Source organism: Aphelocoma coerulescens, chromosome 20 (assembly GCF_041296385.1).
Source record: "Aphelocoma coerulescens isolate FSJ_1873_10779 chromosome 20, UR_Acoe_1.0, whole genome shotgun sequence".
Taxonomy (NCBI): Eukaryota; Metazoa; Chordata; class Aves; order Passeriformes; family Corvidae; genus Aphelocoma; species Aphelocoma coerulescens.
This window is the reverse complement of record NC_091033.1, coordinates 6,743,460-6,876,355: the sequence shown is the minus strand read 5'-3', so window position 1 is coordinate 6,876,355 and position 132,896 is coordinate 6,743,460. Positions and strand designations below refer to the sequence as shown.

Sequence of the window (132,896 nt, the reverse complement as noted above, 5' to 3'; positions counted from 1 at the left end):
CTTTCTGCCACGGTGTGGCTTGGGCTGTGTGCTCTAAACATCACCCCTTGGCTTTGGTGTCATCTGCCTCTCATTTGACTGCTACATTTTGCTCCTCAGGGTGGGGACAAATATGTGTCCTGCAGGGCTCTTTGATTATTGGTTGGGCCAAAACATCCTTAACCAAAACCATCTGCCTTAAGTGAGACAAAATGCATTGACAGCTGGAAATCAGATGGACAGTTAAAGGCATAATGCCCTCTGGATGCCTGGAGGAAACTGTTTGTTTTGGCTACCTGTTTAAGGGAAATAGGGATTTGCAGTGAAGCTGGAAACTGTTAATCTGTAAGAGTTCTTCTCATTGATCGACATGGACAGAAAAATCCTTGGGAGGGACTTGCAGAAGTGAGGATAAACAAGGAGGAAGATTCCTGTGATGTTGTAAATAAGCTGAGAGTGCAACCGAGAACAAATGAACTCAAAGATTTACTACCTCCAGAACAGCACGTCTGTGGCTGCCCTAGTGGAAGTGGTTAATTGATTGTTTCCCCAGTGAAGCTGGCTCTGACTGATTGAACCATGGAAAGCTCTGATAGATTTTTCCTGCTGGCTCTTTCTCTTCCCACTAGTCACGTAGCTTATATTTTTGCCTTTACTCTTAGGTGTCTGGGTCAGCCTAGGAAGTTCATTTTTATACTGGAGCAAGAGGATATGCTGCCCTCTCCCTCTTGTACTCCCTACGGTTCTGTGTATGCCTGTTTGGAAATAAAACCAAACTCTCTGATTTGTGTATGTTTGCTCCTTCTGCTCTCTCTGCCCACTGCTTGCTCAAAAAATAGTCCACATGCTGGGAGCTCAAATGCAGCAGAGAAACAAGCCCTGCTAGTGAAAACACATATCATGCATAAATCTGCTCAGAGTAAATACAGCATTCCTGAGGGTGAGGAGGGTTGGGCTCCTCCCTGTCTCAAGCTACCCCTTCCCTGCCCTGACCAAAGCTGATACTGGAGCCAGGCAACTCATGGTTGGCAGCACACTATGTTCTCCAGCACCCCAAAACAAATGCAGACTTGACCATCCCTGCTCTTCAGGGCTCTAATTGACTCCACTTACAAGTTCCTCTTGGTCTTTCTGGGCAGGCTGGAGGGCAGGAGGTGAGGTGTGCTGAACATGGATACACAGAACCAGGGACTGAACAGTGCAGAAGGGCCTGTGGTTCCGTGGCATTGCATCAATGCAGGGTGACACTCAGAGGTACTGGCTCACCAAGTACCACAGCTTCACTGGGCTTGGTTGTTGTACACTTACATAACAATACACATTTTAACTTATTTATTCTTTCTTGCTATTTGTGTAGAGGGAATATTGCAGGCTGACGCCTCAAAGAACCAGGCGCAGTATAAATACAGAGTGAAAGTCTTTCTCCTCCCCAAGTGCTCACTGTCCAAGTAGCCAAGACAAAGAACAGAAGGCAGTATAATTTTTTTTTATACAAGTTCATGGTACAAAGCATGTGAGTTTTGCTTGGCTTGCCCAACACTGTATAAGAAAAGTCTCTGTTGGAGCTAGGAACTGACTGTAGATTTCCTGCCATAATCTCAAAACTGGCTTCTGCTTTTCACTAATAGAAGCAATATTCTAACCTTAGCAAAATTAAATTATAAGCCAGACAGGTTTTTACAACATCCTTTGTTGGCTGGGATCCACGCAAGCCAGGAGTGCTCTGGTTTGTGCACAGCTGAACTGCATCTGTGCCCTAAGAGCGAGCCAGGCTGCTACCTGTGTGGAGTCTTTCACAATGTTCTGCACTTACTTAAACCTGACACCCCATCTAGAAGCAGAGATCCTGTTGTTTTAGTCACTTCTCTCTCACGCCCTCTCTAGCTATCAAAAACAAGCCCACAAAGGTGCTAAACGACTAGAGAGACAGAGCCCAGAGGATGAGTAATGGGAGGCTGAGCCGTCAGCCTTGGGTCCCTTGCTAGCCCTGCTTCTTCTCACATTTGTCTAGCCAGGATTTTCCTGAGTTAAGAGAACTCAAGGCTTCACAGCACGTGCTGTACTCTGTTTTTACTGTTGGTATCTGCTAAAACTGCATGGGTTCAGCCCATTCAGTGGCTTCCAACCCCTGGCAGCAGGAGTTTGTTTGAATGGGCTGGACACTCCCCTGGGGTATAACTCAGCAGACCATCTTCTGCTTCACTGTGTCCTCCTCAATGCTGGGGTTTGGTTTGGGCTTTTTTTGGTTCAGCCAGCCAGGATGGGTAAAAGGATATTAAATCAGGCAGATTCTCTTCTGATGACTAAAATGCAGACCCAGACTGATGAAGTGCAGGGTAGTGGTGATTTGCAGACACGTTGTCTGCTGCAGTATTCAGTCACATGCGAAAGGGAAGAGGAAGCACCTGCATGTAGAAAGTGCTGTTAAGAGCAAGTACTTGCTTATCCACTTCCCTGATTTATCATAAACAAACCATCTCCCCGGGGGCTGTGCTATTCCCCAGCTCTCCAGGCTGGGAAATGGCTAGGCACAGTGAGGAAAAACTTGAGATCTGGGAAAAAGAGAATGGAAGATCAAAAGAAAGAAGGAGGCTAAAAATGCTGAAGTGTGGGAGGCACAAGAGGAGAAGGAAAGGACTGGGGAGTTTAACCAGTCCAAAAATGTTTTGCAGCTAGAGGCAAGTTCAAGAGAACTGAAGAAATGGACTTGGGCACATCCTGTGGCTGAGAGAAAAAGGGGCGCTTAGTAGGAGCTCATGTACATGAACAGCTCATCTAACTCCTCCAAAAAGAAAGAAGCCCATCTGGAAACGCCATCAATAATCACGAGCATCAGTGTTTTAAAGCACCTGGTTGACTGACCCCACATGGCAGAGGGGTGCAGCTCAGGCAGGTGGGTGTCTGTCCTGCGTGGGTGTGAAAACACAGAGGCTTCTTTGGAAACCTGAACCACAGTGTCTTCATTCTATGAAGCATCCAACAGAGCAGACATTTTGTGGCAAATATCCCAAGGGCTTGGGAGAGGAGTTTGGCAGATTGTGGCAGAATGAAAGGATGGATTTCTGCAGACAAACCACTTCCTTCAGTCCTTTCATTCGTATCCGCTCATGGTGTTGGCATTGTCACAACGGAGGCAATGCTGGGAATGACAGGTGGAATTTAGTGCATTTGAATTTTAATCAGCAATTATTGTAAAACACAATAATGCTTCAACTGGTGGGTAATTTAGCTCCAATTCCAAAAATATAGACTCATCCACTCTAAATGTCCAATCTCTTTCCTCCAAGCAAACTAGCATATAGAAATGTATGAATGATAACCAAGCAAAGTAATGATGGCTGGAGAATTAAGATGGCTCAGAACTACTCAGCCAAATTACATATTAATAGTATGGCAGCCATCCCAGGGCAGGCTTAGAGAGACTCAGGCTTGCTTCCCTCACTGACACTTGAAGGGCTGTGTCTCTATCTGATTCTTCTGTGCACTCACACAGGCACAGAGGGAAGGAGAGGAAATGTTTAAATACTGTTGTAGCAACAATATTCAGTGCCAAGACTGGGAAGTTCTGCTACCTGTGCAACTACAGCATTTCTTGGAAGGAATACAGAAAACAGAATCATAGAATCATAACATCACAGACATTTCATCTTTCTGATATTCTGAGTTGGTGACTTTAGCTTTTTAGCTAAGAATGCATTCTTAGCTGCCCCCAGATCTGGTGTTCAGCAGCCCTCAGTGCTGAACACCTCCCAGCCACTCTGGGAAGCATTCCATAGCAGGGATCAGCCCATGCCCTGGACAGTCCCTCTGTCACTAAACCAGCTCAGACCCTCATTGGGAGGCGCAGAAACCCAGCAAATGAGGGTACATGAGCTCTGTGCCCAGTGTGCTGCTGGGGCTCAGGCTATCTGCGAGCGGATTTTGTTTGGGTTTTATGAAATCACAGAATAGTTTAGGTTGGGAGGCACCCTGAAGACCATCTCATTCCACCCCCCTGCTGTGGGCACCTTCCACTTGACCAGGTTGCTCGGGGCCCCATCCAACCTGGCCTTGAACACTTCCAGGGGTGGGGCAGCCACAGCTTCCTTGGGGAACCTGTGCCAGTGCTCACCACTCTCATAGATAAGAGTTTTTTCCTAATATCTAATCTAATCCTGCCCTCTGGCAGTTTGAAGGCATTTCTCCTTGTCCTGTCAGTCCATGCAAATCCTTGTCCAAAGTCCCTCTCCAGCTCTCTGTAGCCCCTTTAGGCACTGGAAGGAGCTCTAAGGGCTCCCCAGAGCCTTCTCTCCTCCAGGCTGAATGCCCCCAGCTCTCCCAGCCTGTATCCAGAGCAGAGGGGCTCCAGCCCTCAGAGCATCTTCGTGACCTTCTCTGGTCTCACTCCAGCAGCTCCATGTTCTTATGTTGTGGTTCCCAGAGGTGGATGCAGCACTGCAGGTGGGGTCTCCCCAGAGCAGAGCAGAGCAGAGCAGAGGGAGAGAACCTCCCTAAACCTGCTGGTTTTGCTGCAATCCCTGGCATAAACCTCCCTTAGAGCAGAGACCTCTCAGCAGCTCAGTGAATGGTAATTTAATTCAGTTTTAATGTTAGGATTTGGGTCCTTCAGTTGCCAGAACATATAATCATGTGGACAAAATGTTCCTCGCTGCCACCTGCCTCATCTCAGCATTTCTGCTCCCCTGCAGGAGAGGCCCATCAGGGCCATGGATGCTGCTGAAGTCAGTGACTTTTGGACTACAGCCCCTTTACACACAGTTCTCAGCCTGGGAGGCAAGCAGTTTGTGAAATTTCTCTTTTAGATGAGTCTGCTGAGGCTGTAATAAGAAGAGGACAGAATAATCCTCTGTGAGGCTTCCTACAGATGGGCTTTAGTACCTGTAAAAGTTGTAGCAAATGGATTTGCTCTGGGATTGGATGGACGTTGGCAGATTTATGGGATGAGGTGATGCAGCTGCAGCACAACTGGAACTTGTGGGGAGAAATCCCTGCAAACACTTGAGGGTACTTCAGACGTGTTTCCATCTTGTGCCTGTGCCTGGGCTGGGGGTGGTTTCAGCCTAAGGGATTTCTGTGCCCCACAGTGCTGGGCAAGGCACTAGAAGCCAATGGAGAAGGGGAAAAATGCTTTTTCTTCATCTCAAATGCCAACAACAGTTTGGCCAAATGTGTTTGCATGTTTATGGTGCTGCCACAGAAGCTGCTTTAACCCTTTCTCTTGTTTTCCCTTGCCTTTTCCCTCCCTCCTTCCTCCAGGCTGTGATAACTCTGTCCCCAAATGAAAGGAAGATTCACTTGTCTGCAGTTAGCAGAGGGGCTAAATTTGTTATACATTATGCACATTCTTCACGATGCAGCATTTTTTGCTGAACTTGAGAGGAATAATCTTACATAAGAAGCCCCTAACAGATCGTCTATAGAACACTGTACAAGACAAATAGTTCAAAGCTGTGACTCAAACTGTGGGACTACAAACTGAATGCAAGGCCAGTGCTGATCAACCAAGTGATAACACATGTTTGATCATAATACCCTAAAACATTGCATCTGCTTGAAAATAAACAGAGATCTCAATGACCCGTTGTAGTTACCACCATCAAGCTCACATTTAGCTTCACAACTCCATTCTGCCTTCTGATAGTCCCAAAATCAAAAAAATTGTGCTCTACCTTTCAAAATGCCTTATCTATATATGCCATCAACAGACTGCTCCTTCAAGTGTTGTAACTCCTCTCTCTAAGTATAGAGAACTACAGAAGGAAATGTAGGGGATTCTGTACTGGGCAGAATGTGTATCTTCTGAAAGTTTAAAATTAAAGCAGCACACGATGAAATTCACTACAAGCATGTCTTGGAAATATATTTTTACATTGATTGTTTTTGTACTCTCAGAGTTATTATATTTCTTATCATCTGCCTATAAAGATACGCGGGTAGTACCAGTGAAAATCCAGATAATGTTTTCATGTTTTTACAGACACTATATTTCACCCCAAGTACTGGAGTATATCACTCCATTTCTTATCGCACCAGTCTTGTTTTTATTCCCCTCTTCACATTTAATTTCAACTCTTTTTTACATTTGCAGTCTCATCAAATCATTCACCTTTTTTTCAGTCTGTTTGAGGGCATGGTTGCCAGCATTCCGAACGCAATTCAGGCTGCATTCACACTTTTCACAAGGAAAATTTTTCAGGTTCATTCAGATTGCTTCCAATCTTCAAAATATTAGGCCTACTCATTCAAATACTAAGTAAAAGTACTGTAAAACACTTTAGCATATTTTGCTTTTGCTGCCAAAAAACTCCCTCACTTTAGAGTTCATCTATTAAAGTGTTTATCATTATTGCCTGAAAATCTGCCCCTTTTTTCAATTTTTATCATTAATGGCTTGATGTCCCCCATTTTACATAGATACTGTGCTCAGTTGCCTTGACTCTAGTGCAGAACATGTTCAGTTTGCCTCTGACAAAATGGAGTTGCAGCAGTGATTCAGGATTGCTGAAAAACTGCTTCAATAAAACAGGACACTTGTCATGTGAAAGCAAATATGGTTTGAATGCATCTTAGAGGTCAATAAATCTGCTGCTGGCTGGCTGCAGAGATAACTACCTTGTCTTCCAAGGTCCGAGATTGCTTTTAGTTTATATCAGTAAAACTGTGGGGGATGTAGAAATATGGGCAGGAGGGATTCACTGCTCATAATGCATCAGCACAGATTGTACCAGTTCCTGGTTGGATCCCTGATGGACTGGGGGGACAGCACAGTCCCCTCCCTGGAGGTCCAGGTTTAGGGGTTTTTTTAAATTTTGTGAACACCATGTTAGTTTCTTTCTCTCCTGTCTCTCTAAAATTCACATCACTAAAGGAGACAGGGATTTTGTTTATCCAGCAGCACCTGCCCAAGGTCTTAATGGGTTGATGACACACTCCTCAGCATTTGTACCAGCCTCACTGGGGGGGGTCCTGTGGCTTGAATCCACTTTAGTTTTCCTTGAACAAAAGGCCAAATTCAACTTGTATGTGTCAGCTCTGGCAGAGATGTACTGTGGGCATGTAAGCCCAGGAGATGTCCTGTTTCCCTGGGCCACTGGGACTGTGCTCTGTTACCGTGCAGCATCCCAGCTCCACTGCCTGCTCCACTTTTACCTTGAGCACAGATGTGCTCCTTCTCCAGCAGATGCATTGCTGCCCTGGGCTAATCACTTATTGGAGCAGATGCTGATTTTTGTTTTTCAAGGCAAAATGCACACGATGCTGGAGCCCTGGACAGACGGGAGGAAGTGCTCCCCCCGTACACACTTCCCCAGTCTCCAGCTGATGGCTCTGCAGGCATCTGCCCACCTTCCCTGTGCCGGGGGCTCTACTTCCCAACAAAGCCACTTTTCATAGTGCCAGCGCGTGTTAGAGGGGCCTACACACCCAGATATTTGAAGGAAATGTGAAATACTGACATAGGAAGAGAGGAGATGTTTGGGTAATTGAAGACCGGGGTGAAGCCCAGAGCCCTGAATTCCAGACAAATTCTCCCATAATGGATTTTGCAGCAGAAACCTGTGCAGCCTGTGAGCTCTACCCCAGGTCTGAAGGGTTTGCTCCCATCACCTGGCTGCTGGGGGAGCTGCAGGGTGCTGCAGCACCAGCTCTGTTGTCCCCACCTTGCTAGGATAGGACCCAGAGAGTGTGGGAACACTCCTGTCCTCACATATGTGCTGTGGGTGTTTTGTGCATAGATGCAATGGGAGAACCCACCCAAGTTCTTCCTCAAGCAGGAAACAGAGGCAGGAGCTGTTTGAACATCTGTAGGACATCTGCTCATCACATCTCGAGTCCTCTTTGTCTCTCATCAGTGCACAACTTTATTCTGGAGGTTTGTCCTTGATGAGAGGAGGAGAAGCTCCTCACTGGTAGCAGGGTTTCCCTGATTTTGCCTGGTTTTCCCAGGTTTTAGCCCTGAGCCATCTCCCTGCTCGTCCCTGTCCCCTCCATGAACACACAGGGAGCCGGAGGAGAGCGGTGCTGTACCAGCACCAGTGGGATGCTCAAGGGGCACTGCTCCTCTTGGCTGCCAATTAGAGAAAAAAATCTGGAAACTGGATCCATCTCCAAGAGACTTTGATTTTTGAATTTGCTTTCTGCTTGATTTAGCTATTTTCTGAAACAATCTCAGCAGTGAAAAGCCTTTTTAGAATAGAACAGGAAGGTTTTCTTTCTTCTGAAAACGCTGAAACAAGATGTTTTGATTCTGCCAGATATTTTGTTTGTTTGTTTCGTTTCAAAACAAAATTCCAGTGAAATGCAGTCAGTTTTGTGAAGTACTTTGATTCTGATGGTTGTGTGTATTCTGGCTTAAATATTTTTCCGGCTATCTCCATTTGGGAGAAGCGGGAGGGAAGGCAGAGCAGATGTCACACCATGCGTTGCAGAACTGGAGATCTGGCACCCATCCGGCAAACAGCCTCAGGAAGAGTGGGAACATGGTGTGGGTGCAGCTGGGGCCCAGGAAGGGACAGCTAAGGAAGAGGGAGAGTCATGGAAACCTGTCTGATGACAGGGCCACTAAACCACTGATGGCCTGGCTCTGGCACCAGCCTCTGCTGCTGATTTCCAAGTGGCCTTGAACAAATGTTTGTGGCCCCATGACCTGTGAGGAGGCAATAACAAAGTGACCACATGGACCACGTGTCTGCTAAAGATTTAGGCTTTTTAGGGCTGTGAGACCTTTTCATTGAATCATAGAATCACTCAGGTGGCAAGAGACCTATAAAAGCATTGAACCCACCTTTAACCCAGCACTGCCCAGACCACAACTAATCCATGTTCCCAAGACATGCCACGTCTACATGTCTTTCAAATCCCCTCAGAGATGGCCACTCAACAAACTTTTGTGTTGTTATTTTGAACACAGCCCTCATCTAGACAGGGCTCTTTGCTCTGCAAAGCAAGCAAGAGCAGTAATTGCCTGGACCTGTGAGTTTTTGTTAAGACAGGCAGTGTCAGAAGAATTTAAATGCAGATCCCAGCATCCTGCCGACACAAAAAGAAATCCAGGCTTTGCAAAGTCAAAGAGAAGCAGTTTTGTCCTCCTGGGAGCTACAAAATAGGTTGGGATGCCAAAAATAACTTGTTACTAGTTATAGATGCTCCAGCTCTTTTACCAAGACATGAAAACTTGAGCTGGGTTTAATACAAGCCACTTGTTTAGTGTCACTGTGACCTTCTGCAGATTTGCCACTCCAGCTTTAACCAAATTAAAGACTAATCCATCCTGTCACTTCATTGCTTTATTCTTGCACGAAGCTTCCTCAGAGAGATTCAACTCCTTCTCCTAATGACTTCGTTTCCTCTCTGAATTTATTTGCATGAAAACCTGGTTCCCAAGTAGTTGGTCCAAGTTGTCAGGAAATAGAGAGGAATTCAGGCTCCAGTTCTCAGGAACACACAAATGAAATGGGAGCTCTCACAGGTGGTTTTGGGACTTGGGGTTGCTGCTCCCATCAGTTTAGGGCCAGAGACCCAGCTGGCTTAGGATGTTTAACAGTTTCATACCTGCATTGACAGAGCAACAAGCTATGCCAGATTTCAGAGAGAAAACATTTGGCCCTCCTAAGAGAGTTACGGCCCAAGGATTTTTCTAAGGGAATTAATCTAAAACACAAATTAAGCTGGCAAAAAAAAGCAAATCCTGCTCTAGAGACCATTCTGTTGGACACAGGGAAAACAGAGGAAATACCTGAGCTGGGCCACAGAGGTGCCCATAGTGCTGGGGCTTGGGGTGCTGGTGTGACACAGGCAGTGCCCACACAGGGTCCTTCTCCCCACCTTTCTCAACCCAGCTATTCCATATTTCTGGTGCTCCTTTCCAGTCTCGGGAGTGCCAAGCCCTGCTCTGTGTTCTGGAGAAACCATGAGCTGGACAAGAGGCAGAATTTTACCTGGAAGTGGAGATGGCTTGGAGGAAAGATCAACAGCCTGATACTCAGGGCTGGGAATGATCACATCTCCTGCTCCTTCTGCCCTCGCTGCTGCAACGCCCAAGCAGAGGGGAGAGGCGAGGCAGCAAAGGGGGTCACTGGAACAGAGATAAACAAAGGATAATCTTTCAGGCAACAATTCATCATTTAAAGCTAAAGCAGAGAAACAATTTCCCAGCTAGCACAGCATTAAACAGATGGGCTAAACCACTTCAGCAGCGAGCAGGTGTCTCAGGGCTCAGAAAACCCATCCCTCCCAGGCCACAGGGTGATTATCCTGGGTGACTCAGGTGTTCCCAAGACAAGAAGGCCAAATCCCTTCGTGTAGCCACTGCTTTTATTGATTTATTTATTTGCACAAAGTGCCAGTGATGCCTCTGGGGGATGCCTGCAGTGGTACAGCCCCTGCCTGAGGAACAGATGCTCCTGGAGAATCATTTCCATTTGCAAGACCTCACATCAAGAGAGCAAACATGAGCCATTAGTGCTGCCTTCGCCCCAGCCTCCCCCTCTGTCCCAGCTCTGCCCTGCTCTTGCCACAGCCAGAGCTACTGTATTTTTTCAATGCCAAAGCATGCAGAAACAGGTTTAGTCTCCATCTGGTTTGCCTGGTTTGTTCAGGTAGAGCCCTGGCTTTGTCCAGGTCATGTGGGAGGTGGCACAGAACCAGGCAAGGAGAGTGGGAAGGCCTGGAGTTAAGTGTTACACTCTGGCACCTGGCACATTCATGAATTTTCTGAAGCCAGAGAAGGGGCTGTGGAGCACTTTGGTAGGTAAAACCCTGGGCGAGGTTTGGAAGAGTGGGAGGGGTGTGGGAAATACAAGGCAGAACCTGTTCTGGCACAGTGCTGCTGTGAGATCCCAGCTCCCCTTCCCACTCCCAGGTGCAGGCTGAGCCGAGCCTGTCCCAGCCCATGGAGGTCAGGGCTCAGGGACAGGGAGGTGGCACTGGGCATTGTCCTGCCTGTGCCAGGATGTCTTCATCTCAGAGCTCCAACAGCTCTGGAGCCATGTGGCATCCAGGGAGCATCTCCCCTTTCCTCCTCCACCTGGGAGCTCCACAGGCAGCAGGCAGGGCAGTGCTGGGGCAGCCTGCTTGTCTGCTCCAAAACCGAGCCACAGAGGGAAAGAAGGAGGAGGAGGAGAAGGAGAGCTCGGAGCTCCCAGAGGCAGCTGATGCTGCTGTCGCCTTGGTAAGTTGTGCTCTCCAATACCTCGACACCTCGCTGTGCAACTCTGACGTCAGACGCCTCTGACAACTCTGCTGTCAGTCAAAAGCCCTTTCACAAACAGACACTGACAGTTTGCAGTGCAACCACCAATCCTGGCTGGCTCCTTTCCTTTCTTTTCTTTTTTAAGCACACAGATGTAAATTTTAAATTGCTGGTCCGTTGCTGGCCTCTTGAGCAAATGAACCTTCCCGTGGTCCCTACAGCTCTGTCCTCTCTTCTGCCTGCCCCCCACCCACTGCCACAGCCCTCAGACCAGCCTTGTCCTTGGGGGCCTCCCTGCAGCAGGCAAGAGCCTCAAGCCTTGGATCCACCAATATGACAAAGCTGTCAGGAGTGTGGGCGATGGTGACTGGAACAAAATCCTGCATCTCCTGGGGCTGGTCATGTTTAGCAGGTAGTTGAGACCCTGCAAAGGCTCATTTTCCCCCTTCTCCTTCCATTTATCTTTCTTTCCTTTTCTCCTTTTCCTCCTTGCAGGAGGAAGCAGAGCTGGCCTCTGCTTTGGAGATCCTGCGTCCTCCAGCCTGAGGCTCTGACAGAAGACAGAGATCACTGGGGTTTAGGTGCTTGTGCAGGGAGGCAGCCAGCCAGTACCTTTTTCTACTTTATCCTGAGCAGTGCTGGATCCCAGGAAGTGTAATATTTGCTCAAACAGGTCAGTAAATCCCCCCTGTGCTACAGGAGGTCACCCTCCCTAATCTATGATGTCCAATTGCGTAACTGAGATACCGAACAAATAGCTTAAATTTAATCTGTGTTTGCTTCCATCTCAGGCATGGCAAATCAATTCCTGGGAAAGCACAGTTTTAGCACAGTGCTGGGAACACACACTGGTCATGGTAACCTCCAAAAGAGCAGAAAAAATTAGAGAAATAAACCAAGTAAGGTTTTTCTGCCTGTTGCAGCACCTCTCCCTGTCAAATATCATTCCAAGGCTGGGGTTTTGATGCCTTCAGCAGAGATCAAGACTTGCTGTGTCCAGGTGAGGTTCTGGGACAAAAGCAGGAGACATTGCTCTGGATCTCAGCAGATGGGTGCAGTTTTGAGGAGCTTCATGTCAGTGTTATGAGGCACCAACTCTCCTCTTCCCTGAAACCCTCTCATCCAGCACCAATGGGAGTGTGGCAGATTAAAGACAGCAGAAAAAAGCAGAGGACAAGGGGCAACAGGACTGCAGCAGGGCTTGGAAGACGTTCTGTTAACAACGTGGGTGATGGGAGGCAGAGAGGGATTCAGTTCTCTTGTTTCCCTCCACGCTCATTTTTCTTTGCTTCATTAATGATCTTCCATTCAACAGCAGAGATATTAATAGGATGCTTCAATTCCAAATGTCCCCATCTCCCCTCTCTGCTCCCCCTCTCTTCACACTTTCTGGCACTCTAACAGTTTCCTTCACATTAATTAAAACAAATAACAAGCTTATACATCTCATCAGGGTAATTCAGAAGCTAAACACATTGGCCATCTATTGCCCCAGGCACTGCGGATGGAGCAAATCCAGCTCTTTCTCCCCTGCCATAGTTTCTTCCCCTCCCCATTGGAACAAGGATGTGTTTTAAATGTCCATCCTCAGCCAGACACCACGGTGGGTAGGAAATGTTGTGCCTCTAAACTCCCACAAGCTGCCTTGCCTGGCTGGTGTCAACCCCATGTCACGAGCTGTCACTCTCTTCTGCATGGCACAGATGTCCCAGGTGCTCTGAACCCTGGTAAGCACTGCCCCACTCCCTGTAGCAGCTCAGGGCTGTGGCTGCCCCAGCTCTGCAGCCACTTATTGCCTCTGGCATCCATTTCCCAGGCTGAGGGATGGATAAACAGTCCCTGGCATGCTGTGGTTTGGATCTGGCCCTTGAACACCCCTCTGCATGCAAGGATACAGCCCAGCCCTTCCCACAGCAAACACAGCACAGGTCTGCTGATGCTTACAGCTTATTTCAGGCACCAAAATTCAGAAGCAAACTGTTTTCTACTCCCTTAGCAGAGTCTTTGAGTGGGATCCCATCAGACAGTGAGAGGGGGACAACACAGAGATGGCTGGGGGTTCACACCACTCCCTGGGATGGGAAATAATTCTGCACATGGATCCCAGGCAGCTGGGGTTTGCATGGGCATGTGTGTGGCAGGAAGATGCCTCTATGATGGCTCCAAGCCTGGCACTGCCAGGAGGCAACAAGCATGGGTTTCCAAGGGAAAGACAGCAGAAATTGAGTGAAAAGGAGCGCATACTCCTCTTTCCAGGGCTGAGAAGAAGCACCAAATCTTTGTCCCTGGAGGTAGCCAGGGAGAGGAGACTGCTCCCACTCCATAGAGCATCATCTGTACATGAAAAGCCTTAGCTTCAAATCTCCTAATTTACCCTGAGTTTTCTCTTTAATAGTATTCATAGTGGGAGCCATCTGGACCTGGTACTTTATTAGCTTAGAATAATTCAGCTGCTTTGTTAATCTCATCCCATTTCGTAGAGTTCATTCCAGTTTGCTCGCAGTGCATCCCAGGACAGGGCAGTGCTGCTGCCCTGGCTCTCCCATCACCCATGCTGCCAGCATGGAGCAGCCACCTCTGTGCAGGTCCTGTCTCTCCAAACACGGCCTCACAGATTTTTTTAATGTCTGACTCTCTCAGCAGGCAGTTGGAGGCTTCTAAATCCACTGGGGTTTCCTGCTGGTAACTGGGGACTGCATCGAGTCCCTGCAGCCCCTCACAAAGCCTCCCCAGCCCCTGGTGGGGGCAGAACTTGGCAGTCCCCAATGGCCCAGACTTCCAGTGCCACATCCCACATCAGGGACCCTCCCCAGCCCCCCAGGAGCCCAGCAAGCCAGGCTGCTCCTCAGCCACAGGAGCCGCTTGCTGCCCTAAATGCTGGCCTTGTTACAAAGCCATAATTGAGCTCCTATCGGCCTAAATGATCAAATTGCCCTCTATTGAGAGAAACCAATTTGCCAGCAAATTTTCTTCCACTCTGCCTGTAGCACTGTACCACTAAGTGGTCATCAAACTGGTTCTGGGCTTTCTGAGCTTGTATAGGGGGACAACATTCATGGACATCATGTTCCTCTCCCTCTCCTCTCTTTCTCTTTCTCCTCTCTTTCTCTTTCTCCTCTCTTTCTCTTTCTTCTCTCTTTCTCTTTCTTCTCTCTTTCCCCTGTTCTCTCTTTCTCCTCTCCTCTCCTCTCCTCTCTTTCTCCTCTCCTCTCCTCTCCTCTTTTTCTCCTCTCCTCTCCTCTCCTCTCCTCTCCTCTCCTCTCCTCTCCTCTCCTCTCCTCTCCTCTCCTCTCCTCTCCTCTCCTCTCCTCTCCTCTCCTCTCCTCTCCTCTCCTCTCCTCTCCTCTCCTCTCCTCTCCTCTCCTCTCCTCTCCTCTCCTCTCCTCTCCTCTCCTCTCCTCTCCTCTCCTCTCCTCTCCTCTCCTCTCCTCTCCTCTCCTCTCCTCTCCTCTCCTCTCCTCTCCTCTCCTCTCCTCTCCTCTCCTCTCCTCTCCTCCGGAGAAATAGCAGGAACCACGTGAATGAGATCATCTGCTCCAAAATTACTCACAGTGAATTAATCACCCAGAACGGCAGCAACCGCAGTGGGAGTGAGCCAGGGTCACTGGAAGGAGCTGGTGGCTCGGGGAGGAGGAAGCAGCCCTGCATCAGGGATGGTGCTGCTTGGGCGAAGGTGCTGGAGGGAAGGGCCCTCGTTTTCCTTGTCTGCTGCTGACCTGGTGCTTGTGCAAGGCATGTGCTGTGGCAGGTGTGGGCAGACCTGAGAGGGCACTGCAGTGTGCCCAGCCAGTTTTTCCTCCCAGGAGGGCATAGGGAGCGAGTAGTGTCAGGAGGTGTGCAAGGTGGTCTGGCACTGCATCCCTGCAGCGAGCATATTGCTGTGCCAGGGAAACAGCACTGGGTACATGGGAGCAAGGCTAGAGCCTTCAGTGTCCTGATAGAGAGCCTGTCTGCAGCCTCAGTGGGGCCATTTCCTGATGGGGAGCCTCCTCTGCCAGCTCCCTCCACAGAGCCAGTGCTCCACGCCACCAGGGTTAGGTTTGGGCTGATAGCAGAGTGCAGCTGCCAGAAAACATCAAATTACTTCCCTCTGTCACCATTAATTAGAAGTGCTCATCCTGCTGAGAGAACAGGGCTTCTCCCCAGTACCGAGCCAGCCCTGAACTAAATGAATGTTTCCCTGCCCTTTGCCTTCCTGCTGCCTGGCAGAGAAGTGGGCATGGGCAGGGAGGATGGTGTTGCCCTGGGAGGATGCTGCAGGCCAGCCCTGCTGGCCCAGGGATTGCAGCCAGCATTTGTAAAGCTGTTGGACAGAAAGGAGCCTTTGCCTGGACCAGTCTGTAATGGCAGGTGACCACAGCCACGGTGACAAGGACGCTTTCACAGCAGTGTGTTACCACCCTACTCCTCAAACAATGTTTGATACCCACATCCATGGTGCCCATGATGCTCCCCGAGGTGCAGCTCCCTGGTGCCCACCTCAGGTACCCTGGTGCACAGTGCTGCCCCACTTTGCCTCGTCTTCTCCAAATGAAAAGTGCGACGGTGAAAAGGTCCTTGGGACCTGCACAAGCTGGAATTGCCCAGACTGAGCCAATTTAGAACACCCAGCAGGAATAAAGCAACTGAGCTGGGCTGGAAAGAGCAAAGCAGCAAACAGAGCTGGGAAGAGCGAGCCATTATGGAGCAGTGGGTGAGCCGGCAGCACCGCAGCGGGAGGTGACAGGGAGCAGACCATTGTTCCTGCTGCCGTGGCAGCTGTGACAGCGCCTGGCCCCAGCAGGGTCTCGGCAGCCTGCACGGGAGCCCTGCCTGTGGGGAGGTGGCACAGATCCGGTGCAGAGACACAGCAGAGAAGTGTTTCTGGTGCCGTGGATCTGACCTGCAAACACTTCAGTGTGGGCTCAGTATTTTGCTCCCTGTCTCAGACTGCTCCTTCCTTCTCCCAGCTCTCAGCCTTCGTGGTTCATTTAATGACGTGCGATCTGTACTCGTGTTCACCTGGCACGGACCTGCATTCCCTGTAGATAAAGGTGTTCACACGCTCAGGTCTGGCAACAGGAGCGAGTTATTTCCCACAGAGGGTCTCAAAGCACTTTGCATTTGTCACCCCACTTGCAGAGGTGCAGAGACAGGAGCAGGTTTGTTCAATACCGCCTGGCAAGAAGAGCACTTGCTGCTGGGTGATGGCACCAAGGACAAGCTGTGGGGAGCTGCTGCACGGGGAGCTCAGGGCCAGCACTGCCTGCATCAAGCCAGAGAGACTAGTTTCTTCTTTCCCAGGTAATTTTGCAGGCAGTGCTGTTTTGATAGCATGACATTACCAATCACACAGCTGGAGAGGGATGCCACCGTGCAGCTGGGGACAGCCAGCTCCATTCTGCTCTGAGCCCAGCTCCCCGTCCCAGATTTGGCTGCCAGCTGAATAAAGCCCCTTGATCAGAGACATCAATGGGGAAAAAGTATTTGTCCCAGCTCCTGCCCTCTCTGCTACAGCAGTGATGCTCACTCAAAACCAAATATTTGTCTTGCACAGATACATCCACTGCACACCAAGACATGATGTCTGTGTGTTTGGATGAATTGGTCAGGTGGAAGATGGATAGATGTGGATACAGACACAGGCGTGAGCCCCTGGCAGCCCCTGAGCACCCAGCCCCCCACCACCATAAAGCCACATCATGTGTCCAGCCAGGGCTGTGGCCATCCAGGCACTGACAGAGCCCTGTACAGTGCATTAATCCCACCTGGCATCCCCCCAGAGCTGGGCTGTGGTCTCTGGAGCTCTAAGATAACCAGGAGGTTGCTTCCCCAAAGGAATGTTTCTGTGGTGTGTTAATGCTGGGATCAATTCAAAACAGGGATGCTCAGACATGCGCTTCCCAGCAGGGGTGTGGATGCAGAACAGGAGGGTTCCCAGCAATGGGTGTGTGTATGTGCTCAGGGCTTCTTTGGGGTTTTAGGAATACTAGGGAAATTAGATTTTTTTTGGACCTTTTTGTGCTTTCTGGAAAATTGCATGCCTTAATGAAATGCTTGTGTGTGGGCTCTAAGTCGTCAGCAGCCAGATAAAGTCCAAATCCATTTGGTGTATGTTTTGCCTGTTTCAGAGAATCCAAACTATTTCAGGGGGATTTATGCCCATCATAAAATCAAGCTCCTGTCCCAAAACAGCCATAAGAAGGTACAACTGAAAATATACAGGTTTAATAAAAACTTGTGGAGTAATTTGACTCTTAATCCCAAACACAATCTCTCCCCTCAAATAACTGCAGTCCCTGCAAGATTAAATTCTCCCTACGTATTGTTTTTAAGTCTGATACCTTCTATTGAGCTTAGCTGGGTTTTAAGTTCTTAAATCATGGCTCTGTAATTGCACATCTTATTCAGTTTGTCATGCAAAGAGTTCCCAAGGAAGATTTTGTAAAGATTTCTCCATGTCTGGCAGTAGGGTGTGACACGTGTCTGTATTTTGAAGCTGCACAGTGCAGGGAATGCAAGAGGTCAGTATTTTTGAAAAGCAAGAGGAGGCTGTGGCCTGTGTTCTCATTTTACCTCTGAGCAGCAGGTCCCAGGAAAATCAGGACAACTGCAAACTGTTGTTGAACTGGGTGATTCATAAGTGATGGGGGGTGTGTTCCTGAGGCAGAAAGGGCTTGGGGAAAGGCAGGACTAGTCACCCCCTTTTTCCTGAGCTTCCCTTTCTTCCAGTAATTAGCAAAATCCCAATTCACAATGCATAACTGAACAGAAGTTTTAAGTGTGGGCTACAAGGAGAAACGGGCAGTGATAAAAAGAGGCCTGAAACTCAGGAGACCTGGTGCACCACCAGACCCTCCCAGATGACCTCCAGCAAGTTCTTTGATCCTTACACCCCCCTGGAAACACTGATGAGGAGATGTCCCTCTCCACCTGCTCTCATCAGCGTGGACTGCAGCCCCTGGGAGTGATGCATGAGCTCCAAATGGTGGTCCACATCCAGCTGGAGCTGTGGAGCCAAGGACACAGAGCTTGTAGCGTGGGATGCCCACATCTTCTTTCTTTTTTGGGTTTCCTCAGGCCAGGAATGTGCAGTGCTTCTTTCCCAGGGCTTAGAAAATATTCCTCAGCTTTATTGCAGTTTGCCAGGACAAAAGCAGGACCCTGCAAAGGACTGGCTATGTTGGCTCTGTCCATGCAAAGGTCTCTGAAGTACGTGCTTCACCTGCTCCCCTGGCGCTTGCTGGAGAAAAGCTCTGGAAACGGTGTCACTGCAGGTCCTGTCTGCATCTCGCTCACTCAGCAAAACGTCACCACCTGGTTATATTTAAGTCCTCAGCTTGAAAATCATTGTTGTAACCTCCCCTGTGATCTGCCTGGGCAGTGTCATAGTTAATGGTGCCCTTGCTCAGAGTACAAGTGGAACATGTGATGGCTCAGTGAGCTATAAATCACGACAGAGTTTCCATCTGGTCCAGCATCTATTTATACCTCACCAGCCCCAATTAACTTTGAAACTTGGGGCTGGTGATTAAGGAGAAAAATACTTCTTGAAAAGTGCGATGGGATATGTAGCGATGTGGATGGGAAGGAAGAGATGGTGGAGGCTGCTCACTTCTCCACAGAGGGAACTGCATAGCCCAGTGCTCCAGAGGCCACTGAAATGCAGCTCCTGAGACCAGGTTGGTCTTTGAATCAGTTCAACAGCAGCTGTGAAATCCCATGGGACACACAGAAGTTCAGGGCTGACTGTCAGTCCTGGATCCTAACACGCATTCCCTACAGCCAGCCGGTTGTCTGCCTCCCCCAGGCATTGCCAGCCGTGGCTCTGGTCCTACATCTCAGCCAAAGCCAGTAGCTCCACCGAGGCAAGGGGGTTGTAGATCAGGTCCAGCAGCACAAGAAGAATGAGCTATGGGATGTGGGACCAGGCTTTGTGGGGTGACAGTCTCCTCCATGAAGGACCCCGGTCCACTTTACCACCAAATATAATTGGTCATCCCCAGTATTGAGACTGGGGAACTGAAGCACAGCATGAGACAGCCAAGAGAACCCAGCAGAACCTTGGATGCACATGATCATCCTGTGTGCATCTAGAATCCTGATCATCCTGTGTGCATCTAGATTCCTTCAAATAGGGGCACAAAACTGAGCCAGGAGTGCTTGGCCCCATTTGAGAAAACTCCTCAGCAAAGACTCCTGCACTGCCTCCCTCAGAAAGCACAGAGGGTTTCCTCCTGGTTTATAGCCTGACAGAGCCACTTCCTTGATGCACAAATCACCGGGCAGCTATTGAGTTAGAGAGCACAGCCTGACCTGGTGCTTGACAGCCCTGAAATGCCTGGAGGAGTCTGAATTCAGCAGGTTTCATCCAGCTCTGAGGAAGGTCACAGAGGTGAGGCTGAAACTGTGGATTGGTCTCTGCAAGCACCACAGCCCAGTGACAGGGGTTCCTACCATCAGCTGAAGGCTGTGGCTCCCTGTTCTGTCCCCAGAGTGTTTTGTGATGCATTGCTCCAACCCATCTACATCTTCCTGACCAGATTCTGGGACTGCTTTGGGCTCAAATCCTTATGTGCCATTCCAGCAGCGGTCAGGTGTGGATGCACCTTTGGTCTGGCACGGGGTGTAACATGGCCCAGTGCACAGAGTCCCGTGGAGCTGCTCTGGGCTCTGCGTGAGGGGCTGTGGCTGGGACACAGCAGTGAGGGATGGTACATGGGGTACCTGGGCCAGAGTATCCCCTGGGCAGATCCCCAGCTCTGCAGGGGGATGGAGTGGCTGGGAAGGGTGCAGCAGGCACACACATCTCTCTCTCCATCCTTGCTGGATCAATGCCCCAGTGACAGGCATAGTGCAGAGATGCTGTGCTATTGCCTTCCTAAAGAGAGTAAAAATCTGTGCCTGGTTCTCCAGTACCCACCTCCCTCATCCCTCACTCCCTCACGTTTTTCATCTTTTGCTCTTGCAGCACTATGGCTCCTGGAGTCCTGGCCAGCTCCCAGCTCAGGTAATTACATGCTGTCCTCCGGCATTTGAACAGGATATTTGTTCTCCATGGTTTCCTGTCCTGCATGCCTGTGCAGGGCTGCAGGCAGCCTGTCACCCTGAGCGAGTGTACTTCCCTGGCAAAGGCACTCATCCCAGTGTGTCCAGCTCCAGCACTAAGTGGGCATTTTGTAAACATGGGATTATGTGGATGCCCTCCCCAGGGAGTCCAGGTGGGCTCTAGGACCTCCTGGGCCAGACACAGTGACCTGAACAGGTGTGGAGCTGTGGCACTATCCATATTCCCACTTCAGCAGGACAACATTCAGCCTGGATCTGAAAACTTCCAGACACCCAGCTCCCTCTTTGTAAGGCTGTTTGTGGCTCACACTCTGTCACCTCTTCTTGTTTGGTACAAACTTTCCTTTCTGTTTACATCAATCATTTACAGATGCAATCTCCAGCACATACAGCTCATACCTGGCAGGAGGGTCAGGGAAATGGAGCTAATGTACATCTGCCCTACTCTAAAATCCCACCAGGTGATCGTGAACACAGCAGTAGCATGGAGCCTTTTGCCAGCCCTCCAGGAGTTCTGCTGAGCCAGGGATCCACCACCTGCCTCTGGGCTTGTTCCCACCACACTGCCAGGTGCGGGTGGATCACTGTCTTGCAGCTTTCTCCATAGCAATAGGAACAAGCTCTAGGGATAAAAGTCCTACTTTCTAGCAAATCAGGTCTATTCCTGTGCTTTATTGGACTCCCTGTAAAGGAATCTCGAAGAAAGTTGGCAACAATTTACTTTTTTTTTTCAGAGTTTCTAGAGCAGGGATGTCTCGTTAACTAAAGACTGCAGGGAGAAAGGCAAGTTCTTAGAGGAAAAAGTGGAGCACAGTTCTGTTTCCTGAGGGAGGAGGGCAAATGCCCTGGATGGTGGAGCTCAACCCTGCTCTCCAAGAAAAAACGTTGTCAGTGCTATCTGTCCACTGCACAGCCTGCTAAACTCACCCTGCCCTTGGGCAGGCAGGAATTGGTTTTGCTGGCCAGGCTGGATTTGACATTCTGCCCTTTTGATACGAAGAGTCCTGGGGCTTAATCCCTTCAGCTCTGTGATGTCCACACGAAGCAGTGCAGCAGGTTATCAGCCCCATGCAGCTGCACTGGAGTCCCAATCTGCAGAAGACCAGGCAAGGGGCAATCCTAAGGTGCCAGCTCCTTCTGTCCAGCCTCTGTTGACTGTGGCACAGCTCTGGGCTTTGCTGGAGTCCTCACAGTGCTGTTGGGCTGCAGCTGATTACTGTAAACCCCTAGAGAATAGGAGCTGCATTAGAAAGCCACATTTTCCTTCTCAGGAAAGAACTTGCTAGTAAGCAGTTCAGAAGATTGGCATTCTTTTTTCTTTGCAAAGTTTCTGGATTTGAGCTGGGTGGCAGACAGGTGCCAAGCAGCCTGGGAATCAAGAAAGATGCCTGGCACAGGTTTGCTCCATGTGCAGCAGTGATAACCCAGAGCAGCTTCTCTCCACCACCGGCGTCAGCTTCCCAAGTGAAGGGAGTGCTCCAAAAGGATGATTAGGCTGGGCCCACTATTTCCTCACTCACTTCCTATGAGGCTTCCTCACTCTGGTGTTCACAGAGTCTACTGGCTCGTAGCTTTCCTGCGCTCAAGCCTGCTTGGAGATACTATAATCCCAAGGGCTGAGCCCCAGGGCAGGCAGAGCAGATGGCTGTCTCCAACAGGAAGAAAATTAGGAGAGGAAAGGGAGAGGGTAGAGGACAGTAAAATCTGTGACACCTTTAGTGCTCTTCAATAATAGTTTCCTCTTAAAATGGCAAATTCTTCTAGTTCAAGGGGAGTTGTATCAGTAAAGAAGGCAATGGACCACATGTGGAACACAGGCCCTATAGAAAGGAAACACCAGGTCCAGGCTATCTTGTGCACCCATGGTAGGGACCGCCATGCATTCCATGGCCATGCTGTGGATGGAAGGCAGACTCAGCCCTGCAGCATCTCATGGGGAAACCAGGGGTGTCTGAGCTGCAGAAGAGGAGCAAGGTTGGCAGAGGAATCAGCAGTTGGTAGACCCTATGCAGGCCGGGGAGTTGGGCTCCAAATCTGCTCAAACAAACCGAGGTGCAAGGGGCTGCACATGCACAAGTTCTGCCACCCCAACACAGCACGGAGTCAATCTGTCACTGTGAGCTGTCCCCTCTCTCTTTTTAGGGAGGTTTCTTCAGACTTTTGTGAGGAAGCCACTGAAGATGAAGTAATTTTGCCCCATGGAGATGGTGGTTGTGTGAACTGGGCAGACTGAGCAGCCCTCGGCTTCAGCCATGGGAGACATTGGTGGCCAGGCACTTGCAGGACACCGTGCAGTGCCCCCACCTCATTTCAGAGCCGCGCTCGGCACCCCTGCATGGGGTAGCATTTGCTACCAGCCTCCTTCCCCCAGAGCTAATTTGCAGCCTTGCTTTGCAGAGCAGCCACACACTCAGGCAGTGTTTGGGGACGGCTGGTGGCAGATGGTGTGTGTGTGGTGGCGAAGCAGTGCCACGTCACAAGATCTCTGAGACATTTGGCCGGGCTTCCTGACAGCCGCGTCCCACCACCCAGGAGTTCAGCTTCCTGGCAAAGCCACTCCACTTCTGAGGAGTGCTCCTGTCCCTGTCACCGGGCAGAGCTGACACCAAACACTTTCTCTTTGCTTCCTTGCAGGTGAGAGGCTCCTCAGTTGGTGGGGCTGCCTCCTGCCCAGGGCCAGAGAGATCTGCCACACAGCCGAACAGGGAACGATGGTCCCTGCCAGTCTGGAACACCCCCACCTGTTGCATCACATCCTAAACTGCACTCTGTGTTCCCTCTGGTGAGGAATATCTAATTCCCATGCTTTTGGATAAAACCCAGCACAAACAAACCATAAAATGGTAGATATGACAAATAACAATGGTCATGGGAATAGTGGCATCACTGCTGCTCCAGTGTTTCTTCTCATTTCTTCCTTTATTTAGATATATGTGCAGAGAAGAGCACAGAGGCCTGGCCATAGAAAGAGAAGTGGGCAGATAAAGAGGCATTGAAGGGATGTATTATGAAGGACAGTAACACCAGTCCTCTGACAAGTAGCAGAGTGTAGCAGCCTGGGCAGTCTGAGCTCACCTGCTCAGGAGCCCACACTGTGCTTCGTCTTGCTGCCTGCTGGTCACAAGCTCTGTGCAGCTGCACTGTGGACTTGTCATCACTGAGCTTCGGGGTGCAGTTCTCAGGACACTGTCCTGATCCCTTACAGTTATTGCCTGGGTTAATGCCATTAACCACAGGGCCATACGTGCCACAGGAGGTCCCTGGGCACTGTGACAGCGTTGTCACACCATGCACAGATTGAGGCTTGGCTGCCATCCTGCCCACCATGGGGGTTCCCCAGGCCCAAAGTGCAAAATGACAGCTTTGTCAGACGAATTTGGTGTGATAATGCTGTAAGAGGTCTTGATTGTGGCTCCTACGGTCACAGATGCGCTTCAGAAGAGCAAGGCTGCAGCCTCTCCTGCTCCCCTCCCTGCCTGCCTTTAGATGGCATTAACCATCAGCTAAAGCCCGTGCCTGGCAGTCCTGACGACTGACAGCTCTTTCACCAGCACTGCTGCACCCTGGGAAAAGGTTTTATCCCTCTTGCCTGCAGCTTTGGCTGCAGAAATGAACTCTCTGAGCACTCCCATTAGACTGCAGGAGAGGATCATCTGAGACCTGGGCCTGTTTGCAGCACAGGATCAGAACAGCCAGAGAAGTAGATGGCAGGATTTGATTGAGTCCAGGATATGGTCGTCTGACAGGGGTGTAGATTTGCCTCTATTCTTACTCAAAGGTCATTAAATTAAGATTTCATGAGACCCCGCACTGCTATAAATGTTGCTGAGCTCATTTCCCGCACTGGGCAGTGATTTATCTGGCAGCCTTGATAAAATGACTAAGCTAAAAATGTCACGCAGTGTCACTGAGTTGTAAGTAAGGTAGAAGGAACAGGAGATCGACACGATGGATTTTCCTACCACGGGAAGCATTAATAAATGGTTTCTTTCTGATGTTCTCATTAGTTCTCTCTCATTCATCCTCAGGACCTTCCAAGCACAAATGACACCACCATTCTGCACCAGAATAGAGAGAAGATGCCCCCATGCAACGTTTCTGCATCCAAAACCCCATTTCTATCTCACCCTGCTTAGTAGTTGATGTATTCAAGGGGAAGCAAGCAAGATATCAGAGTACCTGAAGAACCTTTTACTGTCACATCCAGCCTCGTCTCCTGAAATTTTTTATACTCTGTCTGGAGTGGTTTGGAGGAGGCAAGTGGCAGCACCACAGTTCTCTGACACAACCCTTTCTCCCTCCTCATCCAGCAGTGCAGGGGGTCACTTAGCAAAAAAGATTATGTCCTAGATTAATTTCCCTTCCTTTCTGTCTGTGAGGAGGTTGTAGACTCCTCTACTTTCTTTGAATCGAATCAAGAATATCTTTTTTTCCTTGAATCCTTACTCCCAGGAATGAATGCCAAAGAATTATTCCTGTTGCTTAGTTGTGACTGATCATGAATCACATTAAATTGCTTCTGTTCCTTTATTGGACATGCTGGCTGGATCCTGGTATGTGTTATTAAATTACTGCTCTGACAGGGAAGAAATAGCAACTGAATGGCAAGTGAGTGCCATAGGAAAAAGGCAGACTGGGAATGTTGCAGGACCACAGTCTCTGTTTTCCCTGATAATCAGGAAAAAGTCATGCACAGGAGATTACTTCGAGAAGGAAGAAGAGCAGTGGGCTTCGAGAAATTTCCCCCAGGCTTTCTGAGCACCCCAAAATCACAACCATGTGTGAGGGGTATGCTCAGAGCAGTGCCAGGGTATGCTGTGCATGTTATTCTGCTTGGGCTCTCTCAGATGGATTGAGCAACAGAGCAACATGGAGAAGAGAAATATGGGAGCCTTAACACAACACTCCAGCGCTGCAGAAGGCTTCATACAAGGAGAGATATGGCTGGTCATCATAAAGATTGTTCAGAGGAGAAGAATTAGCCAAGAATTGGAGGTGAAGAGAGGTTAAAGATAGGCTGAGGGAGGCCCTGCGGGCATCAGGATGCTGGAAACGTGTATGTTTCTAAACCACTTCTGTGTGGAGGGAGCACAAGCCATACTTGAGCCATTTTCTGTTTTCTTCCTCTGAGTGAGCTGTTCACAACTTTCTCCTGGGTCAAATGCAGAATCACAACACTTCTGAATATGATAGCAAAGCAATTAAACGAAGGGAGAAACAGTGGACGCAGAACAGTGCATGTGTGTATAGAAACTTGCATCACTGCAGCTTGCTGAGCAAAGCTGCTAAGCCACAAATAAGGAACAGGAAAAGAAAAGCAACTTGACATTGCACCTTTATGTGCACGTGCAGATCCCACGGTTACACCAGCTTGACAAGATCAGAAAGATTTGCCTTCTGCTCTTCTGTATTGCTATTCTGAGGAGCTTATTGACACTGAAGTGTCAGCTTTCCCATCCCTCTTTGCTTCCCTGTTGTGGTAGCAGTGTTGCTGTACCCTTGTTTAAGGTAACAATAAATGAAGCAAGACCAGTTTTGGGACGTGGAAACTCTTCCTCAGATCTTTGTGTCCAGATTCCTCATTTCCTCGCACCATAACAGGTACAACACAAGCCCTAAATAAGGACACATAAGTGCTCATTCCAGACAGATCAGTTAGTCTGTTAAATTATACCTTCTCTCCTGCACCACCAAGTTTGGCCCCTCTCTATCTGCAGCTGATGGGTGCAGTTTGAATGCAGCTCTAGGACATCTAGTGGCTGGTAGCCCTTACAGTTCAGGGCTTACAACAGTTTTGTGGTGCTTCTTCCAAGAAATCTGTCAGAAAACTGATTTAAACCAAAAAGACACACTCTGCCTCTATTTCTGGGGCTACAATGACTTCATCCCTTGATATACTCATGTTTGCAAAATGTTTAGGTGTGCATTTGTGATGACTTTGTTGCTCCTTTGCATCTCTGTCTCACCCAGCCTGGGGAGACATCTTCAGCTATTCTCATTTCATCATTTCTTTACCACAGTTGTTTCTTTATTAAGGGCTTTCCATGTTCCAAGCAGCTGGCATTAGCAGAGATAAGTGGATAATGTTTTGGCAATCCAAGAGTAAATGTGTTAACACATTCCCATGTAGTGTCCTGGCCTTTGGCTGATCTGTGAGTATTTGATAAATGAATCAGGCCTGAAATAAAGATGACTTGCAAAAACCAGGCAGATCTTTAATATTAACAGGGAAGTGTCAGTTGGGATTTTCAAGAAAGCCTCAGTCTGCTATGGGGCCCAATCCTTATTCCCTCAGGACTGAACTTAGGCAGGAACCTAAAGGAGTCAAAGAAGCAGCAATAGGCTGAGAATGTTTTTATGAACCCGGATAGTCTCCAAGGAGCTGTAGTGACAGTTGATGGCTTTCTGGGGATTTGAGAAAAAATTTAGCTATGTCTTTTATTCAGTCTTCAATGCAGCCTGTACCTTTCCATCCCTGATGATACCTATTAACCCTGGACAAAGCAGAGAGTGTATCTCAGCCCTGGGGATTGCCAGGCTACCAGGAGAAAGGACACAGTGCTGAAAAGAGCTTTGTAACTGTGGCAATCTTTTCTGATTCATGTTTGTGTCTGCACTGCTCTGAAAAGGTGACTTGAGGCACAGCTGAAAGTGCAGCAAATTGCCCAGGGCAGACTCCCTGCTCTTTCCCTTGCTAAAGCCTTTGGGCAGCCAGTTGGGAATCTCCAGCAGTGAATCCAGGCTTGCAACATCGAACTAACTTTATTATAAACTACTGGGTGTCATGTACTCCAGAGTACACTCTGTCACGGGTTAGGTATTGAGTCATTTACACAAATGTTAAGAGGAGGATCAATTTTCCCCTGATTCTTCTCCAGGAATCCTGCTGAGAAAACTCAGGGGGCCCAGGATCAGCCTAGAGACTGTTTTCCTACTCTGTTCCTGGAAAGCAGGAGAAGAACACTCATAATGCCATGGGGTTCATTAAAAAGTGCATGTCAAAAGTGACTCATTTGGAGAGTTTCTCCTGGAGTCAAGGGACAGTTTAAACAGCTTCTTTAAAAGCACAAATGAATCTGCAAAAAGCTGACTTGCACAGGAGACCAAATTCTGGCCATCTCAACTGCCCCCCATTGCTCACATCGAGGTCAGCATGAAGGAACTTTTTGTTTACACTGTTATTGGCTTGTGCCTGGGATAAAAATATGGTCTGTGCTTGGAAATCATTGTTATTTCCAAATGCTTGTCACTGGGTAAGTCTCAAAGCTAAAGTGAATCTTGGTTTTGGATTCTCTTTTTTGTTTTGCCAGATCAGACTGTCTTACAGTTCAGCAGGGAAATGACATTTTGTTTTGTAAATACTCTCAGACAGAACTTGAGCTTTCCCTTAAAGGCTTTAAGCTTTGTGAAAAAGTAGATCAAATCTAGTAACATATTGAATCTGGTTACTGAAATTTCAGGAAGAGCAGTGTGATGAAATGTCCTTACTTTGCCCTTGGGAGAAATGGTACCTTCATTATAACCAAACAGCTTTTTCATATGGAAATAGCAGGTGGCAGGAGTAGAAACAGACTTTCATTTTCAGAGAAACAGACGGAACAATTCCAGTAAAACTAGAATAGCAGAGCTAGGTTGAAATGGTTGGCAGTTTTATTCTGCAAAAATATTCTACTTTTGCCATGAGAAAAGGTGTCACTCCTTCCTCTCTGTGTTTTTCAGCCCCCTCAGTACAGCTCAAATACAAGTGTGTACAGTAACGACCAGAGTTTAAATATCATTTAGGAAGAAATCTAGTTCAGTTTGTTTGGGAAAACTCTCCAAATCTATCCCAGAGCTGCACACAAAATTCTGGGGAGAAAAAGCAATTAAGAGCACTGAATGTACAAAATAATCCTTAGAGCCAGTGTCAGACAAAACTGAACTTGCAGCTCTCAGGACTGTGATTTATTAATCCTTTTATCAGGCCTATGCCATTCTCTGAGTTATTTTCCAGCTTTGACTGCTGGAAAGCATTTCCTTGGAAGCTGTGGGCTGGTAAACTATTAACGGTCTAGTGGTAGGTGCTTATTAAGAAAAAGACACCTTGAACCACAAGCCAGAATAAAGAACAGATATCCAGCTGGAGTTGTGCTACTTCAGAACTCTCACCCTGGCTCGTCTGAGAAAAATCAAGTTTTTGAGAGTCAATTGAACAGGGAGGTGGATGAACAGTCATCTCCTCCTCTGCAATTGATTCATTGCACTCTGGAATTTGAGATTTGGGGCAGAAATGGAAGGAAGGAAATTGCTGTCCTATTTAGGAACAGATAAAACTTCACCCTGTGCTGTAAATTCTTTTTTAAAAGTCAGAGTTTTCACAGGATGAAGGTTAAATATTTAATGCATTTATACTAATTATAAAGAAACACGTTGGTGCTCCAGGCAGCTTGTATAGTTCTTTAAACTTCAGATTTTTAGCCCTTTGAATAGTTCCTGTTTAAAAGGAGAAAAGCAAACACCAAAAACTCATGCTGGACTTTGAAGTATGGCCTGAAACAGATACATATTGCTGTGAGAGAAGCTGCCTTTCCCCGGAGACATCCAGAGAAAACGTCATGCCAGGCTTCCCTATGCATTATACCAAAGAAGGAGCTCCACCATTCCGTGTATTAAGAAGAGTTTTCTCCCACATTTGCCATAAGGGGCCTGGACTTGTCCAAGTTGATCTCACCAAATCCCAAAGGGACTCATCCTTCTGCCAAGTGGAGGTTTCTTGTCTGGCTGCATCTCCCCATAAAGAATTCCAGCTGACCTGCACACACTGAGGAGGGAAACATTATCAAAACTTTAGCAGACCTTACTGTCATTACCACAGGGAGGGTTATTTCTTCCATAGCTGCTTTTCTAGAAGAAATCCCACTTCAAAGGCACCTGGAAGATAGCTGGTTGTGAGGAAGCTGGAGCTCTGTGGGACCCAGGTAGCCAAGTCTTGGAGCAGACACTGGCTTGGAAGTTCTGCACTGCAGACTGGTATTAAATACCAAGAGAGAAAAGAATGAGAAATCAGGAAATGGAATAATATTGGTATTTCCTAAAGATCAGAGTTTCCTATGAAAATGAACACATGCCATGCAATTTCAAAATATCAAGATGTTTGCCTGTCTTTAGGGCTTGTCAGAAACAGATAATAAATAAAGTTCAGGGTTTGGGAAGTCACCTCTTCAAACCTCTCTTCACATGCTTTAAAACTGAATTTCCTTGGGGTCACTGAGTTGGCAGCTTTTAAGGGTTTGCTATGTGTTCCTTGGCTTGAATTCTTCTTAGACATTACCTGGCATCAGATGTACATGACAACCCTCCAGGTCCCAGCAGCTACAAAATTTACAGCAATATATTCCATTCCATTTCTGCTTGGTTTTTTTGCACTGCCACTTTTTATGAGCAGAACATAAATTACCTGAGTTTAATTCATGACCCAGAGTTCAGTGCATTTCCCCAGAAATAGCATTCTCCATTTGGGGCTCTACTGCCAAAATTGCATTCCTGGAGCTGAACTCCTATCCCATCCAAGACATTTGTTCCAACCATATTTCCCATCATACTATTTTATACTATTCAGGTCGTTTATATTTTCATGCTCCCACAGTTACTTCTTGTAAGTTGCTTTGCAGTTATGCTCTTAACTGTGTTCTCTAAAGTCACCTTCAGACCTTTAAACACCTTCAAATTAAAACATTCATCTTTGGTTCAAATCACATTTAATAGAGAAGCTGCACTAAACCACTTGCATTCCTTGGACAGAAGGAAGAACTGAAAGATGCCCAAACAAAGTATTATTTAGTCTAGCATTTAGTTGGCAGGGACCATGAGGAAAACCTGCTGCTCTTTGCTTTAAATGTTGCTTCAATAATGTTAATAATAGTTCTATCCTATGCAAGATGTTTATCCCTGAGCCCAGTTTAGTTGTAATTTTAGTTCTAACATAATTCTAGTTTTAACTTCATCACAGTAGTCTGTAATGTCACAAGCAGCTTATGCACAGAGAAAATACAAGACAGACAAGAAATAGAGAATTTTTTCCCTTGGAGCTTTCTTTATTTCCTATTGCAGAAATATTAATGAAAACCAATACTGTTTTCCTCTTTTGTGTTCCTTGTTGCTTCCTTACAAGTCTCCTTCTTAGGGTCATCATGTGCAACTCAAAGTGCACCACAACCAGCACTGACAAATTATGGAATTCTTAATGTATCGATGAGACTTCTGGTGGACATCCCAGCTGTCAGCCCCAGCAGCTCCAGCAGCACAGTTGCGACAGTTGCCATAAACCACTACACCAGTTCCATTTGGGATCCATTATTTAGTGATCTGTGAGATCCAGCTCTAGAACAATTGAAACATCCAGGCTGTACACTCTCATACACAGAGCAGAGGATAGAGGAAATGAATACCAGAAGAATCACGAAATAAAATATACTTAGTAGGTGACGATTACATTTTGTGAGTGTCTTTCCTACAGCATGGAAGTGAAACACCGTGGTTTTTCATTCAGAGTCAGGCTGCAGGGAGACATCAACTGCAGGGACAGCGATCATGCAGTGCCATCAACTGTTTGCTTCTGGTACCCACAGCAGCTGAGCCCGAGTGCTTTCAACACAAATGACCAAAAAAAACTCACAAAAATTGAGCAACTCCTCAGGATGGCATTTCTGAACAAAGGTTTATCAACCGCAATACAATATTTTAGTACAAATCTCAGGTTCATTTTTCCTGTGCCAGAAGCCGCACACCTGAGGGCATGTACGGGCTGCCGAGAGCAGACTGAAGCAGCTCGAGCTCTTGTGCCATCTGCTGGGAACAGCTTCTTTTGACATTGCTGCTCGCAGGGGGAGCAGAGCCAGTCCTCCCCGTTTGGCAACTTACATCTTTGACAAAGAGCTTGTTCCACTTCTCTTAACTGCTATTGATGTTCAGTACTAACGTAGTGCAAGAGAAGCGTTTTTAAGACCGAAATCCCCTCTCTATAGTGAAGCAGTTGCAAAAGACAGGAACGAATTGTCCTTGCAGCCCCAGCTGCCTGCAGAGAGGCTTCTTCGAGAGGTGAAGCCCGTAGTGTAGCCAGGGAAGGGCTCGGGTCTCACAGTCCTTGTAAAGAACCACTCCCCTAACCAGGGGGCTCCACCTCTGCCATGAGCTGTCTCTTTTTCCAAAGCAAATCCCGTGATTTCCTCTCTTTTGAGTGTGAGCACTCTCTTAGTGCAGCTGTTCCGTGCTCCCCAGGGCAGTGACAGGGTTAATGCTGACCAGCTGCTAAGGCCAAATTCCATTTGTACCTCACACTTATTTACCTGAAATGTGGCTCTTTGGGAGAACACATAGCAGGACATTTTCTGCTGGAGAGCCAGGCAGGCTGGTCCCTCTGCTGTACTTGTTTATTCATGGATCCAGCCTGTCCATGAGGTAAAGGCTATTCTTGCACAGAATTTTGGATCTCCTGTCTCAGATCCTTTGAGCTGATGTGCACTTCCTCCTCTGAAAGGTGACACTTCGAACCACTCGCTGCTGTTACAACCTTTTTCAGAGCTGAGGTTTGGTGTTGGTTTCAGCCTTCACCCCTCTGTGCCTGGAGGAACTGCAGGGTGCCCTGCTTACCTCTTGCACCAGACCAGGCACACCAGGACTGGAAAGGCCCCAAGGTAGGAAGAGCTCAGGGAGGAATGACCTGTATCATTAACACAGTTCTGTCTCAGTGGCCTCTGGCCCAGCAGGGACCCAGCTGCAGGAGCTCTGTGAAAGCAGAGCGTGGTGCTTCACCTCTGTGACTACACAGTGTGGAATTGTCCTACTGGGATATTGTGGTGGAGATTGCACGGTCCAAAAATACCAGCTGAGAAGGATTGCAAGCACTTCAGTGGTGATGATGAGAATTTTGTGGACAAATTGGAGGAGCAGTATGAAGGGAGCTCAGTGCACCTCACTGGAAGCAAGAGGCATGAGCTGGGAGAAGGGTGAGGGAGGCACAGCAGGAGTCTAAATGAACAGGTGTCGACAGCACGCCTCTGCAAACTGAGTATGATACTCAGATATGCAGGCAAGGAGTGTAACAAGTGTCAAAACCAAGTAATTCTGCCATGAATCAGCACCCCCAAGGCCTCAGCAAGAGCACTGGGAATGGCCCAAATAGAAACTGAGAAGATACGGACTATGGAGAAGATCAGGGAAAAAAACAAGTTTTGCCTAGAAAAGAAAAAAGAGAGTGATGACAGCAACCGATGGAGCTGAATCAGTGTTTGCAGTTTAAGATAACTTATGGGTGCCAACTAATTTTCCTTCTGACTTTCCAAAGTAATTAACCTTTGGACTGAGACTAAGCAGGAAATTAATGAAGTCCTTCCATCACCAAAAAGGAATCTGACAGTGACTTTGATGGGCCCGGGACTGTATCTGAAAGTAGAAGGGAAAATTGGACTCCGGGATGCTGTAATTGAACTAAGCCCCAATAATAACACTTTGACAAGTGCTGCTGCCATAAATTTGAGATCTGGGTGCAGTGCAAGGGGTTGTGTGTCCTGTCACTTCTTATCCAAAAGGATTATATGGATTACAAAACTGAACTCTTTTACTTGGATTCCTTTTTGGAGGCCAAGCTAGACTTTCCCTCATGCCCCAAAAATGTTCTCTCTTGCCATTTCCCTAGAAAATGTAGTTTATTAGTTGCATAAAACTCATCTAGCCAATAAGGATCTTGATTTTTCAGTGAAAACATGCAATTTAAGTTGTAGGGAAGACCTGCTACTAAAACAACATTTCAATATGATTTTGCAATTAAAAGCATTTGCGAAATTTTATTTCTGTGAGGGCGCACAGAATGCCCTCACTGCCTGTTTTCCACGGGTATGTCCCTTACACGTCCCTTTGGCATGGTCTGCTCAGGGAGGCGGTGGAGTCACGGTCCCTGGAGGTGTTTGGGACTGGGTGCAGCACTTAGTGCCATGCTCTGACTGGCATGGTGGTGTTCACTCATAGGCTGGACTCCATGATTTTAGAGATCTTTTCCAACCTAATCAATTCTCTGATTCTGTGACTCCTACCGCGAGCTCCAGCCAAAGAACAGCAGTGAGAAATGGCCAGAGAAAACCAGAAACTATTTCTTTTGTTGCCGGAGAAGCTGCTGCACCTCCAGGCCGGAGCAGCCCCCTCCCCTGGACTCCCACCCCAGCGCTTCCTGCGGCACCACGGAGCTCCGAAGAGACAAAGAGCGGCTCAGCGCGGCGGCTGCCGAGGTGCGAGCGTGCCACGGGCCGTGTCTCGGCGGTTCTCCCCGCTCCGGGTGTGCACACGGGGCGGGCACCGACAGCCCCGGGCCCCGCTCAGCCTCGGGGCCGGCCCGGCCCGGGCGGGCTGAGCCCCCGTCGCCATGGCGACAGTCCCGCTGGGGCGGTGCGCGGGGCGGCGGCGCCCCCTGGCGCCGGAAGGGGCGTGCCGCGCGGCGGAAGCGGGGCCGAGCGCCGCAGGGTGTGTGCGCGTGTCCGTGCGAGCGGCCGCCGCTCCCGTCGCCTCCGCCCGTGGGATCCGAGCGCGCCGCCAGGTGAGGGGCCGCGCCCGGCATCGGGGTGGGCATCGGCGTGGGGGATCGGGATCGCGACCCGCGGGGGAGCCCGCCCCGGCCTGCCCGCCGTCCGCCCGGCCCGCTGCGCTCCACCCCGCGCGGGGAGCCGCAGGCCGCGGCGGGCGCGCCGCGCGGGGGGTCCCAGCGGGAGGGTCCCCGGTGCTGCCTCCCCGGTGCTGCGTTCCCCGGCCCGGCTAACGGTGTGACCCTCTCTCGGCGGCCGCTGGCGGGCCCGAGCGGGCGGTGCCGCCCCCTCCCCGAGCGCCCGGCGCTGCCCCGCCCCGGTGAGTCACTCGCTGCCCGGGGCGCGGCCGCGCTCACCTGGGCCCGCCCGGCGGGAAGGGCTGCGCGCCCGGGGCCGAGAGCGAGCCCCGCCGCGCCGGGGCCGGCAGCCGGCACTGCCCGCGGCTCGCCCACGCCGCGGCAGGGTTGGGCCGGCCTCGGGCTTCCCGAAGTCGGGAGCTCCGTGCGCAGCCCGGGAGAGCGCAGCTGCCGTGTCCGTGCCGGTGGCTGTGAGCCGGCCCACGTAGGGCCGAAGGTGGTCGTGGCCGTGTATGAGCGCTTTAGAAGGGAATAAAATGCTTTTATTGTTATTCTCCAATTTTGATCATTCGTGTCCATTTGGGAATAGAGATGCGTTTAGGGGGCACTCCACAGGGAAAGAAGGTTGGTTCAAGCCAGTCCCAGCCTATAAAAAGGCTGGGCAGTAGCCCAGATCTAACGGCCATGGGTTTTGTTTGAGGTATGTATAACCAGGTATTAATTGGGATGATGAAATGGCAGTGGCACACAATCACAGTATTGGCATAAATGCATCTCACACAAAGATCACAATATAAATTGGTTGCTTTCAGATAGATTTTTTTTTATTGATAGTTAAAATACCTTTTCCAGTGATAGGAAGACAAAAAAGCACATCATGCAGCGCCATAAAATCTAAATTCCCATGGAAAAATATCAGAGACTTTGGGAATGTTTGTAATGTTTTGTGTCTTCAGTGGCTGTAGGAATATTTGTGTTTTCACATGTTCGCTAGTGAAGGACACCTCAGTCAAAAATTTTAATCCTTTTATATGAAAAAGATGAGCTAACTTTTATTTTAGAATAATAATGAGGTATAATCTGGTCTAGAAAAGAAAACAAGCACACAAGTGCCTTTTTCTCATATTAAAGGACTTCATATTAAAGGACTGCAAAAATATCCCGTGTATCATATTTTGTTTATTAAATTGGTACCAATAAAGTGATAGACTCCTTGCACAGATGGGCCTGGTGCAGTTTTCTCAACCTCATTATGTCAGTACCGCATGTTCTGATCTCTGCTATTTTGATGTTGAGTCTTTTTATTTTTTCCTGAGCAGGCCTGTGCCAGTATGCAGTTTTTTGTGATGCATGTGAATAAACTCGGATGAGGAGGAGTTCAGTAAATAATTATTTGGTTAATGAGGTAAAAGCTCCTGCTCTGATCCGTGTGTTATCCTAATACCAGGCATTACAGTAGTGTGTCTGTTATATGGCCACACTTCTTGCCCCACCCTGTAATATAAATACTGTCAGTTTATTATTAACAAAAGTGATTTACCTGTGATATGAATACATTAATTTGGCATGAACTTTATGCCTGGGGGAAGATATTTTGGGTTAACTCACTATTTCCACCTGGGTTCTAGCCAAAAACAGTTCTGCCAGTTGGAACAAAAAGGTGTTGCCATGTGGGTATGTTGTGCTGTGGAAGTGCCAGCACATCTCCACCTGCAGCTGTCCTGAGCAAAGGGCCATAGGCAGGGAGCAGAGCTCTGCTTTTCAGCCTGGCATTAGGAAGAGCAAGGCTGCAGTCACTAAATTTAAGGTGTCCATACACCATCAGTGTTCCCACATGCTATTGGTAGTGGTCATAGGCATTTTGTAATTTTCTATGGAGACTGAAAACCATTGAGTGTCATTTTATTCAATTTTAAGAAGCAACAAGTAATGATGGCAGCAGATGGCCAGAGCAGGGTGAGGCATGGCTTTATAGAATGTTAATTTTATCTCAACATTTGCATAGAGATTTGAGCTGAAGGCCAGGGTAGATGCCGAGGAGGCTAAAGTTATGTGCTGCACAAGGTCAGCAGGAATATCACAGCTGTGAAATCATTTTCCTTTTTCCCTCATTATGTTTGCAGGATATTTTACTGAACTTGCTATACCCAAGCTTCTGACAGGAAGATTTTACTGTTCAGATCTTACCAGAGCCATTCATTTTCTAATTGGTTATTTAACAATCCATGGTATAGCCTTTAAGGGAACCAACTAGAGAAACACAACTAATAAAATCCAGTACCTAATACTGCAGTAAAGCAAGGAAGGTTGAAAGAGTTGCACTCCATTTCCTGTAAAAAATGTTTCAAGCGATGTCCAGTTGACAGGGAATGCCATCCCCATCATGCAGATACTTGTGTCAGCATGTGTGTACCTGAATGATGGAGAATGATTTTCTATTTATTTTAGAAATAATGTCTCCAAAGCTCTTACTCTGTAATTATAGAACTCTTAATTTGAAATACTACTCACCTCACTTGAATGTTTAATTTCAGAATGAATTGCCTATCCAGAAATCAAATAAGGTGTGTTCACATGTTGTTGGAATATTGAGCTGCAAATTCTATACCAGTCTGCTGCTTCTCCTGCTAGAATTTGAGTGGACTTACAGAGCTTGTGACTGGGAAGTGTGATTGCCTCCCATTTCACCAAATCTGGTTTTGTATTCCTTTCTCACACTGAAATACACAGGTCTGTTAACCTGCAGCTCTACTTGACTCGTTAGGGACTAGTATGTCAAACCAATAACTACATTGCTTTCTCACCAGTTCTTTTCTAAAAAGTGGTAGTGTTTATCTGATAGATTCTCATGCTTGCTGTAGAGAGAAAAACAGTGCACAAAAATCGATGACTTAATTAGCATCAGAAGAACAGGTCATCAAGAGCAGCAGACTTCAGACCAACGTAAGCTTATTAGTATTGTCCTGTCAGTTCGATATGTTATATAAGCCAGATTATTTTCAGTGTGAGTTTTCATTTGATTTCTACAGACTTTAAGCACAGTTAGTTCTGATCTCTTTTGGCTTTGTCCTAAAGAGCCCATTGGAATGGGAAACAATAAAGGCTACGGAGCAGATGGAGTAAGTGCTGAGGAGTAAGCTGTAGTTCTCAAAATCCTGCAGTCATCTGAAGAATGGTAGCTGCATGTTTTACCCCTCAGCTGTTAATGGGTTGTAAACCTCCAGTTCTGTGTGTCCATCCACTCTTGAAAGATCCATGGGTGTACTGACTCCAGGTCCTGTTCCTAGGCTGGTCACACCATCCCCTTCTACTGCATCTTCCACTGAAGGATGCATGCAGCTACAAACTAATGAGTTTTACAGGTTCTGACCTTTACTTTTGATGCTTTGTGATACGTTTCAGTCTTGTCTACACAGGCGTAAAGCTCTTCTGGGGTGGGAGTAAGCACTTGTAACTTAGAGTGCCTGCTTACATGCTGTTCTGCATTTGTAAGAGAGATTGAAAGAGCTCTAGGCTGTATGGGAGAAAGAGGGAAAAAAATTACATTTTGACTGTGGGACTTCAGGTGATTAAAATTTCTGGCAGCTGGTGCTACTGGCTGTGACTGCTGGGCAGTGGTTGGCATCCCCTATTGTGAGCAGTGTCCAGCCACTGCTTTTTGGAGGGCTACTAAGTTGTATTGGACAGATTCTTAAGAAGACAGATTCTTGGATTGGACAGATTCTTAAGAATTTGAAGTGTGTTAATGCATCTAATATCAGAATCTTCTGCTTAGAACAGGCAACTTTCAGGACTCCTCCATGGCTGTGATCTGCACGTCTCTGCTCCTTTTTCCATCTTCCCTCTTTTCCCTTTGCCGCCATGGCATGGCTTTATTAGTGCTAGAATAGATCATTCCTGTCAGCCTCCTGTTCATCACCTCTGTGTGTTTTGCTCCTAGCTGCAGGTAACCTTTGGTAGATGGCTTCTGTATGTGGCCTAGGTGTATTTTTAGCTCTAGGCTTTGCTTGTTTCAGACTGTGGCACACTGGTCCATTGTTAGAGTGTGGCTTTCATCTCCTCTCTGGGAGGGACCAGTTATAACTGATAGTTGCTTCTTTGCCTTTTCAAACATCACTCCTTTCCTTGTATCTTTTTTCCTTCTGGCAAACACTTCCCTCTTTGGAGCTCAAGCCAGCATAGCTCTGCAAAGCTCTCTCCAAGCTTCTAACAAGGTAAGCAATGGAGAATCAAATGAGGATTTTAAGTGTTCCTTTATGCAGCATCCTGGAAAGGAAATTATGGTAGACTTGCTGTCATTGGCAGATATTTTGGTGTGGGCAATTATTTTCTTACCGCATTTAAGTTCTGTTAAATCCATGTTTCTGAATAATACTTGTGTTTCATAGCAAGCCTACTAACAGTACAGATATTAGCATGAATTAACTAAACTCAAGCCCCTGTACACTGAATTCTTACGTCAAAACTAAGTGAAGTTCTCAGAAGCTGCATCTTTAGTGATGAGTTTGAGTTTCATATATGCATAAATGAGTTTCATGTGCATAAATTAGTTACATTGCTGAGGGAAATTGCTTGATGAGAAGCAACATTCTAATCTTTGTGCTGGTATTTTACTTGTATAATTGATATGTTAAACTGGTTTCTGGATCTTTTTTATCCGTTAGGTCTTTGTGCCCCCATGTTTTCCTTCATGAGCAGTTCCCTTTGTGATTTCCTTCATGTGTCCTTATATGAACCCATTGACTACCGTGAACTATCTTGCATCTAAATATAAATATGTCAGTGAGCTTGATAAAACAAACTCTGCACCCTTTCAAAACTGAACTCTATATTGTTTGTAAACGGAACTCTGCACAGATGACTTGTCTACAGATTAGACCACTATTGGCAAAGTGCAGATCACAGATAAAACTGACCTTTCAATGGCAAAATGTAAACTCAGTTGGGGCTTCTTGCCTCTGCACTTCAACAAGCAGGCTGCTGCCACATAACAATCACATTCCATTAGAAGATGAGGAGAAGATAAGATGTTTGCAGTAGAAATACTTCTAGAAGCTCTGCAAACAATAAAGAAACTAAAAGTGCTCTGAAACTGTTTCGTTTCAATGTCCTGTTGTTTAAAGTTGGCTCTTATAATGTAAAAAGCATTCTCCAGGTGTACTTTGCTCATGTTCAGATTTTAGTGAGTGGGTAGAGAAATACCACTCACAAATTACTTCCTGCCTTAAGCACATAGTCTGCAATTAGTGCTGAGTTAAGGGAATGGTTTACAAGGTTTGATAGACTCAACAGGGAAAAGTGGGAGGGCTTGTCTCAAGGGGAAATGCTCTGATGATTTCCTTGGGCTTGTTCTGCATTGGTGTTATGATAGCCTTCAAAGTAGGGAGAAACCATGCACATCACAAATCCCGATTAACCTTTTCTGTCATCAGGAGCTATCTGTTTGATAAGCCTGTGAAAACAAATGATAATATCCCGAGGGTAAAAGCTTACTGGGGAAGAGAGCTGATGATTGAATGAATCATGCCTTACCACAAGTTGTCACACTGCTGCCCACAGTCACCCTGTCTTATTGAGGGCTTTGATCTGAAATCTGTGTGGCACCTTTCAGTAGGTCCCAGAATCCACTGGTTTAAACACAGTACTTGAAACGGAGCTGAAACAGAGCCCAACTTTACTTACCAGTCTGCAAAAGGTCCCTTTCTAGGATGCTGGTTTTAGCATTCTGTGTCCTTACTTTGAGTGCCTTACGAGGATGGATGCATTAGGATCTACAAAGGATCAAACACGAGGAGTGAGTGTGACTTGCAGATACAGAGCAGGTAGGTTTGGTTGCTGGGTTTGCTTCAGGAACTTTTGTGTGAAATAACAATGTTTGACTTGATATTCTGGGGGGTGTTTTGGTTTTTTTTTTTGCTAAAGTGGAATATCTTCACCTGGAGGGACAGAATGTGCTCATCTCAAAATAATTTTGTAGTTAGGACTCGTCCTTGGCAGTGTGAGCAGAGTATGAAACTGCTCATACACACAATGGGAATTTGGGTCTGCATCTCATTGTCCTGGCTGAGGATTTGGTACAGGGGACTGGTTTTCCTCTGTAATAGTGTGGTAGGTGATCCTTGGAGTAAAATACAAGCTGAGCAGTGTGTGCAAAATGTTCTCCATCAGAAGCCTGTCAGACTAGAATCTTCAAAGGTGAGAGCCAGGGAAAAGGCTGCAGCAATCACATTCAGTACGTTGGGTCTTTCTAATAGGACTGTAGGTGCTTCTGTAATGAACAGAAGTCTGTGAAATACAAATGTAAACTTACTGTTCTTGTTTGGGTTTTATTGTTCTTTTAGAAGTTGTTTTTAGGCTGTTAAGTCTCAGCCTGACAACTTATCTAGACAGTGAGAGCTCTGATTAGGATTTAGGAGTAGGAGAGGATAATTATTGCACAGTACTAATGAGAATAACAGCTGGATGTGTCCAAAAGTGAACCTGCGCACCTGGAGAAATTTTACAGATGAATTTGGGATGTCTGTAAGTTTGTGAGGTGTTAAGGTCCATTTTGATAAAGGCAAAGAAACTAATTTCTCCTGTGAGCCTGGCCCTGGGTGGTACACTCACTCTCCCTGGCTTAAGCTCTTCAGTGACCTTGTGGCCATGTGAATAGCTGTGTTTTCACAGCTTTGGTTGCTAAACTGCATTATTAGAAATGATAAACGAGTTGTTTCCATATAAGCAACTTGTTTTTGTAGTAGTGACCATCATGTGGGCCATGTCCCATTCAGATTTTATGAATGTCAATGTTATTTAAAAAGTCTTGAAAACCTGAGACTGCAGCCACCCTAGCTGTGTAGAATCGTCCATTATGTGTGTGTTGATGCATATGTAAAAAGAACTCCACATTATTTTCTGACATAACAGTATAAATGTACTTTCCATAGTTGCCAACAACTATAGCTTTCCTGGGTATGGTTTATGTAACCCACAGAAACAGCTCCTTTTACTTTCCAAAATTTTCAGTGTCAGGAGGAGCTGTCCAGTGCTTCAGTGCTCCTAAGTAGTTGCTGTTGTATTGCAGTGGAGGGAAACAAACAACAACAAACAAACCAACCTGAAAAAACAACCAACCTGATGGTTTCTTGGTTAGTATCTTCCCAGTTGAGCTGTGGCTGGTATAGGAAAGAGGAGAGATTCATATAGGGCTGTGCTTAATGCCAATATGACTTTTGCTGCATTTTGAAGAACGATGCTTTCATATCTTCAGGATTGTCATTAGTCATTTACACATGGAAATGATACATATTTGGCAAAAGGTCAAATACATTTTTAGAAAGAAACCCTTTGTATTACTTTATTACAGTTGATAGATTTCCCTCTTATTAATGACTGTAGGATCTGCTTCACCCTTGAGCATGAACTTCCCCAGTGCAGGCAGTCGAGACATTTTTCTCTATTTTTATTCCTTGCTAATTGCAGGACAGCCATGGATAAAAGTGAGTTGGTACAGAAAGCCAAACTGGCTGAGCAAGCCGAGCGTTATGATGACATGGCTGCTGCTATGAAGGCTGTCACTGAGCAGGGACATGAACTGTCCAATGAAGAAAGGAATCTCCTCTCCGTGGCCTACAAGAACGTGGTCGGTGCCCGTCGCTCCTCCTGGCGTGTGATTTCCAGCATCGAACAGAAAACAGAGAGAAATGAGAAGAAACAGCAGATGGGAAAAGAATATCGTGAGAAAATTGAGGCTGAATTGCAGGATATCTGCAATGATGTTCTGGTAATAATCCAACAGCAAAAATAACAGTAGTTAGTACTGCAGCATTCTTCAGAGAGGCTTAAGGAATTTTAGTAGTGCTGTAGACACTGCAGCACCTTAGCAGGGGAATAATTTTGCATAGCTACATACTTGGGTCCAGTGCTAGCTCCTAAGTTATTTAGCTTGCTTCGTAAGAAATTTGTTATAAATTTTTAGCAGAAAAAAGCAAACAAGGCCATGTTGAAAACCCCTGGCTGCTGGCTGGAGAGAGTTCACCATGAAAACAAATTTAGATCTGGGGCACCAGCATGAGTCCTGCTAAAAGGCCTGCTGTTTAAATTCTTTCATTAATGAATGCTGACATCCTGAGTCTTTTTTATAACTTTTTTTTAATGGAGAAGGCGTGTAGTTCTTCTCCCAGTCTGATTTTGCTTTTTCTTTCACTCAGACAAGATGCCTTTTATTGTTGTTTCGTTTGCTTAAGATCAGTCTGGAGCAGATGCTGTCAGTGCAGTGAATCTTTGCATCTCTTTCTGAGTGCACATGTACTGCCTGTGCCACTGTCAAACTGTTCAGCTGACGTTGGAGATAGAATCAGTTCCTTGTGGACAATTTCAAAGCTCTGCATAGAATTCAAATTTGTGGCAGCAAAAGTGACCAGATGTGCTAATTTCCATCTGATGCTTTTCATTAGTTGGCCGTGGATGTGGGTTTGCATCAGCAAGCTTAAGCCCTGGTAGCCTTTAGATCCTGCAGGAGGGAATTGTGGGTTGCCTCAACACAGCAAGTTTTCAGCTCTCCATAGATTAGGCTACAAGTAGTTTCTCTTTTTTTTTCCCAGAGTTTAGACAGCAGTAGGCAAAGTGATTAACACATGACTCTACGTAAGTCATGACAGAAGTCATTGTTACTGTTTGAACAGTTCATGCTCACCATTGTAACAAAGGGTCTGTTTCTGACATTATTTTTATGACTCAGGAAACATCACTTTGTTTTAAATCCTTCTCAGGAACTCCTGGATAAATACCTTATTGTCAATGCCACGCAGCCAGAAAGCAAGGTCTTCTATTTGAAAATGAAAGGTGATTACTACAGATACCTCTCAGAGGTGGCATCTGGGGACAATAAGCAGAGTAAGTAGAAATGAAGTCTCTCATTCTGCAGACCAAGCACAGTCAAGTGTAAAAAAACACTTGCATTCTTTTCCCCAACATAAGTATTTATTTCTTCTCACTAATGCTCTGTGGTTATGAAGATAGGTGCAGTGCAAGTCACTTTTGGAGAAAGACTTCACTGAAATTAATAGAAGTGATTGACAGATAGATGTTCATCAATGCAGTCAAACTCTACTTGCAGCCCCTGACCACAGTGGCTAATTTTCAAGCATATGTGGCAGAGTAAAATCATTTTGCTGGAGATGCAAAATGAAGGTTTCTTTCTCATGAAAAATGCTTTGTTCCTTTGATGTCATGTTTAAACTATGAATTTAGCTCAAGTCTTCACTGTTTGCAAACTCTCTGCATGCAAATATGGGATATTGGGTTCCTAGATTTTAAAGTAATTAATTCTCAAATGGGAAAGAAGTGCTGAACTGTGCCTGAATTCCTGTGAGTGTCTGACCAGCACGGAGCTTATTGTTACTCATTAGCCAGGAAGGGACTGTTGGCTTTGCCCTGAAACCCCAACCTGAAATACAAAGTTCATGACCTAACTGCAGGAGTTTAGTTACCTTATACTCCCCATATGGTTTTGTCTGAATTTATTATTGATAACTATGACTTCTTCAACTGGGCTGGAAAAGAATGTTTAAAACCAGAACACTTTGACTTAAGTAGAGTTTGGGTCCATTCAGATTGGTTCGAATTTGTTGAAAAAATTTATTTTAAGTCTCTTTTAAAAAATCTATTTCAGCATTAATAGTTCAGCAAGTGGAAGGCAGGCTTTTGCATGTAAAAACATTGAAGAAGTGTCTGTGTATAGGTAATTGTATGAATTTCTGGTGGCACGGTAGTCTAGGCTGAGAATATAATTGCTTCCCCCATGTAGAGATGTACTGTGTATTTATGTGGTTGTAATTGCTTCTTGCAGCAACGGTAGCAAATTCCCAGCAAGCTTATCAGGAGGCATTTGAAATTAGCAAGAAAGAGATGCAGCCAACACACCCCATTCGACTCGGTTTGGCTCTAAATTTCTCTGTCTTCTACTATGAGATCCTAAATTCTCCTGAAAAAGCCTGTAATCTGGCAAAGACGGTAAGCAGACTCTTCATATCACCGATTTTTGTGGAGGCTGAGGAGGTAATTACATGGTTACAGTAGCACTTTGTAGATGATTATGCTTGTTCATATCAAATTCCTTAAAAATGCTGTCATTGAACTGTTGTCATTGTAGTATATTTTCAGGTAAGTTGGTTTGCTGGACTAGCTTAGCTTTGGGTAAGGCTGAATTGCTACTGCAGCTGTTCCAGTGAGAGGGAAGACAAATTGCCTCTTTTTAATGTCCACCTAATTCTCTTAGAATGTGTTTGTGTCAAAATTGAAAACACTTGAATTAATTTAGCACTTCTAAAGGGAAATATTTATTTAAATAGGAGCACTTAGCCAGTACATGAATGTTGGTGTTGTCTGTGTGCCCATCTTTGTAGCTCTAAATGTCCTTGTTATCCATATGCATGTGTACCCCTCTCTCCAGAGACCAAAAAGAGCTTTTGTGATGGGTTGTGGCAAACAAATAGCCAGTCATTTTTTCCTTAGCCTTCTCCCTAAAATAGGATTAGTCTTCTAAATGGAGCTTTTTGTGTCTGTGAAAATTGTCTGGTAGTAACTTGAATAACATGGCATTAGGTGAATCTTTGTGTTCTTAATAGGCACTTCAGTAAGACTTTGTAACAGGAAGTGATGTTTTGCTGTAAAATGCTGTTGCTGTTCTTGCTTTTTTTAGTTAAAATGCTTACATCTGTTTGAAACCTGAATGAAGCACTTACGGCTCTCAGACTCACAGTATTGATTTTCATGTGTAACAGATGGATGGATGAATGGCTTTGTTAATCTCTAGTGGAACATACCTGACTTCCTCTGCTGTTGTGAAAAGAAATTGAAAACCTTCCTCCCCACTGTTGAAAAATCTTGTGTTCCATTTTCTTGTCTACTCACTCATGTACAGTATGTCTCTCCTAGTAATGGTACCTTTGTCTTTCACTGCTTATTTAGACCAATGAGACCTTCATTTTTAATGAAAGTCTCTTTTTTAAAGTGTTGTTCTTAAACCTGACTTCAAGCTATGTGAACCATTTTTCAGCATGACACAGAGAATGCTCTTGCCTTTTCAATATTTGGTATTGCCATGATTAGTAAAGTTTTTCTGGGCTTTAATCTGAACACCCCTGAAGACTTCTGTTTTCCCCTGGCTGTCTAGGATCTGGTGCTCACTTCGATTTGCATTTCTTCTTGTGGAAAAGAAAAATACTGGAAGATTTTTTTAACTGAATTTGGGTAGTAATGTGGCAAATTTGTAAGCTCTGTATAAGCAGAAGTGACTCCAGAAAGCAGAGTGTGAAAGGGCTGTGTTTATGTTTTTAGGCATTTGATGAAGCGATAGCAGAGCTGGACACGCTGAATGAAGAGTCTTACAAAGACAGCACCCTGATCATGCAGCTGCTTAGGGACAACCTCACTGTGAGTACCATGGGGCAAACCACTGCACTCTAGGCTGCTGCACTCTGTGAAGTGGGACTCAGCATCTGAAAGCTGATGCAGTTCTGTGCAATTAAAAGCTTTTTCTCAGGCGTTAACTGCATGTGTTAACTTCGATGCTTTTTGTAACCAGACCAGTTAGACTTGCTTGTTCAAACTAGGAATCACTTGTTAATTGCTGTAACAAACTCAGATTCTTTTTGTTACACAGAGTGGAGTTTGTTCTGAACAGTTTTATGTGGAACTTCTCACCTTGTGCTGGCTTCTTGCTTAACTTTTATTCATGCTCTAGATTATTATTCTTTAGCTTTGCTATTAAGTTCAGTTCTGCATTGCTCTTAGCTGAGAAAGTTGCACAGCTACTACTAATTACGCTGTCTTCCCTTTCCTGACAATTGTAATTAACTGTGCTTCCAGCATAAACACGTGTTTGTATTTCCTTACAGCTATGGACGTCGGAAAACCAGGGAGATGAAGGGGATGCTGGGGAGGGAGAGAACTAATGGCTGTCACGCTTCACTATATGTTCAATGTCACCCTGTATCCTACACATAATCCCTTTGTGCGACAAGCAAAAAGAATAGTACATCGACTTTCACAACCTCAACGTAGCAAAAACTGTCTGTGGGGTAAAACCGGTTGGTTGGTGTTTTGTGTACCTAGAGCGGAGGTCGGTTATTCCAATGGCATTCCGAACTTTCCTATTCTGAACATTTACAGTTCTGATTACCGTGTTTATATTTTTAACTGAACACTGTGATAATAATAATAATGGGTTTTGTGATTGCAATTGACTTTACAAAACTCTTATTGGTAGAAAAGTAGACATCAATTATGTAACTCTGGCGAGCTTAATTTGGCACCAAAATAGTCGAAGTACAATTCTGTTGTAAAGTTGTACAGAAAGTTATAGAGATTCTATTGTGACACTGGGGCATGGAAGGAAAACAATCCAATGTATGGCATTCCAGTTAGGGACACTGCTATGAGGTAGTTGAACAGGCACACTCTGTAGACATTTGTAACCGAGTCTGAGGCACCGCTTTAAGTCAAAAGCTCACTTTGTCAATCCTGTCTTTCTGGGGATGGGGTTTGTTTTGGGGAGGAGGGAAACGGGGGAGTTAGCAGCTTGATTTCCAAACTCTTTACACTGGCAGATAACTGGGATTTGACTTCTCAAAGTGCTTTCATGCTCATACCACATGCATGACTAAGCCCCTTCCCACAGCAATAACTTTTACCTAGTTACAACTTAGATATTCTTCAGTAGTGAAAACTCTTGGTTTGCTGCCATGGACTTGCAATAGGAGAAGATTCAATTTTTTGAATGGCCTTATTAGTTTGGATGATACCATGAAGTGATCTGCCACTTTTGCATTACTTTACTCTTAGGTGAATCAAAATCTCCATGGTATTCCCATTCTCAATTTATCCTGGAAACTTCTAAAGTAATCACTGAGCCGTCTTTAAGTTCACTTTATAGAAATTTTTCTCCCACTGGACTCTGTTCATCCTTGACCCTCTCGCCTGTTTAAACTCCATTAAAGCAATTCTGGACTCCCACATACACATCATCTTTTCCGCGGTTCCTGGTGATGTCAGGATGGTGAATGAGGCCTGCACCTCACACCAAGGACAGGTTTCTTCCTTGGGTGTTTGAGAGCTGCCAGTGTTGTTGCATTCTTCAGCTCATGTCTGCTGTTCTTTGGTGGTACCAGGAAACCGGCTCAAGTACTGGCTCAAATATTCAGGATTTCCTATCTTGTACTGGAATGCAGACCTACACATCTGTAACGCTTGTAACTTGTAATATTTGAGCTCCAAACGTCCTCACCTTGTCATGTTTCAAACATGTCCCATTACACAGAACCTAATAAGAGTTGCGTGAATAATGCAGTGGAAAAGATTAGGAATAGTCACCTATCAGTCCCGTGGTATCATCCCCTGCCTTCACATTCCACTTAGGTATAGGATCCATCTGTTTGTCCATCTGTCTGCTGAAAAGAATTTCATGCACTGATTTTAAAACTCCCCTCTACTAGCTGAACAAATTGTGCAGTTAATACTTGGCGCTTGATAAATGCAGTAGTGAATGTGGAACCGAGCCTGTCTGTATATCTGGTAGCTCTTTTCGCTTTGTTTTTACTGACCAGTATTCTGCCTAAAGTTTGCTTCTGTGACGGTTATATTGCCTAGCACACACGTGGTTGTGAGAATAGTATAGCAAAAAGAAATACCTGGTTATTGATGTACTAGATTTGTGTATGTCTTTTAAACAGTTCTAGTTTCACCTTACACAAAATAATCAGGAAAGTGTAAAAGAATTCAAAAGTGAATAATAAAAAAAAATTTTATCATTTGGTTGTGTCTGTTGTCTTTGCTGTAGTAGTGGCAAAACCTGTGGTAGTAAAATCACCACTTACATTCAGTTCTCGGTTTGTGGATTGTGTGAGTTGATTCATGGTTTACAAATACTGAGTTACTCATTCCTTTACCGAGAGACTTCCCCACACACCCTCCCAGATTTGTAGGAGAAAACAGTTTCTCTTCTTTTTTGTCGAGGGCATACTTGTAATATATTGTCATTGCAGAGCTCAAATGCAACTCTGAATAACCATTTAACTTGTCATGAGTCATTGCACATTGTAGGGTTGAACACACTGTAAATGAGAGAAGTCTGTTGGTTACATTTAGAGATTTTTCTTGGGAATCTTTTAAATACCCACTGTGAACACAGGGCTGGCCTCACCTCTGCACACCCAGCTCTGCTTGTCTCAGACTGTGCTGTGCTAAAGCAACACCAAGAGTGCAAAATAAGTGGAGGCATCTTCCTGGACTTGAGAGCACTTGAAGGGATGGATGGCAGTAGCCAGGCGGCAGATGCTGGGCAGCCTAAAAGCTTGAAGGAGCTTGGTCCTGCTCCCAGAGCTTCCTGCTCCTGCAGTAGGGCAACACAGAAGTGTGCACGGTGGAAAATGTCACTTGGCTGCTTTTGATTGACCACTATGAAGGCATTAGGCCAAATCTAACCAGCTGTTGCTTGACCACTGCTCTGCCCTGTGCCATAGCTTTACATGATGGTCCCTCCATGTCTGTAATTATTGCTACGTTGTCATTTTCTTCAGCCTTTATGGACATACCCAAATGTATGCACATATCAAGCATCTTAAATTATTTATAGTGTGCACTAACTCCCAGTCTGAGTCACGCCAATGACATTGTCTGCTCTTGAGAAGAAAAATCCCTATGTCTGCTAGCTGCTCATGTTCAGAGACCACCTCCTGTCTTAGTCCTTTCACACAACATCTCTCATCCTTACTGTCTGTTTTGGGGAAATTGTGAGCTGAGGAGGCTGGTCTGCAGCAGTGATGAGTTGAGGGTGTGTGTCAATTTTTTATTTAATTCTGTCTTTCTGGGAAAGGGCTTTCCAGCTGGCACAGCCACCGTAACAGTCCAGGTGCGCTCTACGTGTTTAGCTCATCTTACTGTTGCTGCCGCAGCTTCTCATTCTTGGCACTGATGCTCATCTGACCTTTGGGTGAGGCGACTTTGTGTGGGAAACCACCAGAAGGCTTTTGTGAGTGTAAAGGTTCTCCTGATTGCCCCGCAGCTGACTCTTCCGAGGGTGCGGGTGGGGTGGAGCCGGATGCTGGGGAAACTGCTTTGGAATTGCACTGCCTGCGGCTCGAGGTTCTCGTGTGCTTTCATCCAGCGTTTCAGCAGCGCAGTTAACGTCCCGAACAGCTGGGGTGCGATCTCTATGGGTGAAAGTGACCTTACAGCTCTCCTGGGCTATACAAACAAGAGGTGACGATGGCAGAGGCCACATCCCCTGGGTCTCTGTTGGGTCCTGAGGGAGATTGCTGTGGAGTTTGGAAATGCGTGAGCGCCCGGTGGTGAGGGATTTGTAACCGAGCTGTGTAAGTCTCCTGCCTGTACTCCTTAACTTCAGAGGATTACATACCAGAAGGTGCATGTGATTTCCTAAAAGCGCGTGGGTGGGACACGCTGTCAATGTTCCAGGGCGACACGCAGCGCGATTCCCCTGCCCTTCGTTTGGGAAGGCACGAGACGCGCAGGAGCTGCAATTCGCAGAAGTGGAGATGCAGCTGCTGAACCCCTGAGCCCCTCAGGTCCGCGGGGGCCGCCGCTGCCCGGCCGGACCCTGCCCTGCCCTGCCCTGCCCGCAGGGGTGTCCGCACCGCATCGCTCCGCACGGGGCGGGGCAGGGCCGCACCTGGCCGGGGGTGGGGCGGTGGGCGGGGGTCCCGTCCCGCCCCCGGGGCCGCCGCGGAAGAGGCGGGCGGTGCCTGCAGCCGCACTGGAGCGGTGCTGCCGAGGCGAGCGCTCGGTGTGAGTGCGGGGCCGGCTCCCGTCACCCAGCTCCGGCTGCCGGGGCCGTTTCTCCGGGGCGGGGGTGGCCGGGGGTCCCCGCCGGCAGGCGGGCTCGGGCAGGGTGAGCAGCGCCCCTCCGCAGCGCCGTCCCGTTGCCGGCGGTGTGCGCTGCCCTTGGCTCCCGCGGCGGGGCTGTGCCGCCTCTGCCCGGCCGGTCCCCCCTCGCCGCTCCGGCCGCCTCCTCCCCCTTTGAACTCCCTTTCCCCCCTGCCCCGCTGGCTGTGGTTGTTCTGTTACCCTGTGCTTGTTTTGGGGGGGCCCTGGGAGGCGTCTCTGGTGGTGCGAGGAGCGAGGCTGTGTCACGGAGCCCTCTGCTCCACCGTGGGCTGCCTGCCGTCGATGCACCTCTCCTCTATGTGCCTGCTAATTTTGCGTATCTTTAGGTATCTAAACAAGTGTCTCAGGACTTTTGAACTTTCAGGTAAGAGCCCCAATGACAGGTTTATAAACTTTTGGGGCAGGACCTCCATTTTTCTGTTCCCAGGCAGTACCCTGGGGGTCTCAAGCAGTGACTGTCGTCTTCACACAGAACTTTATGCTCAACTGAAATCAGGCAGAGACTGAGCGTCAATTTGCCTGCTCTGGGAACAGTAGTCAACAAGCTGAGGAACTGGGAAGGGGTGGCTGAAACCCTGTGTCTGCCTCGTTAGAGATGGAGTTATTTGCAGGGAGCAGCATAGGCTGCAGGTCTGCTCCCTGGGCATCAATACAAACCCACGCTCCTTGGGTCTGCTCTGGCTGCAGGGAGCCATTAAGGAGTTAAAATGGAAGTCTCAGGTGGAGAAGGGCTGTTTGCCTTCTGAGGAATTAAGCTCCATTTTACCTCTCGGTGGGCTTGAGTGTTGAAAGGAGCAAATGTATGTGGTATGTCCCTCTGTGTGCTTCCAGGGTGTGCAAGGGCTGTGAAGTACAGATCACCCCAGCTCAACTTTTGCACCAAAATTGTTATGTCCTGGAAAGTTTTGGGGTTGCAGTTTCCTTGGGGAATTCCTGTTCCTGCTGGTGGGAAGGGAAGGGCATTTCTTGCACTTGTGCTGCTGCAGTGGGGCGAGCCCCAGTGTGGGTCTGTGGTTGCTGCAGACAATCTGAAACCTTCACCCTGCAACCTCAGGTCTATCTCCCTCTGCAGCTGAACTCCGTGGGTGACCATGAATGCCAGTGGCCCTGGCTATCCTTTAGCCTCCCTCTACGTGGGAGACCTGCACCCAGACGTGACTGAAGCCATGCTCTATGAGAAGTTCTCACCTGCAGGGCCCATCATGTCCATCCGCGTCTGTCGGGACGTGGCCACGCGCCGGTCGCTGGGCTATGCCTACATAAACTTCCAGCAGCCTGTGGATGGTACGTTCCCCCAACACAGCTCTGAGGAACGGCCTCACAGTGGGGAACTGGGGTGTGCAAGTGATGTGAAGGGGGCAATGGAAGAGGGGGGAGCAGTTGTCTGAATGGCTCCATCAGCTGCTGGGTCTTGGCTCTAACTAATCCCAATCTGTTCTCTGACGGTGACCCATGCTGCTTCCATCTCTTCTTAGGGTCTGGGAAAGGATGCAGCAGCTGGGCTTTGGTAAGGGGATGAAGGTGGCTTGCAAGAGTTGCCTCCCTCCTCCTTCTCCATCAGAGAAGGGCACAAAACCCCCTTCTTGCCCTTACCTGGAGCAGCCAGCTGCCCACTGGCTCACAGTGTGACGTGAGGCCACTCTCCTGGCAGGCATTACCATGACACAGGATTGTAATTGGAAGATGTTCCATGCTGAAGTGAGGCTGGAGTGACAGGAAGGTGCTGATTTAGTTGCCCTAGAGACCAAAATCCTTGCTGGGTAAATTAGTTGGGCATCTGCCAGACTGGAGCTTGTAGTGAAATGGCTGATCCTTGGGAGTCAGGCATGCTTTGGAGAGGGGAAGAAAAAATTAATCAAAGAGTGGTGTGGCTGAAGGGGTGGGGAGCAGAGCTGCCTATTCCATTTAGGTTAACAAGCCCCTATCCCTGATTCCTGTGCCCATCTCAGCTGCTGGATGTGAGAGAGATCTGTCTCAGTTACTCTTCTCTCCTCTTTCTTTCTTTGCCAGCTGAGCGAGCCCTGGACACCATGAACTTCGAGGTGATCAAAGGCCGACCCATCCGCATCATGTGGTCCCAACGGGACCCTGGGCTCAGGAAATCAGGGGTTGGAAACGTCTTCATCAAGAACCTGGATGACTCCATTGATAACAAAGCCCTGTATGACACTTTCTCTACCTTTGGAAACATCCTGTCATGCAAGGTAGGTGTGTCCAGGGCCCTGCAGGAGAGGGCTTGCTGCAGAGCTGCCCTCACTCTTGGAAGCGTGCTCCAGCCAGCTGGAATTCACTTTCTCATTTCACTTCCCACAACATTTCCTTTAAATTCCCACCTGCTTTCAAGCCAAAAGGCCTTGCTATGTTTCCCCTCGGAATGGGGGCTTTTGCCCCAGTCCCTACCCAGGGATGTTGTGTCCTCCTGTCCCAGCTCAGTGCACCAGTGGTATGTGGGTCCTGGGGAGCCGTAAGTTCCTGGATATCATATAAAGCACCATGGATCAGGTCCTGGGACTGCCCATATCCCTGACCTGCCATCAACACCCCAACAGAACTCAGCTGCAGTGGGAGCAGGATGTCAGGGAGGGAAAATGCCCCTGGAAGATGGGGATGTGTTTTTCCTGTGATGTACTCTTGTACAAATGTGGAGAAAAAGAATGTCTGTCTCTTTCCTTTGCTCCTCTCTCTGTGTTTGTAGGTGGTTTGTGATGAAAATGGATCCCGTGGCTATGGCTTTGTCCACTTTGAGACACATGAGGCAGCAACTCGGGCCATTGAGACCATGAATGGGATGTTGCTCAATGACAGGAAGGTGTAAGTGCCAGAGAGAGGAGTCTGGGCCCTGCCCTTGGTTCTGCTCCTCCCTTGCCTTGGTCCACTACCGGGAGTAAAAGCATGCTCTGCTCAGGCATTCCTCTCCTGCTGTTCTCTGTGTTCTTCCCTTTTCCCACCCCTGCTGGGCATGGTGTCTGTGCTGCTCTCTGGGACAGTGAGTCACTTGTGGTGAGTGCTGGTGGAAGTGTGATAGTGGTTTGGAGCTGTTCCCAGATGGTGGGGAAGGAGTCCAGCCTCAGGCTGGGTTTTATTGCTGAGGCAGTGTAATGAGTGCCCACAAAGTGGGGCTGGTCCTTGATCTTGGCTGCTGGCATCAGATAATCTGGGCAGGAAGGGGTTTTGTTGTTGTTGTTCCTCTCTCTGCTTGCATTGCATCACCTCCCTCTCTACAGCCCGCAGAGGCAAGGGCTGCCCAGAGTGTTTGAGAATGCTTTGGAGGAATAGAGCTGGCACTTGGTGGTATCCTTTGGGGTCTTTTGTGGTGGTGGCATCCTGGGGTGACACATCCCTACTTTTGGCAGTGACAAGGGGGAGTTTGGGTACACCAGAGTAGGACATGCTGAAGTTGCTGTATGTGAAACTCATGGTGAGCTTGTGGGTGAGCAAAGCATGGCCTGAGGATGGGATCTCTCGGACAGGTGTACCTATGTCCATCTTCCCTCTGCAAGGAACATGCAGGGTTTGAGGCCTATTCCTTTCTTCCTGCAGGTTTGTTGGACACTTCAAATCCCGCAAGGAGCGTGAGGCAGAGGTTGGGGCGAGGGCAATAGAGTTCACCAATGTCTACATCAAAAACTTTGGGGATGATATGGATGATGACAGACTGAGGGAAATATTCTCCAAGTTTGGTGAGTACAGTTGTTGAGGTATCCTCGTGTCTGATAAACTGGACTTGGGGCAATTGAAAAGGAAGCTGGGTAGAGTGCTTGGCTGAAGTAGCAAGCCCCTTTTCTCATGAGATGTGACTTGTTTAAACATCCCCCACATAAAAGGATTGCAGTCACTTCAGCTGTCAGGATGTTACATGTGCTTTCCTGCTATGAAGGAGGATAACTTGTACTTGGTGCTCTCTTGAAAAACGTAGGTTTTTTTCTTTCTTTGATAGTTTTTAAAATTGTCTTGTTACCAGCAGGCTGGCTGGTTACAGGAACCCTGGGAGTAAGAATTGTTGAGTCTGAATTTAAAGAAAACAGACTTTTCAGTTTAGTCCACTACTGGAGGATGCCTCTGGTGATGGGGTTTAGTATTGTGCCAACCCATGGGCCATGCTGTTCATGCTTGGTCAGTGTCATCACAGGTAACTTGTGGTTATCCTTCATATGAACCCAATATATGTGTTCATGTACAAAGGAGATGAGATTTTTCTAGACAAAGGAACTCACTGCACTGACTGGAGAGGCTGAAGAGCCCAGGGCAATGAGAGCAGCACTCAGGGTGGGAGGGATCACTCTCACCAACCCCCAGAGCCTTCTGTCCCTGCCTCGTGGGTATCCCATTGTCTGTCCTCCTGCTGGGCTCTTCCATGCTGCCATGGCCATCCAGTCTCCTCCCTGGGCTGGCATGTCATGGTGTCTCCTGAGCACAGCAGCACCCCCTCAGACCATACTGTCCTTCCCTCTTGCAGGAAAGACCTTGAGTGTCAAGGTCATGCTGGACAACAGTGGCCGCTCAAAGGGCTTCGGATTCGTTAACTTTGAGAAGCACGAAGAAGCCCAGAAGGCGAGAGGCTCCTCACTCACTGCCCATCTCTCCCCTGAGACTGTCACCTGGTGATGTTCCCACCTCTCCTCAGGGGGAACCTCGCCAGCTTTGTGCTTGTCTGGGAGCTGGCACTGGGTACCTGGATGGGCAGGGCCTGGCAAGAGGGAGCAGATCCCTGCTTGTTCTGGGACCGCCCTGGGGTGGTGGGTGAAGGGCAGAGCTGTGGCCATGGACTTCCCGCTGAGCTCAGAGCCCTTCCCTTCCCCGGCAGGCGGTGGCTGACATGAATGGGAAGGAGATCAACGGGCGTGTGGTGTACGTGGGCCGGGCCCAGAAGCGGCTGGAGCGCCAGAGCGAGCTCAAGAGGAAGTTTGAGCAGATGAAGCAGGAGCGAGTGAACAGATACCAGGTAAGGGGAGAGCAGGGTGCTCCATCCTGCAGGTCTGCACCAGGGATGCCCTCAGCTTGGGTATAGCACGGAGCTCTCCAGAGCAGATTGGCGTGGTGGGCCCCTCCTGCAATTAAAGACCTGCACAGGCTCCAGTCACTGGCTGGGAATGTCCTGGGAAGCAGTATCAGGAAAGAGGAGAGGGATTTAAACCCAGGATGATGCTGGGAGGTGAGCAAGTGGGTCTGCTTATTTCCAGGAATACTAGCCTGCAAATGAGACAGCTTCATGAGGTCTTGGAGCAGGTTCACAGTGATGGTCTGGGTGCCCTCTTCACTTGGAGTGTTTGTATTTTGAGTGGAGTTTATGCACAATCCTGGTCCCTCTCCATGTCAGTGCTCCTGCAGGAGATGTCCCACCCTCCAGCTGAGCTGCTGGTGAAATGTACACCCAGTGTGACAAACTGTTGTAAACTTTGGGATCCCAAGCTGCTTTTATTTCACTGTTTGCAGGGGGTCAACCTGTATGTGAAGAACTTGGATGATGGGATAGACGACGAGAGGCTGAGGAAGGAGTTCTCTCCCTATGGCACCATCACCAGTGCCAAGGTTAGGGACTGGGGCTGCCCCTGGGGCTCCTGGGGTCAGTCAGCCGGTGCACTCAGCCCTTGGAGATGGATTTGGATTATCATCCTGTTGAATTACAGTTCCCTGCTAATGGCTTGTGCCTCAAGCCAGGTGTGAGGTACATGCCACTTCACTCCAAGCAGTCCTGAGGAGCAAATATTTTGTAGTTTGATTGTGTCACCCCAGCCTTGGTGAGGTGCCAGGTGTGGGACCTTAAAGCTGCAACATTCTGAATATTGCCCAGCTGCTCTGTGACACTGATACAAATAAAAATGACCCACAAGCCACCTCTCTTAGGACAGTGGGGTGACAGGCTGGTGTTTTGGCCTTTTGGAACACCATGGAAGTGTCAGTCTTTTCACTGGGACTGGTGTCAGCCTTCTCTTGAAGGGTGCAGAGGGGTGGTCTGGCTTCAAGGTCAGCTACCTGTAACCCACCAGGGAGGGATGATGCCTGGCCCTTGTCAGGGCACAGTGTCCCACTGATCCCCATCCCTTGCTGGCTCCTGCAGTCTTTAGCACCAGAGCATTTCTGGCCCACGGGCCCTGTGGGGCTGAGGCACAGATTCCCCCCAGACAATCACAGGCTCCAGATCTCAGGCTGGTCCAGACTCTGCCATCTTCATTTCCCAAACCTACTGCCTGAGCAAATCCTCCCTTACCCCAGAGAAACCTGTCTGTGAGAGAGGTGCAGTCCCATCCATCCCACCCTGGGTGTGGGGGCTGAAATGGGGTGCCTGTGGCTGGATCCCACCCCTGTCACTGTGCCGTGTTTTGTGTGTGCTGCAGCGATCTGTGGACTCAGCTGTCTCATTCTAATCCAATTCTAGGTGATGACAGAGGGTGGCCGCAGCAAAGGGTTTGGGTTTGTATGCTTTTCGTCCCCAGAAGAGGCCACCAAGGCCGTGACAGAAATGAACGGGCGGATCGTCAGCACAAAGCCTCTCTACGTCGCGCTCGCTCAGAGGAAAGAGGAGCGGAAAGCAATCCTCACCAACCAGTACATGCAGAGACTGGCCACCATGAGGGCCCTGCCTGGCCCTCTCCTGGGCTCTTTCCAGACCCCCCCAGGGTACTTCCTACCCCCCATGCCCCAGGTGAGTCCTGCTCCCCAGTGGCAGCCTTGCACAGGGACCCAGGTCTGCCCTGGAGTGGGGTGGCAGTCAGGCTGAGAAGCAGAGCTTGGGTTGTGCAGACCTGGGCACACCCTGTGGACCCGGTGGGATCTGTGCTGGGCTTCCATGTGAGCAGCAGGTTGGGGTGCAGATGCTCCAGGTAATGGGCTGGGGATTTTGTTGTTACTTACTGCTGCCCCTCAGAGAAGGGAGAAGCAAGGAGGAGTTTGGTTGGGAGGGTGTGAGCATGGAGAGCAAGGGGAAAGGGTTACAGAGGTGCAGAAGCTCCTGGGGAGGAGTTAAGTAGAGCTGCTGGAGGACATGCTGGCAGCAGGGCTGGAGGTCGGTCTTTAAAATGCTCTGGCACCCTGCAGAGCATGTTTTTGGCTTGTCTGTCTGTGTGCAGCAGCCACCAAGAGGCTCTGGGGTAGTTCTGGCTCAGCTCAGCTCCCCAGTCACGTTGGATAATGTGTTCTCCTTTGCCAGCCACAAACCAGAGCTGCCTTCTACGGCCCCAGCCCTGTTGTGCCAGTCCGCCCTGCCACTCGCTGGAGTGCACAGCCCTCCCGGCCTCCCTGTGAGTCTGCCTGTCTCTCCCTGGGGGCTCTTGGCATGAGCTGGGCTCAGTCAGGGACTGAGGGTCTCTGAAAGCAGCACAAAGTGTTGTAACCCTGGGGGTTTATCTTGGAGAAGCGTGCAGGGGTTTGGTGCAGGGTCACGGTGACGGGCACCAGGAGGTGACATGTTGGCAGTGACACCAGAGGTGAGGTGCTCTTGAACTGTCCCCAGCCACAGTCACTCCCCCACTGTCTCCTTCCATGCCTCTGCTACCAAGTGGCTTCATTATGTGTGTGTTCTCTCCTACAGCAGTGTATCCTGAAACCACCCCCATCCTGAGGGCTGCTGTGCCCCCCCGGCGCCTGCTGTCCAACATCAGCACCACCAGACAGGCCTCCACCCAGGTGCCCCGTGTGCCCCCCCAGGCCCAGAGAGTGGGTGAGTGGGGGAAGGACCCCCACAATTTCCAGCTGGGACATCACTGAGGTGGCAAGGGTGCTTACTGTGAGCTCAGGCCTCCTCTGAGGATAGTTTGGTTTGTGGGATTTCCCATGGAGGAGCCTGATGGTGTGATGGAATTGGAGCAGTGTCTGTAGAAACTAAGTATGTAACTTCTGGGGAAGGTTGTGATCTTTCAGGTAATGGGACAGGTCTCTGATATGCAGATTGGTCTTGTTGGTGGCTGCTCCTTGCCTATGAGCCTTAAAGCAGATGGTGATGCAGCCACAGGACCTGGGCTTAGGCTCGGACAAAGGCAGAAGGTGGGAAAGGACCTCTGGGGCACAGGGAGGGGATCTCACAGGCTCTGGCTGAGCTGCTGCCAGTGCCAAGCCTCATGTTAGAGGGGTTTGGAGTTGAGGACCAGATCTTGCTGGCATCCCCAGTGCCTGGTTGTGCTGAGGCTGGCCCTGGGTCCTGGGGTGTCCCCTCCAGACAGGACTAGCTGGGGCAGTGACTGCCTACAGCCTTCCCATCTTCCTGGGATTTTGCCCAAAGTTATCTTTGGCATTGAGTGTCTAATTGCTGAAGTGAACAGTGGGACCAGGAGGGCTCTCTGTGGCTTGCCCCTTCTCCTTTTGTCATTGTCCTCTCATTTCTCTGCCCTCACCTTCCTTCAGGATGAGCTGGGAGACAGGGGTCTGCAGCCCACCCTCCTCAGTGCTGTTCCCATTCTCTGGCTGCTCATGCAGATGGGTTTCTGGAGGAGAGATGATGAGGTGTGGGTGCCTTTGCCAGCTCTCCTGCCCTCTGCACAACATCAAACCACCCCACCCCCAGGGTGGCAGTGCCCTGCCTGTCCTGGGGAAGCTGCCTTTGACTGGGGGGCTGCTTTGAGCCCATGTAGGATTTTTCAGGCCCTCCAAACAAGCACACTGCCCTTGTGGTTTCAGCCTCCTTGGCACAGGTATGCATTTAAGGACTCCTTCTCACAAGTATTCTGGTCCCCATTGCAGCCAACATCGGGACGCAGACGGTCAGCACCCGGCTGCCCTCCTCGTCTGCCCTGCCACGGGGTGCCCAGCAGTACAAGTACTCCTCATCTGCCAGGAACATGCAGCCCATGGGGCACATGCCACCCATGGTGGCCACGCAGGTAAGTGCTCTGCAGCCACCATAATGTGACATTCTTGGTCCTGCTCTGGGCTAATGTCACTGCCAACCCCAGGGTTCCCCATGGCTCTGTGACTGGTGCTGTGGGGGCCTTTCCTGGGGGCAGCTATGGATCCAGTAGCAACACAGCTCTAATGCTTGACTCCAGCTTTGCTGCAGCTGGTGTTTGAATACAAGCACACAATGTCAGCATTTGGAAGGCTGAAATGCCCCATTGTGGCTGGTGTCCAGCACCATTCCTGCAAGCCAGGTAACTCACATCCCTTCCAGCCTTTCATTGCTGTTCTTCCCTGTTTTTCTTCCAGGTGGGAGAACCTGTTGTGCATGTCCAGGGGCAGGAGCCACTGACAGCATCCTTGCTTGCAGCAGCCCCTCCCCAGGAGCAGAAGCAAATGATCGGTGGGTGTCACAGCTGCTCTGCTGCAGGGCCCTGGGGCCACGTGGGCTTGCATGCACCAGGGCAAACTTAAGTGCTGGGAGAAGCTGTAAGGCTTTGTGGGATTGCTCTGACATTATGCTGCTTAAAAAAAAAAAAAAATCAGTCTGTATTGGAACTGGATGGGAGCAATAAAACCACTCCCTGTCTGTGTGAGCTGCCTGGTAGTGAGAGAGTGTCTGGTGAGGCTTTGCAGAGAGGCAGAGCTCCATCCGCCCTGCCTGTGCTGCCAGGCCATGCCAGGGCATTTGCAATTCCCCTCATCTTTGAACCATCCTGTACTGCTGCTCCTGGGCACTGATGAACAGCGTGGTGGCCATAGGGGTTAAGGTCAGCTCTGCCACACAACCCTTGGCTTTCAGGTGTTCTGTGGTGGAGCAGGCAGTGCCCTGGGGTGGGACAGCATTGCTTGGCCTGGCCAAAGCACAGCAGGTCACAAACCAGCTCTTTCCTCCCCAGGAGGGAACTGCTCCTGCAGAAACTGTCATTCACCTGCACATGGGCAGGCAGGCGTGCTCAGCTCCACTGCCCTGTGCCCACTGTAGGCGCCTGCTGCTGACTTCACCCAGCAGCTTCCTGTTGCTGGGATGTGCTGGAGTAGCTTTGCTTGTGAGCAGGGGTTTTTCCACCACCACTATCACCACCCTTGTGTCCCATTTCAGTGGAGGAGGCAGGAGGGCTTGAAAATGCTGGAGGGTTTGCATGGTGCTCATGTCCTTGCTGGTGTTTGGAGCAGGTGAACGCCTCTACCCTCTGATCCATGTGATGCATCCTGCGCTGGCTGGCAAGATCACCGGGATGCTGCTGGAGATAGACAACTCCGAGCTGCTGCTGCTCCTGGAGTCCCCAGACTCCCTGCGCTCCAAGGTAGGAGGGACTCAGTGCCCAAACACATCCCTTTCCAAAGGGCTGATTTCCTGCTGCTGCAAGGAAAGCTGAGCACAGCCCAGGACACTGATTACCATAGGAAGAAGAGCAAGTAGCTGCTGGTTTTATTTTCAAGGGAAAAAGGAGCCCCAGATTGATATCACCACACCCAGTTGCCTGAATGTCTGCCTGCCTTCAGCAAAAGGAGAAGCTGGAAGCGGCTCCCTAAAGCACAGGCCAAGCCTGAGGGTGGTTTGGAGGTGGCTGGGAAGTGAGAGGGGAAAATCAGGGTGGTGTCTCTACAGGGAAGCAGCCAGGAAGATGCTCTTTCCTCAGAATAGAAATGAGCTCTACTGCAGAGGGGCAGCAGTTTTTCTTCAGTTTCCTTCCTAATCCTGGTGAATATTTAGCTTTGGTTCCCAACAAAATAGTTGCAGTGAATTGACTGCATCTTTTTGTTGCTCCTTGGAGACAGAAGCTCCTTTCACCTTTTCACTGATGTTTTTTGAGGAGTCTGGGCTCTGTTGGGTGGTCAGACAGCTTCACCTGTGAAATCTGACTTCTCTCTAGCAAGTTCCCACTTGGTAATAGAGGAGATATACCCCAGAATTCCCCTTGGTAAGAGACAGAAAAGGTCTTTGAGCTGATCAGCCTCCTGCAGAAGCAGCAGGCTTGGATTCTGTAATTATTCAAGTCCTTTACATTTTGGAAGTGGATCTGTATGGAGGCCACACTGGGACCCGAAATACTGAATTCGTGGTGCAGTGCACTCCTGCAGTGGAGCAACTCAACTTCTCCCCCTTGTGCTCTCTCTTGTAAGATCGAGGAAGCAGTCACTGTTCTCCAGGCACACCAGAGCACCGAGACACCCCTCAAGGGCAGTGCTGGGCCGTTCCTGCAGTGACTCCAGGTGGGTGCTGGGAGCTGTGGTGTGCTCAGTCTCTGGTTTCTGACTCTGAAACTGGGGATTGGGTTTCTCATCCAGGCCAAGGTTTAATAAGCAATATCAGTGTCTTTGACTGTAATATTCCATTCCTTAAATTGCATCCTGCATTTTCTGGGCTTAGCTGTACTGCAGAGACCAGGTTCTCTGTGGGCTCTTTCTGTGTTGATGAGGGCAATACTACCAGATGAGGACTGTGCTACCAGAAAGGAAGACAGGAAAGGTCCTTGTTTTTCTGTAGGTCTAGTGGGGACCAGCACAACCTTTCCTGGGAATTCCCAGTGGGTTTTTTGAACTGCGGCAGTAGATACCCTATAAAATACCCTTTGTGTGCTTGACTAGGAGAGCTGGCCCTGCTGCTGAGGCTGGGATAGACACACTAACAAAGCAATTCAGACTGTATGTACTTCTTTGAAGATATTTCAGATACTTCCTTGGCTTATGATATGGCAGTAACTGTGTTAACCCAAGTTCAGGTGAATTCCATCTTGTCTGGATGAAACTCTCCCTTTAGCACTTGAAAATTGCATATTTGGGTTCTCTGTTTCTTGCAGACTTTGGGACTGAGAGCAAGCCCTGAGAATGTTGCTGTTGAAGAACAGGAGCAGGAGCCCCACCACACTGTTGGAATCATGCCTGTACAGTGACCCTGGCTTTGTCTTCAAATGCCCCATCCTATTGTTTGTGTGTAGTGTAACCCTTGTAGAATTGCTTCCTCCTGCACCTGTGAAAGTCCCCACATTAAATCTCTTCTCACCACTGAAAGCACCTTGTGAAATATTGTGTGAAATCCAGCCTGGGTCAGTTGCCCAGGAAATGATGGGTGCTGATGAATCATCATTATAGGGAATTTATTGGGTTTTGTAGTTTTATTTGTTCATGTAGCTGACACTAATAAAGAACTGGTACTTCCGTGCTCCCCCAGAAACAGGGGTTAGTTCCCTTGGCAGAAAGACAGCCCCTACTTTGCTTCCTGCAGGTGGAAGGATGGACTCAGGCTGCAGTAATTAGTGTTTGAAGTTTGTGGTGCTGCTGGGGTGTCAGTCTGGAGAGCTGACAGAAGGGACATACAGCATTACAGCATTGCATTTACAAATTGCCACCCAACAGGCTCCTCTAATCCTTTCTGATTCCCTCGGAGGATGGATTTAAGCAAAACAGGATGGATTCCTGTTGTTCTCCTTTTGTAATGAACCTTGTTCACCTGCAGTACTGGCCTCGAGTGTCTCCTGCTGGTCACCACAGGGTGTGTCTGTGTTGTGTTGCACAAGAGCAAGTTTTTGAGGTATTGTGGAGTAGCCGTACATCAAAAGCTGTGTTTCCAATGCGTGTCCTTGACCAGAGGTCTCAAGGAGTCACTAAAGAGCCCCAGCAAACAATCATGACCACATTGCATCCCACGGGGACACTCCCTGCTCGCAGAGGAGCTGGGACCTGTTCTTGCTGGGCTCTGCTCTCTGTTGCTGTCATCACCCTGGCCTTAATCCTCTGCTCTTCCTAGTTAGGAAAGGAAGAGACTCCTTGGTACTTGAGGCTGGTGAAGCACTGACCTCACTTGACTGCTTCCCCGAGCTGGCAGGAGCACACCTCCGCCAGCACCACCCACCCTCTTCTGTGCAGTTTGTGCTGGTGTTGCTGTCTCAATCTTCCTTCTGTGCTGTATCATACTCTTGCTTCAGCTCCCTGCTGAGTCACCCCTCCTACCTCTTCTTTTCCTTCCAGCATTTTAATAGAACCACTTACACATTTGCTCCTGCATAGTGTCTGCTCTGCTGGGACTCTTCACTGGGGCTTTTCATCATTCCTTTTTCTCACCTTCATTTCACCCGTTCTTCCTCTGACCTCCTTAAATATTTCTTTTCCTCTTAGTGGATGCCTCAGCCTGAACTGTTCATTGTTTAGATATCATCTCCTCAGTGAGATGCTCATAAAGGACTTTAATTCACTTAATATACAGGACCTTCATTTGTTATTTCTCTAAAGTGTCACAGGCTGGAAGCTTTTCTGCTTGGTCTCTAGAGGAAGAACATGTATTTGCATGAGTGTAATGCACACAAGGAGCTGGAATGGGGCTGTACAGGTAAACTTCATTCTGCTGTTGGTTAGCTTGGCTGCAGCCTTTTTTCAGGTGTAACAGGGCAGTTCAGGTGTGCCTGACACCACCTACAGTGCCAGGTGGCTGGGCTGGTGAGTCCTCTGTAAAGCCAGAGGGAATGCAAAGTGGTGCCCAGGAACACAGGGATAGCAGAATAACCTAAGAGAGGATGTGAGCAAGGACAAGTTCTAAAATGTTAATCAGGAAAGGAGAAGTTGGCACTTGGATCCCTGATGATACTAGAAATAATTCAGAGTATCTCCCTGGCAGAAGTCCCTTGGTGAAGTCTGAGGCTTTAGGGAGTTGAGGCAGCAATGCAAATGAGTCTGGAGTCCCCAGCCTGGAACAGCTGCTGTTGTTTCTGAACCAGGCTGATGAAGGCGTGTCCCTGTGACAAACCTTCTCTGTTGCCCTGTGGCCAGCACTACCTTTGCCCACCTCGAAGTGTCCTGCATGGACAGCAGCACCTCAGCAGGAGCAGAAGGGGAGACAGGAGCAGAAGTGACGCTGAGCTTGCAATAGTGTCTTGTTGCTGTGCGTGACCTCTGTCTACCTGGTGCTGTTGCTGGAGAAAATCTTTGGTATCAGGCACAAACAAAACTGCTGTTTCGAGGGGAAGGAGATGGTGACTGCTGCTGGTTAGGGGTGCTCTGAGGAGCTGCTGTTGAACAGTGCAGGTATCTGCCACTCAGGTAACAGCAGGGCTGCCAAAAGGATAGCTCTTAGTCAAGTGAAGCCAGTCCTATTCCTGGATTCTGTGACCTTTCTCTGCTTATCGGTGTAGTGCTGTGTGCTTCCCCACCCTGAAATCCATCACACCTGCTAAGAGCTTGGGTAAGTGCTGGCTGTGGGATCAATGGAGCTGTCATGCTCAGAAGTGGGAGTAGAGTGAATGGAGCAATTTGTGCCCCTTGGGGAGGACTTGTTTCAAGCCCTGGCCTGTTACAGCTGATGGAGTACAGCCCTGGGACCTACAAAAAACTGTTTAGTGTCAGGCTAAGGTAAGAAGTCTTTGTCTTAAATGGCATTAAAGGGATTGCTCTCTAAATTCAATTCAGCAGGGTACCTGCCTGAAACACTGCTGGGAGAGGCAAGGTGGGAAAAGAAGATTTTTGAACCTTGACCAAGGGCTAGCTTCTGTCTCCTGGTCTGTATTATGAGTTGGATCAGGTCTAGCATGGCCCAGCATCCTACCAGCTGAGGCAGAGTGCAAGGCTGAGCAATGGCTGGAAACCTTGATGCAGTGCTCTGCTCTCCTTGGCGTGCCTTTCCCAGCCCCAGTGTCCCTGGAGCTGTAGGGACTCTGAACTCTAAATTTAATGGCCACTATGAGCTGAGGTCACTGTCTGAAAGAGCAAGGCACTGTACAGTGCTTGAAGTCCTCTGACAAAAAGAGGGGAGAGTATGAAGTGGTTAAGCAAGTGTTTCAGTTCCCCTATTCCATCCATCACAAAAAACACAGTTCTAGAGTGAAAATAAACATGGCTTTAATGAGAACAGGTTTTAACAGTTCACAAAGTAACTCCAAGTATCTCTTTATCTACCATTTAAAATCAGTGCCATCAATACCAGATCAGGAAAAGTTTACACATGCATTGAAGTAGTAAGCCAGACCTCAGCTGAGGTGTTACCGCATATTTTCCTCCCTGTAACACCCCATAGCAACTGCTCCAAAAGGCACAGAGGAGCTAAAGTGGTTTTAAAAAAAAAAAAAACAAGACAAAAAACCATTGCAAAATTCCCAAGCACCCAGAATCTGAAAGAATAGTGCACAGTGTAACAAGGCAGGCTTAACTTGCTGCTGTTTTCTTAAATGTGCAGAATAATTAAAGAAAGCTGCTACTGTAAACATCTGCCCAGCCACACTAAGCAGCAGAACCCAGCTGAGGGCCAGCAGGCATCAAGGGGGAGAGGGAACAAGCTTGGCCCTGTGCAAGTAACTGTGCCCCTGTTATAAGAAGGGTATGTGGTGCTCTGGCAACTACAGCAGTTCCTGCAGCGACTTTCAGTAATAGCAGCACAAACGCAGCAAAACCGTCACCTGAATAAGGACTGAAACCCCTCTGTTTGTAGCACTTCAGACAGGAACAGCCACTTCCCGTGCATCTTAGCCAACATGAAATGAGTCCCTGAGGCCAACAGTTAGAGGCAAGTTGACTTCCACCAGGAAAATTAACCTAAATGCCTCTTGGGGAAGGGGCATTAAAACTATGCATGATCATAGAGCCAGCTTAATAGAGTTTGATACAGATTATGTCTTAACATTCATTGTGCTGGTACAGAACCTCTTAGATCTCAGCAGCACTGGAAGATAAGATTTCAACACCAATCCTGCATTGACTGGTCCCTGTAACAACATCAGAAGGGAGAAAGCTTTCCTCTGCAGTGGAAAAGAAAGCTTTCCTTGTTGCTTGGTTACCCTAGGCTCTGTTCAGTTCTTGCAGTAATCTCAGTGCGGCTGTGTTCTTTGGTTCAGTTTTCAACAAGCTCTTGATGTCGGCAATACTTGATTTGTAATCCTAGAAAGAGAGTATTTTTTAATGGTTAGTGCATTAAAAAGGCAGTCTAAGGCAGAACTACTACCCAGGAACAGAGGCAAAGACAACACAACTAAGCCTGTGGCTCCCTCTCTGTAACTGCTCAAGCACTGGCATTGATGTAGCTGTTCTAAAACATGCTTAAACTAGGGCTGAGAACACAATTTCATCACTCAAGCAGGTTCTGAGTCCAACACCAATGCAGTATTTATACCAGTACTGACTCCAGAATTTCTCATGAGACAAAAAGATAAAGCTCAACACAACACTGGTCTCTGTGGTAATCAAGGACAGGATCTCTGGGGACGGCCTGAAGTTGTGTCAGGGGAAGTTTGGGTTGGGTATTAGGAGAAGGTTCTTCACCCTGAAGGTGGCTGGGCAGTGGAACAGGCTCCCCAGGGAAGTGGTCACAGCTCCAAGCCTGACAGAGTTCAAGAAGTGTTTGGACAACACTCTCGGGCACAGGGTGCCATTGCTGGGGATGGTGCTGTGCAGGGTGAGGAGCTGGACTTGAGGATCCTGTCAACCCTTTCCAACTCGGCATATTCTGTGATTCTGTGAACAAACACTTGCTGTCAGCATCTGATGCTGACAAACTCATGAGATTCAAACAGTAAAGTGTGATGTCTTTGATTCTTAGTCTTTAAAGGTCTCAGCTATCTGATGGCAGATATTATCTAGCGCAGAAACAAGCCTTAAAGGCCATCTCTGGCTCTGATCATGCATCAACAGCCATCTAGTTCTAGCCTAAAGCCTAAAACTCCTGACTTACCTTCAGTTCTTTAAGTGCTTGAGCACGCCTGTAGAGTGCCTTAACGTTCTTAGGATCTAACTTCAGAGCTTCGGTGCAGTCCTGTGCTGCTTCCTTGTATTGCTTCAGGGTCAGGTAACAGAGAGCTCTGCAACACAGACACCTGCTTAGAGACCTTTGGCTGAAAGTAGCATCTACTGCTGCAACACACAGAACAGCTGCCAGTGCAGCACAAAGCTGGACTCCAAAACCATCCTCATGTGTTGTCATCTTACTTCTTGAGCTCAAGTTTGTTTCATTTACAGGGAGGGGAAAAAAAGAGATGGTTTTTCAGTTTAAAGGAACAAAAAGGAAGATGTTTAGAGCAACCTGCTCTAAAGCTAAAGAAGCTGCACTTGCATTTGAGGATGCAGGTTCCTGCCTCTGCCAGTGCAGCATCTGCTCTGCTTGCTGCAACTGCCTTAGAAGTACGTCAAGTGTCAAAGAACAGCAGTCTGCAGTTTGTGGTTTGCAGGGCAGCAGAGACTACTCACAACCCCAGTCCTGGCAGACAAAGCAGTCAAGGGAGAAGTCCCTTAGCAGCCCAGAGAAGTGTCTCCAAGGAGTTCTGTAGCACCTGATCAAAGAAAGTTACACTACAGGGGAGGCTGCACTTGGCGTGAACCTGAGGGGGCGGTTTTGTTTTATTCATTAGTTTGGGAGCAAACATTAAACACTTCTGCCAGGAAGTACCATGGTAGCTTTTATACAGGGCCAAGAAGTACTTAGGCAAAGAGCTGTACAGTACCTGTTGGTGTAAGTTGCACATTCCTTGTTGAGCTTTAAACTCTCACTGTACTTCTCAACTGCTTTTCTATGGTTTCCTTTCTTTACAAGTTCATTTCCTTCTTCCTTCAGCATTCGAGCTCTCTCCATGCCAGCGGCAGTCTGGTCTGGAAATGGTGGGAAAGGACACAGAACTCTATAAAACCACCAAGAATGTCACAGCCTCGCAGAAAACAAATATCCCCATACCAGAGGCAAGACACAGAAAAATCAAAGGAACCAGAATCAACCGAACAGGCAGTGGCAGAACCAGGCCTGGGTTTCTTCAAGCCTCAGCCCCAGCTGCAGACACACCAAGCAGGTGTGGCAGCTGCCTTGATCACCACCCTTAGGAGCTACAGGGCTCTCTGCCCAGCCCAAGGGCATGTTCCCACCTCGTTCTCCCCGTGGTGCAGTGGCAGGAGGTGTGCTTGCCCCAGGGGCCTGGGCAGAAGGAATGCTCCACCTCGTCTGGGCAGAAACGGGCACTCTGGGGATTGGTGGGAGCTTCTGACGCCAGTTCACGCCATCCTTCTCCAGCAGGGCTTTAGTCATCCTGCAAGAGACAGCTCCCAGTCATGCTGGCTGTCGGCTGGATGGGCCATGCAGTAGCCAGCAGGGTCACCCTTAACCTGGCTTGTGTATTAAGAACAGCATCTCTCTGTCTGCTAATTTCTTTACATACATCTCAGTGGGTTCCTTCTACAGGACATTTATGAAGAGATTATCTTCATGCCAGCAGAGCTAAAAATAACATAGGACAAGGGTTGGGGCTGTCACTGCTCAGGTGAGCAAGAGACATGCATTCCACTCCTTGGTCTGGCAAGCCATGAAGCGAAAGGGAGAGCAACAGGAAGAAAACAGGACTACAGCAGCCTGTAAACACACTAAACATAGGGAGACTTAAAGGACAGTGTACTGAACTTTAGCTCATTATTTCCTTTAAATCAGACACTGAGCAAAGCAGAAACAGTCTCACAGAAATCATTCCCAGCCCTCGATCAGCATCTTGAAAGGAGCTATAGGCACTAGCAGGCAAAGGGAACGTGGCCAGGCCTTGCTTCACTCGTGTGCCTGGGACACAGCTTGCTCCTGCCAAGGCTGCCGGCATGAGCACGGTTCACAGTAGCAGCAGCACCCAGCAGCCTTATTCCCGAGCCCTAACCGGGCGGCGTTACCTGTTGACTCCATCGTGTGCCGCCTGGACGGAGCAGTCCACCTGCAGCACGGTCTTGTAGTCCACATAGGCCAGCGAGTACCTCTCCAGAGCCTCGTACGCCGCTGCCCGCCGCAGGAGGGGCTTGATCCCGAACGGGACCAGCTCGAGGGCGCTGCGGCGGAGGGGAGAGAGCGCCGTCAGTCCCGCGGCTCCGGGGCTGCTGCCGCCCCTTCGCCCGCCCCAGCCGAGCTGGGGGAAGCCGCTGAGCGCTCCCTCCGGCCCCGCCGGGTGCCCCCAGCCCCGCCGCCGCTCACCTGGTGCAGTCGGCCACGCAGAGGCTGCAGGCGCCGTCCTTGAGGTGGCAGGCGGCGCGGTTGGCCAGCAGCACGCTGCGCTCCTCGGCGGTGGCATCCCCTGCGCGGGCCACAAGCGGGACAGCCGCGATTCAGCCGGGATTCAGAGGGATCCCGCCGCCCGCTCGCTCGCTCGCCCGCCCCGGGTCGTGCCCTACCTGCGGCTTCCAGCTGCGCCAGCGCCCGGGAGTAGAGCTCGGCGGCCGGGCCGTACTGCCCGCGGCGGAACTCCTCGTTGCCGGCCCGCCGCAGCGCACCGGGGGACGCGGCCATCGCGCCGCTGCCGCCGCGCCCGGGAAGCCGCGCCCCTCCTGCCGGAGCCGGGGCGGGCGCTCCCCGCTGGCATCCGGCGGCGGGCGGAAGCGGCGGCGGAGCGGAGTGCCATGGAGCAGTGAGGGACCGACGCGGCTCGCCGACAGACCGCCATGGAGACGGTGCAGCTGCGGAACCCGCGCCGGTAAGCGCGGGGGGTGTTCCTGCCGGAACCGGGGATGCTCCGGCTCGTATCACCCGCCCTGCTGCCGGCGCGGGGCCGAGAGCGCGGCCGTGGGCGCGCCGAGCTCCGGCCCCCTCGGTCCTCCGGGGCGCTGCCGCTGCCCGGAGCCGCGGGGCCGTGGGCGGCAGCCGCCTGGCACCGGGCAGCGCCCGCAGGTCCCTGCTGGGACAGCACCGCGCTCAGGTGGGGGAAAACGGCTTAAACTGGAACACTGGGGGAGCCTGTGCCACTGCGGGGGCTCCCGCCGGGTACCGCGGCTGTACGAGGTGTTCTGGCCCGTGCCAGTGGTGCGACAAAGCTCCGGTCACTTGTTCTCCCGTCGCGTCTCTCCCATTTTTGTGGGGGTCTGTCCCCCCGGTGCCGTGTCCGGGCGCCGTGCCCAGCCCTGGCACTGCCGCCTTCCCGCCGGGCACACCGGGCACACCGAGCCCGGAGCCTCGGACGCCGCACGAAGCCGGGAGTTCCCTATCTCGGGCTGCCAGGCCGAGCCGGGGCTGCGGGGCAGAGCTGGAGATTGGCGGCAGCTTGAATGAAGTGTCAGTGTCAGAATCCTATCAGTGGTTCGCAGCTGGGGCCCAGGGAATGCTTCGGCAGCGAACAAAGGAAGCTGCTGCCGCTGGTCCCCAGTGGCATTGGCCCGTTTGGTTAAACAGTGATGTATATTCTGTTAAAAAAAAAAGCAAAAAAAAAGCTTGGTTTTATTCTATAATTGCTTATGCCGGTGTTTACGGGGCAGGTGTTTACGATTAGATCTGAATAACAACAAAGGTGAGATTGGGTTTGTGTTGCTGTTACATCTGTGTGGTATAAACATCCAGGAGAACGGCAGAGTGTGTCAGACAGCAGCGGGTGCACTCGATGGAACAGGACAATGCAAAGTAATTGGGCTCCTGGGCTATAGTAGAAATTAGGCTGTTTGTTGCAAGTACAGTAGTTGTCTGGTTATTATGTTTAGGTATATGAAAAGCCTTTTTTTTTCCTTTTACCCTAGTAGAATTTAGGCCTCAACTTCAACAAGAAGTGTCTGCCTCTTGCGTCGCCACTTTTTGGGCTCCTTGGAAATGGGGGCTGATGTGGTTTTTGGTGCAGTGCATGTATTACTTTTTTTTCCCTTTTCCCACACCTTCTTCCCTCTCTGTTTTCACAAGGACATGTAAATTCTTTTTAATGCTTATGTGAGCAGGGAAGCTAGCAGCTACTTTCAGTATTTCACCACTTCCTGAGTCTGCTTCTATATAATGTTTCCTCTGCTTCAGGAAGCCATTGTATGTGCTCCATGCACGAGCTGCTCCTCCCGTGTGGCTTTTGTACATAAACATAATAGCCAGGGCTCAGTGAATGGTTTTTCACTCTGTTTCTGAAGAAACTGGGGGGAAAAAAGTTACATATTTAGTATAAAAATTAGTATTCCTGCAACTGGAGTCCTGATCTGTAGCAGCAGCTGTAAGAGCTTTCAGGAGTAACTTGCAGTTGCAGGCAACCACGTGTGTTTTACTTTAAACACCAGTGAGCTCTAAAAGTGCTGAGATTCTTAAGTTTCTGTGTTTAAAAAACTTGTATGAGCTGGTTTGGGGAGTTTGGAGGGATTTTTGTTGGCTGGTTTTTGTTTATTGTTGTTTCAGATTTTTTTTCAGTTGATGTGAAAATGAAAGAGCACTTGTTTGTGGGCTGTTGGATACTCTTACCGCTGACAATAAAATACTGTTTTCAGACCTTTTTGTTATGTAGTCCTTAGCTGTTTCAGGAGGTTTGGTGAACAGCTCTCCAGTGTAGACTCAAACAAATATGATTGATCTTCTTGTTGCTTTGTGTACGGGATCTCCCTAAAAGCTGTACTGGAGGAAGGGGGGGAGGCACGTGGAGAATCACAGCACATGGCAGGTTTTTATTAGAAATTATTTCAGCTGACTCTTGTTAGCAATACATTTAAGAGGGATGGCCTTAAGATCCTGGGAGTCAGATACAGTTTCCTTTTTCATGATAGAATTTTCCTAGTATACGTCCAGGCCCATGAAGTTAAGATCTGAAGTTCTGATGTTAAAAATGTGCAGGTGAGATCAGTATTGCCTCCTGCATCCCAACAAAGGTATTCCACATGTACTCTAGGCATCAGGGAAGATGATGTTCCCTTTTTTATGGCCTCAGTAGGTATCCTTCCAGTCCAGATGTTGAAATTTAGCAGGTATGTTCAATGGCTTCCAGATTCTGCTATGCTGAGTTGTGACCACCAGCATAGAGATCCTGAAATTCATTTCTGCCAAGAGGAGCTGTAGATTTGTGTGCCTGATTACATTCTGTTCTTTGTAATTCCCAGCCTTTTTTTTGCTATTGGATGCTGGTAATATTCAGTCACCTTGTCAGGTGAAGTAAAGTTACTTCATAATCAATTTACTTCATGCCAAACCTTTTGTGTGTTTAAGTGGTGCTATTTACTCTTCTGTTTCAGCAGAGCCCAAACTGCCATGAAATTAAATGTAGTAATTTCTCTCTTCTCAACCATGCAGGCAGCTGAAGAAGTTAGATGAAGACAGTTTAACCAAACAACCTGAAGAAGTATTTGATGTCCTGGAGAAGCTTGGAGAAGGGTATGTGTTGTGTTCCAATGTACATTGGGCCCAATGTACATTTCTCTGAGAACACATCTGTCTAACAGGGGTGTGTTCAGTGGACTCTGATGTTTCACTATTGTCATGGTCCTACTTCTGAAAGATATGTACTAACATAGTGACAGTGTTTGGTTAGTAACAGAATAAAACATTTGTTTCTCCAGAGTGCGATACCTTAACCCAAATAGCAGCTTATGGGTCAGCAGTAGGGAGTTGAAAGTTGTTGAAAAATGCCAGCCTGGAGTTGGTAGAGCTCTGTGGGAACTCATGAGGTTTTGTAGTTCATCCCTGGTACCTCCTGTGGAAGATCTGCCTGGTGGAAGTGAACTTCAGTGACACTGTGCCTTTTGGTGAGGCAGAGCAGCATGGGAACACTCCAGGAGTGACATGGGCACTGCCTTAAGCAGTTCATTGGAAAAGACTGAGTTGTAAATCTGCCTGGCTGCTGTAAGTAAAGAAGCTGGAAATAAGAATGATGGTATCTTACAAGAGCAGGCAAACCTCTCGGACCAGAGTTGTAGTTCTTACTGATGCTCATCTTGTACTCTGTGCTGGAAAAAGAGAATTTTAGTTGTTGAATTTGTGCAAAAGGCCATTCCAAAGCTATGGTCAGTGTAACGATGGTGTGCTCTTTCCTCACTGTCTCAGTGTGCTGACTTATTTGTATTACAGTGCTTAGAAGCTAGTGGGCTGATTATTTACATTAAAATACGAAATATTTTTAATAAAATGATAGTTCATGTTTTACCTGATGGTTACACTTGCAAAAAGCAAAGCCATAACATTTGCATTTTTAATGTTGCTATATTCAGTGTTTAATATTTTGTTTTCTAGTTCTTATGGCAGTGTGTTCAAAGCCATCCATAAAGAAACGGGTCAAGTTGTTGCAATTAAACAAGTTCCTGTAGAATCTGACCTGCAAGAGATCATAAAGGAAATATCCATCATGCAGCAATGTGATAGGTAAGTGTGTGCTGCAAAACCCTTTATTGGGATGCAAGGACAAGTATCACCTGTGACCTGGCATTTAATCAAATAAAAGCCATCATGTTGCCTTAAATGTTTTTTAAAAGGCCGGAACGTGTACAATCAAGTTACCTCCTATCAACTGAGTCATGTTAGCTGACCATTTGGGTAGTGCAAAGGTAAGACAACAAAAGGTAGCTTGCAGCAAGAGAGAGCACTGAGCTGAGTGGAGTAACCCTGCACTTGCTGCCAGCTGAGAGCCAAGCGTGTGAGCAGTCGCTGCCGTTCTGCCCGGGCTTCTTGAACAGTGGTAACTTGATTGTGTGCTGAGCAGCAGCTCCCGTGTCCACAGGGGTGGTGGCTTCCCAGCAAGGCATAGAAAACTGTTAGAAGGAGGTTTTTTTGTTTCTTTTTTTAAAGGGCACGTGGATGAGAGCCACTAACGCATGACTGCTCTTGCATGTGCACAACCTCCGTGCTGTCACCTGCTCGGGTGGCAGGACCGTCCTTCCTGGTCCTGTTCTGCCTGTGCAGGCTCTGCTGCAGTACAAGCTGTCTGCTGATCTGAGCATCCCCAGAATGACCTGCTGGCATCTCTGTGGGCTGGTTGTCCCCCTCTCTGCATGTTTTTATGGGAAAAGATGCTGCAGTGACTTAGACAGTGAAGAGCTTGTGGGTAGAAAAGACCTACCCTCAAAGTGTTTCCAAGGTTGAAGGTTTAAAATACACTCATTTCTTCTGGTATTATGAAGCTGGCCTTAGGAAACACTACTGTGAAGGAATTCCTGCATGGAAAGCCATTTGAAATAAATTACATGAGCAATATAAAACTGTAGTCCCAGTCACTTACTCTCTTGCATTCGACTCTCACTGTATTTAAATGAAGATGACTTAGGAGCAGGCAGCAGAGTATACCTTGAAAAGAAATTATTCCTGAAAAATCTTACTGTGTAACTTGAAATGCATTGCTAGGTGTCTCTTAAGTATTAGTATTGTAAGGCCTGAAGTGAGACCTTGCAGTTGTGAACAGCAGAGGGAGTGAATCCCTGGAGCATCACACTTTCTGTGCAAGCATTAAGGGGCACTGTGCAGTGTGACTGCCTTGCTAGTTTTAGAGTTTTTCACTAGAAGATGTTCAGCAGAGAACAGATTAAACACGGTTTTGTACCTTAGCTCCATTCCCATTAAATCAGGGACAGTCTTCCTGTTAGTTTCTGCTTTACCCTTTCTAGAGGACATGTGGTTTTTCTCGCCAGTGTAACTTTACTAGGTTGTTTGCTTTTTGGGCAGCTAGATAGCTGACTGAGAGAGTCCTAGGTTGTACTGAGATCCTAAAGTATATCCAGGACTAAACTGTAGAGACAAGTAGGTTCATGTGGTAGTGGGGGAACATTCATCTTAATGAGTGTGATAGCTATTTTCCAGCAAATTGTGGACTTTATTTAGTGTTTCCCTTTAGTTGCAAATGCTCTGCAGCAGCTTTACCAGGGATTCCTGTGGCCTGTTTCCCATTCCCTTGTCCTGCCCCAGCACTGACCCTGTTGTAACCTGGTTCAGGGAGCTGAACCAGACTGAAGGCTAATCGCTCCTTGCTTCCGTGGGATTTGTCGGACAGTTTAGCTCCCTGGAGTGACTTACTGGGAGGTCATATGAGCCCTGCTATGGGAACAGGCTTGGCAGGACTGTGAACGCCCTGTGCAGAATTCAGGGTGTTCTGGAATACTTTTGGTCATGGTTTCAGTGGCACTTCAACACTGAGTTTCTAAAACATACTTAGGGTCTCTGCAGTGTATTGTGCCTTTTCACTGATGCTGGTTACTGGTGTTTGACCCTTTGTTTTTTCCTTCTTTTTTCCTAGTCCTCACGTGGTGAAATACTATGGCAGCTATTTTAAGAACACAGACCTGTGGATAGTCATGGAATACTGTGGTGCTGGATCTGTGTCTGACATCATTCGGTTACGAAATAAAACTGTACGTGCTTCTCCTTTGGGTATATGGATGGGAGCATGGGTGTCCAGCATCTCAAGGAAGCTGAGTAATTAGGGCATAATTCTCAGTGTTCAATGCCTGACACAACCATTGGCCATAACTTGAGAGACAGGTGCTTTGTTCCTCTGAAAACGAGAAAGCTGATACATTGCATTTTGATTATCTGGATAGTTTAATTGGTGGAGCAGGTTTTGGAGTGTTGGCTTTCCTGAAAACCCAGACTGATTCCAAGTAAGACCCTACTTTGCCTTGCTTTGGTTATTGCAGGATAAGAATTTCTAGCTGAGAGAGAACTATGGTATGTGAAATATTGTGGGTGTTTATATGTATGCTGTTTGTGATCTAATTATGCTACATAATGCTGTAAGTCACTCATTTCCCATTGGTATTGCAACCTTTAGTGAAGGCAATTAAGTGGCAATTAGTGAATCTCAGTAAAATACAGACCAAAGCATAAAAGTGCTGTGTCTCAGCCACTGATATGTTGGCAGTAACTCTTCTCTTCTTCAGCTCACAGAGGAGGAAATTGCTACAATAGTGCAGTCGACACTGAAAGGACTCGAGTACCTGCATTTTATGAGGAAAATACACAGGGACATCAAAGCTGGAAATATATTGCTAAATACAGAGGGACATGCTAAACTTGCTGATTTTGGCGTGGCAGGACAGCTTACAGTAAGTAAAAGCAGGGTGGTTTTTGTACATTTCAGTTTATCTTTTTAACCTGTGCGTGAGTGTGATGGGATTGTGGAGATTGAGAAATTGCTCATAGCTGATTTTTAGCACTCTGCATCAACATGAGATGCTAAACCAGCAGCAGATTAGAACAGATCTTCCTCTGTGGAAGCTGTTACAACTAAGTAATGGCTTGCAATAGCATTTGCTGCCTTTTTTAGGATACTTTTGAGTTCTGTGAGCACATTTTAGTTCTTCTTTGCAGCATTCCATATTCTAGTCTTGTTGAGTCTAATAATCTGCATGCACGCAGCATAATTAGGGTGATAATTCATTAATGACTGGTTTTGGCTAATACAGTTGCCGTTGTCTGGATCTTTATGCTTCTCTCTTCAGGACACCATGGCAAAGCGGAACACAGTCATAGGGACCCCATTCTGGATGGCTCCAGAAGTGATTCAGGAAATTGGATATAACTGTGTTGCAGACATCTGGTCCCTGGGAATCACTGCAATAGAAATGGCTGAAGGAAAGCCACCATATGCAGATATTCATCCCATGAGGGTAAGGACTGTGGCCTTAAATGTCTTGCTCTGTGGAAAAGGTTTGCTGTCATAGCTGGCTGAATCACATATCAGCATGCAATCTTGCTTTTAATGTATAGAACAAGTTGTTTCCTGTCAGTTCTTTGTACTGTTGATTAAATGAAAAACAAGTCTTTGTCAAGAAGAATCTGCATGGGAATAAAAAAAATCACAATCGTCGTCTGTTAAGACATAGCTCTGTGTTGGATGTGAAGAAACATATTTTCAGCTATATTATCCAAAGTGGATTTTTTTTTTTTTTTAATGCAAGCACAAATTTTAAAGACTTAAAATGTCAAATTCACAGTTTTTGGGGCACATATGGCTCAGCCAGGTGTGAGCACCTAGTGAGAAAAGTCTGTTTTCTTGCTACTTGATCCCTGTGAGCAGATTTGTGTGTAATACTGTCACAAACTCCTCACAGGCAGCACCTTGAAAAGTCCACTCTTCTTTAGTACCAGTGTGTATTTGGGTGTATTTATATTGAATTGTTGGTTTTAAGCTTTGTTGTGGAAATTTGGAATACTCTGCTTTCAGGCAATTTTTATGATTCCTACCAATCCGCCTCCAACATTCCGGAAACCAGAGCTCTGGTCGGACAATTTTACAGACTTTGTGAAGCAGTGTCTTGTGAAGAGCCCGGAGCAGCGAGCCACTGCAACACAGCTGCTGCAGGTCTGCCTTTTCTTAGGAGAACATGAGCTCTGGGGGAGGCTTGCCCGGGGTAGGCCGTGCTGTGTGGCTCTTGAGACATTGGTTTCATATCTTGCTACTCCTGCTCACTACAGATTTTACTTTTTAATAACTCATTTTAAAAATCTCACGCTCGACTTCAACTTTTCAGTTCTTCTCTAAGAACCGGTCTGACTTCAACTTCCTTTGTCTTCTCTGGGTTGTTTTGGCTTTCAGAGTTTGTTGTTGGTTTGCTGGTTTTGTTTGGTTTGGATTTGTTGTTTTACTTTCAAATTCCCACCAGCACTGCCAAGAAGCTGTCTCTTAGAACACTAAACAGGGCAGGCTAAATGTAAGTGGTTGCTCAGAATGTTCCAGACATGGTAATGGTCTGTGTAATTGGTTCTTGACAGCTAGGCTAAGGAGAGAAGTAAGTGAAGTTGTGGGAGGGGAATGAGCCCAAAGTCTCACATCAGTAGTGCCCTTGGAGCCTGCTCTTGTTTGGAGGGTGGAAGGCCTCCTTCCTGTGCCAAACAGAAGAACTGGATTTTTATTTTACTAATGTTTCGAGTTGAACCGTAATTTGATTTGAAGTAGGCCGTAGTAACAGTGTTTTACTGTTATATCCTGCTTTGGATGCAGTGCTTATTTGCTTTTAAAATATTTCTCAGCATCCATTTGTTAAAAGTGCCAAAGGAGTATCAATTCTGCGGGACCTCATTAATGAAGCAATGGACATCAAGCTGAAACGCCAAGAGGCACAACAGCGTGAACTCGATCAAGAGGATGAAGAAAATTCAGTGAGTATTTAATAGCAACAATGTGCAAAGTCCAAACTCTTGCTCCTTTCATAAGGCTTAACTGCTTTGGGTTTTGTTTTTGCAATATTTTGTCCAATTGCCAGTCGATTTGACTTAGTTCTGGAGTTTTCTATTTTATGACTGGATAACCCGATGTTTGGTCCCTGCTCAAGCTGTATTTGAGTGGGACAGAGGGCATGTGTGGGGTACTGTTCACCTTATAGTGTAGCTTGAGAGCTGGGATTGAGCAGGCCTACAAAGTACTGCATGCAGAAGACTTGATAACATTTTCCCAGTTGGATTAAATTATTTATGCAGTGGTGAGAATTTTTTCATTGTAGACTGCTCTCCTCGTTTGGAATAATAATATCATCTCTGATGTTCTGTGATACAAGTCTGTTGTGTTGTTTTACCATTGTGCTTTAGAACATCCCTTATAGAAACTTTCTTCTACACAAGAGCAACCGTCAGAAGCCTGAGGTGAGGGCACGGGAAGTGTTCAGGGCTTGCTGTGAATTTCGGTTCGGCTCTTTGTTTCAGTGGTTACAGCATGTGAATTTGGGAAGCATGATGAAAGCTGGTTTTTGAGCCTCTGCCTGCTTCAGCCTGAATAAATGAAATGGGCAACACAAGGCCTTGTGTGCCAGCCCTGTTCAGGGGTGACACTTGAACAGCATGGTCCATGGCATCTGTGCTGAACACGTTGTGCATCTGGTTTTGCAGTCTAGGACCGGATATTTATTCAGTGTGGAAGTAACTTTATTGGTCATGTTGCCATGATGTCAATTCTATGAGTACTGTCCCTACCCTGAGTTTTGTCTTTGCCATCCCTTCTTCATTTCTGACTGATCTGGGGTCACAATGCTGAGAGGTGATGTCTGTGTAGTGGAGTTGAGTCCTCTCTGTCGGTGTGTGTGTTTTCCTGAAGCTTCTCTACTCCGTGTCTGCTAGCAGAAAAGCTTCCCAAACACTTCTCAAGTGCTGTGGAAACTTCTGATGTAGTCCTTTGTTAAATGATGTGTAGCTAACAAATTTATTACTTCCTCTCACCCACTCAACTCCACACAAAATTACTTTTTCTCTATTAACATCTTGTGTGGTTTTCTCCTCTCTTGCTATTGGTTTTGAGGTTGGGAAGTAAATTTTACAGACAGTCTTGACACAACAGGTAAAACACTTGGAGCACTGGAATGTGGAGAAGTGAATTCTCTCTTTCCATGACATGGAGATGGAGTACTACAGCTTGATGTGCAATAGCTGTGTGTTTTCCCTCTAACACAGATCAGTAGGGCCATGGTCAGACATTCTGAGAACCAAACATGAGCATCTCATCTACTGTAAACCTAGAAAGGCCTTCAGTTCATGCAGTTGCATAGCTGGTCCACATTTCCAAGAAACCAAATGGATTGTGGGAATCTTGACCCTGTTCTTAATGAAATCCTAGTCACAGTACACACTTAGTGAAGCACACACCACCTGATGAAACTGCCACCTTTGGCTGACATAACTCTCTGCCAGGGAGTTGTTCTGCCATAATTGGTTTGAAGAGGTTGTATTTTCCTACAGGCAGTCTCTTAAGCCTTGGCAGCAGGAATTCCAATTTCTATTATTAGTCCCTTTAAACAAATGGAAAGATAAAAAGTAATTTTCATTGAAAAAAGTTACCAAACCTTGATAATTTATTTGAATCCTTTTTAAAGGTTTGCAAATGCAGTTCATTTTTCTTCAGTGCTGCGGAGGTTTATAATGAGTAAAATTGCCTAGATGTTAAAAATAGAAAAAAAGTAGGATGAGGGGGGTTTCTTTCCATGTGCCACATACTCTCCAGACTTAGACCTGGTGGTGTCAAGTAACTGGTGACTCCTCAGTGAGCTGTACCACTGGAGACAGTGGGTTAGGGTCAGCTCTCAGAACTGCCAGCATGAATAAAAACACTAACGACTGATTCAGTGTTCTAATCTACTCTTACGGACACTTCACCAGCTCAGAAATGAGATACAACTTGCACTGAGAAATCTCTGCTGATTATTTATCTGTTTTATTATTTATCATGCTGGCAGAAAAGTATTCATTAGTTTTCATTACCTGTTTGGAGATGACAGGGAGAGAACAAAGTGCATAAACCAAACATTGCTTCTGTGTGTGTCTGGAAAAAAACTCTGAATTAGTGTGACTTGCCAGTGTCCTTCAATACAGACATTCTTCATGGGACTTCACCACCAGTAAAACCTGTATTTGTGGCATGTTTGAACAGGAGGAGGATGAGACAGATTCGGGTACCATGGTACGGGCGAGTGGAGATGAAACTGGCACAATCAGAGCTGTGAACACCATGAGTGATGGAGCCAACACCATGATAGAACACGATGGCACCCTGGAGTCCCAGCTGGGCACAATGGTCATCAACACAGAGGAGGAAGAGGAGGAGGGCACCATGAAAAGTAAGAAAACATCTCTGACTTCTAGAATATTAAATCTTTGTGCGGGCTATGATATGTATTCCCAACCTGCTTTGATGTTTTTGGTAGATTATTGTATCTTTTGGTTTTAGGGAGCCAAAACTCTTAGGTCAGTGCCCTCTGGCAGCAGAGAAACCTTTCTAGGTCCAACTTTCAAGCCGTGCTTTGTAGTCATGCACGTGGTCTAGCTGATGTGCACAATTTCCACAGGCTTTTGTGTTAATCAAATAAGATCTGATTCTAGCTAGTAATCTTTTTTTTTTGTCAGTTCTTTTTTGCTGGTTCTGTATTTTTACACAGAATGTAGAGGGGGACTCTAACAAAGGGTTGATCACCAAATGTGTGTTGCTTTAGATGATGATGTGGCTGTAACCTGGCATCTGGAAGCAGTAAGTCTGTTTTAGGATTGATGCATCCAGTGAAGAGCCAGATTTATGAAATGACAAATATCTTGCAGGCTTCAAGCACGGCAGGACACACAGTGGGAGGGGTTGGCATCTCTCTAGACTGGTGTGTTTCTTTAGTGTTACTGTAATCACTGAGGGCGACCCAATGAGCTCTGTTGCTGTTTCAGACGTGCAAGTTGAAATCCGTTCTGCCCTAAAAGAGGAAAGCTTACTGAAGCTACAAGCCTTGTCAGAGAATGTAAGATTTAGAATTATGTGACTGATAGTCTATGGAAGACCTTACAGCTTGAGCTGGAAAAGGGTTGAAAATGTTTCTTTGATTAAAGAAATAGCAGGGAAAGCCTTCCTGGAAAAGTATGACTTCAAGAAAAGGAATCTTTTCTGAATTATGGATTCTCACAGAAATCTGTTCCCACTGGTTTGTTAACCTCACAGTTCTGAGGCAGAGGTAGCCAGGGATGACTCAACAGGCCAGCCTGAATGTTTGTTTGCTCAAGGACTGGGGAAAGTGCTGACTGGGGGCTCAGCAGTACTCAAATACGACCATCACACGCAAGCCTTGTTCTTTTGGCTTTGGCACTGCTTCCAAAGACTTCCTTGGCCATCTGATATCGAGCCTTTAGCTATTCTTCACAGGAGTTTGGAAAAATCCTTTCCTCAGGAATTTCTGTGTTGAAAGCTTCTTCCCTGTCAGGGCCCTTTGAAGCTTGTGGAACGATGCTGGGTTTGAGAGTGAAATTTCAGCAGAATCCCTTTAAAGATTTTTCCAAGCTTTGATAAACATGACTCAGCACATCAAAACCCAGAGGTGTCAGTCCGTGTAGGAGCTTGGGGCGACAAAGACGATGGTGGGGTGGAACAAGGTCGATCTAGCAAGGAGATGGATGGATGCTTAGAGTAGCTAAAATGTTATCCAAAGAAAGGGACATTTCAACAGTATTAAATAAACCTGGTGAAGCTGCAGTTTCTTTATGAGCAGACAGCACTGATAGTTTCTCATCATCAGTGTGTATTGTTCCATTTCATGGCTCACAATACAAGAGGTTTTGCTGTCTGGTGCTCCTGCACTGCCAGCACCGTGTAAGTAAAGCACCTCTTGAGTTTATCTTCTGTGTTTGACATGTGCTTATCTTCTCGCTCTCTTTTTAAGACTGCACTGCTTGTAACTCAAAAGCACCTCGTGCTGCCTGTGAAGTGGTGTTCAGAGGCTCGAGGAGATGCCTTTGATAGTATCTCCTTTGCAAGGGCACGCTCTGGTTTTGAGCAGAAGGAGTTCCGAGGATGCAGCGGTGCCTTTAGCACAGGGCAGTCTCTTCCCTCAAGAGGGAGCTCCACAACAAGCTCCGACACTCGAGATCTCCATCATTGGAAAGTGGAGTTTTTATCTTAAACCCTCCTTCAGGCTTTTTTAAAAACTCCGTGTTCTTCAGCTGCTGCTGTGCAAGGTGTTCTCAGCTGGGGGTGTGGCAGAGGGGCTGGAGGAGGCATTTGGAGGTCCTGGCTCCAGGTGGGGGCTGACACAGGGACCACTTCCATGCCCGTGGGCTTCACACAGGGATGCCCAGTGAACCCACTCTCTGCTACAGGTTATGCTGCATTTTGACTGCTTGTAGCTTCATTCCAGCAAATCTGATGTTAATGAAGATAATATTTCGTTAACACCTTTTTCTCCTCCTTGCTTGGTAGTGTAGCTCTGAAATGCTGGCTGCTGCATAGAGCAGTTCCCAGTTTTTTGGGGGGGATGCTAGGCAGTGTCTCTGAGCAGCTTCCCCCTCATGAGAATTGCCTGCAGCTCTGTTTTTCAGCTTTCCATTTACATATTCATAACATTCAGTTAAATGGATTTAGCCCTAAAGCTCATCAGCCTGCTGCAGAACCCTCTGGAGCAAGTGGTTTTTTGTAATCTTAAATATAAATATAATAATGCTGTTGGGGAATAACAGAGTTTGAAGGAGCTTCATTGATTCGTATTTTTAAAGACATCTATATATTTTTTTGGCAGTTTGTGTTATGACTCACAATAGAACCTATTTTTAAGTCAATAAAAAACTTCTGGGTTTTTTTTACATGGCATTACAGCTTCCCTAGGTGTCCTGGGCTTCTTAACTGCAGGTTTCTGCAGTTGTGTTCTAGCCCTCCTTTCTAATTAAGAAAAATAAATCTGTGTCTTAACTCGTTTTGTGTTTGGTTGTATTTATTTTTAATGTAAAAAGTGTTTAAAGCATCATGTTTCAATGTTTTATAGATAGGATTGTCTTAGAAATCTCTAGCATACAACTTGCAGTAGCCTTGAAAGTGGAAACAGCTTCCAGTAGACTTGAAAGTGATTGTTGCATAAATCAATTTGTGTCTTCTTAGGCTCAGAGGAATCTTAAATTCCAGTATTTTACATTGTAGGGGAAGTTTTGTTTTGCGGTCAATTGAGCTGTAATTGTGTTTGCTTAAAATCTTTCATTTGCTTGGCTTTATTCTGGGCACTCAATATAAATAGTCAGGCAGCATTAAAAATGTCACTGTGACATTCTGTTACACATTCTGAAAGCACTCAAGTGATTGCCTGAGACCGCAGATTCTAAATTGTGCTGCGACACATTTTACTTCTAAATCGATTGCTGAAAGATTACTTATGGATTGCAGTTAAACTATTCCAGGAAAACTTTAAATGTAGCTGGAGAACTATAGATGAGCAATGGTTTGTAATGACAGACATTTCCATTGTGCTCGACAGCTGGAATAACTTTGGAGCTGTTAATATGTCTGGAAGTGTCCTTTTTTAATTTTTCTATGAGAGAATATATAGTGCTAGTAAACAGGGCAGCATTTTTCACTCTTCATGCTTTTTCTTTTTCTGCTTTACTTGCTGTATTTGTTTAGATAGTGGAATCTTGGCATGAATTTGTCTCTTTGATTTAAAGAGTGGAACATAATTTTATAATAATGTTGCCTTCCTTGAGCACTGCAATATGATCAGATCCAAGTGAAATTGGATCTAGTTTGTCTGGTACTAGAGTCTGCCCTATTTTCTCTGTTAAAATACGTCTTGCTTGTTTAAACATCAAATAATTGGTGAATTATATTGGAGAGTGCAGAACTGCCAGCAGTAGTGTGAGTTGGGCTGTCTGGTCTTTGGGTTGAGATGAATGAGGAATCTGGAGACAGGGGAAGGATTGTGGGTGTGGGTTTTTTGTTCGTGTGGCACACACTCAGTACAGTGTCTGGTGCAGGGGTAGACCAGAAGCTTTAATAACACTGTTGTCTCTACCTTGGTCATGTAATGTGCTGGTAAAAATTCTTTAGAGTTTGTAAATGTTTAAAATAAAAAACTTCAGGCTTCATTCTTACACAGTTAGGGGGTTGTTGTGCTTTTGCCATGCCCACACTGCTAAGCATGGTTGTGTAATTTTAAAAAAGTATTTCCCCTTTTGAGGGGGAATTGGGCTTCATTAGCAAATTAAATGAGCTAAGATGCAAACTTGGCAATTTCCTTATTTGAAAAATGATTCAGAGTAAGCTTGTCATCTTGGTGGCTGTGTGAGACATCCAGTGGGTGACACTTAAACCTAAGCCAGAGAAATGTTTCTGCCAAGGCTCGGGAAGCATTTTTTCCCCATGAATTAACCTGAGATTTTTCACGTAAAGCAATGACTGTAAAAGCTGCAGCGTGAGCAGCAGAATGAGTATGGGTGGCAGAAGGATTATGTGATTGCATTAATATTGTAATTGACTAAGGTATTACTGGGGTATAGCTGAGGTAGCCATAGTTGATATCATCATCTGTCCAGAAAAGTGCAGTGGCACGTTATCCAAATTGCTCATGCAGCTACTGTGGAGAATAACTCCATGTCCTGTCAGGATTTACATCATGTGTGCGTCAAAGATATTGGCCAAAGGTGCTTGTTTTGCCTCTGGTTTTCTCCATAGACAATAATAGCTCTTTGCAGCAGCTTCCCACTCTTAGTGTTATTAATGTCCAGTGGTACAGTTCTGTGTTTAAAGCAAATTGGTCCATTTAGCCATAATTGAACCATAAAACACTCTCAGCATTATGCATTTAAATAACATGCTGCTTATACAAACTCCTACATTGATTAAATTGTTCTCGAACTGTAAGAATCATCCTGCTGCCACTCTTGGGGTGTGGAGAATACAAATCTTCACAGAGAAGTGTTCCTGTTGCTTTTTGACCTCAAATAGCAGCCTTGCTGGCAAGCTTGACATAAGCAGTGGCCAGTAAAATTTGTTGAGGAGTATGAAGCTGTGTGAACATGCAGACAGCATTTCTGAGGGATGGGAGGAGTTGTGTGTGCTGTCATTTTGTTGTAGAGTTTTTGTTGTGTTTTGTTTTTCCTTTTGAATACTGGCCCTAGTAATTGAAATAGTGGCTCCGTGCAGGCTGAAGCATGAAGAGAAGTTAAGTCCAGGATCCAAGTGGGATGCTTGTCCACCTTTGGTTGTCCTGCATATTTGACAAAGCTTCAATGCTAAGACAAAGTTCATTATCTGTTTATATTTTCAGTGATACTGAAATTGGAGAAATGATGTATGTGTTCAATAGAGTTACTTTTGCTGGTGTTAGCAACTTATTGTTGGGCACTCCTGTATTTGGTGTGGTGGGGGATAGAAAGTAGGGATTTTTTATTTTTTTCCTGGACAGAAGCATTTTTCTTGGAGAAGATGGGAGGTGTGACTAACAGGGTCCTGAGCACTGTACAAGAGGCAGTGTGCTTCAGGAGACTCAACCAAGAGACAGAGTAGTAGTAAATCACTAAGTAAGTACATCTCTGTCCCATGCACATTCGTGCATTTGCACATCCAGGCAAACTGGAGCCTACCTGTCTCTTCTAAGAATAAACTCACTCCCTACTGGATCAAAATAAACCCTGGAGAAAGCCTTACTCCTGAGCAGGAATAAGAAAAAGTGTAAACTCTTAAATTCCTTCATTGCAGAAGTTCAAAACCAAATTTGTTTTTACCAGCAGATTTTCAAGCTTTGGGGGAAAGAAATGTTCATTGCAGTGTTGTTTTCTGTTCTCTCTAGATAAGCAAATGAGTTTCTGGCTTATGAATAGAAAGGGAGTTGGGAAGTGCTTACTTGGTTCTGTGCCATCTGGGGAGCCTGAGCTGTTACCCACAGGTGCTGGATGTGAAGACTACATCCCTGCTGATGAGGTTGTTTCTCGTGTAGATTTATCAGGAGCTGAGCCAGAGGATGCAGAATAGGAAATGTTCACTTCTTTCTCGATGCACCTTCACATCTCCCTGCCTGTCACATGCTGTGGCTGCTGGACTAAATTAGCAATTCAAGCTAATGAGGTGAAAGACATGAGGTGTCCACTGAAAATCTGTGATGGAGGAAGAAAGCTGCTCTATATTTATAATCATGTCTGAGATTTAAAGCAAAAGAGATATAAAAGGAGATAGCCTGGTCTTAAGCACCTTCAATTACTGTGAGGATTCCCTCCCCTATTTTTGGAAGGGTTCTCACTAGAAATGTTACAGCTTTGGGTGTGTTGATGCTCTTCTCCTTAGATGTCTTTCACACCTTATTCATTAAGAGATTTAGGTTGATTCTTATGTTCATTTAGGGGTTTCTTATTAATAGCAGAACCTGTTGGGAGTGTTTTGCTTTGATTTAATTTGAGATAGGCCATAATTATGGGGAGATTTGTCCTCATAAAGAGATAAAAAGTGTTACGTGTTCTGCTTTTAATATGAGGAAATTTCAGCTCCTCTTGCCATGGGATGAACTTATTAATGATGGAGCAATTTTTGCTCTGGTTGAATAATTTGACATCTCTCTGCTCTGCTGCTTAAAATGACTCAGTCCTCTTCAGACTGTACAAATTATGCTGTCCAGCTGCTAAAGTTCATCTGTGATCTCTAAAAAATAGCCTGAAGCAAGTAAAACTGCAGTTCCATTTGAAATTTAATATTAATGAAGCATTGCTTACACATGACCATCAGGCACTTTTTTGTGCATCCTAAATATCTATTTTCAGTCTTAAAGTTACATAATTGAATATAAAGCAGCAGCAGCTTACTGAGGCTAGTGAGGACTAAGGCTTTGTAGAGATTGCAGCCTCTGAATTTTTGACAAATACACATACATGTACCAAGGATCACATTCTAGTTCAAAATCCCTAATGTAGTAATTGATTGCTTCATTGTTGTTGATTTATGTCAGGTTCATAGTAAATTAATTTGTAGCATTATCTCCTGACTGTTCCCAGCCATAACTCCGGCTCCAATTTTTGTGGTATGGGGAGGATATCTGATCATTGTGACTTCAAGAACAGGTATTTAAGTATTAACTGTATAAACTGGCTTGAGTGAAGTGCACAAAAAATGTGTTCCTGAGGTTATCTTACTGTCCCTCTCATGGCAAGCTTTGTAACTCCAGAATATTCACCCTAGGTAGACCTTAGCAATCCCTTTCAAGAGGAAAGAATAATAAAACAAGGATTCTTCTGATGTCAAGTTTGAGTAGAGAAGAATAATTTTAGAGAAAAGCAGAAATTTTAGTTTCATTGCTCAGCAAGCCTGTTCAGCTAGATAGAAGGACTTTGTAAATCTCCCTTTCTTTTTGAAAGCATCCTTTGAAGCTTGTGAGCTTCTGAAAATTTTCAATTGTAAGAGCTAATTTGACAAAATCAACGAAATGAGTCTTTTGATTTCTGGGGCTAGATGATAGCAAATGATGTGGTTTCATGGATATTCTTTGCTGCTGGGAATGAAAAGTAAATGTCTTGCTGGTTTGATTGATTGGGCTGTTTCTTCTTTATCATTCTCCTTTCTCTGCAGCATCATATGGAAATGCAAATGACTTGGAGGCTCTCCACACCTTCTTTGTCATCTTTTGCTCCATGTGAGGTGCTCTGTATGCTGCAGTCAGCCCCTAAGACTGACCTGTTCCATTTCCTCAGCTATTCAGACAGGTGACATTTTTTGGAAAGGAGCAGATTGTTCAGTTTTTTCCTTGCACCTTGCCCTTGCTGTAGCCTGGCAGGGGAGAGGATCCAGTGCTGGCTTCTTGCAGAGCCCTGCCTGTACCTGTCAGTTGTCTTTTGTCTTGTCTGGGCTGTTTGTGCTTGGAGAGGGACTGTCCCAGCTTGCACACGACCCTGTGCAGTTGGACATGGCTTTCCAGTGCTGAAGGGTACTACAGAATTCAAAGTTTACAGAGGTATTTGTTGTGCCCAACTTATAGCATTCTCTACCTTTGGACCCCCTAGTTTCACCCCTTTTTCTGTCCTCAGACACAGCAGTACTGAGGTTTTTACACTTTTTAAACATGACTTTAAAACCAGGTAACACCCTTGAGTTTTCCATGGGGGGCTTCTCCTTTTCACAGGACTCAGGCTGAGCTCAGAGCAGCCCTCCCAGTGCCTATGGCTCTGCACAGCCACTCTGAACCTGCAATTCTGCAGTCAGTTGGACCAGCCCCAGCAGAGCTGTGGTGTTCCATTTGTGTAATTAATATAGCTCCTAAAAGATGACTGCGTATCTAAATGATAGACCTTTAATGGCTCCAGGGAGCTCTCATGGCTCATCTTCATAAGCAACTCTTTAGATTCCAAAATAGATGCAACAGTGAAGCCCTTCTTGTCACCACAGGGTGACCTTCTCATAAAAGGCTCTTCTCTACCACAGTTGTGATCTCACTTTCTGTCAAATGTTCATATTTTAGCCTAACCCTATAAAATTAGGAAGTTAAATGCTTTTTGGCACAGACACGTTTGGTGCGGTGTCATCTCTCAGCAGCATCTGTTTCTGCAAATAGCAGGGATCGATTTTTGTCTTCGGCTGCCTGTTACCAAAATTTTAAAGATATAGTAGTGTGGCTCTTGTGTTGAATTAATAGCAGGTCATCTTTGGAAAGATGACACTGCTGTTAAGTGCTAAGACTGATGAAAAGAAATTCAGTCGTGCTGGGATGATAATTGATTTGGTGTAATGTCTTTCTGTCTCTGGGAGCATTTCTGTCCGTCTTGCTGCATCCACACCCCTACAGAGATCATAGCAGCAACTAAAATTTCAGATATCTTAGATTGGCATCACAGTTACTTCTCCTTTTATATTACCCTCTTTTTTTTTTCCCCATTTTCTTTGTCAGTTAGCAATCTCTGCTTTATATCAGCTAAAAAACAAAGCAACACTAAGATGCAGTGTTATATGTTGATGAGTGGAAATGTACTTAAGTTGGTGACTAAATGTGCTTAAATTGGTGACTAAATGTACTTAAATTGATGACTAAATGTACTTAAATTGATGACTAAATGTTGCTTGTGTTTGCAAGGCCTGAGGTGACTGCAGGGTTAGAGGTGTCTGATGGTGGCTGTGAAGAGCGTGTGCCACAAAAGCACTTGGGTGGGCAGGGAGCTCTGGCACTCATCAGTCTGATGCCCTGTGTGGAATTGTCCCTGGAATGGGACAACTACAATGTCAGATCTGGTTGCTCGAGGCCTTGCAAAGTCACTCCAGTCCCATTCTGTTGCACAACCGTCCCTGTTGTGAAACTTTCTTCCTTGTGTTCAGCCAAGTCACCCTTTGCTGCAGTTCAATTCCCCTCCTCCTCTCACTGGGAGAGTGAGGAGGTCACACAAAAAGTTCATTGTCCTGCACTTCAGGAGAGCAGATTTTGGCCTCTTCAGGAATAAGCTTGGTAGAGTATCATGGGATAAAGTTGTGGAGGGAAAAGAGGCCCAAAAAAGCTGGTTCATATCCAAGGCTAACTTCCTCCAAGCTCAGGAGCAATGCATCCTGACAAAGGGAAAGGCAGGCAGAAGTGCAAAAATGAGACCTGCATGGATGAACAAGGGACTCCTGGAAAAACTCAGCCACAAAAAGGAAGTGTACAGAGGGTAGAAACAAAGACAGGTAGCCTGGGAGAAATACAAAGAGATTGTCCGAGCCAGGGGTCAGGTCAGGAAAGCTAAAACCCTGATAGAATTAAATATGGCCAGGGACATCAAGGGCAGCAAGAAAATCTTCTATAGGTACATTATTTTCCCTGTTCTTCCTTTTATCACTGACAACACTGAGCTGTGTGGTGCAGTTGACATGCTGGAGGGAAGGGATGCCATCCGGAGGGACCTGGGCACACCGGAGAGGTGGGACTCTGCAAATCTCTTCTGCCAAGTGCAAATGCTGCAGTTCTTGGTAAAACACAAGATGTGAGGAAATGAGCATGATTATTTTAACTGACACTCTGAATTAAGCTCTGTTTTGAGTGAACAGTTTTTTAAAATGTAAATAGAAAAGAACTGAATAAGCCAATGTCACTGGAGTGAAACATTTGCTTTAACAGTCTCCTCTGCTGCAAACAGTCATCTTCAAAACAGAATACAAGCATGATGTAGATTTTCTTCTTTTTTTCCCCCTAGGAAGGCTGAATTACTGAGACCCAGGCTGGATGTCAGTGAGCTGTGTATAGATTAGCCTGGTTAGTTATGAATTCCTCTCTTTCTACAAAATTAGTTGGTGTTAAACATTGCCATGATTGTCCATAGTAACTTACCTCCTGCTTCAAGCAGGCTGAGCTGCAGCAGAGTACAAGGGGCGTGTTTACTTCATTCTAAATAAATGTTTTATCACTCAGCAGTAATTGGATTGTGATTGTATTTCAGTAATTATTCCCAACAGCAAATCTGTTCTCCAGTTCGCAGACGTGTTCCCTGCCTGACCTTCACGCTGCTGGTCTGAAGGTGTCTTTCTTGATCTAATTATGTATGATGAGATTTTTAGTTTTGCTTTTTTAAAAAGGGGAACTGCTGCCAGGGGTATAATAATTTGTCTTTGCTCCAGTTATCGTGGTGCAAAAGTATCAGCACTTCAGTTCATGCTTGAGCTTTTAGCTGGCCCTGGAGAGACAGAACAATGCAGAGCTTTTTCAAAATGCATCATGACATTTAGGGCTGTGCAGAATCACACTTCTCTGAGCATCACAACCCAAATATCCTGCCAAGATTTCTCATACTTTGTAGAAATTTGTTCTGTATTTAACATGAGTATAGACAAATAATTTCCTGGAGTATCTTGTAGGTGACCAAGGAATTCATCCACTTCTCTGAGGATCAGGCAGAGTCTGCCAGTGAAGTTCTGGATCACTGGCTGGCAATTTTATATGCAAGAATAATATTCTGTGATTAAATCCTAATGAGTTTCCAGAGCAGCTAATATTTTTTCAAGAGGAAAGCTCTGCTGAGTGTCCTTAGAGGGGACTGTTTTGTGACAGCTTGCCTTCTGTACAGACTCTTGTGGGAGACTCTCTGCATTACACAGACCCTGCCAACCCATCACAGGACATCCCCTGTGTGCTTGTTTGAAGCTCTCAACTCTTGGTTGGTTGCCTGCCTGACAGATTATATTTATTTCAAATGTATGGCACTCAGCACTGAGCTTATTTCCGCAGTCCAGACTTAGGCTGTTCTGATGCCATTTGCTGTTAACTCCAGTCCTCATCCTGCTTTCTGAAAATGATGGTTTCTGCATCACCTAAAACATATGTTCCAAGTATGAGTAACTTATTCTAGAGAACCTTGTGTTACAGAACAAAACCATTTAGTAAGTTCCAGTGCTTGCTTCCAGGATGCTTACAGGTTTTGGGGGAGCATTTCATCATCAAGAGCAGTGCAGTGGCATTAAGCTGTGAGCTGCATCTGCAGCTCTCATGGTCCTGTGCTGCAGCCCTGTTAAAGCATGTTTGCTGTACAAGCCTGCCTCTTTGTTTGGATTGGGACTCTTCTCAAGGAATTGGCTGTGCTGTAGCTCAGGACAGGCCAGTTTAAGTGTGCAGAGCCTGGGCACCGTCTGGTGCTGGATTTGTTGCACTACTGAGGAAACCTTGTCTTGGAGATGCTGGAAGCCTTGTAACCTTGACTTGCTGTGAAGTTAAATTTCATGTTTTCTTCCTGTGTTGGCTTTTTTTGCTGTCTGTGTTAGGAATCAGCATCTCCATCCTCTCACATTTCATCACTTCCTTCCTTGTTGTGCTGTCATCACCCTGCAAATGAAGCCACCTCCCGTTTCTTATTACCCCAAGTTTCTTAATTACAGCCTAGAATGGAATGGTTAATCTATGTATCTGGCTTGTTTGAGTCTAAATCTAAGCCTTTCTTCCACTAAGGAAGTCGGTTCAGAAGAACTAATTTGTAAAAAGAAAACTGGGGCAGTAAACTTGAACACCTACTGACTATTTATAAAAAGAAGAAAAAAGAAGTTTTGCAAGCTAAATAAGCTTTTCTACTCAAACAATATAGAAACTTGACCACTTCTACCCAAGGCAGATTGTGTGGTATTTGTAAGGTGTTTGTGGTCTTTGAAAGCCTCATTTCTGTGCTGTTCTGATCACAAATATAAAGGTGAGTTTCTGCTTGTAAAACAGCACTGTTTATTTTTGAAGCTTGCTTATTTTGCAGTGCATGGACCCTGGCTGGGATGAAAAATCCCAGCCTGTCTCGGCAGCAGCTGTTCAGTTCTGGCATTCAGTGCATGCAGCTGGTTACCTGGAGTGTGCTGTCAGCGATGGATTGCAGGTCTAGAGGCCAAGGCCTCCAGCATTGTAATCACTTCTGTGGTGGGCTTTAAGCTTTCCTTCTCCACTTTTCTCACTGTGCAGTCAGTTTTATGATGGAAAAGCTGCTGAAAAATAGTATTTTAGCAAGTACTTTAGCAGTACTATGTGATTTAGTGTGTGCTAAAAAAAATAAAATCACTTTTGGGCATGATGTAGGGCTGTATAACCGAAACTGTATTTTTCAAAACAACTATTGTTTTATTATTTTTAATATTTCCAGGGAGGGATGAAACGATGCAGCCAGCCAGACCATCATTCCTTGAATACTTTGAACAGAAGGAGAAGGAGAATCAAATCAATAGCTTTGGGAAGAATGTGTCTGGCCAGACAAAAAATTCATCTGATTGGAAAGTACCACAGGATGGAGACTACGAATTTGTAAGTCTATACTTTGAAATTCAATCAATGTGACAATCTTTAAGAATTTTAGTCAGCTGCCATGAGATTATTTCTTGTTTTGACAGACTAATGGAAACTTAAGGAGGTTTGCTAATGCATTTGGATGGGGCATTTTGAAAAACTCGTTTTCTTTATGTATTTCTCAGTAATCATAGCCAGTCATTATCTGTAAACGTTCCTTGTTTAAAAGCAAACAAAGGAACAAAAAAGCCTGAGGACATGAAGGTATAAAGTGTCTTGCTTTAGTTCCCCATTATGCATTTAAAATTAAAAAAAAAAAATCCAGACGGCAGTTGGAAAATGCAAATCCTCACTGTGTAGTGTTTGACAAAGAACAGTGTTAGAACCATTGAATTTCCTTGTTTTTCTCAAGCTTTGGCACTGGGTTTTGTTTTTATTATATAAACACTAAGCTTGTCTTCATTTTTCTTTTCAAATCCTTATTTCCATTCTTCCTTACTAAGGCTGACATGCTCAGAATTTTCAGGAACTTTTCAGAAGTTCAAAGAAAGAGCTATTATTCATAAATACGATTTATTTTTCTGTGTGTGTGTGAGGATGTAAAATTTCATGTTTTATTTCAAAAAGCCAGAAGAGGCTGAACATTGTTCCCTCCTCATTTTTCTTCAGTGATCTTTCACTGCAAGCTCCTGTAGCTCTGTGTGCCCTTTCACTGCCTGTTCATGCTGCCCACGGTTCAGGTTGTCTCTCTGGCAGTAGCTGGTGATACTCACTCCACCTTCACAAAGTGTGCAAAGCAAAATCCCTCTGCCATTCACAGCTCGAGGAGATGCCTCCCTTCAAGGCTGGAATAACAGCTGGAGCTTTTCATTCTCTTTCTATAGGTTGTATAGATTTACTGCTGTTATTTTGTTGTCTTTGCTCCTGCTTCTCTTATTTTCTTATTCAGGCTGCAAAGAATAGCTGAGGGGACCTCCTGCATTCCCTCCCTCGTAGCCCTTTGCACTACGTTATCTTTGGTCTCAAGGCAGAAAGCCACTGCATAAACACATTTTGTGCAAAAATAACCCACAGGCTGCCTGTGTCTCTCAGGGCCTGGGCCCAACACACGATTCCAGTTGAGTCAGATACTTCATTTATCTCATTCACCTCATGCTGTACCTTAATTGAATGATAAACAATTGTTTTTCAACATGTGGCATTTCCCAGGAGAGATGGGCTGCTTCGGAGTCTTCTGTAGTCTGCAGAGGATGGCCCAGGGGGAAATTTGCTGTAATTATTTTAGTTTCTAATTTGGTTGATAACACGTTTAGCAGTGTATTTCCTCTGAGTGGGATGCACTCCCCTGGGCACACTGGGAGCTGTAGGTGCAGGGTACACCCAGCCAGCACAGGCAACAAAAGCAAAGGTCGCTGCCTTTCCAGCAAGCAGGACCCACAAATATTTTTAGAATGTGGAAAGCAACTCTTGTGACACGTGTGACCCTGTTTACTGATTTCCATTAGTACTGCAGTACTGCCATGTGCACACATTCCCAGTGTGCTGGAAGCAACAGAAGCGAGCAATAAATTGGCCTTTCGGTCACCTTTGTGAATTAATTTGTAGAAATTTTCACTTCCCAGCTCTATGTGTTTCTCTAGTTCAGTGGTGTATGAATGTACCAGCCTGCCTTGCATATAAATTTTGGAACAGAGCTACTCTTCTTTTCTGTAGGATGAGAAAATTACTTGAAAGCAGCCTTAATAAATAACGTGGGTGTTTGTATAGCCCTTATCTGAGGGTTAGTAGCAAGCTCATGTTGTATAATGTACTCAATGACTTAAAATCATGTATTTTTCCCATTTGGCTAAAAATTGATTGATTGATTGATTGATTGATGGCTATCTATGGGTAAAAGTCATGTTTATTAATGATTTATTAATTGAACGCATCAACATAATAAGTACTGTGGAATGAGAAAAAAAGGCATGCATCAGTTGTATCCAGTACATCTGTCCTAGACCTGCCTGCAGCTATAACTTCTGCCTTGTCAAAGTAGGCAGGTTTGAGGAGCCTTTTTCTACAGAGGTTGCAGCATTCCAAGCAGAGATGAGATCAGTGAGATGCAGGGTAAATATTAGTTCCTCTGGGCCTTAAGAAATGATTGAAATATTATTGCTTTCTGCTACTGCAGACTAGATAAATATGCCTTCTCTTCTCTTCTGTATTCCTCGCCCTCCTGTGTGACTAACACCTGGAGTCTCCTGTCTTCAAAAAAAAAAAAAAAAAGGCAGTATTAAATTACAAAAGATTTTTGCTCTTTTTTTCCCCATGGCAAAACCATTTGACCTTTTCTTGACTAACATTGTTCTTCTGAAGCAGGCAAATAAGACACTATTTATATCACAATGGCAATGTCACATTAGATGAGAGTTAGATTGAGTCAACCCCATCCACTGCAGAGCTGAGAACCCAGAGATCCTGTTCTGAAAGGTGATGAACTCCATTCCTCCTGAATGAGGTGCTCTGGCTGTGTTCTGGTGGTGATCAGAGATGGCATTAATCCAGAGTATTTCCAGAAAAGTATTTCCAGCCTTGGAATTCTGAAGCAGAAGTCGTTATTAAATGATGAGTCAGTGCCTGATGCTGTTAACGTTTATCTCCTCTCACATTTGAACAAGGATCTTTTAAGCCCTGATTGACTGCAAACAATGTTTTCAACAACATTATGATTTATTTAATGTGGGGAAAAAAATACTAATTATGGGCAAAAATTCTTGCTTTTAGGAAGAATGTAACAAACTCTAACAGGAGACTGCTGCAGGGGTAGACTGATAATGGGCAGGCTGCACTGTATGGATAATTCCTAATTGCCATAATCAGATCTCAAAATTTTTGTAGTTGAATTTAATTTTGCCTGTGAACATTAGTCACATGCTGTTGCACAGACTTAATAATGCTAGAAGATTTGTTTAGAGAATGTCCTACATTTTTTCACTTTAATCTTTCAGTAGTACTGCAACATATAAGAAAATTAGTTGTGTAGTGTTTCCTGCCCTTAGACACAACAAACCCTTTACTTATCCCTATTTTAAAAGCCTTCTAACTGCTGTGAGCAGGTCAGTATTCTAATATCACTTGTGGCTAACGTAGAATTAGGTGTTTTTATTCTGGCCCTGCTTGAAAGGCTCTCAGTGTTGCCAAACCTATTGTAGCACGTATTTGTGGATCAGCCAGTCATGAATGTTTTGTATTACATCAGTAATCCTTTTATTGAAAGCCTGTTTTGTTAGCAAATTAGCAGGTGCCAGCCACTCCTGGCTTATGGGAGCTGTGGCAACACTGAAACCTTTTCAATTTTATTTCATGAGTGTGGGTTCCACAGGCAAAAATCAGTGGCAGTTGAGCCCTAGACAATCTCAAGTTTTGCCATCATGATGCAACTGCTGGGTTATTTTAATACCTCTAGTGTTGAGCTTAGGTTTTGCTGTAATTCTGGGTCATAACTTTTTCATTTATCAGTGAAGTTTTGCTATCCTGTGGGCTCATTTTGAATGTGAAGTCAAGTAGGACATGAACTTTTAACAGAGATTAGGGCAAGAGTACCACAGGACGTGAAGTCTTCACAGAATTGGAGCTGTTTGCTCCAAGACTTTTTTTCATTCCAGCATCTGTGTATCTGCCAAGCATCCTTGCCTGTGTGAGGCTGCCTGTCGAGAACTGAATTGGTACAGACACCTTTACACTGTCTGTAGCTGCTCTCTGTGCTCCTCTGGAACAGCAGCAGGAGGGAGCTGGGCTGTTGAAGGCAGGCAGTGCCATTCCCCTGCAGGACCTCATTGTTTTCTGCGCTGGTAATCTCCATCCTGCTGCCTCAGCACTGAGAGGGAAGATAACAACCAGAATCAAGGCTTATGTCTCTTTCCTAAGAAGTATGCTGCTTCTTTTGGGAAAACCTTGATTTGCTTGCATCTGCAAGGTCTTGGTGAGTCAGACCTTTCCCATTCCTGAAATTATCAACAGCCTTGATATGGGTCCGTCCTTCTCTCTGCTTGGGTTAATGAAGAGGATCTGAGGATCTGCATTCACAGGTTCTCTCACTGAAGCAGAAACACTTTGGAGCAGAGCTTCTGTCCTTAGAAAAATAAAACTGACCTACACCCTTGAGAATGTCAGGCTTTGCAGAAGTGGAAGAAGTGGGCATGGCCAGTTTCTCAGATTTCTGTGGAAGGTGGCTGTTGCCTGGCCTTTGGTCACAGTGCTACCACCCTGCAGTCTGCTGGGAGGGAACCTGTGTTTCAGCTCTGTGTTTCCATGCTGTGAGTGCCATTCCCTGCATTAGCTCAACTTTCTAGCTCCCTCTGAGCAGTGTCTCACTGGCTGCTGATGGGAATTTCTTTGGATAGGAAAGATTGCTGTGATTTCCCTGGATTCCAAAACAGACTTCATCACTTCTCAGTGCACAGTGTCATCTGTTTCTCCACTGCTGGGGAAGGCTGTCCTGCAAGCAATAGAGCTGTGGCTTGTGAAATTTTTCCAGGGCAAAATAAAGAAGGATGAGGAGGAGGTGGTAATTGCCTCTAACTGGGAGGAAGAATGCAAGAGCTCATCAGCTGCCACTTTTGTCAGGGCTGCACTGGCAGAGCCCCCAGGTCCAAGCAACAGCTCTGAACTCCACGATCTGCCTGTCAGGGATGGGCAGAGCAGGAGCTTCACTGAGTTGCAGGAGTTGTGGGATCACACCCAGCTCTTCCCCCACCTATAGATCTCTTTCCACTTGTTTGACCTGTTGCTTCCAAAGTGCTCAGGCCAGGGCTTGCTGTCCATGTGTGACTTCTCTGTGGAACGTTCTCCGTAAAATAGACCAGTGTTGAAACAAGGCATCTTCATTTCAAAAGTGTCTGTACACCACTTACTGTGGCCTCTGTTCTGTTTGCTTACCCTGGGTCCTGCCCAGGGCTCCTTGGAACTGGAGCTGTAGGAGTTGGATGCTGGCTCACCAAGCTAGTGGGACAAAGGAGTGGACAATAGAAACCTATTTCACACTTGGAATTTCAGTTTGTTCACATAAGAGACAAAGCAATGGTCTGGCAAGTAGTTGAAGCAAAGCATCAAGAAAACACTTAAATTTTAGTTAAGTCCAGTTTCTAAAAGTATATTTGCATCTTTTGGAGATCTTAAATTACCTGCATTGCAAAAGTTGGTATCACAACTGTAGTCTTCTTCAAACAGCTGAATAACTGTATGTCCATTTATAATTATTTGATAGGAAACTGCAATATTCTCTGTGTGTGTCTGTAAGCAGCTTCTAGCCAGGACTTTCAACAGCTACTACTTGGGTTTTTCTTTTTTACAAGTATAATGTAGATAAAAGCAAACCTTCCTCTTCCCTGAATGAGGGTATAATTCTTTTTCTTGAAGTAGTAAAGAAAAATGAAATTTTCTGTTAACTGGAGACAGTGTTTCATGATGCTGATCTCACCTGGGGTATTCTGGTTTTATTCGCATGCTCATTTCTCTGCTTTTACTTAGTAGTTCAAAACGTTACATTGGAAACAGATTTTAAAATTAAATAAATAAGTAAACCCACTTCTGGTATCTTGACCAGCAGAAAAGGAAAATGCATTGGTCTAATGGTGTCTTCAGCTTGTTCAGCCTGAACAGCAGGCTGTTTGTTTGCAGTGAAAACGTGAACGTGAATCTGTTTTCCTTCCAGTTAGACAAACTATTGGTTAGACAAAGTATTGGTGTGATAGCCAGAAATTGAAGTTGCTGAAAAGTGTATAGAAAGCTGAATTCTTTCAGAGCAAGGCTGTCAGAGCATTAGGATCATGGTGTATTTTTGATATGTATTTCATTATGTATTTTGTGGGCAGACAGCAGCCTGGCAGTGCCCACAGATCAGAGTCTGCTTGTGCATGTCAGGTGTGGTCCAGGCAGGAAGGATCCAGCCATGAGGGATCACTGTGGGCTGGGGTCCAGGCCTGGGAAGTGCAGTGAGGATGCCCTCTGGAGCACCAGGTGCTGCTCATCCTGGCACCACCCAGCCACAATCACGGCTGGAATCTCAGGTGCAGGGAATTACAGCTCCTGCTGCTCCCCTGTGGAACAACTGCAGTTAACTTGGTCATCGCTCAGCACAGCACCTTCCCTCTCCCAGCCCAGGCTGTGGTGAAGAGTGGCTGCATACTGGAACCATCTGTTTCTTTCATTGGAAGTGATTTATAGGGAGGAACTGTTTGGAGGGCAAGTGATTTATTGCTTATCAATAACAGTAAACACACGCTGCTTTACAATGACCAGAGTCTCTAATTTATTGTATTCTGTCTGTGGAGGTGTCATTTGTCTTGTGAACAGCTCCTTGTCTGCCAGTACCTGGAACATTCAACGTCTTTGGTTCCTCTGAACATCCATTTGGATAGCAATTGTTAGCAATCTAATATTGATGCTTTATAGCTTTACTACCTTTTGTCCTTTTAAAAGTTCAATCGATTAAAAACTTGAGAGTATTTTCTGTGCAGTTGCCAGCTTTGAAAATAATGGCAGACTGAAAAATTGGCTCTTATTTTGTTGGAACTGGTCTTTGGGTCTTTGCTAGCAGTAGGAAGAAGGCATGCTGAGGATACAGGGTTAAGGCAGATGCCAGGAATAATTGCATTATATTGGGTAAGCTGCTGGTGTGTGACTTTGTATAATTTATCATTTCATAGTGTTTCCTGACTTCGCTATGATCCTCTTAGGTTTATCTTCTTTTTACTTCTGCCTTTTAAGCAGCTTGGTAAAGGTGTCAGGTGCAGGCCTCTGCACTAATCTTTCTGTTCCTCCTTTCTCCTGGCCAAATTACTCAAGTGAGTAATTTGAGTTGGTTACTCAAGTCTGTCTGCTTGGACAGGAGTAACAAAAAGCTGTATTTGAGGGTGCACATTTGTAAGTCATTTAAATGGCATTGCTGAAAATCAAATAATCTTGCAACTTCTATTGAATTACTATGAAACTGATTACATTCTTTATTTTCTAAGAGAGCAAGTTTTTCTCATCCTTGTGTGATGAATGAAGATTGATTGTTCAAAAAATTCATTTGAATATGTATAGTTTTGTGTACAAGAAGAAAAAAGTTTGGTTAAAGAAGAGCTTTTTTCAATAACATTTTTCGAAGGCTAAACTGAACTCTCTGAATCTTCAGGGATTTCTCTGTCCAAATGTTTCTTCCCTTCATCTATCATGAACTCTCCTTTTTCCCCGTGGTGACTGGAATAAAAATTACTTCTCAGGCACTGATTTCTTCCAATAGTCTCACTTAGAACATAAAGTGAACTTATTTGCTAGGGCATTCATCAGTTTGAGAGATAAAGCCAGATCTGGGATGGCTGATTGATATCTCTCTCTAGGCCCTATGGAACCAGGGCAGATTCCTGGTTGGGAAGCAAGAAAACTTGAGATACTTGTTTCTGCTGTGCTGAATCTAAAATAAAGATTTCTTTCTGTGGGAGAGCATTAAGTAAGCTACTTTTTTTTTTTTTTTTTTTTTTTTTTGTGGGAGGGAGGAAAATAAACTCAAATAAAAGGACTGGTTTTTGACAACAGGAGTCCAGGAGAGACAACTATTCACTTTCAAACCTGAATTGTACCCCCATGCTATCTCCTGCTTATTGAGGAGGATCTTCAAGTGTATTACTTAGTTGTAGTTCCACTGTGAAGTATGACTTATAAATAGAGACAGGTTTTTGTCATGTTTTATTCATTGGTTTTAAATGTCACCTGTCTTGATTCATAACACTGACATCCCTTGAATGGATTTCCTTTTTTTTTTCTCTTCAGCCATCTGCCAAGACTTTTAAAAGCTCTGTTAATTGTTTATGTCTCTTTTAAGCATTACCTTTCCAGCATATTTAGTGCATTCTTCCCAGCAAATACTTTTAACTTGTGACGTCTTTATTAAGGACAAATGGTTCATTCTGTCACCTTGTAGTCAAAACAATCTTCTTAAAAATAAGCCCAGGAGCAGCTTGCTTCTCTCTTTTATTGTTTGTTAAGTGGTCTTGAATCTTCTGTAACATTTACATGAGGAAGACACTCTGAACCTCACTGCAAACCTCATCGGATTCGTGGCTGTGTCAAGCCACCAGTGGGATTCACAGCAAGTTCTGTGTATGTAGGTTTTATAAACCTTTCCAAATTCCCTTTATAACAAACAACAACAACAAAAAGAATATACCGCATTTGGTTTTAAAATTTGTTAGCAATATTTAAAATTGAAAAAGGTGCTTCAGAGATGTGACTGTCATATCTGCTGGGGAAGAGAATAGATTCCTGCTGTCTTCCATTTGGTAACAGGGTCATTGCTCACCACCTGCTTTCACTTTGGTGCAAACTGACATTGATTGCAAAGCACTTACTGCCACAACTTGCTGTCAAATTTTCATTTTTTGCTATATTTTTGTATAGAGCAGGCCTTCTGTGACATGAGGCTTTTAGATGAAACTTGCAGTGAGTGGGAAGTAAACGAGTTGCTGTAGTTTGTGTTGAATTGCTTAGGTCATAGCCCTTAATGGAGACTGAAATAATGTAACCTGAAATCGACTTCATATCAGAGTACTCAGACTTGTAAATTCAACATCCTGGACTATCTTTGCCTACTGTAGATTTAATCTGCTAAGACATTGACTGAAAGTTTTGCAGATGAACTAAGTAACTACCAGAACTTCATCCTAGGTCTGTGATTATTGGGTTTGTTCCACTGCTGCTGCATGGTTAAGGTCAGGCTGTAACATGCATTTCTGCTTTGGGAGAAAGGGGAGAGGAATTAGTAATTGAAGGTGTGATGCTGGAAAAATACTCTCTGAGCACACTGGATTCTTTAGAAGACCTGTTTGAGCCTTGTTATGCCTTGAGATTTGTTTTCAGGGCTGGATGTGTTCTTGGCACAGCATCTCCCTTAAAGAAAGAACACTGCTGCTGAAACAAGATCTATTTGAAATGCTTCTGAAATCTTCTTCCAGCTCATCTGTCAGTACAAATGTTTGTAAAGGGTAATGTAGCTTAAAAAGACAAGCATGTCCAGGTTTTTGTCATCTGCAGCAAAAAGGACTCCTTTTGGAGACTCTTTGCTTGGAGAGTCTGCTATAGCTGCCCTGGATTGCCTCTTGGGAAATGGAGTCTGGACCATCTGGAAAAGCTGGGGGATGAAGCCTCCATCAGGCCTCTGTGAACACTTTCCAGTGGGCAGGATCTCATCTGGACAAGTGCCTGAAATGAACTGTGAGAGGAGCAAAGTTATCTCAGCTCTGAATGCTGGACCTGGTGCATTTGACCTTGTGCAGCCTCTTCTTGTATTACTTTGAAACCTGCAGAAACATCGAGGTGTTGCTTATTGCCAGTGTAATTGGTGTGTGTAACTTTAGAGTATCTTAGATCAGATATTGGGGTGAAATCCTTCCCTGGGAGGGTGCTGAGGCCCTGGAACAGGGTGCCCAGAGAAGCTGTGGCTGCCACTGGATCCCTGGAAGTGCCCAAGGCCAGGTTGGATGGGGCTTGGAGCACCCTGGGATAATGGAAGGTGTCCCTGCCCATGGCAGGGGTGGGACTGGATGATCTTTAAGGTCCCTTCCAACCCAAACCATTTTATGATTCATAATCAAAGCTTTGACCTTCAGGAAGAGGGAGAAAGAGCAGCTTTATACATATAGACTGATACAGTCTGAAAGGAATATTATTCAGAAATTAAGTGTTTAATTCCTTCTTGTTTTGTGTCCTGCCATTGTGCCAGGATCATTATAAATGGATACCCAAGTAATAGTGAACAACTGGGGAAACCTTTCATAGTGAATTGTGCAGGTTCATTTGAGATGGATTTTGTGGAGATGGTTCACTTGGGGACTGGCCCAAAAATATTTCCCTCTTAAATATTAAACACATGCCCCTGGTTTTAAAGACAACTGAATGGACATACAGCTGTTTATTTTTTCAGAATGTCCTGGGAATCTCTGTAATTCAATCTTTCCTCAGAAAGCTTTTCATTCTCTTTCCTGTCTTCTTTGCCTTCAAGTTGCAGCTGTTTCCTCCTTTCTCTCAGTTAAAGAGGGGAGCCAGAGCAGCATCAGACCAAGGTTTTGCACTAAGCCTCACTTTTGGGTAGACAAGGTGGGGTCTTCCTGGAAACAAACCCCTTTCAGCAGCTCTCCTGGAGCTGGAAATAAAGTGGGAAACTAGGACTCAAAAATGTTTGTTGAATAAAGTTTAATGCTCTTACGTGTTAAGATAAACAGGCCCAAGTTATTTAAACCTATAATGGCTCCTTGCCATGGATGATGTAGTCTTAAGTCTTTGAAACTGAAACTGTGTTTTAAGCCTTGCAGATTGGAGTGTGTGAAGTCTTCAGATATGTTAATGATGCTTCTTACTCCCCATCATTAATGAAGGCTGTATTCAAGTACTGATGTAGTGTTAATTAATTGGTTACCACTTCTGTTCCATTTGTGTTTCATACTGAGCAATGTTGTATGAATGAATCACTCGGAGTTCAGGTGTTCTTACTTCTTCAGTTGTTCTGCTTTATTCAGCATAAGTGATCCTGAGTAAAGAAATTAATTGTTAACCTTCAGCAAATAGAGCCCTTAGGAGCAAGGGAGAGAGAAGTGAAGGGTACCTGGGATTGGAAGGAAGCTCCTTTATGGATATATGTACCCTTCCTAGAAGAACTTAATTAAACCTTTCAGATTTGTAAAAAAAAATTATTTGGTTTAAAGGAAACAGCTCTTCTTAAAAAAAAGAGAAAGACCCCGTGTTGGTCAGCTCTGTACTTTGTAGTTGAGTTGTGCAGCTAGCCAGATCCTCATGGCCTAATGACATGATTTATTTTAGCATGTTCAGAGGTATTTTTGTACTCTTACTTAAGAAAATTAAATCACAGTCACTTAGAGAAGGAAAAAAACCCTGCTGTTTTTATTTAATCAAACCTCTGGCAAGCAAGTGCTTTTTAAAAGCAAATGGTACTCCTTTTTGCACTTTTTTTTTTTTTTTTGCTTGCTTGTCCAGACAGGCTGACCTTTTATCTTGGTTTGTAATTCAGTTACTGGAAAATAATAACAGTGAGATAACTTGTCTTTGTGGTTATAGGATTAGTCATCCACTTTCTAAGTTTCTAAAGGATTTCAAGGTTTGGACTTCCTGAAGTTCAGTGCTGCAAAATAAACTGACACAATTTGTCATTCCCTTTGTTTAGATTGTGTGTACAGTACTTGGGATGATTTTGGAAGTGAATGGGGCTATTCATACTCATAATTGACACTATGGCTAAAAAAGGAAATTTAATCTTGGAGTTTAGAAGATTAAAATGAATTGCTCTTTTTAAAAAAAGCTTTAATTTTTAAATGACCACTCAGCACTCATATCAATGAGTAGACCTTTGGATGGGTTTTCTTCCTTAATACTTCAGTATAATGCTGAAGGTAATAACAGCTTGGAGATTCTATGGTTGTGCTGGCTGTGACACCAAAACGTTCCTGAGCCTTGTGAGGATTACAGTAGGGATTAGTGAAGTGCAGTTCTTGACTAAGAGCAGCCCAGGGATGCCAGTGTTGATCCAGGCTGTTGGTGTTCCCACAGTTCTGCAATCCCTGCTCTCTGTAATTCTGTCTGGGTAGCCAGGCAGAGTGGGATGTTTGCTGTAATCCTCTGAAATGGGGGATTTTCTGATACCTTGCCAACAGCAGAGCTGCTCTCTGGTTCCTAAAGACTTTCGAGGAATAGGGGAAAACTTCCAAACTGTGGGGAGGGTGGGAAGGCAGAGGTGTCTCTGAGCTGGTGAGGAGCAGCTCTGGGTCCAGAGCATGTGTGTCTCCTCCAGAGCAGCCACAGGAATGGGCTACTCAAGGTGTGATTGAGCAAGGTCCTTGCTGAACCAGCAGGATCAAACACCATGGGTGTAACTGGATACAGCAGATAAGAGATAAGAGAGATAAGAAGGAGATAAGAGAGAGCGGAGGAGCGAAGCTGTGGCAGTTCTTGCTAGAGAAGAGCAGTGGCCTCAGCAGCCGCTGGTGAGACTCCAGCAGTGAAGCCAGGCTGGAACAGCGGGGCAGCCTCCTGAGGAGCTGTGGTCCTGTGCCTGCCTGGGAGAAGCCTTGCTGAGGTAGCAGCATGCCAGGATGGAGAGAGAGGTCTTGGCAGCTGTCCTTCCTGCAGATGCAGTTTCCAGTTTAGACATGATCTTCCCAGTGTGTAGATACAAAAATGCTGCTAGCAAGGATTTTCTTGCTGTTTTCTAAGTCCGTGAGAGACTTTTCTCTCTCACAGAAGAGGTAGCAGAGTTATGTAAACAACCAAGCCACCTGCAACCTTGAAAAGTCTTCTTTATGGTACAGTAGAAAATATTTTGACAATGGATGTTTTAGGATTTTAGCCAATCACCCCAAGGGGTGGCTGATCCTTTGTCCAATTAGACTATGAAGAAAAAAAGTCTATAAAAGAGTTTGTAAAATAATTAAATCAATCTTGCTGCACAATTCCTGCCTGCTGGATCTTCTCTCCTCCTCCTCCCTATGGCTGCAGGACACGGTGATGTACCCTAGGGCCCAGGCCTGTGGCAATACCAGTGTGTCAGGCAGGGAGAAGGACGGCACACACGGCCCTCCAAAATTCTGAAGGGATAGCACAGATACCATGATCTGGTGTTGTGAACCTTTATTTTAGTCAAGTAAGCAGAGCTACGTGGAAAATTAACTGGAGTCCTTACTGGCATCATAACAATAGGGTGCTTCACTTTCAGTAGCCATAAAACTCCACAGCTGTGCAAGTGAGGTAGAGCCACCCCAAATACTTCACTTGAGAGCCCTGGGTCCCCTCTGTTACAACTCTCTATTAAGATACACTTTCCCAGTTCAGCTGGGGATCAAAAGCTGAGTGTGTGGTACTGTCCATCTTTTCTTCCACAAAAATGGTGCTGTGATTGCATTTATGTGATTTTTTTTAACTGGATAAGCTGACTTGACCTCTAGGTCGTATGATGATCTCATTGAAAGTGTTGTTTCTTTGTGGAAAGCCATCTGCTATTCAGGTGAGGTGGCCTGAGACCAGTCTCCAGATGTGCACTGATCACAGCTCCTGCTTGGGAAGTTGTAGCTGCAGTGGTGGTTTGGCTGGTGCTGGATGCTGCAGCCCATGATGTGTTTTGCCAGTACATTGCCTAAATAATTAAGGTGCGTTAAAAGCAGAAGCTTGTGCTGCTGAGACTTCTTTTTCAAATCTTTTGAAAGATTAATATCTGTATTTTTAATCTTGCATGAAATCCCGCAATGAGTGCATTTCATCCACTGCTTTCATAACAGTGAGAAACTTCACTGACGTGCTGATGCTAAAAGGGAGGGAAATCAAGATAATTAGTGCTTGTGTAGGCACAAGGGCTTGTTCTGATTTACTGCAGCCCCTCTGTAGCATAGCTGCTTGACAGATCTGTGAAGTTGTAGGGACCTGATGGATTAGGAGAAATGGTCAGAAAGTGCCAGTAGGTCCTTGTGCCCTTTGCATTTGACAACTCTAAGTGAATAAATAGTTAATGCCTGCTCATACATTACATCAAGGCTTCCTTGTGCTGGAAACGTAAATGAGAACAAGGCACTTAATTTTTAGAGTAGTGATTGAAAGTATGCCAAGTGGTATTGAGGCAGCATTTCAGGAAAAATGCTATGGGAAAAAATGGCATGCTATTCCAACACCAATTTATATCACCGTCTTCAAGATCTAAAGTCTGGAGCACTGCTTAGCATGAGAAATTACCTTCTACATTTGATTTTGGCCAGAGAAATTGAGGACAGGTTTTTTTCAGGTTTAAAAAAAGTGCACAGTACCTTTGAGTAATCTTTGTCCTCAGAGTATATTTCATATGAGCATTTAATTGATACCTTGTTTAACCAGTCTTTCAAGTTACAGAAAGCTAATTCCAGGGTAATCTCAGCTCTTACACTCATCAGAGCTCACATTCATGAATCCTTGAGTTGTGACACCCCTCCCTGGCTTGTGGTCTCCATAGCACGCTGCACTCAGTGTGCTGCAGGCTGAGCTCTGCCCCAGGGTGGTTGCTACAAACAGCCACAACAAGTGGCATCCGATGGGAGAGCTCCTCCCAAAAATAAAACTCTGTTTGAGGAGGTGACAGAAGAAAAGTTCAGGAGCTGAGGTGGATACACATCAAATTGATCTGCAGGGTTCTGGAGAAGGAAGTGTGAGTGTGCCCTTGGTTTTATCAGCAGGGAAGCATCATGATAGCCTTGGTGATAGCCTAGGTCAAGTGAAGCAGGAGTTTAATTATTCTCTTCTGTGAAGAGCCTCCCTTCCCAAAGGACACCTGAACACTTAATTGACTGCTTGTAGGAATTGTTTTATACTTGTCTCTGATATATAGCCACTTCTGCTGTCGAGTGTGATCATCAACAGCCTCCCTTGAGGGGCTTCCACACAATTGAGGTCCCAGTTGGTTGTTCTGGTTTTGTTTTTCCAAAGTAGACTGTTGCTACTCTATTACCGTGGTGATACTTTTCATTATCTCTAACAGCAAATTCCTGTTTGGCATTTAATGTTTAGCATAGCTTGGGTAACTTGATTTGAGTAAAACCCCCTCTCAAGCCACGTTTAGAGTTTGCCTGTCTAAATACACACAAATAAATGAGGGGTTGTGCTCCCTGCTGACGGGATTGATGAATTTCTTGGGGGGATTTGACCACTGGGTATGCAGTCAAGAACTGTTAGATTGCAGCATAAAACTAGGCTTAAAAGGAAGCTATAACAATGAAAGCTGTGCTAAATAGACAATTAATTTGTTTTTTCCTTAGTTCCTATCTAGCTCATATCTTTTCTACTAAGAATTTATTTCCCTGTGTAGCGTGGGAAGCTGCAATTTTATTACTTCTGTATTTTAGTCTTCAAACTCCCACTGCCCCTTATGAAGTGATAATTGCTAAAGCCAGTTTTTCTAAAGGCTATATAAAACTTAAAAGTTTGACATCAAGTTATGTTGAGCAGTAAATGCCACCTGGAATATCTGGGTGAAAGGCAGGCAGAGCGATTGCTGCAGCTGGGTGTTTTCTTTCTAAGAAAGCCACAGGCTGTTGGTAACAGTGGGAGGATATTGGGAAAATACCCTGAGCATGTGGAAGACAAGTGTTCAAACTCCCAGAAATTATGGTTGAGGGATATGACTAGAGGGCTAAGGAAGATCAACTTCCTAATTTTGTTTGTAGGATTGGCTGTAGTATCAAGACTTGAAAATATCCTCCTTCTGAGAAACTGTTCAAATGCTTTCACCACGAGGAAAGTAACTTCATCTCACCAGTCTCATACATATTCCAGTTTTGTTCCAGAAGTCAGGGTCCATCTGCATGCTTGAAAAGTGATGGTAGAAAAACTGCATCCCCACCCAGGGGATGGAGGGTTCCTGTTTGGCACAAGCCTCAAGACTTCACAGACAGTGTTTAAAAGCAAAGCCTAGACAGCTTGAAACGTTGCAGACATGCAAAGAAAAGGCTTTGTGCTAAATGCAGGGATCAAATGCAGTGTCACTGAGTAAAAAGAAAGTTTCAGGAGGAACATGTTTTCCACCGGCCCCAAGATAATATTTTTTGATTGCTGTGCAGTCAGTGAGCTAGAGCTTGGCCAAAACTCTTTGTTGGGGGAGAAATGTGTTAAAGCTGCTGGGAAACAGCTCATTTCTGTTTGATGCTCATAATTCCTGCAGCAAGGGCATTTTGCTGGCAGTGTTTTTGGTAGAGGAGCAACTAAGAATGATGGCTGGAGTGACTCGGGGGTTACTGGATGACCATATTTAGGTCAGTAGTGCAGGCTGGTCCAGGCAGTGGTGACCTTGTGCTGCTCAAGGACTGTTGAGGGACCAGAAAATGTGCCAAGTCCCAAACTGGTCAAGCTACAGACCTTTCTGTAGTCAAACCAGCACGGGTGCTGCTCAGTGTGGGGGCTGTGGGTACTAAGAGGCGTATGGTAAATCATTTGCATCAGCTTCTAATTCAAAAAGTTTTCACCATTTGGGGTTTTTGTGAGGGCAGGGCAGAGGCTGAGTTAATTCTCTAGGCTTTGTGTTTTACAACAGATTTTTTGGTTTATGTGAAACAGAAATCTGGCATGGTCTGTTTAAAAATACTGTGGCAGGGTTTTGGGCTGTGTCCTGCTTAGAGCAGAATGGAGAGGTGTAAAGTTCAGACCATGGTGCCCTTGAATATCAAACCTGTGGCTGCATCTAATATGTCTGCAGAGAGCTTATATTTATTCTCCTTTTGCTGCCTAGGTTCATTTACATTCAGCAGAATATCATGTTGCTGTGACACTTTACCTGACTGTAAGAAATGCAAGTGGGGTTTTTTCCCCCTGTTTTTAAAATGCTGATTTGAAGGAACTGCAACTCAGAAGCACTTTGCTGAGTTGAACATTATTCAGTGGGGTAGGTGTCTACAAATCTGTCAGAAATGCTGACAAAGGAATGTCATGAACAGCTTACAAATCTTCTCCTTGAGGAAGAAATTGTATTTCAAATGATCTGTTCCTGATTTGTCCATCACTACTGTGTAGGCATAGAAAGGCTGTAGGTTATGTCCTTCCAAAGGATATAATTATGTATGTCCTTGTGAATTATACAGTGGAAATCATCAGCATATTAAAACAAGATGTTGCTGTCAGTGGTGTCTGAAGAAAACCAACAGCACAGCTGTGGGTGAGAGGCTTTCAGATGAACACTTCCACCTCTGACGTTTGTCTTCACTTGGGCATTTTTACAGAGTTAAGATCGTTTTCAAAACCTCAAGTGAAAATAAAACTGTTAATCAAATGGTTAAAAATTAGCTTTCTCAACATACAAGCTTGCTGGAGTGTTTCTCTGTGCTGCCTCCTCACCATTTTGATAGATTTGTTTGGCCAGCCTTAGAACAAGTATTTTTTATCTGGCTTTACATTTGAAATGAGATTCCTTCCTTTAAAAGTTTGTCTTAGGTATTTGATCAGCATGGACAAAAATAGATACCTTTTACAGAGACAGAGCAGAGGAACTGCTGAGAAGTGAGGAGAGGAATGGGACTGAGCCCATGGCTAAAACCAGCTCTAATTGCAGCTGCTCAGTGCTGAGACTTTACCCCGAGTAACCGTCTGTCATGAGATGCTGTCCTTGTCCTTCTTGTCTTATTTTGCTCCTGGCATTTCTCTAAGAGAATAATGTCAGTGTCCCAGGAGTGCACCGCTGCAGAAACAGATATACTGGAGTCTAAAACTTCATTTCTGGGAGAAAGTCTGTCTGTGGCATTGGCTTACAGTGAAATGCCAGGCAGCAAAGTGAAATGAAGGCCATCACATTTGGAACAGGTTTTTTTTTTTTCCTTCTAAAGATGTGTGTGAGTGGAAGGACAGGCTGAGTAATTGCCCAGGCCAGGTCCCCGGGCTTTTGCTGTCGCAGCCTGAGGCACAGCAGGAACAGAGGGCTGGGTGTCCCGGCTCTTCGTGGCTCTCGTGGCTCTCATTAGCCATTGAGGACCTGTCAGTCTCCCATCAGCTCACTGGGCTGAGCAGTCACCTCCTGAACCTTTCACCAGTGCTGCCCTTTGGCTTCTCTGCCTCTTCCAGGAGTAGCGTGGCACTCACAGCCAGGGTGCCGTTATAGCAGAGGAAAACTCTGTGAATAGTTCATCCTCACTGACACAGCACTGCACACAGGATGTTCCTGTGCTCCCAGATTCCTGCACCACATGGACTTGCCTCCCTTCCTTCTGCCACCATCCCCGTCGTGTTTAACCCGTGATCAGGCTCCGTTAGCAGCCACTGCTCTGCGTCACGCAGGTAACCCACTTCCCAGTTGATTCATATTAATATAAATCTGTGGGCTCTGCCCACTCCAGACTTAGCTGTGCTCCAGCATCTTCCATACTGTTCAGCCATCTGTCCTGACAAACACAGTCCCGGGAATTGCCAAAGCTGTTGTGTCCCTTGGCAAGCAGTTCTTACGCTTAGCAGGGAGACTTTGTGTGTCGGTGTCCACGAAGGATGTCCCGTGCTGCTCCATCCTGTTCAAGGACAGCAGTAGGGCAGTGTTCTCTTACTGCCACATGTTCTGGAGAGACCATCGCTCTACGTCTGCTCTGCCAGCTCAGGAACTTTGTTTCTGGCTCTAAGCAGCACCTAGCACTTGAGGAGGATGGCAGAGAAGGCTCAAAGGGCATCCATGGAAGATTGCAGCCCTAGGGCAATTTCTGACATCTAATGCTTGGCTTAAGCCTTGAGCAAGGTGTTTTAGATTTGTTCCAATACGCTCTTTAAGCAGTCCAGCACTGGGAGAGCTGTAGCTGCTTAGTGTATGTATTCAGTCCTTGTATTAATATTTTCTTCTGGTTTTCATTTTTATTTGACTTTTCAATTCCCTAGACTGTGAGGAAGTGGAATTAAGACTGCTCCTTAATAAATTAGTGTGAAAAGGCAACTGGTGCCATGCATCAACTTAAACTGCTGTCTGTTAAAGTTGCATTAATGTGTATAAATAATACATATCTTTGTGGAGGAAGTGCTTTGTCTTTCTAATGAACAGTTGCCTGATTGGAAAGGCTGAAAGACTCTATACCCTGGGCAGAAAGGTTGTTTTACATGTGCCTGGATTATTAAAATGGATTTGTGATCCTGAAACAGCAACTAGGAAAGATCTTGTTTAGCAGAATATGCTAAAGAACTTCAAAAGAAATTGTGAGAAATCAGGTAGCAGGTGACTTTGTGATTTAGGGACTGGTATCTCTTCCACCTCAGGAAAAGGCATCAGGTTTCCATATCTTAGTTTTAAGGAGTGATGCAAACTACCATTAAACATTCATTTGTTGCCTTATAGTAGGCAGCAAACATTTCACTGTGTGTTTTGGTTCAGATATGGCTTGAAGAATAACCATGACAGCTGACTAATTAACAGCTAAACTAGAACAGCCCCACTTGCATGAAAATAAAGATAAGTCACTTAATTATGATATTTGTTGAAAGCAAAAAAACCTGACAGTTCCTTGTGCACAAGAAAAAACCCCAAATTATTTTGTATATTCTTAGCATCCACAGCAGGTGCTCACTGATAGCAGGTGCTGCACAGTCATTTCTGTCCTGCTGCAGTGCCTGTAAAACAGTCTCTCCTGTGATCACTTGGTCTTGGATGGGAAAAGGACTGGTGCTTAAGTAAACATTTGAAGCACTTCCAGTGTCCATATTTTTAATGTTATACTAAAATCCCGTCTGTTCCACAGGTTATAATATTGTAACATTACATAAAGGGTGTAGCTGTGGACAGCTATAGACTGTCCCAGGCCACACTTGGCATCTGTAATCACAGAGCAAAACTTTTCAGTGCCAGTTCTGAGAAAAATTGGCACGGACAAGAGAGCCAGTTAAACAAAGGGCAGGCAGAAAGAGAATTCAGGGAAAGGGAGCTTGTCCAGACGAGCCTGACATCTTCACGTGTACAGGAAAATACAAATTGTACTTGCATATTTTATAAGTACGAGGCTGACCCAAAGTGACCTGGTGTGCATTTGTGCTCTGGGATTTCTGGTGTAGCAGAGTCTGAATTCCTCACCATGATTGAGATTCAGCCTCATAGTACATAATTGCCTTTTTTTTTCACCTGCAGCTTTTGTCAGTGATATGATTTTCTTCCTGTTCCCTCTGTCTCCTTTTGTCATTTAGCATGAGGAGGTTTAGTTGCAAGGAAAGGGGAGGAGAAGAGAGCTTTGCTTTCCTTCCATCTCAATGCAGCATTTCTGCCCTAAGCCTGCAAAACGAAGCATTAAAAAAGCAGCTCTGTGGGGGAAACATTTCACTGGTTGGTTGTATGCTCACACTGCCAGTAACCAGAGCATGTAACGTACCTGTGAAATGAGCAGAAGCAGTACCCTGAGGCTCACACCACTCTCACTGAGAGCAGCAGCCTGGAGCAGAGCTCTGCGTGTCTTTCCCTGCTGGAAGATGCGCTCCGGCCGTCAGAGGAGCAGCAGGATCCCTGCAGGTGTGTGGGCAGTGGCTGCACTGATGCCAGTGTCTGTTCCTCTTTTGTCTCCCTGCTAGCTGAAGACTTGGAGTGTGGATGAGCTTCAGAAGAGGCTCTCTGCCCTAGATCCCATGATGGAACAGGAGATTGAGGAGATTCGCCAGAAGTACCAATCCAAGCGGCAGCCGATCCTCGATGCCATCGAAGCCAAGAAGCGGCGGCAGCAGAACTTCTGAGCCACGGGTAGAACGTTCTTCCATCCTCAAACAATCAGCCCCTTGCTTTTATGACTACTGAACAGATTGATTTCTATTGAAATATGCTAGCAAAATAGAGGGCAATACTTCTGCTCGTTTATTTTTCCATAGCACCTTTGTGAACTCAGGAATGCCATTACGTGGAAAATCCTGACTGTATGTTTTAATGTTAGACATATATTTAAAACATTATTCCAAAAGAGTTCTGTTACTGTTTTTAGGAGGATTGTTTTTAAACCAGAGGAACCAGATAGAAGTAGGCTATTGAAAGTTGGCTCACTCTCTTTTCAACTGAACTTTCAGGAGTGCATTTTGGTTTAAGTTAATACAGATTGTTGTCTGTAACAGCTGATTCGTTCATGGGTTTTTTGTTTTTGTTTTTCTTTGTGAATGCACAGACTGCATTCGATCTCAAGCTGTTAACTGTTTCTGCTGTTAAGGTACTGATAAGTTTTAGGTCACTGAAGAGAGCAGGTGAGAACATGTTCAAACTGTTCCAGCCTTTTGAAAGAAACTTCAATCTCAGTTTTTAAAAAGCCTGTAATAAGCCCCATGCCTTACACTGTGTGCTTTAAGCAAGTGTGATTTCTTCAAGACCTCAGTTTTGTCCTCGTTTTGTGTACTTTATGAATTTATCCGACTAGATAAAGCATGTTGTGCCTCCATAAGAAATGGCATTCTGTAATTTAAAATCTGCAACCACTTAAAACCAAAAGCCAGTCAGTGATCTGATACCCCTTTGTCTGTCTGTTTGGAAATGTCCTTCAGGGAGACCCTGCTGAGAATGGAGTGCTGGGAAAAGGAAACAGCGTTTGAATGGGTGGAAGTTGTGTGAACCTCTCTCAGGAATTAGGTACTTCGGCTGTGTTTAAGAGGACTTAAAAATCTCCACAGCTTGTGAAATATTTTATAGGCTTCATTTCAAATTTACATCTTTAGATGTTTGAATAAAAACTTGATTTCACAATCCTTCACATTTCCGCAAGGTTTAGCACATCGGGAGAGTTGAACTGAAAGTAAAGACTGTTGAATTAACAAAGATGTGCATTTATGGTGGTGGAGCAAAGGCGGAGTTGATCTGGATGAGAAGACAATTACCGACGTCCTGCTGGAAGAGGTTCAGTCTCTTCCAGTTCCTCTGGATGCTCTTGTGTTTTTTTTTTTTTTAATTTCCCTGCCATCCCTGCCCAGCACAGCCCAATCAGCCACAATGCCCCAAGCACGTACAATCGCTGTGAGGATGGTGCAATCAGCTCACATCAGAGTGGAGAGTAAAACAAAGCCTGTTTGCAGGGCAGAGACTGAGCAATGCCTCTGCCCCGTGGGCAGTAACAGCAGAGCTGTGTAGTTTTAGGTGTTCCTAGCATATGATGGAATGTTTGGACAGAGCAAGTGTTTCTACCAATATATTTTTACTTTGCTCTGATAGAGGGAGCAGTTTCCACGTTGTGCTTCTGAACTAGGCCTTGGTACATCACCTAGATGATTAAACAGCAGTGTCTCCTGAATCAATGCTGCTACAGAGGTGACATATTCGTTTCATGTTTCTGTAGAGTCTTGTTTCCCCGCTGGAGCAGGCTCTTGGCTGCTGCTCACAGTTCTGCTCCACAGCTGTGAAAGGAACCAAGCCATTCTTACCCTCTGCAGGGCTCCTTGCATCAGTTTGTCTCAGTTTGATAATGCACAGGATCACAGCTGTCCCTAAGGGAAAGGGAGACAGTAAGCAGTGTATGTAGGGTGCTGCAGGAAGAGCACATCCTGGGATAGCCAGCAATCTGATAGCCTCAGGTGTTGGGAAACATCAGGGCTCATACCGTGCTCATCTGGAATCTGTGCAATAGGCTTTGCCCTAACCATGTCTTTATGATGAGCAACTATCATGAGCATCCTTTGCATCAAAGAAATTCCCCCAGTTTAGGAGGGAGTTCACTGGTCAGTGTTGGATCTTGTATAAGTCACGTGGGTGGACCTGGCCCAGCACCTCTGGTGTGACAGACACAGAGATCTGTGACGTGGTAAATTGTGCACTGCCTGTGTGGGGCCGGGGTCAAGCCTGCTCTGCTGGAAGGAGTTTTTCCTCTGCACTGGGTAGGTAACTTTGCAGAGATCAGAGGGCATTAGAAACCCCAACTTTTAGGTGAAACACCACAGGGTGGTGTCTGCAGAATATGCAACCTGTGACTGCTGTAACTGAATGTAAGCACTCTTGAAGTACTCTGCTTTGCTGACGTGATTGTCTTAAAATATAGCAAACAAACCAAAATAACTAAAACTGGTCCAATGGCTTAACTGTCTTTGAACCTTTCTTAAATGCTTGCAGTAGGTGAGACTTAATGATGTTTCTTGCACTTGGAGCTGTAATGCAGAGGAATTATTTTCTCCTTCACTGATTTTCAATTTGTTAGAGAAAATATGTCCCTTTTTGGTCCCTTTGTAGAATGTCTGGGAGCACAGTACCTATTCATTTCTCAAAGTCCTCCAAGCTAAGACCAAGGCTGGTACCATAAGGGAAGGCTGTTTTGACAAAGTTTTAAGCAAAAATCTTGCTTAATTTTGAAGCTGCATTCATGTGCTCCTTGGGTTCATCTGCATTGTGGAAACGGTTCTGGACAAACCATTCTCTTTGCTTCTAAAACCCAGAGATACTGATGGTGTCAGTCATGTGAGACTTACAAATGTGAAGTTTGTAGCTTTAACTTTTTTTGTAACAAAGAAATTAGCAACACTGGCATAAACTGCTGACTTGAAATGCTGTTTTGTAAGATCTGGCTGTTTGTATATAATCGTGTTGGTCTTTAGTTTGTATATGTATGAAACAGTAACTTTTATTGCATTCCTCTCAGTTTGATACAGGAGATTTTGTTTGATCTTTCTCAAATATCTTGCCTTATTTGTTCAAAGGGGCAAATAAACTGTCCCTACCTGAAAGCATCAGTGTCGTGACTCATATTTATGCATTAAAATATTTTGGGGTGGTGTTGTTTATCAGGACGAGTTTTAACATGGTGCACCTCTAATCAGCCAATGTTATGCAACGTTCTGGAGGGGAGTACAAGCTCTCAGGAACACAGGCAGTGAACATGTCAGACACATTTTAAAACGTTACTAATTCTGCAGCTCAGGGTGAAATGGCTTGAGCAGAGGGGCAGCTCCATGTGCTGGCAGCTCTGTGGGGGTTCAGGAGGTGATGCTCAGGCAGCTCCAACAGTGAGGAGCACGGGCAGTCCTGCCTGGAGCTCCAGTCCTGCAGGAGGGATGTTTGTCCCACGGGGTGCTTTGGCAGATGGGGATGCTGAGCTCTTCTGTGCAGGTCTTTGCTGTCTCTGCAGAAACTTCCCTGAGCCTGCAGGCAGGTTTGGGGCTAGGTACGTATCAATTATCCACCTTCCTACACAACAGGTGAGGCTAGAGGCTCATTCCTAATTCTAGCTCACTTGCTGCACTTTGAGCTTTCTAGCTCAGAAAAAGATGAAGCTGACAGTGAGTGGGTGCTGCCTTCCAATGGTGAACTGTTGGCTTCGATGTGGTTTCCCTGAGCAGTTACTAAATCTGTCCTGGAGGGATGACTAACTGGAGCAGAGACAGAATTCATTCAGGAGTCAGCTTTGGTTAGCAATTCCGGAAGAAACAAAATAGATCTGAGCTTTTAAATGTTGGGAAGGAGCATGGAAATCAAAGGGAGGGAGGCTGCCGGCTTTTCTAGTAACTGGGAGAGCCTGGAGCTCTCACGTATTCTCAGCAACATTCTCAGGATATTGTGGAGCCCCAGCACAAAGGGAGGGAGGGTTGTGCAGCCGTACCAGGGAGTGTTTGTGTGCACTCCCTCCGTGCTGGCAGCTCTGCACCTGATGCACAAACTCCTGCATGTGACTTAACAAACCCAACAACAGGTACCCATCAGCTGAGACTGATGTTCAGCCTTGGTTTTCCCCCCCATAGGGGAAAAAGTCAGCTGTACACTAAGCCCATAGCACCAGCAGTTTTTAATAATTATTAGCACTAAGGTACAGGGGCTGCTGTGCCAGTGTCCTTTCTGCCCAGCTATTCATTTCCTATACCTTCATTTTGTACCATTTCCTGCTCTCCACAGGCCAAAAGAGTCTGAGCTTGGATAAATGCTTTGAGCGTTGGCTGACAGCCCTGCCTCAAGAGCTGACAATTTTTCATTTCACTAATCACTCTGGCAAAATTTTGAAGAGTCAAACCAGGAAATACCCATCAGCTCTTTCCAGACTGAAAGTTAATTGCCCTTTAATTTAAGAGCCCCGGAAGAAAGCCAATGCGTTTAAAAACTTTAAAACAATTCAATTCCATCTATGAAGGACTGTCCTGCTCCCCTCTAGGTTGTTGCTGTCCAAATCAATACAGTGCTGGACATGGAGGGAGCCCAGAGTCCCTGAGTCCCATCCTGAGTGGTCACAGCAGCTTCTTGCAGACCTGTCTGTGCACAGTCAGCAGACAACTGAGCTATAGGGTGGATTTTCCTCAGCCCAAGGGGCTCACAAGCTCTGGATCGTCACTCCTTCACCACAGAGAGCAAGATCTTGAAAGAAACCTGGGGCAGTTTTTTGAGGTCTGGATGTGAACATGCACTGCTGGTGCTGTGCCTCCCTGCACCCCTGACCTGTGGTTTTTATTCTGTGAAACTGTGGGACCTATCTAGGCATATATGGTTAATTTAATTTCATGCCTTCAAGGCTGCTCATTTGGCTTTCTCAGATGGTTAGAATGGAAGTCTTGATTTTGTGTGTTCCCTACAACTAAGTTAACAGCCTGGGTTCAGATAAAGGCTAAAGTGAACCCCTAAGTATATGCAAATGCTGGGGCTGTCTCACTACAAGGCAAAAGTGGTCTAGCGTTATTTTGTATTAAAAAAAAGAAAAAATGGAACTACTGCACTGTTTGTCTTCACTGATCTCCTTACATAATTCAGCAAATGGAAGTAACACTGATTTAACATGTCAAGCAGTGTGCTCAAGCAGTGAGATCTGGTTTTTGCTGAGGTCAGCAGGGCTGTAGGAATCTGTGAGCAGGAGAGATCCCAAAAACACTGCCAGTGAGTCGTCTTTCCTTCCTACAGATGAAACCCTTTCAAATCTCCTGGTTTTCTAATTACCAGATGAGTGCACAGACCATGCTCAAGAGTAGTCATGGATCTGAAAGTTGGCAAAGGAAAAGAAGTTTTAAACAAAGGTAATGAAGTTTACTTTGTCTCTTTGAGCAGAGTTGTCTAATTCTCAGCTGCATTAAATTGCTTAATAAGGTCACTCCTTAATCACCGTTCCCTGGAGGCAAGAGAGTCATGCTTTAGTCAATCATTTTCTGAATGTGGAAAGCAGCTTTGTAGGAATAACCTGATAAAGTGTGTAATTGATTTACCCACTGTATCAAATGAAAATGCAGCCACTCAGGAAAACTGATTAGGGATTAGCAAAAGAACATGAGTTTCCTACTTGCCTTAGAAATAGTAAGCCAGGCCCGTCCTGGCAGCCCGGTGCTGCACAGCCGTGTCTCACTGGGGAGCGTGGGCAGTGCTCACCCACTCTGCTGCTGGGCACCTTCCTGCACCCGGCTCTTCCCTGCTCTGCACAGCTCGAGCTCTGCGAGATCTGCCTGCACAGCAGTGGGAGGATTTTCCTAGTGCAGTTACTCAGAGCCATACAAATCCTAATGTCTTCACAGAGAGCAGGAGGCTAAAAAAAGAAAAGATCTTTTGTGGCTTCCCCAAACCGGAGCTAGGAGCTCTCGTGCACCAGCCCCCTCTGATGTGCCTTTGCAATGTGGCAGAGGGGCTCACAGGAGATCCTGCCTTGCTTTTAGCCCCCAAGGTAGGGGAGCTTTTGCCTTGGAATGATCAGAAGTATGTGGATTTTTAATATTTTAGTGGAAAAGCTCTCAAAGGAATAAAGATTAAACTCTGTTTTATCCCTGACTCCTATCACACCCAGCAATGGTCCTGCCCTCCCCAGCCAGCCCCTGCAGAGCAACAGCCTAGAGACGCCCCTCTCATGTCAGAGTATCAGAGAGGCCACATCAGGATTCCCTCACTCCCAGCTGCGATGCCTGGCTCCCTGTGTGGCTTTTCCCAGAGCTCACCAGCTCCAGCCTCTTCCCTCACACCCCGTGAATGCCTTGTTCTTTGAGCCTCAGGAAGGTATGTTATCCAAACTGCTCCAGCCAGGATGACAGCAGGGGTCCAGGCACGAGGACCGGCTGTCAGCACACCATCCAGAGCAGGGGTGAGGTGGGAGCTGTGCTGTGCTCCAAGGTGGTGCTGGAGCTGGCTGATGGGAACCTGCAGAGCTGTGGGAGCAGCTCAGCTGCTCCTGCTCACCTCGACCCAGCCCTGGCTCAGCCCATGGGCTGCACGAGAACATCCAGCTGCCACAAAACAGAAACCAGCATCCACAGCAGATCACTGAGGTCTTTAATAAAATATACAGTATGCATCCCATGCATAGATAGAAAATTAATTTACATGCTCCTAATTATTTGCATAATGCTTTTTCATTAACAGATGTCATTTACTCTTCACATTTGAATACATTTTGCTACTGGAATATTTATGTTGAGAAGGGGAAACTCCTTCCTGTATTCAAGTAAGAGTGCAGCAGGAGCTGGTCAGAGCAGAGGGTGCTGCTCTCCAGTCCCAGCTCCCAGCAGGAATAAGCGCAGAGCAGACCATGAACCGTCGGTACTGGAAGACTTGATGATGCCAGAAGCATGAGCACCCTCCCATCCCACACCACTGTTCCTTGGGGACCCTTCCTGAGTCCCACTGGGTTTGGAAAGGCTGGACCTGCACCGGTGTTGGTTTGGCTTTCCTTGCCCGTGACCAGCAGATGGCTATAGGCAGAGCTGGCACTGGTGGCTGTGCTGAAACCCAGCCAGGACAACCAGCAGCAAACCCCACAATCCAGGTACCTGGGGTCGTCCTGCAGCCATCAACATGTGTTTGAGGTGATTTGGGATTGCAGGATACCCGTTTCTCCTGCTCGGAACAGGCATTGCTGGGTGCACTCCTCTGTGTGCAATGGAGCTGCACAATTTCCAAACAGAGAACAGGGGGTGGGAGGGCAAGGAAAAGCTCTCTAGGGAATTAATGCTGTGCTGGGAGCAGCCTCAAAAGTGCTCAGGTGGGCTGGGGGGCCAGGCAGAAAGGGGTTTGGTGCTCCAGGCTGACCTCCCTGCCCGGCTGTGAGGTGCTCAGGGGCTGCAGTGACAAGGAGCAGTGCAAGGTCCCCTCTGTCCCAGCTCTCTCCCTGCAGAAGGAAGGTGAGTGCAGCGGCACCTGCATAGCTCAGCTCCCTGTAGGGATGCCTGGGGCAGTGCGACCCCCTCCTTACAGCCCTCCTGCCCTGCCTGGCCCTAAGACAGGGAGGAAAAGGGGCAGAATTAAGCCAGGCTGGGGGCTGTGGCGAGGAAGACCAGCGCTTGGGGCACAGCCCCACTGGGATTGGCTTCTCAGTTCCCCCAGCTTGATTCCCTCCGACTGCTGCTGCCTCAGAGAACAGTGTTCCTTCTGCCTGGTCATCCCCAGCTGATGTTCCTCCCCCATGCATGGGCAGGGCTCCCAGCTGTGCCACCCTCCCAGCACAGCCCCAGATCCCTGGAGGTCCCAGCAGTGGCAGTGCAGGAGAGCAGATAAATCCTGGCTGCAATGGAAAGAAGGTGAGGTTCAGTCAATCCCACTGCAGGGGCTGGGGACCATCGGGCTCACCCTGAGCTGGTCACTGCCTCTCCTCCTGTACAGACTCATTCCCAGACCCCTTTCCTTATGGCTGGGGGAGGAGCAGTTGAGCCTTTCGAGGCTCTTTTCCAGCTGGGGGTAGGACAAGGCTGGGGCTGGAGTTGTCGACCTGGCACAGGATCTGTAAAGGCTGCCGGCCTGGTTGAGGGCTGCCTCATCCTTGAGCTATTTAACCACACCCTGGACAACATAAAACCTCAGGGCAGAGGAAAATCCCCCTCCATACAGTTGGGGCAGTGCCTGATCAGGGGTCACTTGTATTTCTTATTTTCTGCCTCCCTTTCTGGCAGGGGTATACCCAGCACCACAACATCCCTTTGCAGCCACGGGTGAGCAGGGTGAAGGCTGAGACACGTCCAGGCAGACGCAGGGTCTGGAAGCAGCCAGCGCCCACTGAGCATCTCCTCCAACCCCTCCTATCCTTTGCAGGGCAGGGGTGATGCCGGCCGTGGCTCCTCCGCCTGTCCCGGTGCCATGCTCCCCATGAGCAGGCAGGTCCTACGTGCCCCAGGGCCACAGAGCCGGGGGTCAGGGGCTGGGGTGGGCGCCGGGGGTCAGACCACGGCGGTCGGGGCTGCCCCTGTCCAGGGAGGTCTCGCTCAGAGCCTCCGAGTCTCGGTCATGGCTGGAGATGCTCCCCACCTCCGCGGGGTCCTTCTTCCCGCTGTTCCTCACGGCCGCCTCCAGCGCCTTCTGCTTGCGGTAGAAGTGGGAGAACTTGTTGAAGATGATGGTGATGGGCAGTGCCACGACCAGGATGCCCCCCAGGATGCAGCCCGAGGCCGCCAGCTTCCCCGCCACGGTGACAGGCACCACGTCACCGTAGCCCACGGTGGTCATGCTGACCGTGCCCCACCACCAGCACGCTGGGATGGTGTCGAAGCCAACGTCTTCCTCCTTCTCAGCAGTGTAGGCCACTCCAGAGAAGACAGAGACCCCCACAGCCAGGTAGAGCAGCAGGATCCCCACCTCCCGGTAGCTGTGCTGGAAGGCAAAGCAGAGCGTTGGTCAATGGGGGCCACCACACCCAGCACAGCCAGGACACAGAGATCCCACAGCCCTGCACAGACACCTGCACAGACACCTGCACATTCTACCTGCACGCCTCCATCAGGGATCTCTGCTCTATCCAGCTCTGTCCTGCTCCAGAGATGGACTGGGATGGGGTGGGGAGTGCAAGGGTGACAGATCTGGAGCGAGTGGTGCAGCCAGGAATCGTTCCTGGCACCCACAGCTGCCTCCCTGCACTCCACCAGCCTGCGAGTGCTGGGAGGGAAGACAGATCTGTGCTCCCCAGCCAGGGATCCCCAGCAGAGGCTGCTCCCCTGCCTCCAGCATTCACTCTGGCCTGATCTCAGCTAACAATATTTAGCACATTTTCCTTTTATCTTGGCAGGTCCCCAGAAACCACCTAATAGGCAGCCACTAAAAGAAGCAATTTGTACCTTCCTGAGTTGCTGGCACTGCTCGCAGGGAGGACGTGGCCTCTGCTGCAGGCTCAGCTCAGCTCTTACCCAGGTCTCAGCCCAGGCTCCCTGGGGACCCCAGAGTCCCCGGGTACCTCCTGTACCCCAACACCACTGACCCTCAGCATCTGTGAAACACTTTGTTACGCACGTGTAGAAACTCCTGTTTCTGAGATAATTACATTCCCTTCAGGCTTTGCTGCTCCTCTGTCAGAGACTCCAAGTAAACATCAGAGCTGACATGAAACCAAACACCCCTGGTCATCAGGGCAGTCCAGGGATCCATCCAGTGTCAGCATGGGCTGGTCTTAGACCCATCCAACAGGGTGCTGCAAGCCCCAGCTTGATGAGATTCAGCCCAAGGGGTCTGGGAGCTTTGGTGGGAACAGAGCCATGGAACACCCAGTTCTGATGGCAGAGGTGTGCAATGTTCCTTGAAGAAGCCATTGTTTCTCTGGTTTCAACCTAAAACCTTTGTGCTGCAATCTTTCTTTGTGTATTCCTAATATTTGAACAAAGTATAAAACCTGTGCCAGAAGCCCGGGGGAAAAGGCAGTGGGCAGCTGGAGGACAAGGCAGCAAGGGACTGCCAGGGGACAGACTGCCACCACCATCCTCCCAGCAGGGCTTGTCCAACCACTTTTTGACTGACACAAGTGAATTTTTTGGATGTTTCTGCCCACTGACCTGCCAGCTTGCTCTTCATCTTTTGGGGAAAGGAAAGCAGAGCTTTGATCGTGGGGATTTTTTCCCAGTCTCCTAACAAGCAGAGAATGCTTTATTGGAGACCACATAATGGCTAAAGGAAACAACATTTGAGCAAAGCAAACAGCAGCAGATGTGGGAAAAGGCTTCTGTGGTCAGGATGAGACTTAAAGGAGGTGGATTCATGGCAGGGAGCGAGGAGACTTTGCTTGGACAGCTGGCAAAAGCTGCTTAGCTAATGCCAGTAATACCAAACAACCTCCTCTTCCTCCCCTTCCTCCTCCTTCTCCTCTTCTTTCTCCTCCCTCACCTGTGGCTGCAGATGCCCTATAGCAGTGCCACAGGAGCTCTTCAAGGAGGACAAACAGCTCAGAGCCACCGAGTTTCAAGGATGTATCACTTGGCCATGAAAAACCTGCTCCTGGCTGGAAGTTAACAGCAGGTCTGTACATCCCACCTGGGGACCAGCAGCACCGAATAACCTCACACATTTTTAAAGAGTATCTGTTCTGACCCTGGGATGTGTTGGAGGGGGAAGGCAAAGGGAATGTCAGGCAGCTCAGTAGCTCCTGCTGTTTCAGTTTACAGGCAGGGTCAGGGTTTGCAGCACAGGGAAGGCTCCAGGAATGTCCCAGCTGATCCTCAGGCACTGGCTGCCACCTGTTTGCAGCCATTTATCTGCAAAACTTCTGGTTTGCTCATTGATGGAGGGGGAAGGCAGCTGCAGCTGGGGTTTGGCTGGGATGCAGGCTTAGCCAGGGTTTGGGTGGGATGCAGTTTTATCCAGGGTTTGGGGCGGTTGCAGGCTTAGCAAGTAGCCAGCCTTAGGAGAGGCAGTGTTAGGTAATAAAAGACTCCAGCAAAAAGCCCTCCAAGTAGCAGTCTCTCCAGATTCCTGCCAAATGCACATCTTTCCTCCAGTGCAGCAGAAGACAGTCGGAATGGAAGAGCCCAGTTTGAGTCTTGCCAGAAATACCAGTGTGGAAACCGAGCAGAGGTGGCCCATGGTAGCGACAGCAGGGTGACGTGTGATGTGCAGTTCCAGCCTCTTTACATATTTAGGCCCCTGAGGGGGACAGACAGCAACTCCTGAAGATCCCTGTATGTGCTGCAATTACCCAGGGACCAACATCTATCGACTGCCAGGGGGAGAGGGGCTCCAAACCCGCACCCGCAGAGCTGCGATAGCGGTAACGGATGTCGAGCATGGCAGGGAGGAAGAGCAGAGACGTGTAGGAAGCCTCTCCTCAAATTAAACACGCTGTGGATCAGGCCCCAAGCAATCTGAGGACTGTTCAGGGTTTATGATGCACAAGTGGCAGAATTCCCTCTGCTAGCACTTCCGTGGCAGCAGAACCATCACTCAGCTTGCCAGAGCCATCGCTCCCGCTTCCTGGCTGTTAAAAGCCTTCGCTGCTCTGCTCCTGCTTTCTGCTCTTGAAATAGGAAGTAAATTATGATTAACAAGTCATTGTAATTTATGTGCCCACTAAATCACAACGCCAAGCTGCTGCATCAGATTTGTGTCTTTGCTCATCCCCATTTAGAGCTGTCTACAGAGTCCCCAGGAAGGGGCACTTCCCAGCACGTCACTGGGTGAATCAGCTGCTCATCAGAAGCCGGAGCCGGGACACTGCCAGCTCCCCAGATCTTGTTTGCTGCTTAGTAATGTGCACGTGAGTCCATCAGTGCCTGCTCTGCTGAAAGGTGTTCATGCTCAGATGGAGCACTGACAGGACATAGGGAGCCTTTTCTACGTCTGCAAGTTTACTTAAATTTCACCAGCAGGGTTACCTGGGTCTGTCACTTGTCAGTGCTCTTTCACGGTAAGTGTTCAGAAGTATGATGCAGGTAGGACTTCAGGCATCTTCATTTCAAACAACCCTCCCTGGACTCTGTTTCAGCAGGTTTTGAGGATGCCAGGAATATTTCGATGCTCTGTGGGCTCTGCAGGATTAGTTCTGGGCAGGGCTGATCCTGCTTCACAGCAGAAGCTGGCAGAAGACCTTTTCTGCTGCCCATCCTCAACCCCATTCACACTCAATGGTTCCTTTTCTCCATGACTCAGCCACGGGAATGGGTCCAACCCCAGCAGCCGAGTCCTGCTGATGCCAGTACACCCCATGCCAGCCCTGTCACTGCTGCAGCAGCAAAAACAGGGTGTCCCCAGCTACTCATCCCTGTGATGGCCCTTCAGAGGGAGCAGCACGAGGAGCTGCAGCTCCCTCCCTGGCCAGGCACTGAGTGGGAGGAGGGTGTCCCTTTGGTTGAATTTCAGGCTCTGTCACAAAGATTGCTTCCTTGGCCATTCGTTTGATACACCAGATGTTTGAGGAGGGGAAAGCACAGGGATATTTGCACAAGCAGTGCTTGAAAACACAGTCTTCTGGTTTGAACATGGGGCCCAGGAGCAAAGATGAGGTGTTTGCCCTGTTGATCGTCCCCCATGCCCAGCATGAGCCCCATGTGTGGTGGGGCATGGGGAGCATGTATCACTCTGAGTCTTAGCAGGCTCAAGGATCAGCTTTTAGGATTCCCATTGATGCAATCACCAAGAACCAGGGACAATTAAAGGCCGAGTTTAACTGGCCTCTGCACCAGGCTGGATTTTCTGTGTAAGCACAGAAGGTGCTCACAGGAGGTGAGTTCCCTTCTCCCCAGATTCAGGAACGTGGCCCTTAGCACCAGGGTGGAGGGGAGAGATGGTGGGGGTGAGCCAAACCACACTGGGTGTGGAGGCTGGTCCTGCTTCACCACTGAGCTGCAGTGACGGAGATCTGGCTGCGGCACGGGGATAGTGAGGATTGCATGGCAGATTTCAAGTTGCCCTTGGTCTGTCTGAAGAGGCCAGGGGTGCTGTGCATGGGGGTCTGCAGAAACACAGCTTTGGGGCATGTTATGGGGATGTGGACCCTCTCACCAAACCTGCAGGGATGCTTTCTAGGCATACCTGAACTCTGGTCCTCCACTCAGTCAGCATTTCCTCCTCCAGACCTTCCTCCTGAGGACCACGTGGTCCTGGGACCAGCTTCCCCCAGCCCTGCATGCCAACTTTTCCATCACACTGAGGGGCAGCTGCTGGTAACCCAGGCTCTGCTGAGGGCACAGACCCTGCCTGGGGCTGGTTGTCCCAGGCCATGCAAGTCCCCCTTTGTTTTTCTACTGCTGCTTTGTGCCAGTCCCGACCTCACTGTATCAGCTCAGCTGCACCATGATTTCTGTTTCCCTAAATGGCCAGGCACCAGGGGTTGGACACTGGCCTCTGGTCAGCTGGCAGCATGCCCTTAGGAGGTTTCCCCTTTTCCCAAACTGGGGACAGGAGCAGCCCTGAGCCATGCACACTGGTGCTGGCACACCTAGCAGCTGCTGGCTGGCCTGCTACCTGCTCAGCAGGTCACTCTCAGCCCAGCTAGACACTGACTCACTTCTGGTGGGACATCCCCATCCACCCATGCATGGCTGAGTCCATTCCAGTGCTGTGCAACAAGGCTTTCATACCACAGTGGGATTGCTGAGACCCTGGAAGCACCAGTGCTGCACGAGGCAAAATGGGGTGGATTGGTGTTTGTGCTGAGTGTGTACAGAGCACTCCTGCAGTCAGTGCTCCTCACACTTGTTTTCTTTAGCAGACACACCAACAGCCCAACCCACTACCCCAAGCAAGCTTGCCAGGCACGACCCAGAGCTGGGAGCTCACTGCAAATAGGGACTTCCACGTCCCCCAGCCATGCCTGAAGTCTCCTTCTTGCCCAGAGACTAAAGGAGTAGACAAGGAGATAGCCAGTTTACCTTCAAGGTGGCCCCCAGTGACCTCAGTCCAGTGGAGTGCCGAGCCAGCTTCAGCACCCGGAATATCCTCATGAGCCGAAACACCTGCACGACCTTGCCCAGGTTGCCCAGCTCCGAGTCACTGCCCATGGTCACATCCACCAGGAGGGTGAAGTAGAAGGGCAACACTGAGACAATGTCAATCAGGTTCAGTGGGTGCGTGAAGAACTTCCTGGGGTTGGGCGAGAGCAGGAGGCGAGAGGATACTTCGAAGGTGAACCAGGAGATGCAGAAATACTCCAGCTTGTGCAGGATGGGTTCATCGAGCACGTTGCCATTCTCATCCACCTCCTGGTACTCGGGCATGCTGTGGATGCACATGGTGGCTATGGACACCAGCACCACGCTAATGGACACAAAGCTGAAGAGTTTGCTGGGGATGGAGTAGCCGGGGTTCTCCATGGTGAGCCAGAGGCGCTTGCGCACGTTGCCGCAGCGCAGGGTGCTGTAACGCAGCAGGTCGTGGTTGATGTCAGAGATCTCATCAGGGGACGTGTCCACGCTGCTCACCTCGCTCTCCTCATCCCAGTTGTGGTGCCGGCTCTCCAGCTTGCGCTCGTGGTAGCGGTAGCTGCAGCAGGAGTCCAGGAAGAATTCGTTGATGCCCCAGTACTCGATCTCCTGGCAGAAGGAGAAGACGCACAGCTCCTCCATGACATGCAGCTTCCCTGTCTGGTAGAAGTGGAGGACGTAGAGGAAGAATCCGGGGTTTCGGTCAAAGTAGAACTCCCTGGCACTCACGTCGTAGTCATCGCAGAGCTGCAGGATGGACTCCTCCGAGTCGCAGGAGAGCAGCCGTCCCAGGCGGGTGTCGGGGAACTTGGAGAGGGCGCTGGAGCTGAGCCGCCTCCTCAGACCCCCCACGTTGATGTTGATAACGTCCTCCTCAAAACTGGGACCCCAGTAATTTAAGGTCTTGTTGACCATGATCAGCAGAGCAGGAGCGGGTTCCACCTGTGGATGAGACAGTGGGGCTGGAGGGGACACAGGGCTCCCCCAGGTCTGGGTGCTCCTGGGTGAGGGGGGGGCCAGAAGCACCCTAGGAAGTGAGGAGGGATGTTTGCATTTTGAAAATGAGGACCAGGGAAAAAAAAAAGGGGAGAGAAACAGCTTTGGACAGTTGCTCTCCTGCAGTATGGAAGCTAAAAAAAGAAAAGCCAATGATTTTTCCAGGTGAAACTTTTCCTTGCTTTTTTACCTCCTAAAATTTCTCCCTTTGCAGGTTGTTAATGGCCTAAGGAAGGCAGTTTAATGCACCTCCAGCACCTCACCCATGGGGCTCTCCTTCTTCAAACGAGTAATTAGTCACTGAAGAGAGGATTTATTCCCCAAAGAGTCTCCTGGAGGAAAAATTAGATCTTGTCAAATCACCACTGCTGCGATTCTGCCGAAGTGCTTTGTAGCCCCACTACCTACACTGCTAATTAGGCCTGGTCAAAAAGTCCTTAGACGGTTCAATCTTTCCAGCAGCACAGGCAGTTTTGCCAAATCAAAGTATTGTCACAGAAGGTGTCAGTTTCAGGGAGAATTTGAGAGGAAGAAGTGTCAAAACAATTCATCTGCCTGTTTTGTTTCCTCTTGTGTGTTCTGCCATGTAAAATATTAAGATTATTTTGATAATGTTGAAACATAACAGAAACATGATTCAGAATCATTGATGACAATAAAATCTCTATGTCGATGGGGAAATAAAAAGCCAGAGTTTTGATTTCCACTGTGTTTTAGGAATTTATAAGTTTCAGGGATCTGGGCTTTTTATTGCAGCAGAAATTCTATTTTCTAATGAAAAACACTTAAAGCATCAAAGAAAGAAAAGCATTTTCACACCTTCAGATGCATTTACCTGTCTTGACCAGAAATTTAGAGCAAAAAGGCAAATAAAAAGGGTTGTGATCTTTATGCACCACCTTGAAATCCGATTTTTCCACCTACCTTATTCATCAAAACATCCAGGGGACACATGGAGCAGCCCTGTAGTGATGGGATCCCCCTGCTCCTGGCATGGAGTGGTAGGGTTTGAGGGACGCTGCTCTGCTTTCTTGGTCGAGGAATTACATTTTTTCCTGTCTTGTGTCACCCACAGAATTTTCCAAGATTTTAGGGGCTACTGGCACAGAGGGCACAGAAAGGCAGCAGGATCCGAGGGAAAAAAGGCTGCAGCCCCTGCAGTGATGCTGAAGTGCCAGCACACCCCATACAGGACAGCCTGGTCCCACAGCAACCACCGGGGGCCAAGGCCAGGTCAGTGACAGGGGGTGGGTCCCTCCGCCCAGGGGACTCCCATAGACCCCATTGCAACCCTTTGTTGCTCACCAGCCATCTCACAGGGGTTGTGGGGCAAACACCAGGGCTCTACCTGCTTTCCACCGTCTGAGAAACTCAGTGTAAAAGGTTTGTCAAACTGGCAGGGACCTGGGGGACATGCTCATATCTAAATCTGGAGGTCAGAGCAGAGCTGCAGAGGAACAGGTAATGGAGCCATGGTAAAGCCCTGGAGGTGTTTTTAAACTGATCAGGGCTGTGGGTGCAGGAAATGCCAGGTTTGTGTGAAACAGCCTGGCAAAGGCATCTGAGAACTCCACTGCATCTCCCAGCCAGGGCTCCTTAAAGACACAGCTTTGCACCACAACCAGCGCTTCCATTACACCACGTCTGGAGGAGGCAACCAGCTCGTGATAAACCTCAGAGCTTAATGGACTCATTGTCTTGCCTTTCAGAGGGGAGGGAAGAAGGAGAAGGATCAATTTTTTTAACGCTTAAGCCAAAAGCAAGGGAGAAGAAGGGGTGTAAACACTTCTTTTCAGGGATAAATTGGAATTTCAGTGACAGATGAGCTTTTCCAGAGAAGACATCACACAGCCCATCTGTGGGGTAGGGATGACTAATCCAGGTTCCTTCCAGAAGGATGCTCATGCATTCAGGCTATAAGCACACACAGAGACGGGGGGCCTGGAGGTACAGCTGTGGGATCCAGCTTATCCCAAAATCAGCCTCAGACTCTGTCTGCACCCTCCCTGTAGAGCAGCCACTCTGAAAGGTCAGACCAAATTCCACCAAAATCAAAGGCAAAGAGGTTTGGGGGCTGGGCTGGGGCACGGGACAGCCCAGGATGGCAGGACAAGCCTGAAGCCTTGCTCCAGCTCAGCCGGACCACCCCCAGTGCACGGCTGTGGCTCTGGGTGAGATGTGCCAAACCATGGGAGACAGAAGGGAGACGGCTCCTACCTCTCTCCCAAGCTCAAAATAAAAAGGTGGATGTCAGGACCCTGCAAGCTTTGTACCCCAGGGAAATCCCTCCATCCCTCCTGCCGAGCAAGGAGAAGGGTCACAAACTGCCAGAGATGTTCCTTTCTGGTGTTCACTTCTGAATAGACCAAATTATTTCTGCCCACATACAGTTTTCATCTAGAAGTCTAAAGCAGCAATTAATAGTTTTATAACTCTCTTGCCTATTTTTTCCACGAGCAGCTAAGCTCAGCTTTAGAACAAAACTGGGCTTTGAACTGGGACCCGGCATGATCTCCCCTGCTGGACCATCAAAGTGTGCACCCCATTCACATTTGCAGGCATATCAGCTAGGAAACAGAAGCTTACTTTGGGAAGCTTGGGTGATTTTATTTAAAAGCATGACGGACAGAGAATACAAATGTGTCTGTCTGTGATAAAGTGAATTTGCAAAATTTTCCTTTAGTTGACCCAAAATTTCCATGAATGATTGGAAAAAGGGAAGAGACAAAGCCAGTCTCTTTCTGATAAATGTTGGAATATATTGTAAGCTATTTTGAGACAACCGTCAGAATTACACAAGCCCAGTGTGAGCTGGGTGTTGGGCGTTCAAATTAATATCTATCTTGTGGAGAACAAAATCCCTGATATATGCATTTATGACAGTAAAAATAAAATATAAAACAGATCAAGCATGTCTATAAGAAATGCTAGAAGAGTTTCCCTTGACAACATATTTTTTTTCTCACAGACTTTCAAATGGAAGTTATGTATATTTATTCTACCTGGCAGAGGGAACTCAAGGGAAGGGAAAGAAACGTGCTAATAGACATTCAAGTGAGGATGCAGCAAGTGCAGGGAGCATTGCACACAGGGTCTTTTCCAACCAGGTACAATGGATTTAGATTAACAGTCCAAATAAAAAACCCTGTACTTACAGCTCAGCGAGGCTTCCCAGCAGGGAGTCGTGTGGCTTGTCTCAAAGGAGCCATTAGAAATGCGTAGAGGAGGAAGAATCTCTTATCCTTTGCCTGTAGCCTAGACCTAAATGTCCTGTCACCCAGGGCTTGTGACTGTGCACGTCCCAGGTGTGCAGGGGTGGTGGCTGCAAACCACCGAGGAGATCCTATACAGGATATCCATGGGACTCGGGTAGGACTGGGGGTCCCCTGCTGAGTACCTGAGGGGGCCAGTGGGGCTGGGTGACCTCCCAGCTCCTGCAGGGTGGTGTCCCCATACACTGGGACAGGACTGGGGAGACATCTGTTTTCTGGTCATCCAAAATTGCCCCTGCAGAGCCCCATCCCCATTGCTGAGCGTCTCTGTGCTCATCGGCCTGAAGATGCTCAGGACCAAGCCCTGCCTTGGGCGGTCCGGGGGTTTGCCAGGCAGGCAGTGGGGAGAATGGAAGGGGAATTCCCACTACTGGCTGCTCCCTGCAGGCAGAGCATGAGCTGCTGCTGTACGCTGAGAGGCCACTAAAATGCCCAGGGCTGGAGATGGAGATGACGGGGGACTCCCTGCTCGCCTCGGGTGCAGGAGAGGGTGATTAGCAACAGCCCAGCGCTGTGCCAGCCTCCACTCCCAGGTCTCACGCTGAGCGTGCACAGCTCTCCAGAGGGACCTCCGTGCTCCGTTCCCCGGGGAGGGGGATTGCAGCCCCCGGGGGAGGCAGGCTTCTGCGCGAGGGACTCCCCTACACCCGCCCGCAGAGGGACGGGAAGGAGTGTCCCTGCGCCCCGGCACCCAGCAGCATCCCGGGGTGTGGGTGCTAGCACGGCGGCTCCCCGCTTACCCCGGGATGTCGATGCCTCGCTTCCCCGCTCATCCCTGCACGCCGCTGCTCCGGCTATCCTCTCACCCCGGGATGCCGGTGCCCCGGGTCCCCGACGCACCCCAGGGTGCTGACCCCTGCAATGCCCGGGGTGCTGGTACCCCGGCTACCCGGGTTGCCGGTGCCCCGGTCCCTGTGTTACCGATCTTAAGGTCCTCGCCGCGCCCCGGGATGCCAGCGCCTTGGGTCCCCGGGATGCCGGTCCCCGCCGCGCGCCCGGGATGCCACTGCCCTCGTCCCCGCCCGCCCCGGGTGCCGGTGCCGCGGTCCCCGCGCTGCCGGTGCCCGCAAGCACCCGGTGGCGGAGCCCGGCCCCGCGCCGCCGCTCACCTGCCTCGGCGCCGCCCCCGCCGCAGCGAGCGCGCCCGGCGCGGAGCCGTGAGCCCTGCAGGGCCGGCGGCGGCGGCAGAAGCTCCGCGGGGCCGGGGGGTCCCGCCCGCCGCCCTTGCCGGTGCCGCCCTCCGCCCGCCCGCCGGCGCCGCGGCGCGGGAGCAATCGGGGAGAGCCCGGCCCCCGATTCCCGGTTCCTAGTCCCCAGTCTCAGACCGCCGGTGCCCGGTTCCCGGCTGCCTCTGCCTCCAGCCAGACCCTCCCGAGCCCTGTATAGGGGACAGGGCTAAGGATGCCCGAGGGCAGCCCAGCGGACAAGACCAGCGACCTGATTTTGGCAAAACCGGCTGGCAGGTCGGCGCAGCTCCGTGCGAGGCTGGCGGTGTCCCCTGCGAAGGCACCACCACAGCTGTCACTCGGAACCGAGCCGGGAATCTGGACCAGGCGTGGGTACCCCTGGCTTTCCTGAAGTCTTACCTGCTGGAAGTCCCTTGGAAGCCGGGAGAGCTCGCAGGATGGCTCTGGCAGCCGCGTTGGGGGTACTCGTCGCACGCGGCCCTGGGCTACCCCAGTCCTTTGCGAAGCTGCCGGGGTGGCAAGCGCTGCCCTTGGGGCTGAGCCCCCGGAGCTGGGGGTGCCGGGCGGTCCCGTGCTGTGGGCGTTCAGGCCGAGCAGGGCCCCGGCAGCGGTGCCGCCCTGCGCCGGGCGCTCGATGCACCCCTGCCCTCGCAGTCGCCCTCCATGCGATCCATCTCCATCTTGCTCCTTGGAACAGGGAGTGTGTAGGGCACCGGGGCAGCCCCGGGGGGAAGCGCTCCGCTGGCTTGCTGAGCTCCTCGGTGTCTCTTCAAAGGCTCATTGGGAGGTGGGTGAAGGCAGCGAGTCCCAGGCATGGCACACGCTGGGTTTCAGGTCAGCGAGCTGCGGCCGCCGCCCGGGGCCATGCCCAGGCAGCCTGGGGGGCTCTGCAAGCACACCAACTCCCCCAGAAGTCAGCTGCTGGAGCGGAGGGACGGGAAGGAGAGGATGGGAAAGGGACCTTCCCAGGGTGACGGCCGGGGCTGCATGTCCCCGCAGCGATGGCTCATTGCTCCGGCAGCCAGCATAGAGCAGCTGTGTCAGACAGGCGGCTCGCACGGGGCGAGACTTCACACCTCCCTCTGCATCCCTTCTATCGGCGTGCTGACTGCAGTCCGAGGGGTTGGAGCCTGAGGGCTCTCAGCCTTCTCCAGGCTTGCACGAGGCGGACTGAGAGCTCTTTTTGGTGGCGAGCATCCTTCCCCCTGCCCGCACGCCCGCCTCCCGCGTGTGCTGCCAGTCCTGTCCCTGTGCCAGGCAGTGCTGGCCGCTGCAGGGCCATCAGCATGTCTCCATGTGTGTGATGTGTCAGACTGTGTGTGCCTGGGCTTGTTTACATGGGAAGGAGG

At 47.1% G+C, this 132,896-nt stretch overlaps 5 protein-coding genes across 10 annotated transcripts; 3 read left to right on the top strand and 2 right to left on the bottom strand.

The window, feature by feature from the left end:
- The first annotated feature begins 33,671 nt into the window (after positions 1 to 33,671).
- Positions 33,672 to 47,635, top strand: YWHAB (tyrosine 3-monooxygenase/tryptophan 5-monooxygenase activation protein beta). The gene is made up of 6 exons (XM_069034007.1): positions 33,672 to 33,779; positions 41,307 to 41,607; positions 42,596 to 42,719; positions 43,675 to 43,838; positions 45,165 to 45,260; positions 45,725 to 47,635. The coding sequence occupies exons 2-6, from the start codon at positions 41,314 to 41,316 to the stop codon at positions 45,779 to 45,781; spliced, it is 735 nt and encodes a 244-aa protein (XP_068890108.1). The 5' UTR covers positions 33,672 to 33,779; positions 41,307 to 41,313; the 3' UTR covers positions 45,782 to 47,635.
- A 1,931-nt stretch (positions 47,636 to 49,566) lies between these two features.
- PABPC1L (poly(A) binding protein cytoplasmic 1 like) lies at positions 49,567 to 61,571 on the top strand. Of its 3 annotated transcripts, none has more exons than XM_069034404.1 (17): positions 49,567 to 49,631; positions 50,057 to 50,094; positions 50,803 to 51,014; positions 51,741 to 51,934; positions 52,426 to 52,541; positions 53,271 to 53,410; positions 54,187 to 54,281; positions 54,535 to 54,672; positions 55,164 to 55,259; positions 56,107 to 56,373; positions 56,878 to 56,968; positions 57,262 to 57,387; positions 58,404 to 58,543; positions 58,866 to 58,959; positions 59,733 to 59,863; positions 60,684 to 60,773; positions 61,361 to 61,571. In XM_069034404.1, the coding sequence occupies exons 3-16, from the start codon at positions 50,822 to 50,824 to the stop codon at positions 60,765 to 60,767; spliced, it is 1,905 nt and encodes a 634-aa protein (XP_068890505.1). In that variant the 5' UTR covers positions 49,567 to 49,631; positions 50,057 to 50,094; positions 50,803 to 50,821; the 3' UTR covers positions 60,768 to 60,773; positions 61,361 to 61,571. The 3 variants fall into 3 exon arrangements, with proteins under 3 accessions (XP_068890505.1, XP_068890503.1, XP_068890504.1); XM_069034402.1 differs by having other exon boundaries at positions 49,608 to 49,629; positions 57,259 to 57,387; XM_069034403.1 differs by lacking the exon at positions 49,567 to 49,631 and adding an exon at positions 49,647 to 49,734 and having other exon boundaries at positions 57,259 to 57,387.
- Positions 61,572 to 64,363: 2,792 nt separating this feature from the next.
- Positions 64,364 to 68,817, bottom strand: TOMM34 (translocase of outer mitochondrial membrane 34). The gene is made up of 7 exons (XM_069034401.1): positions 68,664 to 68,817; positions 68,467 to 68,566; positions 68,172 to 68,324; positions 67,389 to 67,549; positions 66,977 to 67,121; positions 66,211 to 66,337; positions 64,364 to 65,420 (listed from the first exon to the last, which is right to left on the bottom strand). Exons 1-7 carry the CDS (start codon positions 68,776 to 68,778, stop codon positions 65,322 to 65,324), a joined length of 900 nt encoding a protein of 299 aa, XP_068890502.1. The 5' UTR covers positions 68,779 to 68,817; the 3' UTR covers positions 64,364 to 65,321.
- A 53-nt stretch (positions 68,818 to 68,870) lies between these two features.
- On the top strand, positions 68,871 to 115,259 carry STK4 (serine/threonine kinase 4). Of its 4 annotated transcripts, XM_069034146.1 has the most exons (12): positions 68,871 to 68,962; positions 71,506 to 71,586; positions 72,442 to 72,570; positions 74,432 to 74,546; positions 75,075 to 75,239; positions 75,636 to 75,803; positions 76,361 to 76,498; positions 77,167 to 77,295; positions 79,550 to 79,736; positions 91,957 to 92,114; positions 112,152 to 112,317; positions 113,100 to 115,259. In XM_069034146.1, the coding sequence occupies exons 1-11, from the start codon at positions 68,931 to 68,933 to the stop codon at positions 112,308 to 112,310; spliced, it is 1,461 nt and encodes a 486-aa protein (XP_068890247.1). In that variant the 5' UTR covers positions 68,871 to 68,930; the 3' UTR covers positions 112,311 to 112,317; positions 113,100 to 115,259. The 4 variants fall into 4 exon arrangements, with proteins under 4 accessions (XP_068890247.1, XP_068890246.1, XP_068890249.1 ...); XM_069034145.1 differs by having other exon boundaries at positions 112,152 to 115,259; XM_069034148.1 differs by lacking the exons at positions 112,152 to 112,317; positions 113,100 to 115,259 and adding an exon at positions 92,766 to 94,054.
- Positions 115,260 to 120,609: 5,350 nt separating this feature from the next.
- On the bottom strand, positions 120,610 to 127,123 carry KCNS1 (potassium voltage-gated channel modifier subfamily S member 1). Its single transcript, XM_069034120.1, has 2 exons — positions 126,042 to 127,123; positions 120,610 to 121,065 (listed from the first exon to the last, which is right to left on the bottom strand). The coding sequence occupies exons 1-2, from the start codon at positions 127,005 to 127,007 to the stop codon at positions 120,610 to 120,612; spliced, it is 1,422 nt and encodes a 473-aa protein (XP_068890221.1). The 5' UTR covers positions 127,008 to 127,123.
- Positions 127,124 to 132,896: the final 5,773 nt, after the last annotated feature.

Coding starts and splice junctions, on each gene's coding strand:
- YWHAB (XM_069034007.1), top strand. CDS start 41,314: ATGGATAAAAGTGAGTTGGTACAGAAAGCCAAACTGGCTGAGCAAGCC. Junction 42,720..43,674: donor ATCTGGGGACAATAAGCAGA/GTAAGTAGAAAT, acceptor TGCTTCTTGCAG/CAACGGTAGCAAATTCCCAG. Junction 43,839..45,164: donor CCTGTAATCTGGCAAAGACG/GTAAGCAGACTC, acceptor TTATGTTTTTAG/GCATTTGATGAAGCGATAGC.
- PABPC1L (XM_069034402.1), top strand. CDS start 50,822: ATGAATGCCAGTGGCCCTGGCTATCCTTTAGCCTCCCTCTACGTGGGA. Junction 51,015..51,740: donor CTTCCAGCAGCCTGTGGATG/GTACGTTCCCCC, acceptor TTTCTTTGCCAG/CTGAGCGAGCCCTGGACACC. Junction 51,935..52,425: donor GAAACATCCTGTCATGCAAG/GTAGGTGTGTCC, acceptor CTGTGTTTGTAG/GTGGTTTGTGATGAAAATGG.
- TOMM34 (XM_069034401.1), bottom strand. CDS start 68,778: ATGGCCGCGTCCCCCGGTGCGCTGCGGCGGGCCGGCAACGAGGAGTTC. Junction 67,550..68,171: donor GCACACGATGGAGTCAACAG/GTAACGCCGCCC, acceptor TGTCTCTTGCAG/GATGACTAAAGCCCTGCTGG. Junction 67,122..67,388: donor TGCACCACGGGGAGAACGAG/GTGGGAACATGC, acceptor CACCATTTCCAG/ACCAGACTGCCGCTGGCATG.
- STK4 (XM_069034146.1), top strand. CDS start 68,931: ATGGAGACGGTGCAGCTGCGGAACCCGCGCCG. Junction 76,499..77,166: donor CTGCAACACAGCTGCTGCAG/GTCTGCCTTTTC, acceptor AATATTTCTCAG/CATCCATTTGTTAAAAGTGC. Junction 92,115..112,151: donor AGGATGGAGACTACGAATTT/GTAAGTCTATAC, acceptor TCTCCCTGCTAG/CTGAAGACTTGGAGTGTGGA.
- KCNS1 (XM_069034120.1), bottom strand. CDS start 127,007: ATGGTCAACAAGACCTTAAATTACTGGGGTCCCAGTTTTGAGGAGGAC. Junction 121,066..126,041: donor CACTGGGGGCCACCTTGAAG/GTAAACTGGCTA, acceptor TTTGCCTTCCAG/CACAGCTACCGGGAGGTGGG.